The sequence below is a fragment of the Psittacula echo genome (genome assembly GCF_963264785.1).
Source record: "Psittacula echo genome assembly, chromosome: 1".
NCBI classification, from domain to species: Eukaryota; Metazoa; Chordata; class Aves; order Psittaciformes; family Psittacidae; genus Psittacula; species Psittacula echo.
In genome coordinates, this window is record NC_137735.1 from 9,952,368 (window position 1) to 10,095,862 (window position 143,495).

The 143,495-nt window shown below is 38.6% G+C and overlaps 4 protein-coding genes across 8 annotated transcripts in view; 2 read left to right on the forward strand and 2 right to left on the reverse strand.

Annotated features, from left to right (window-relative positions):
• MFSD10 (major facilitator superfamily domain containing 10) overlaps positions 1-17,849 on the reverse strand; it is a gene marked incomplete at its 5' end in the record, with an annotated part of 21,470 nt that extends 3,621 nt beyond the window's left edge. Inside the window, 9 exons of the mRNA XM_080628222.1 lie at positions 451-541; positions 2,517-2,625; positions 3,948-4,059; positions 5,075-5,183; positions 11,128-11,316; positions 13,142-13,300; positions 14,198-14,301; positions 16,313-16,409; positions 17,679-17,849. Of these exons, the coding sequence (XP_080484348.1) occupies positions 451-541; positions 2,517-2,625; positions 3,948-4,059; positions 5,075-5,183; positions 11,128-11,316; positions 13,142-13,300; positions 14,198-14,301; positions 16,313-16,409; positions 17,679-17,849 (1,141 nt within the window). The remainder of the gene's footprint in view (positions 1-450; positions 542-2,516; positions 2,626-3,947; positions 4,060-5,074; positions 5,184-11,127; positions 11,317-13,141; positions 13,301-14,197; positions 14,302-16,312; positions 16,410-17,678) is intronic.
• A 6,182-nt stretch (positions 17,850-24,031) lies between these two features.
• On the reverse strand, positions 24,032-48,145 carry NOP14 (NOP14 nucleolar protein). Of its 2 annotated transcripts, XM_080620869.1 has the most exons (18): positions 47,598-48,145; positions 45,475-45,609; positions 44,619-44,760; positions 43,903-44,048; positions 43,356-43,493; positions 41,703-41,825; positions 40,393-40,524; positions 39,033-39,330; positions 37,664-37,794; positions 37,340-37,425; positions 35,530-35,665; positions 33,093-33,194; positions 32,172-32,325; positions 28,990-29,149; positions 28,008-28,155; positions 26,717-26,835; positions 25,068-25,223; positions 24,032-24,728 (listed from the first exon to the last, which is right to left on the reverse strand). In XM_080620869.1, exons 1-18 carry the CDS (start codon positions 47,793-47,795, stop codon positions 24,629-24,631), a joined length of 2,604 nt encoding a protein of 867 aa, XP_080476995.1. In that variant the 5' UTR covers positions 47,796-48,145; the 3' UTR covers positions 24,032-24,628. The 2 variants fall into 2 exon arrangements, 1 of the variants encoding a protein (XP_080476995.1); XR_013957195.1 differs by lacking the exon at positions 26,717-26,835 and having other exon boundaries at positions 24,595-24,728.
• A 309-nt stretch (positions 48,146-48,454) lies between these two features.
• GRK4 (G protein-coupled receptor kinase 4) lies at positions 48,455-85,005 on the forward strand (the record flags this gene model as incomplete). The annotated part of the gene is made up of 16 exons (XM_080631863.1): positions 48,455-48,637; positions 59,943-60,029; positions 60,683-60,795; positions 63,757-63,834; positions 64,928-65,028; positions 66,393-66,485; positions 67,823-67,886; positions 68,658-68,798; positions 71,194-71,384; positions 76,542-76,579; positions 79,084-79,173; positions 79,726-79,934; positions 80,967-81,104; positions 81,908-82,045; positions 83,297-83,419; positions 84,952-85,005. Exons 1-16 carry the CDS (start codon positions 48,586-48,588, stop codon positions 85,003-85,005), a joined length of 1,710 nt encoding a protein of 569 aa, XP_080487989.1. The 5' UTR covers positions 48,455-48,585.
• Positions 85,006-92,514: 7,509 nt separating this feature from the next.
• The window catches only part of HTT (huntingtin), an 83,720-nt gene continuing 32,739 nt past the window's right edge, over positions 92,515-143,495 (forward strand). For 2 of the 4 annotated variants that reach the window (XR_013956321.1, XM_080611955.1), the window contains exons 1-40: positions 92,515-92,873; positions 99,185-99,268; positions 99,672-99,792; positions 103,454-103,513; positions 105,482-105,561; positions 105,983-106,121; positions 106,359-106,500; positions 107,963-108,141; positions 108,635-108,839; positions 109,721-109,768; positions 112,978-113,058; positions 113,468-113,829; positions 115,829-115,952; positions 116,247-116,365; positions 117,301-117,412; positions 118,782-118,922; positions 119,547-119,705; positions 119,806-119,903; positions 121,456-121,595; positions 122,466-122,529; positions 122,975-123,075; positions 124,499-124,645; positions 125,680-125,800; positions 126,015-126,091; positions 127,994-128,145; positions 128,566-128,768; positions 129,655-129,781; positions 130,471-130,598; positions 131,300-131,410; positions 131,993-132,070; positions 132,734-132,957; positions 133,518-133,596; positions 133,730-133,891; positions 134,509-134,564; positions 135,351-135,499; positions 136,140-136,276; positions 138,231-138,347; positions 139,834-139,956; positions 140,482-140,720; positions 141,019-141,161. Coding sequence is in view for 3 of the 4 variants with exons in the window: in XM_080611955.1 (XP_080468081.1) it covers positions 92,773-92,873; positions 99,185-99,268; positions 99,672-99,792; positions 103,454-103,513; positions 105,482-105,561; positions 105,983-106,121; positions 106,359-106,500; positions 107,963-108,141; positions 108,635-108,839; positions 109,721-109,768; positions 112,978-113,058; positions 113,468-113,829; positions 115,829-115,952; positions 116,247-116,365; positions 117,301-117,412; positions 118,782-118,922; positions 119,547-119,705; positions 119,806-119,903; positions 121,456-121,595; positions 122,466-122,529; positions 122,975-123,075; positions 124,499-124,645; positions 125,680-125,800; positions 126,015-126,091; positions 127,994-128,145; positions 128,566-128,768; positions 129,655-129,781; positions 130,471-130,598; positions 131,300-131,410; positions 131,993-132,070; positions 132,734-132,957; positions 133,518-133,596; positions 133,730-133,891; positions 134,509-134,564; positions 135,351-135,499; positions 136,140-136,276; positions 138,231-138,347; positions 139,834-139,956; positions 140,482-140,720; positions 141,019-141,161 (5,233 nt within the window). In the remaining variant the exon portion in view is untranslated. Of the gene's footprint in view, positions 92,874-99,184; positions 99,269-99,671; positions 99,793-103,453; positions 103,514-105,481; positions 105,562-105,982; positions 106,122-106,358; positions 106,501-107,962; positions 108,142-108,634; positions 108,840-109,720; positions 109,769-112,977; positions 113,059-113,467; positions 113,830-115,828; positions 115,953-116,246; positions 116,366-117,300; positions 117,413-118,781; positions 118,923-119,546; positions 119,706-119,805; positions 119,904-121,455; positions 121,596-122,465; positions 122,530-122,974; positions 123,076-124,498; positions 124,646-125,679; positions 125,801-126,014; positions 126,092-127,993; positions 128,146-128,565; positions 128,769-129,654; positions 129,782-130,470; positions 130,599-131,299; positions 131,411-131,992; positions 132,071-132,733; positions 132,958-133,517; positions 133,597-133,729; positions 133,892-134,508; positions 134,565-135,350; positions 135,500-136,139; positions 136,277-138,230; positions 138,348-139,833; positions 139,957-140,481; positions 140,721-141,018; positions 141,162-143,495 lie in introns of those variants that run through there. The other 2 variants (XM_080611956.1, XM_080611957.1) reach the window with 2 other exon arrangements.

A 143,495-nucleotide genomic window follows, 5' to 3' on the forward strand; every position in this document is an offset into this window, starting at 1 on the left:
AGGGCAGTGCTGATTCACCTTCACCCTCACACTGACTTCCAGCTTCAGAGCACACAGGTCTCCTCCTCAGCCTGTTGCCAACGGAATAACGCAGCCACCACAAACACAAAGACACGCTGTCTCCCTTCTTTTCCTGAGCTGAGTTGTTCACTGATTATTTTGCTTCTAGGTCTGACAAAAGGGGAAGACAACACCCTCAAGAGCTCTCCAGTGAGACAAGAGGACAACAGGAGCACTGGGGATGCGTCCAAATATCACTATGGCAACTTCCTGTGATACAAACAGCATCAGGAAAAAAAAACAGACACTATTTCTCCCCTCTTTTATAGACAGAAACGTCAACTTTCTGTCAGTTCGGATGTGAAATTAGAAATTCATCCTTTTTAATGGGGTGAATAAATAAAGAAAACTTATTTGTGCTTAGCTTTCAGTGTGTTTTGAATAGCTCACCACAAGAGTACAGCAGCAGTCCAGCACCCAGCATGGCCACATTTGCAGCCCATCCAATTAGCAAGAAAGCTGGAATCAGCAATATAATAGCCTGCAAAAAAGAAATGAGTCACACAGTCACGTTTAAGCCCTGCTTGTTGAAGCCTAACTCTAGGGCTCCTGCCAGTTCTCTTCCGCTGATGGGACTACATTGAAGTTAGAAGCAGAAAGCCCTTTCTTCTCAAGCAGACATTTCAAATTCACCTGGATGGCCACACAAGAGGGTAATTTACTGTGCTGTTGTCTGTCACTGTCCCATGCTTGCAGACCACAATGTTGGAGTGAGGCCCCTGTACCACAGGCTGCAGTGATCTCACCACGGACTTCCCGCAACTGAGCGCAAGATGATTTTTGCAGAGTTCCCTCTCTCATGGACAGAAATCTAGTTTTAACTCTTTAGTTCCTGAGTTAGCACAAGCGATCAAAAGGCTTGTGTGCAACAGGACCACAGCTCCTCTGCTTTTCCTCAGCAGAACTGATTTTAGCTTTCAGAGTCCATGCTGCTGCAGGAAGAAGAAAAACTGGGGGCAGGGAATGGCATCTGGAATTCAAACCCTGAAAGAAACATTCTTCATCTCCTCCAAGAGCCTAGACTTTAGCTCCTCTGTGCTGTCTGCCTTACATACAGAGCTTCTGCAGCAAGTTAAGATTTGCTGTGCATTCACTCCCACCAAACGTCTCGGCCTAAGGGAGGCCACGTGATAGAAATTGCCAGAATAACTTCAGCAAAAGGGGGAACTCTCACAAAAGCAACTGAGATCCACAGAAGGAACATTCCAGGGTCAGCGAGCTCCTGCACAGTGCACATGGTGTTTGTAAGAAGTGATTAGCCCAGACCAACTGAACCAAGTATGTGGAGGTGACTACACTTCCCAGTGCAGGCAAAAGGAAGGTGTATAAAAATGAGTGGGGCAACCCACAGTTCGCAGGAGCTGCAGTGCTGTGACAGGCTGGTAGAGCACAGAGAGGAAGCTGATGCAGGGGATGAAGCAGCACTACCAGAGCAGCAGGAGTTTTCACTCCCAGGGAAACACTTCCTATGCGACACAGTGAGTGCCGTGCTGGTCACCTACGTCTGCCAGAGAACAGGGTGGAGATGGTTTCACCAGCAGAAATAATTTAAGAAAGGCTGAGTCAATTCCCTGGAATGCAGTGCAGTTTGGTGACCTGCTTTACCTTGCTGGTGTTAAAATCACACTGGCCTCAAAATACTGTATAATAAATTGATGGGGGCTTTAACAGTTAAAGCAAACCTATTACCAAGCAGTCAGCAAAAGTTCAGAGACCTGCTTTGTTGAGTTCCATGCACAAGTGTAAATGACAAGACATATCTGCTTGTCCCACAGCTGTGTAAGTGCAGGAAACCGCTCCCTGTCATGCCAGTACAGCAGCAGCAGAATCTCTATGAAGAAAGAGGCAAGCAAGCCAAGGAAACGCACACCTCTGTCAGTGAAACTTTGGTGTGAATGTTGGTACGTGCCACTGTAACATGCAATACTGATGATGACAAAGTAAAGATTGGAGGAAGAACCTAATTCCCCCTGCCCACCAGTGAAACATACGCTAGGGAAAAAGCTTGTCAAGCACAGAGATAGCCAGATTGAGGATGTCCCTGAAAATAATTTGCCAGAAATAGAGTCAGAGATCAGCTCTGAAGCAGCTTTAGTAGTTTCAATGTCTGCACTGCGAGAGAAATCACTGAAACAAAGTATAATCTTCACAGCATTTTACCTGCACAGACAGACACTGTTCTCATTCCTTACTGCAATAAGGTATGAAGAACTCAAAAGTTTCAATAGCACAGCAGCTGGTATGGTAAGAAAGGACTGTAATGTTCCAAAGCTTAACTAAACTGAAGTGCCAAATAACCAGGGTCTTGAGAAGTCATTTAGCTGGATTAATGAGACAGAAACTTCTTTTGATTTCAGAAGTACAGTTACATCCTCCAACTACCCTTTAGACTGGAAAACTAACACATCAGATTTGGGGGAGGGGAAAGAAAAATACACATTATTAGGTTTTGTTACCCTTTTTACAGCTCTGATTTCATTTCCTGGCTTGATTCGGCGAGCATAGCCTCCCTGGATCACAGCCATTGTTATTCCAATAAAGAAAAACATCTTGCCCTGCTGCATGCTAGAAGGGAGGCAAAAACACAGAGCATGGAGTCACGCACAGAGCATTCCACCCTGGGATTCACAGGTCCAGTGCAGACCTTTTCCTTAACAAGAGAGAGAAAATGCTTTTTGGTGCTTGCATGAGCAGTGCAAAAGTTAATATGCTGACATTAGTTTTCATGGCAGGCAGACAGCAAGAAGATAAACCTCTGAGGCCATATGTAGGGATGGGACAGTTGCTGGCAAATGCTGCAATCATCTCTAGACTGTTGTGATGCAGTTTAGTTGTTTCTAGGGTGGCCCACGAAGAGTCAGCACATTCATTACCCTGTACCATGTGCCCAGGAGCTGTTTGCTTCCAAAGTATAAGTGTTTTGCTTTCTCAGAACCATCACCACCACTCATGCAGAGTTGGCTTAAGGTCGCCAAGGCACCATATGGGCACTGGCATGGTGGTGATCATGTACTGCACCAGGAAGCTTGCAACATCATTCCTTCTACCCTTAAATATTTCTTCAGATCTCTCTTTCACCTTTCATCTACTAAACTCCAAGTTCTCACCTCTGTAACAAGCTTGTTTGTCTCACAGCCTGCACTGTTAGCATCAAGTTGTGTATCGCACTACATGGCTATCCTGAGAGGACAGTGCAGAAGCTTAACACACTAGAAAACTTTTCCTTGACGCGCACACATTAGTTAAGCCACAAACTAATGAAAAACAGACAGGGAAAAATGAGACAAACCCCTGAGAATTACTCAAATGGAAGGATATACATAAGGAATCAAGCTGCAAGATCATGTTCCTGGCTGGAAATCTTCTGATGAGCTGTCAAGAAAAGTATTTCAAGCTGAGCTGCTGTTAGTGGATTCTGTTCTCTTTCTTCTCTAGTGTTTGACTAAAGGAAACCAAACCCTATGATGTAATGACTGTGCACTGTATACAATGCAGAACTCTGATGAGCAAATATAATTGCACAGCTATCCCTCCCCATCATTTGCCTTTTTTGAGCTTCAAGATTTGTCCTGATACTGAAGATGTCTTCTGGGCACGAAAAGAACAGGTTTAATTATAATCAATGGAACTAACCCAGCTGTACCTATTTCAGAAGCTTTGTGTATTGACTTTCTCTGGTCATTAGAAGTTGTAGGTTATTTCCTTTCATGGTAAACAGTTTGCCTGTATCTTCATAAAGTCTTCCCACAAAGCCCAAGCCATTATTGCTTTCTGAGTGTTTTTACTTACCTCAGAAATCCTTTCTTAAAAATAAGAGACCTTAAATCCAGATTTTGGAAACTATCCTAGACAGAACATACAACATTTATCTTCTAAGTATGCTGTACCTGCTGAACTGGAATCTCTGGTGAGTGAGGAAACTCAGTGTGTACTCCAAGCCGGAAAACAGGAAAAGGTACAGGAAATAAGCCAGGCCCAAGATTTTGAGATTCTGAAGATCTAAACAAAGAAACAAACAAGGAAGGGAAAAACACCGAGGGAAAAAATAAAGAGAGACACACAGTGATGCTTTTTCAAGCATAGCTTGAGAATATAACAACAACAATAGAGCAACGTTTATCAGCTGTACAGGGAGAAGTTCTCACCTCAGATGCTCATTTTAAATATCCAATACAAGACATACCCCAAAATGACTTCTGCCCATTACCTCCCTTCTTCTGAGGGAGCCAAAAAGACTAATCTCTATCTGGTTCACCCTGGTCTCACTCACCCAACCCAGCTCCTCTGCCTCCCACTCCCACTGATACAGGGTATTTATTTGTTCGTTATTTTAATCAATGCCTGTATTGCACCTAATACCTTGACGCTGCTCTCAGGATCATATTGGCTAAACCACAGTAGCCCTTTTTCAAAGCTAGAAATGGGCTGTGCCAGATTACCTTCCCTATCTTTCTGCCAGTGCAGGGTTTAGCAGGTTTTCTCCAAAGCTGCAAATGTCACTCTATTCCTGATGCAGCAGCAAGGAGGACTGAACGATAAGCTGGTGTACCTGGCAAACACTGATTTATTTTCTATGGCTTACAAAATTTCATATAGAGAAATGGCCAACTCAAATCCTACATCTCCAGGTCCTGATCTGAGAATTAAAATTCCAGTCTGAAGTTTCCTGGTTTGCAGCTTGAATAAACAAACTCACATCTCCTTTACTCATGCCCTGATCTATCTTTTTAAATCACTTCACTTACTGTAGCCTATCCCATGCTGCAGCCAGCGCCTGAAGAAAAAGCAAGTTAGAAATCTTCAAAACACTGATCTCTAAAGCCTTCTTTTGGGAATAACAGGACCGGTGTCCAAGGGAACTTGCAATTCCCTGTTCATAAGTTAGGAAGGTGGGTTTTAAATGACTGAACAGAGTGCTGCTGCTGAAACGGTTTGAGTAAAGTTTTCACTTAGAAACCACTGCCACATACAAAAAGACATGCAATAGGAAGAGGCAAAGGCAGACAACACTTACTCTCCTCTGAAGGGGATTCTTTTCCTCGGGTGACTGCGGAGAACCGAAATAAAGCCAAAGGACTGAGCAAGTCAACTGCTGCCTGAAATCCAGATGTCACAGAAGAGACCTGATTGGAGAAAGAAAGAGGTTTGTTTAAAAACCTGATGTAATAACTACTGCAAGGAACTGACAGTAACAGTCGAATGTGCTTCTACACCTACACAAATAATCTGAGATGAAACAGGACAAATGGCATTGGAGTTTGATATAATAACAGCCTAGACTTTCTGAACACAGAACTGGCTTCTGCACTGTAACTAGATGGTAGAAGACTGACAGCACTTTTCATCAAAGACAGAAAAAAGACTCTTCTCTGGGTTCTTAAAAAGCAGAAGCAGCTCATTCTCTACAGCATTGAAAGTGGCTTTATTTGGTTCACCTACTGCCTCATCCCTCATGTCCAATGAGCATTTACTTGGAAAACAGTGGCACATCTGCCTGCAAGCTCATGGGAAGCTGGGGATTTGCTTGTGTGCTTCAAGTCTGAGAACAGTATGTGTAACACATCAAACAACAATCTGTTTTGGTACTGGTTGTTCTTTTAGCCAGCCGGTGACACCTCCTGGGGAAGAAAAGGAAAATGTCATTTTTAAGAGAGAATCTGTAAAGATATTTTAAAGAGATTTCTACAGAGATTCTACCCAGCTGCATTGTGTGGCTTTCTGAAGAGGAAAATGTCTTTTGTAGCACTTCTGGTCCTTGCACTTTGTACATCTCAACCTCATTCTGCACCTAGCGGCACTCTTCCCTGCTCCTTATCAACAGGTGCTCAGGAGATGCTTATTCTTTCATCTATAGAGAATTAAACTTTTATATTTTTTATTCAAAGGTATAGAAAATTAAAGAATATGCTAAAGAAGAAATAATGCCTAAATTCTAAAGGAAGTAAATCCTTTTAATGTAGGAGAATTCAGACTGTCACTTTACCTGACAGCCACAGGAAGAGATAAGACAGCCTCAAGAATACTGAATAATCACACTTAGTATTTCACAGCTTCAAAGCACTGCACAGACTTTATCTGATGAGCTTCTTTCTCTTCCCAGATAAAGAAGGGAATGAGCTACTACTCCTCTGTGGCAGAGATTAAAGGTCAAATTATCAGTGGGACTTAATCTCTGCATGACCTGAGGACTCATACGGACTGGATTTAATTAAGCTGTAAACAAATGAACCTTCCATATATTATTAACATGACCGCTGTCTTGTTTTGATAGTCAGAGCCTCTGAGTATCCGACAGCAAAACTCTGGAGCCTATTAGTCTCACAATAGCAATCAGTTCAATATACTAGACTGGTTTTGTATAAAGCCATAAAGCTGCTGATGAACATAGTACAAACTGGGATATTTATTTCCCTTTCCACTGCATATACTGCAGAGAGTAAACAGACACTCCCAAGAAGAAGTTTCTTCAGGCTTTTAAAAGGTCTGTAAGAGGATTTCCTGAAGCTGGCTTGTAGCAATCCTCAGTTCCTGCATTTGTTGGCATGATGGTGTTTACACTACGGCACAGGGAATCTAGGAGCAAGCAACTCTCTTCAAGCATATCTGCCAGTAACAAGAAACCCTGCAGGTTGTACCTGGTTTAAATTATTACCCATGTCAGACAAGATGCCAAGCTGCTTTGCACTGCAAGGCTTATTTTAGTTTGGCCCAGAGGATATACACTGCATCACAGATAATGTATATGCTTAAAATAATGTTTTATAAAATACATATATGTACATTTATTAGATTCTTTAACATATGTGTGTGCATGTAAATCTTTTAATTTCTCCTCTATTTGCCCCAGAAGCAGCGATCTACAAGTGCCCTCATGCACTGATGGATAATGAAAACATTGTCCTAAACCTGACAAAAGCATTTCCCTACCACCAAATAGTGAAGTATACACTGCCAGTTTCAGTCCATGTCACCAGCTGCACTGCATGGAGTTTAGATTCTTTGCAGGTTCAAAATCTGCAACATCTAATTTGTATTAAATTTCTATGCTTCTGATTTATTACTCAGAAATTGTTCAATTTTACTTCATGATCACTCCAAATGTCACCTTGAAAGCCAGACGTTTCTCACAGTGTCTGTTTACTCTGTTTTCTTCTAATGCAGAGACTAAGTAACATGCCTTGAAGGCTCAGAGTCAGTCCAACTCAGGATGCAGCCTGCACTTTCTAAGCTGCAGCCTTACTCCTCAGACACTGTTTAGTATGCATAGAGCAAAAGCTTGTTTTTCCATAAGTCTGCTAGTGATGCTCCACAGCTCTGCACATAGTCCTTAACATTATCAGTTGTAAGACCCTCCCTTCAGCTAGGCAACCTTGCCCATTACTAGTTTAGCTAAACATCAACTCTAAAGGTCTTAAAGGGGACAGAATTTAATAGAGACCTTTCTATTCCTCCCTTCTCCGAAGCAGGAGCTGTTTTAGCCACCTCACATAAGACCAGTGGTTTTGATAGGTGAAAGGTACATTCTCTGGTTACTCTTGACCTGATAAACTTGTGCATCAGTTCTAAAACCAAGGGGGAGAAGGATAATGAAAACTCTTCTCTTTGTAAGAAAACTCATCCTTTTTCTCCTTGTCCCCCTTTCACCTTCCCCTTTCCACAAGTTCACTCCAACATGAATGAATGTGAAATATTTCTTCTCTCCTGTGAAAAGGGGACTGATGATAGAGAAAAAAAGAGTATCATTAGAACACAGCATATTTCAAGGAAACAGATGTCTGATCCCACTGGCACATCCTCCTACCAGTTATCATTATAATTTCCCCTCTTTTTACAGCTTTGTCCTTCCAACACATCCACTCGTATACCTCCTCCAGCTCAGCCACACCAAGTTCCAGAAAGGCAGCCAACATACCTGCCTTTCCTCTGTCATTCACAGGCCAAGAAAACCGCTCCCCTCCCACTCAGAGTGGGAGAAATTGCCGAAGAAAAGAGCAAAGTAGCCTAATAAGTAAGTGAAATGACAAATGAAATGACAAATGCCCTACAACACATAAATCACATGGGGCCACTGCCCAGATGCAGGCTGAAAGGGGACACATGAAAGCACTAACACCAACAGCAATCACAAGAAGCTCCAATGCCAGAAAACCCATTGTCTCATCAGCAATCAAACACCCTATGTGTATTTTGCATGACTGGGACCTGACTCTGAGAGGCACCTATATGCACTGTGAGAATGAAGACCTTAGGCCAACTGCAGGACAGGATCTGGTAGGATCTGTAGGAGAGGACCTGGTTCGAGACCATCTTAAGAACCTGAACGTGCACAAGTCCATGGGACCTGATGAAATCCATCCGCAGGTCCTGAAGGAGCTGGCGAATGAAGTTGCTAGGCCACTGGCAATCATATTTGAAAAATCATGGCAGTCAGGTGATGTTCCCGACGACTGGAAAAAGGGAAATATAACCCCCATTTTCAAGAAGGAAAATGGATGACTCAGAGAATTACAGACCAGTCAATCTCACCTCTGTGCCTGGCAAACTCTTGGAGCAGATTCTCCTGGAAAGCATGCTAAGGCACATGAAAAACAAGGAGGTGGTTGGTGACAGCCAGCATGGCTTCACTAAGGGGAAATCCTGCCTGACCAATTTAGTGGCCTTCTATGATGGGGCTACGGAACTCACGGACGGGGTAGAGCAGTTGACATCATCTACCTGGACTTGTTCAAAGCGTTCGACACTGTCCCACATGACATCCTTGTCTCTAAATTGGAGAGACATCAATTTGATAGGTGGACCACTTGGTGGATAAAGAACTGGCTGGATGGCCACACACAAAGAGTTGTGTTGAACGGCTCAATGTCCAGCTGAAGACCGGTAACGAGTGGTGTCCCTCAGGGATCGATGTAGCAACCGGTCTTGTTCAACATCTTTGTCGGTGACATGGACAGTGGGATTGAGTGCGCCCTCAGCAAGTTTGCCAATGTGGTTCAGTTGATATGCTGGAGGGAAGGAATGCCATCCAGAGGGACCTCGACACGCTTGTGAGGTGGGCTGATGCCAATCTTGTGAAGTTTAACCATGACAAATACAAGGTCCTACACCTGGGTTGGAGCAATCCCAGGCACAGCTACAGGTTGGGCAAAGAAGAGATTCAGAGCAGCCCTGTGGAGAAGAACTTGGGCGTGTTGGTGAATGAGAAACTTAACATGAGCCGCCTGTAGTGTGCGCTCGCAGCCCAGAAAGCCGACTGTATCCTGGGCTGCATCAAAAGGAGCGTGACCAGCAGGTCGAAGGAGGTGATGCTGCCCCTCTACTCTGCTCTCGTGAGACCTCACTTGGAGTATTGTGTGCAGTTCTGGTGTCCTCAACATAAAAAGGACATGGAACTGTTGGAACAAGTCCAGAGGAGGGCCACGAGGATGATCAGGGGACTGGAGCACCTCCTGTGTGAAGACAGGCAGAGAAAGTTGGGGCTGTTCAGCCTGGAGAAGAGAAAGCTGCATTGAGACCTCATAGCAGCTTCCCAGTATATGACGGGGGCTTATAAGGATGCTGGGGAGGGACTATTCATTAGGGACTGTAGTGACAGGACAAGGGGTAACGGGTTCAAACTGAAACAGGGGAAGTTTAGATTGGATATAAGGAAGAAGTTCTTTACTGTAAGGGTGGTGAAGCACTGGAATGGGTTGCCCAAGGAAGTTGTGTGGCAGTGTTCAAGGCCAGGCTGGAGAGAGCCTTGGGTGACATGGTTTAGCGTGAGGTGTCCCTGCTCATGGCAGGTGGGTTGGAACTAGATGATCTTAAGGTCCTTTCCAACCCTAACTATTCTATGATTCTATGCAATACCCACTGTTGCACAGAAACAGGGCCCAAAAAGCAGGGACAGAGCACTAATTTTCTTATCAAAAATCAGTCCTGTTGGCTAACACAGACTAGCTTAGCAGAAGAACTCTCAAGAGGATAATAAAAAGGGGAGGCAATCATCATACAGTCCTAAAAGGCCATTTATCCTTCTACAAGTGGAACTGTTTATAGAATACAGATTAGCTCTACAGCACTTCCTTACATCAACACGTTGCCGCCACCCCAGTGTGCAGCTCTAGCTAAGAACAGGATTTGATCTCGAGTGTTTAGAAACAGCCAAATAGGAAAAGGGAACAGATGACACACGGAAGAGCTGTTACAAGAAAAAGAATAAAAGAGCTGTAGTGCTTGGAAACATAATATGAGCAACTGATTTCACGGGACACAACCTGTTGGGAAATGCTCAGGGAAGGTCTAATGTTTTGCCCTGGTAGAAGCATTGCAAACAGAAGTTTCCAGAACAAATTGCTGCTTAGAAATGAGGGATGACAGGAAAGCTGCAATCCAGCTGAGAACCTTAAATCAAGTGTTTCACCCAGATACTGAGGGCTGAATTCAGCCTCTCCCACACTACAAAGGGACTGTTCCAAGCAGCTTTCAATCACGTATCTTGTACAGTGTCTGATCACACAATATTAAATTATAAGTTAATAAATATTTGGCCCCACAGATGCAAACTCACTGCATTTTAGCATGTGTAGGTATTTTGTATCTGCAGAAGGCAGCACAGCTCAGAGCTCAGTCATTTGCTACTTCAGTGTTCAAAATACTCAAGCAAAAACAGGAAAATGGTTAAGAGAATTTCTTCCACATAACCAGCTAATGAAAGCAAACCCAGTCTCTGATTCATTTACTCTTATGATAAGCAGAAATTCCTCCCCAGAGAGTCAGTGTGATCACAGTTTAAAACTCCCCTCTCCCTCCCATGTTCACATTAGGTTTTGATAAATTTTAACACACCAAAACTAGCAACTAAGCAGTCACATTAGCTCTAAAGAATTTCTCATGTATTACTAGGAGCTAGGAGATGCGGACCATCATGCAGCAACTGTGACACCATCCAGTATTTAATCCTGCTCCCAGGAATAAGCTAAATTCCTGAGTCACTGGCTAAGCCTCTTCATTGTTTCCAGTATTACAACAGTTCTCAAACGCTATATTTGCCAGAAACACACATCTCCACATTGACAGTCCATTTACCCGGTTTCCTTTGGGAAGTGTCTCTGGAAGTAGGAAGAAGATGAAAATTAAATCAGCCACAGCAAACATGAGTGCTACCAATGCTGAACGGAGATAGAAGACTTCTCCTTTCTCTGTCTCCATGGCCAGGTAAGCTCCGATCATGGGACCCAGGGTAAAACCAAGGGAGAAAGCAACACCAATCATTGCCTGCAGTGACACAATGAACACAGACATGTAGCTTTAGACACCAGTTTGTTCAGGTAGCTCAGTTCTAAAATGGTTTGGATTTCCTGGCATTTGCCTTAAAGAAATGCAACCAGATATAAAACCTCCCTGACGATGTAGGGCATGAACAGCAAAGAGCATGAAGTGTGAAAAACCTGTTATTTCCAAAATAACCAATTCTCTTTGGGAAGAGAATTCCCAATTCTCTTTTGGGAATTCTCAGTTGGGAAAGTGGCAGGAACAAACGCCAAACTGAAAGGAAGTTGGGAAGGGAGATAATGATTCTCAGCTGACGAACTGCTCAGCCATAGGATAAACTTCTGTAGTGTAAAACTGGAGGAGGCAAGACAGTGCTATGGTTGGAAACCATAATGATGTCTATAGTTTCTAAAATGCTTCAGCAATTTCTGTATTTAAGAATTGATGTTTCATAGAGCACACAGGCTGAGAGGGTTCCCAGAACAACTTGATTTTAGTGAAGGTACTAAGGAGGATTTATTAACTCAGTATGAAAACAGCACATAGGAAAAGAGGTAGAATCTGTACATAGTGGATGGGAGTTTAAAAGAGCACTGATTTGAGCCAGCAGGTCAGTGAGATTGCTTAAGAATAAAAGAGTGCAGGATCTGGCTCATTGACTCATTGTCTTTTAAAAGACAATCAAAGATGCATACTTGCATATACAGGACCCAAACATGTGCCATCCCAGGACATAATCCTCCGGCTTTCCCGAGTCTATTTAATTATATCTAGTACTAAACTAAACAAGGCCAGGGCATGCTCCTATGTCACCTTAGTCTCCAGTGTTGTTCCAGCCTACCCAGCTAGCACTCTGTCAGGCAACTGCCCATCGTAGTTTGGGAATAGCATCAATCAGATGCTAGTCTCTTCCCAGAAAGCAGAATGAACGTGCCTACTCTGCTTTGGAAAATAAGAGAGTATAAACCACGGATGTGAGCCATGCTGTAGTAAGTGATTTGCTCTCAGGCCCTAAAACTAGGCTGTGACCCATTTTATTTACTAATGCTCTTTGGCTATCCTTCTACACAAATAAAAGTGTATTTTGGCTCACCAGGACTATAATAAACTGTTTGGAAAATTCATTAGTTATCACTGTGAAACCTAAAGCTTTCCCCTCCTAAGAAGCAGCTATCCCACATTGTGGCTTATAACAAGCTGCTAACAGAAGTTTGGGCCCTCAAGGTTTCTGTAAGATAAAAGGTCTAACTGGTAATTCACAGACTAAGTGCAGCCTGCAGGGTGTTTCCAGCTGGGCCACTGTCTTCTGGAAGAGGCCAAGGCAGCAGTTCATACTGCTTGCTGCTCAGTCAGCCAAATGCCACAGCCTTTACCTGCTGAGCTCAGATCCTGGAGCCAGTGCAGCATCTGGGGAAGTCAGAGACATGCTGTGCAGTGCAGCACTGCTGCACTTCCACAGTTTGGGAAGGTGAGAGGAATGAGTTGTCCTGTAACTGTGTTGCAGCTACCAAAATTGGGCCATAAGATCTTTTAATTTCTAAGCTTTTATAATCAGGATTAAAGTTATCAGCAGGAGTACAGTTATAATAGACAGGTAGTTTCTCCACCTCTAGGGCATCTGTGTTTCACTTGTAGGTACAAGTTACTGACAGGTCAAGTCTGAGAGCTCACCAGCAGAACAATATGGCATCTTTTCAGAAGCAAGGTAGCATCTGAAGTCATGTTTTCATTTGATCAATGCACTCGTATCTGAGGAAGACATTCTGAGCACCTGAACCAATTAAAAGTGTCCTAGTAAACCCAAACACGTACTTCATATGTAACTCACCATGCCCTTGCTCCGTGCTTTTGGACAGTGCAAGTCAGCAACTATAGCTGTGGAGAGGCTGACATTCCCTTTGCTTATACCACCTATGATCCTGGAGAGAAGAAAAACGCCAAAAGTCCTAGAGGCAGCCCATAGTGAGTATGATGTTATCAAACCTATCTGCAGAAGCAAGAAAAGGTTCTTTAAAAAGCAGAGCAAAGTTGTATCATTTCTGCACATTTCCCAAACATTTTGTTTGTTTTCAACAGGTGCTCCAAAACCCACATAACAAAAATGTCTGAATATACTGATACTGCACTATGTCCTGGACAGTGATATACAAGAAGTAGAAACAAATTTTATATAGATGTTTGATTACAGACAAAATTAGAAGAGCTCAGAGAGAGCTAAATCAGTTCCAGGTATAAAACCACTTTTGTACATCCCACTCCATTTGTTTCCAACATCAAGAGAATTCTGAGTTCAAAGTAAGAACACATGCTTATTGAATTCACTCTCCAGGATACACAATAAGGGGAATTGTATATCATTCACTGCCAAATTCCACCATGTATGTATGCACTTGCTCTGCAGTGCTTCTGTAATTAGAAATCCATACTCTGACCAGTAACAGAGAAAATGTTTTGAAGAATGTTCTTAAGAAATAAATCTTATACTGCTATATGGCACTCCCTAACCAATAATCCCTAGGCTCTGTGAAACAGGTCATCAAGTGATCAACCCTCATTACTCACTCAGGGAACTAAACCATACAGGCATTAAGTCTAATATTTATAAACAGAGCATCTGAAATCATACTGCTGTACACAAGTGAAAGGGATTTTGGAAAATCCCAGAAACAGGTATTTTGGTGCCTTCTATGTACAATTCTGGTTCTGGGAAACTCAGCTTAAGCACTTAGATCTGTAAATGTGGCCAAGTGAGTTGGCAAAAAGCAGTCAACAACCAAGAGATCTGGAACATTCAGTTTCCCAATCCTTTGTGCTAACCCCAAGATCCTAGTGCTTTCAATTGTGTATTGAGATGGCATGACTAAAATCAGCAAGTGACACATACCACCGTCATCAAGATGACAGGTCTTCTGCCCAAGCAGTCCGACATAGCACCAGTGAGGGGAGAGGAGAAAAACTGTAGGATGGAAAAGATGGAGCCGATCAGACCTAAATCAAATAGAAATACATACATTAGATTTGCTGCCTTCATCTTGAATACAAACACAGCCAACCTGTTCTAGACCTATCACACCACTTTAACATCACATTGTTAAATGTAAAACAACAGCTACAAAGAAGCTTTGTCTCTGAAACTAAGCTACCTTTAAAACACAGATCTGGCATTGTTATTAACTGAGGTGGCACATACAGAGCAGATACATAGTCAGAGCAGAGAAACAGGTATGAACTGGATGATCCACTGGTCACTCATTGGTGAGAAGGGGTTTGAAACTCACTGGTTATAATGGAATGCTGATTCTCCAATGCTTTCCTGGCTGACTATGTACGTTTTCTGTTCTTAGAGCAGAAATAACACAGTTTTTAATAGCCACAGTGCTTTTAAGATTTTCTTTTTTGATTGTTTAAACTTGATTCTGTCACATTTAATCAGTTTTTCTTTCCTTCTTATCATGGAAAGGGCATAAGCACTGCTCTTAGTGAGGCACCCTAAGAAGTAGGAGTGATTCCAGACTCCAAGAGTCTTTTGAAATCTGCCTCCAGCTTCTGTGATCTTTATTTCCTCTTTTCTCTTGCCATTTCTAGGTTCATACACTTATTAATCTGCACTACACTCTCAACAAGCAGGCATAATAAAAAGCCTTGCTATCACTGTCTAAAGGAAAATCTGGGTTATCTGTCTCAGCTCATTCAGCTATCAAAGCTTTAAAAGGCAGAGAAGAGAGAGACCAGAAGTTCAGCTCACATCAGTTTTGAGGGAGGCAGAATACTGATACTGAACACCTTGTGGAAAACAGCCTATGATAGCTCAAAAAGCTGCAGAAAAAAGTCTTACAGACTGGTACATTGGCAGTTTATTTTAATGAGAGACAAGTTTTTTTCTTTATATTCCTGGCACTGTCAAAACACCCAGACGTGCCCCTCCTTTTAGTGAGCTGAGGCCTCCCCCAAGATAAGCAAAAGTCTTTTAAACTAAAAAATAAAACCCAACCACAAAGCTTTACTAGAATATAAATGTGAATGTGTTGTTACTGCTCAGTAGTCTATTTGGGTATAATAGAAAATTTATAAACAATTAAAATTAACCCAGACATACTCTGAAATCCTAGTTTCCTCACAACTGTCTACATAGCAAGGAGCCAGAGCCTCTGATGTGTAACACAATGTACACGTTGCTGGATTTCCTGCACTAGTCATGCTGGAGCTCACTCACACCAGCGTCCTAGTGACTTCAAATGCATCTGGACCCTGCAAGTCAGCAGCTCTGCTGCTTTTAATAAGACTAATGAGATTTAGAAGCAGTGCTGCACTACAGCTGCCCAAGGGGAAGGTGAGACTTGAACTCACAAGCTTCTATTTCCAGTGTTTCCCACTGACTGATCTCCAATCATGCGTAGATCAATTGTGAAGACAATAATTTCTGTGCCTGTGCAGGGACTAGCACAGCAGGCTCCTGATCCTCAGCTGCAGGCCTGTATTTCTGTAGCAGCTGTAGAACAAATTGGCAAGATCATAGGATAATTCAGGTTAAAAGGGACTCCTGGAAGTCACCTATTCCAACTGCCTGCTTGTAGGGTCAGCTGTGAGATCAGATCAGATTGTTCAGGGTTTCATCCAGTCAGAGTTTAACAACTTCTGAGGATGGAGACTTCAAAACCTTTCTGCCCAGTCTGTATCATTTCAAGGGACTACTCTTTCCCACAGGCAGGACTTCACATGTGTCCTCACCGAATTTCATAACATTCCTGTTGTCCCATTCCTCCTGCCTTTAAGTGTCTCCAAATGACAGAGATGGGGCTGTTCAACTTTTTGTTGCTATCAGTATGATGAAAACAGAAATCATTTATAGCCTACTGTAAGAGACATTTTCTGTGTTATTTAAATCTAAATCTAATAACAGGCAAGTAGGTTTTTTGTATTCCTTGGCATTTTCCTCATAACAGTTTATCTTTTCCTTTGTTTTTTATTTTTGGTCTGTTAGTTTGTTTAATCTCCATACCTCCAAATAAGACACTGTTGTATTTCCGCTCTGGAGGTATCCCAGCCATCACTGCAAACCAGTCCACACCACGTTGCAATGACAAGTAGAATCCATCCTGCAAAACAGGTAACTGGGAAATAGAAGCAAGAAAACGGCTTCTGTGTTTCATTTTCAAAGAAAGAATCAGAGCTTAGTGAACTAAAGGCAGTGTTAGATGATTCCTTCCCTCTTCCTCCTCCCAGGGAAAATTTCCTCACTGATCAGTTGTCATATGCTAAAAATAGCTTAAATTGTGAATGCTAAGAGGCAGCAGTTAATTTGGGTGGGGGAATGTCTGAATTTGAACTTTTTTAAAGCATACTTGCTAAATCCTGAACTAAATAAAGTGGCACGTCCTGAATCTTTCAATCAAAAAGGCAACATGAGACATACTGTATCTCTCTGTACATGGACTGTTTAGCCTGGGAGAACCAAGGGCATGTAGGTCCAGAAAGGTGTGAAAAAGAATGGTTCCTGAAAAGGAGGACTTGAAAACAAGGGGATCCTGAGAAGGTCTTTGCTATAGGAAATACACTGGAAGTGGAAGAAAATCCTGAAGATCAGAGCCCATGGTTAGGATTAGAGATAGGGTTGTAAGAAAGACAAAGCCTACAGCTGCATTTGGAGTGGGGTTAGAAAGGGGCTACAAGATTGGAGGTGTGGGCTGCAAAAATAATTCTCCCATGACAACATTTTGTCCAATAACACCTGAGAATGGTAACTGAAAGCATCTGCACAGCCAGTAACCAACACTACTTTCTGCCCTGTGTTCCCAGAGCAGCAGCCAGCTCCCTGCTAGGAATGGAAGTTGAGACATAGTGAACATGGTCCTGAGATGGAAGCAAGTGAGTGTGTGAAATACTCAAGTAGGGTTAAAACTCTCATCTCTTTGGTTCTTAGATAAACCCTGGTATGAATCATAGAATCATAGAATAGTTAGGGTTGGAAAGGATCATCTAGTTCCAATCCCCCTGCCATGGGCAGGGACACCTCACACTCAACCATCCATTACAGATTGTCATTTACTCTGTCTCAGCAGTAACATTAGCGGAAGTCACAAATGCACTAGTAATTACAAGGACTAGCTCCTAAGAAGTACCTGAATATTCTCCCAAACAGCTCCCTCATTTTAATGAAAAAGAAAGATTCTCATTCAGGGTCACAAATGCAGTCATGAAACCATTTAAAAGTACTGGATATTATTATTCTGCCTACAGCTAAGGCAGAAAGCTAACGCCTAAAGCTAATCACTTTGCTCCAAGGCAAGTGATTCTTCTCCCATCCTTCCCTAAATATCTCATAGCTAACATTTTCAGCAGGCTGACTTTCTTTCTCTGTTGCTTACCTCAGTCTGGCTGTAATAATCAAGGATGGAAGGAAACAGTGGCAAGATGAGAGCAAATCCCAACAAGTCGATGAAGAGTGCCAGGAAAACAATTGTAATAACACGACTAGAGTTATGTTCTTGCTTGTCACTGACGGAGCTGTTGCTGGTTCCTGTCTCTCGTGGGGCCATGTTCCCAGGTGCTCTGCTTCTAAAAAATTCCATTTACACCCAGTCAGTAGGAAGCTTTTTGCAGGTCTTTCATAAGAGTATCTTGCTAATTCATTCTCACTTTCTACAGACTTCACAAAAATAAATATAAGCTATGGCTGTATTAAGCTACCTGGTCTTCAAGGGAACAGGAACCTCACCTCTCTAGTCTTGGTTATTAGCTCAGCACCAAATTTGCTCGCCTCAAAAACAGACTATGAAGGCAATAAGATAAACTCTATTATAGGAGCATCCCAAGTGAAACACAGAATTAAGGAGCATTTAGAGGTGGTTAACACATGAGCAATGCTAGTACAACTTTCCTAAATGTTTTCAACTCAGCATTACAGTAAAATAAATAAGAAAGGGCACTCTTGCTTTCAATATCTGCATTCAAGTGACTAATGGGGGGGGTTATGCCTTCAGTGTATACTAGAAATGACTAAAGCAATAGCAATTAAAAAAATTGGGGCATCAAATGATTAGGGCAGCATTTTTAATTTGTCAGAAATATCAGAACCCCCAGCTTTTTTTTGATAATACTCCAAAACTGTCTTAAAAGTCTTAAACAAGGATTTAGGCCATATCGCGTTCAGTACTTATCAAAGAAACCACCCCATATCCTGAAAAAAAATCTCAACAAAATTTCAACAAATATAAAAATCAAGGAGCAATACACAAACTATGAAACTACAAAGGTCAGAACTGCAAAACATTATAGAATCTCAGTCATAAACCAATCAAATTTGCAGTCCTTTTTACTGCAAAAATAAAACTCCTGAACATCAGTTGCACTACCAGGGTAAAAAATGAGACAGAATTTCCTCTAACAAAGTCAGTGAATGACAAAATATCCATTGACTTTGACGACTCAGGACTGAAACCACTGAGCAATTCTTGATGTAAATTATTACCTACGCAGGGCACTTGTGCATTTAACATCTTATTACACTAATTGAAGGTCATAATACTTTATTATGCTCAGCAATAAATATTATTGTGACATTTCTCTACTGTCAATTCTGTTTACTAGCACTGAATCCTTATTGAAGTTCAAACACCATGAGGTAAACATGGAAGGGGACACACCTGCAATCCATTTATTAAACTCCTGCCATAATGTTTTTAAAATCTGCTAGTGAACAGAGCAGCTTGGTTATGTGCAGGATTCTTTTATATGAAATGGCAAGTCATCACCGCTATAAATATTTAGCATTATTTGTTTACGCAACTGATATAAGAGCATCTGGAGCCAAAACCAACCATTCTTTTTGTCAAATCCTCCTTCGGTCTAAGGGTTGAGGGATGGGTTCATTGTTGCAGATTGTATCTCACTTTTCCTCACAATCTGTTTATTCATCCACTGAATTGTATGACCAGGCTGAACTTTATTCCAGGGCTATTTACACAGGGTAACATCCTTTACACCTTACCCTCATGGTCATTTCAGCTAGTGTGTGGCTTGAACCTACTGATGCTAGCACTGACCTTTCATTTAGCTCCACTTTTGGCTATGTGGTTGCAATTTCCCTTACGCAATATCCCAAGGTACTACACGTTTCTGCCTTTGTGCTCCATCAGTTTTGTTGTTCAAACCTCTCCATCTTTTATGCTAGGCAGGAAACCACCAAACATTTTATAGGCCCTGGCACCCCGTCAGCAAAAACAAAACACTTCACCTCTACCATGACATTTGATTTCTATGAGACATGTTTGAAGAGGGGGGAGGATTTTCAGTTTAGGGAAGCTGTTTGTCTGGACACTTGTGTCCCTGATTCTCACTTGGCTCTACCCTGGTTCTTCCCAGCCATCCCCTTCAGGATGTGTCTTATCGCTTCTGCCTTTGACCAGCTGGGGTTTGACGCTGGGTTTTGATGCTGGGTCTCTCGGGAAGGGCTCAGCAGCAAAGCTGGCCCTGCCCTAATGCACAGATATTTGTCATCTCCCAGCAAAAAGAGTTCCATTCTTCTGGTGCTTTCCTACCACCCTGTCCCCCACTCTGGAGTTTCCTAGGCCTGGCTTTATCTGCTAAACCTTGAGAATGCTCCGCCGGCTCCTTACCAAAGTCCTGATTCGGGTCAAGAGCACGAGCTTCAATTGGGAAGAAAAAAGCATAAAAGAAAGCATAAAAGAAAGGCGATAAAATAAAAGGCAATTTTCCAGAGCAGCCAAAGCAGAGGGGCCGTCGAGCGGGAAAGAGTCGGCCCTGGAGAGCAGCGGAGTCCGCGACGAGGACCCCCTGTGACCCACACAAGGCACCCTCCGCCGCTGCCCCGCAGAGCCCCGGGCTCCCCGTAGCCCTGCCGAGAAGAGCGGTGCCCGGCCCAGCCCCGGGTCCCGGCCCGCCCGCTCCCCTCTCCCCACCTCAGGCCACCTACCGCTCCTCAGGGGGCCGGGCCCGCAACAGTGAGCGGGCGGGTCCCGCCGCTTGCCAAGAAGCTGTCCCTTGGGGATGCTGCCGGCGGGCGGTGGCGGCTCCTCCCCAGCGCACCGGCGGCCTTCCTCTTCCGGCCGGGACGGTGCTGCTGTCGCCGCTCCGCGCCGCCGAGGAGGGAGCCGCTGGGGCAGCCGCCGTCCCCTCATACGGCGGACTCCCCTTAGCAGGGAGGGGAGCTGCCGCTGCTCGGGGCTGAGGGGACATAAAACCCAGTCTGAGGGACGTGCCTCGTCATCAGAGCCTCGCTCCTCATAGATTAGTAGTTTAACTGGGTATCTTGTACCTCAGACCAGCGTTCCTTTTAGCGCTAAAGACCTTCTTTAGTGAAAAATCCGTTCCCAGAAGAGAGGTATCTTCTTTTGTTAGTTGCTACATAGCCACGTTCCAGCAGCAGTTAGGTGTACGTGTGATAAATTGGTATTTCCTGGAATCTGACAGAGAAAGGTAGTTGCAAAAAAATGCAATAAAACTGCTCCCTCAAAACAGTAATTATTTTAGCATAGAGCACGTGGAAAGATTTGATATTGATAGCACTGTCCAGCATGGTTCATTTGTTTAGCCATGTCTTGTGTCCAAGCTGCCTCATTAAAACATGGTATATACAGTTACAAGTGGGCTAAGCACATGTATCTTCATAGTCTTAAATACACAAGGATCTGCCAACAAGTGTTCAAAACAAAGGAATACGGGTGTTGAAAGGTCTTCTGGTTCCCTTCAAAGTAATGCCATGCCATCGGTGGTGTGGATTTATAGTTATTAGCTCTCAGATGAGTAACTGTCACTCACCAGTGCCATCTCTGTCTGGGATTCCCAAGGAGGTTATGTAATGTAACATTAGGATTAACATGCCAGTTATATCGAATAGTGAGCTGCTACTCTCACATTTAGCCGAGCATTTTATGTCCTCAGTTTGGTCTGGGAAAAGGAATTTGGAAGGTATGGCACATACTGTGAAAACCAAACCATTACGCAAGGATCGCTGCTGACTCAGAAGCAAGCTTCTGCTTTGAGGTGCTCCATTTAATGTCTGGAAAATATATGCAGGTATATTCTTGTGGCTCTGAATTACTGTGTGTAACTGACCAGGCACCATCTGAATTCAGATGCATTTACAAAATAATAATAATAATAAAAAAAAAATATCAAAAAATCCAGCTCTTCCTGTTGTTAAATCCACCACCCTAAAGCTTTTGCAGATCACTGAGCTGTTACTGCAGTCAAACATGTCATAACAGTCCTGCATGTAAACACACTGCACTGCTTCTAAAACTAGATAGATAGGTCACTGCCTACCCCATCCCTGTGGAAGACCAGTCCAAAACCTTGCAGGTTTTATAAACAGTATAGTAACTTAAACGTTTGGTTTAGAATACATTTATTAATACTGATTTTTTTATGTCAGTCTTGGGTTTTTATTCAAGTAACCCATTACAAATAACCAGTCATTTTAACTATGCAAGATGACATAGCCAATACATGTAGGACTGAGAATGTACCCATTTAGCTTAGGTGACAAACTCAGAGACCAAAAGCAGGCCATTTCTGGGAAGGTTTTGGCCCCTTCAATATATAACAGCTCACAGTCCCAAAGTTATGATAAAGTTGCCAAATGTTCTAGGTCTCAGCTTCTGTTTCTCTTTTCCAAATGCCCAGAAGGCATGTTAGGAGGAAAGCAGCCCTGCCAGGTCCCATGGCTGAACAAGCTGCATATCAGAAACACCAGCCTCTGCCCAGCAGAGCTCAGTTTCTGTTTCACACCAAACCCCACTTGTGCTCAGGAGCAGCCTCAGGACCTCTGTGTAGCAAGAAGCTGATGGCAAAAAGAGATGGCTTACACAGAATATGGTAACACCATGGTAGGTGATTAACTTCTGCAAGGCATGACTGAGAATATCACACTTCACACCAGCTTTCAGCTGACAACCAGAAAACCAAACAAACAAGGAAGCTTTTCATGCTGTCATAAATAATTTATGCTATTTCTAGGTGAACAGTTTTATTGTTACCCTATTCTTTACAGTATTTACATTCAGGATAGCTATTCTCTGGGACAGCTGAAGTTGACAGGTAATTACCTGAACTAAATGCAAAACAGTAACTTCCCTTTTCTTGTGTCTGATGGCTTGATTTAATTACAGAATAGTTTCTTTTTCACTAAGTAACAACAGATTTATAATTGCTAACAGCTGTGTCAAAAGGCCTATTACAACAATTTCTGGTTTAAGAGCAATAGAGACAAGAGAATAATAATGAATATGATTGTGTTTAAGAAACTCTATGAGAAAGGGTTTGCTGACTCTAAGCTTGTCAAAACCCTTTGTAGTCCAAATGTTCAGACCTTCCTACCATAACATGAGAGCACTACCACTGCCTAGCTACTATGGTAGCTAGGCAATAGCAAAACTACTGGACCACAGTGATTATTAAGCTGAGGCAAAACTAGGTAGTCCTCCTTTCCCAGTCATGTTAAATACTCTATGTTATGCACCGCCATTAGTACCAGGCTTATAATATTAGGTCTGATTTTAAGTATTGACAATACAATTTATACAAGTGTATGCAGCAAATTTCATTCTACATGATCTGAAATATGATTTTCAGTCTGGCATTCCTAAACAGGTATGTTAAGTTTCCCCGTCCTTTTTCTTTGTTCATCAGCATTGCAAAATATTCCTGTTCATCCTCTTGTCCCTCAAACACTATCATCCCATTTTACTTGCGTCTCTCCCTTATATTTTTCTTACCTCTCCTTTACTGAGGAATAACAAGCAGCTGCAAGTGGTATCAAAAATCACTGCCCCAGGATCAAAGTGTAGCTGTCAGCCTCTCTGTGATTTTAACGCCCTGCTGGGTAAATCCTCTGAAGCTACTTGCTATTGGAAAAATAAAGTCAGATAAATAAACAATACTATTTTTTTTGACAGTTTATTTGTGCAAAGGAGAAATAATACTGGGGCTAAAACCCTGAACTGAAAGTGCTGATTTATAGCATGAAATAGGAAGTTGCTCCTTCCTCATTATTACAGTCTTAAGTTCTTGACTTGAATGTATAAAAAGTTTTGTTTGGTTTTGGGTTTGTTGGGGTTTTTTATATTTTTTTTTTAAGTAAAAAGTTCATATTGTGTCAAATGGAAATAAACCAGAAGGTATAACTAACCTTCTGAGATACCTTTCAAGTTTCAGATTTTGGAATTCCAGTTACTGATTGTGCAAATGTTAACTTAAAATAGATTTCTTTTCAGAAGTGTGTATGGTTTTACTTCAATCTTACTAACTTTTATGTGACATGAGTATCTCCCCCATGTGCATTTAGTATCCAGCCTATTTTAACACTCAATACAACTGGTTTTGCAAGCAAAAAATAATGACGATAATCATACGTTACTTTCACAGCTACTAGCACACTAAGGTTCAATAAAACCCCTTCAAATAAAGTGTGTTTCTCTTAAGAACATACATAGACAAACCTTTAACAAGACCTAACTTTCAAAGACAGTTTTGTCATTAGTTTCAATGTAAAGCCTTAAATGTTTCAACTCATCCCCTCCTAGTTTTAGTCCTGCTTCCATTCCATTCAAGTCTCGTTTGAAAACAAACAGAACAAAGACAACATTTTAAGCCAGTCTGAAACAACAGGCCTAACTGTTAAATTAGATTTACTGACAAGATTTCACTGTCCACTTCAGACAGCTATGAATACACTGAGGAATCCTAGTTAATCACCCTATTATTAATAATAATAGATTATAATAATAGATTATTAATTCTTAATTATATATTAAGAATTCCAGAGCTGTGCTCAATTCAAAACTTACTGAAGAGATGAATGGACCTACAGCTTTAACAAAGGACTTCTACTTGAAAGCCAGTTCCATGACTCCACTGAATACATGAATTAGAATGTCCTAATGCCACAGACTAATTAAAACGTAACTGCTTAAATTGCAAATATACCACTGTGAGAGCTGCCTGCAGTTGTTCAGTATTAAAAAAAGATAACAAAACGTTTCTGCTGTACAACTTTGTGTGTGTAATTCAAGTTAGACTAAAACCTGGTCCCACACACCTCAGTTTTGATTATTCATCAAAATATTCTCTATTACTAAAATAAACAGAAGTATACCACATACAAAAGTGACATTTTATTTTCCTTATGAAAACCTGTAGGTTTTTCCAACACGCAGGTTCACTTTTTCAAACAGACCTGATGATGTTGTCTCCTTAAAAGGAATGCATCCAAAGAATGCAATTAAAATATGTTCAAAAGCCACAGGACTGGGCTATTTTATATGGCAGTAAAACCAGTTTCCTGCTGTAGTCCCAATTAATTCTTCCCTTTTTTCCTTTTTAATGCTTTCCATTCACCTTCCTGTGTAGAAAGGCTACCAAGAAGTTCTTTCACTTTTCTTTTTCTGGCTGCATCTCTGCAAAACAAAAAAATCAACATATAAATATGTCAGAAACATTGTATTAGGGAAAACAAGTGTAATTATAAAAAGCCCCCCAACTTGTAAATTTCACTCCCACACACTTTTCAATAAAAACATTAAAAAAAAAAAATCTGTATATTCTTAAACTAGAGAAATGAAACTGCGAAGTCGAAAACTCTTTAAACCATAACTATTGAAAATGTCTGTTTTTCCCAAATTGTCAGATTATATTTATTTCAGTATAGTTGATCATTATTGTCTTGGCACACAGCAAAGAAATGAACACAGAGCAGAAGAACCTCCAAACCGGCACTGGAACAAAGCCTTCATTACCTCTCCATGATTTCTGAGAGCTGCATTCTAGCCAGAAACTGGTTATCTTTCCTAATCTCACGAATGGCTCCTTTCAGTTCACGTTTATGCTTGTGAATCAACTGCTTTCTTTCTTGCTCCTGCTTGCTGCCTCCCTGCTTTCTTCCAAACTCCAAACTGAAAAGAAAACATATGTGTGAGCACAAAACACCTTAACAAGCCCAACTTTCTCGTGTTTTAAAGGAGTTTCTCTATGAATACTAGCTCAGCATTTTAATTCCTGCATATGATTTTGCATATGCAAGAATAAGGAGCTGCCCAACGGCCATATTGGAAAACACTCACCGGACCTTCTAACTGCACATCACCATCATGCAAAGGTCAAGCACACAACATTTACACTTCAATCACCCTATGGACCTGGTATTTTGAAGAGACTAAAAAAGCTACAGTAGAAAAATGAAAGATGACTGGAGAAAATTGGAATCTCCCAATATATTTTAAGTTTTTTTCAGACCTCTGCAGATGAATTCCACAGAAAGAGTCTGATCAGTTACTTGGGGACAAATGTGTACTTCCTTCTTCTTTCCCTCCCTATCACCCAAACAGCTGTTCCCTTGAGATCTGTGCACAAAAATTTAGTGTAAAAAAACCCAAACAGTTATCTGTTTCATGTCCTCTTTTCCAAATCATAGAATCACAGAATAGTTAGGGTTGGAAAGGACCTTAAGATCATCCAGTTCCAACCCCCCTGCCATGGGCAGGGACACCTCACGCTAAACCATGTCACCCAAGGCCTCATCCAACCTGGCCTTGAACACCGCCAAGGATGGAGCTTTCACAACCTCCCTGGGCAACCCATTCCAGTGCCTCACCACCCTAACAGTAAAGAATTTCTTCCTTAGATCCAATCTGAACTTCTCCTGTTTAAGTTTGAACCCGTTACCCCTTGTCCTGTCACTACAGTCCCTAATGAATAGTCTCTCCCCAGCATCCTTGTAGGTCCCCTTCAGATACTGGAAGGCTGCTCTGAGGTCTCCATGCAGCCTTCTCTTCTCCAGGCTGAACAGCCCCAACTTTCTCTGCCTGTCTCCATACGGGAGGTGCTCCAGTCCCCTGATCATCCTCATGGCCCTCCTCTGGACTTGTTCCAACAGTTCCATGTCCTTTTTATGTTGAGGACACCAGAACTGCACACAATACTGCAAGTGAGGTCTCCCGAGAGCAGAGTAGAGGGGCAGGATCATCTCCTTCAACCTGCTGGTCACGCTCCTTTTGATGCAGTCCAGGATACAGTTGGCTTTCTGGGCTGCGAGCGCACACTGAAGCCGGCTCATGTTCATTTTTTCATCGACCAACACCCCCAAGTCCTTCTCTGCAGGGCTGCTCTGAATCTCTTCTCTGCCCAACCTGTAGCTGTGCCTGGGATTGCTCCAACCCAGGTGTAGGACGTTGCACTTGGCATGGTTAAACTTCATAAGGTTGGCATCAGCCCACCTCACAAGTGTGTCGAGGTCCCTCTGGATGGCATCCCTTCCCTCCAGCGTATCAACCGAACCACACAGCTTGGTGTCATCGGCAAACTTGCTGAGGGCACAATCCTTTGAGCTTGCCGAAAGCCTCAACATTTAAACACACTTTCCCTTTTCACCAAGTGTTGCTTTACTTACACTTTCATAATTTTAGGCGTATACTGTTTCAATGGCACTGGCTTCCTTTTCTCACATATCAGTGGGGTGTAGTGTTTTACTTTGCTCTCCAGCTCTTTCAGAGCACTCTGGTACCATTCCTGAAAATGCACATCAAATTCCAATTTTAAAAGCATATCAAAGACACAAACTACTGTAAATTGAATCAACAGCAATGTTCTCCCCATATGTTCTTTTTTAGGGTAAAGCCACTGCTATTCATTAGGACATTGCTAACACTAAAATGCTGTAAGCTTCCCAGGCTGGATAATTGTTAAACATTTTGGAAGTCTATTAAGATGGTATCACAGACAGTAAGAAAGATTTGTACTTTTACTTACCAGAAAAGGAAGCAAGACTAAAGCCAGTCTAACTCCAATAACTCAGGGTTATTTTAAGAGTTATTGTTAATTTTATTTATTTTGATAGAAAAAATATATGCCATTTTGCATCCTTTGCATTACATGTTCTCTAAGGATAACCCATGATGCCTCTTTGAGGAGGACAATTCTGTCTCTTCTGAATGTATCAGATTAAAAACTGGAACCTCATTGCTAGAAGATACACAATTGTCCCGTTTCAAGGTAGCTGACTAGACATCATTATCTTAGGTTTTCTGATTACCTCATCAATTTAATGCACCTATTTGGCTGTACCAAGATCTTACAGATTCATTACAAAAGTACAAGAACAACTGCATGACCAGACTACTTATAAATTAAGTCACTCATGGAATGTTACTTTTATTACAAGCCAAGTGCTGTTCTCTTCAATTAGAGGAGCAAGACAAGATACACAATGAAAAAATACCTTGACTGTAGCAATAGGACAAGGGATAATGGGTTAAAACTTAAACAGGGGAAGTTCAAGTTAGCTATAAAGAATTTCTTTACTGTGAAGGTGGTGAGGCACTGGAACAGGTTGCCCAAAGAATGAATGCTTCATCCCTGGCAGTGTTCAAGGCCAGGTTGGACACAGCCTTGGGTGACATGGTCTAGTGTGAGGTGTCCCTGCCCATGGCAGGGGGGTTGGAACTGGATGATCTTAAGGTCCTTTTCAACCCAAACCATTCTCTGATGCTATGATTCTCTCTACTCTTCTGTTTTTTCACAGAAACATCACTATGATTTTTGTAAAGCACAAAAGGCAGATGCCTGACCCTTGAAATAAAAAAATCTCACTGCTTATACTTGGTTTTTATTTCTTCAAGCACAGATGAAAATCACGAAATTTATCAAACATATCAATTATTTAATTCTTGAGGAACACATACCTGCAATTTTTCAGGATATTCATTCACTGGCACATGCTGTGTAAGAAGAATTCTCACAGGATGCATAATTTCATGGAATGACGGTAAAGGCTCATACAGAGCTGTGCATTTTTTAATAAGGTCAAAACACAGGGCTAGACATGACAACCTGTTAATGCGCAGAAGAATTAACAACTTCACTTCCAAAAACTAGTGGATTTTCAAATAAAATTAGTAAGTTAACTGAATTTGGGAATGTTAGCAGCATCCATTATTAAGACTGGCTGACAGAACCAGTTACAAGGCTGTTCCTAGCAGTTAATTCAGACTCAAAATTTCACTCTCCTAAGCAAATACCAAAGAAATCCATCAGCAACAAAGCTTTATGCCAGTGCACAGAGTACAAGCTACTATTGTGTCTTTGCAACTGATGTGGAGTAACAAGTTTCTGTACCAGTTCTAGAAGAGTTCTGGTACTGGTTCTGAAGTTCTAAAACATAATGGAAACAGAATTAGTCATTCTGGGTGTGGAGTTTCTTTCTGAACTTCATAACAAAATGCTTACTCATCTCTGAAGTAAGTTACACTATAACACATGTGCAAGGTGGAAAATGAGGCTGAATACAGCCTTAATGAACATGTTTAATTATGGTCTTTCCTAACTTCAGTGCTTTGTTACTTAACTGACACTTTCTAACAGTGTCTGTATATAAATACAGTCATTTCCTGCTGAAGAGCTTGACAGCTCAAAGTGCTGAGCACCTCTTCTAACTCTGTATCACCAGTTCACAGCTACAGAAGAGGAATGGAAGGTCTATGCACTCCAACAAGTGCTCTGCAAAACATTCTGGCAAATGATTAGCAATTTCATATGATACAGAATAGTACCTTAAAAATAAAGCAGAACAACTCACTACTTCTGTTTTTACTCCTAAGGAGCACTGTCACTAAGATTACCCAAAAGATGATCTGATTATTTCTTCTGTTCATATTTCCTACATACCTGATATGATTAATTTCTGTTCTGCTGGTTTCCTTTAATTTATTTACAATACTCAGTGGCAGCTTTTGCTTCTGCCAGCTTTCCAGATCCTTCTTATCACATACCAAAAGCAGCTCTGAATTTTTCCCCACTGGTGTAAACGGATGCACGACAGTATAGCCTAAAAAACAAGAACAATAATCATTAAAGAAGATGAATTCTAACCATTCTTTCTGAAGGAAGAAAATCAACAACTGTTTCTACGTTTCTAATCATACTGCTTTAAAGAATACTTTATCAGTATTATGTTACTCTAATAATGGAAAACACTAGAGCATGGGTATAATCATAGAAGATGATCAGGTGGCCAGAGCGCCTCCCATACAAGGACATGCTGAGACCTGGAGTTGTTCAGCCTGGAGAAGACAAAGCTCCAGGGAGACCTTAGAGCAGCTTCCAGTTTCTAAAGGGGGCCTTCAAGAAAGCTGGAGAGGGACTTCTGACAAGGGCATGTAGTGACAGGACACGGGGAAATGGCTGAAGCTGAAAGAGGGGAGGTTTACATTAGACATTAGGAAAAAATTCTTCCCTGTGAGGGTGGTGAGACTTTGGAACTGGTTGCCCAGTTGAGGATCCAGTGAACACCTGGAAGTGTTCACTGCCAGGTTGAATGCAGCTTTCAGGAACCTGGTCTAGCAGGGGGCCTCAGATACATGCTCCTCTCCCACTCCAGCTAAGTAGTTTTAAAACAAGAAGAGCAGGAAACACAGAATATATACTGGGGCAGAGCATACAGAAAATGCTAAAGAATCACAGTGCTTCTGATCATAAACTGCTCTGTGAAACACTACTTATAGAGTAACATGATAGAAGCATCTGAGGAATTTCATGGCTAAGGGAGAAAACCATTTGCAGTCTTTGCTGGACTTTTGTTTTAAATAACTTCTTTGTTTTCCTTATGTCCTGAAAGCTTGCAATGGAACCTACCTCAAATTCAAACTGAAAATTAAGACATTTACATGCTCCAGAACCTGTACGCAGCTCTTTACACACAGGCCAGAAGTCAGTAGGTCTGAATTCATAAGATTCATAAGGTTTGAGAACAAAAGTTGTGAGATTATGACACACACATACATATGCAAGATAAGGAACCAAGATATGCAAGTTTTATTATCTGTGAGTATAGCAAATCTCATTAACAATTCCATTAGCTGAGGCTATCAACAATGACAATTCCTTCTCACTCCTTCCACCTCCAGCTTTTCTTCTTTTTTAAGGTAATAATTGGGTTTTTTTAGTCCAAAGCAGACTGTATTGCAGCCTTTAATAAAGTTGTGCTCCACATAATTTTTCATGTGAGAAATTAATGGATCAAGCTCAAAATTAAAACAATAAGAGCTCTATTTTCTGATTCTACTTAACTGTCAAAATTGAACCCCAAGAAATTTGTTGATGTGACAGTATATTAACTTTCCATAGAACTGAATGTATGCTCATCTTGAAATATTCTGTGTTGACAGCCTAATCACTTTATCAACAATACTTCCACCACGGATACTTAAAACCATGACTGGATACTTTGCTAAATTCCAAACATCAATACTGACTGAAAAGAGAACAGTGTGCCTTTGACATATCCTTTATTGAGCTTTCCCTCACTACCAGAAACCAACATCGTGCACATTTAACTAGTGCAAAATCATTAACAGAATTTCTAAGGAAATTAAAAAATAAAGTGAACACTTCATCATCAATTGCCACTCTATATTTTAAAATAGTTTCTTATCTGATTTTGCAGAACCCTATATTTTGACTGTATCAAAACACTTTTGCAGATCAAACATTCCTAAGAAAGTACACTGAGGAAAAAATACTTTAAGTACTGTGTAACCCACCCACTCCATAACCTCTTCCCACCTCCTTCTAAGAGTTCAGATGTTGGTGTTCTGAGAATCCAGGGCTCAGCTCTGATACAGCCCAGCTGTGTAACCTTGGCTCACACTTCAGAGGAAACTGCTAAGCTGTAAGAAGCAGCTGGGAGAAAGTCTGTAGGGTACAGCCCATACAAGCTAATAAAGGTGAAACCACAGTGCCAGGCTTGTTGAGAAAAGGGACTGTTAATAACTCAAGAATTCAAAAGGAGAAACACTCTAGCATGGAAATGCATAAAAATCTTAAAGTGGTGAGGAAAGCGGACCTGCAAGACAACCACTCAGTAGTACTGAAGATGTACTGGAACACTGCAGCAACAGAAGTTGAACATTCCTCATCAGACTGATGACCGCCTAGAGAACAGAGACTCTTCAGGTGTCTTATCAAGAGTGACAAGCATATCCATATAGAGCCTGTAGTTCATTACATCCCAGATGTCTTGAGAGTTTGCCAACAAATCGCTGAATTTTTCATTTGAGAATATCCTGTTGGCAGAGTCTCTTCCTGCATGCTAAGTGACTCAGAGAGACCCAGACAGAGATACTAACACATGAATTAGTTACTGTGCTCTGCCAAAGCTTCTATTAAGTGAATTATTTTAACTCTACTTGTCAACAAAAAAAGCCCCAGATCTAGAATAACTTTAAAGCTAGAAACAAATCCAAAAGAAAAGGTTGAAGAAAGAGGAAGACTCACAAATAAAAATCATTTGCTAGCATATGGATCGGATGAAAAGATAAGTTTTATTCTTCCCATTGTCTATGCAAGTTACTAGGTTTACAGTTATAGCACAGACTAATCCTGTTTGTGGGGACAGCTGCCCATTACAACAAATCCATGTCAAATAAAGAAAAAAAATCAAAAAACCCCAACTTTGTGATATATTCTCTCTTATTTATCTAAGACACAGCTATTGGCTGAAGAGGGAGGGTACCTGCAGTATTAGCTGCTGCCTCACTGTGAAGAGCCAGGGTACTCACTGGGAATCTATTAGAAACTGAATTTCAGAGCATAGCCCAATTACACAGTCTATTCAGAACAACAATATTATAAAAATACTGCACTGTGGCCAACATGACTTCATTTCCTTTACTAATTCCAGTTGTTTCCTTCCTGCCAACACCAGAGGATCTAGTTCGTAATAAGATGCCCAAGGTTGTGTATGGCTAACATAGCATATTATTTTGGTCTTTTTGTTCAAAACAATAAATTCTGTATGAAATACTTTTATTGACTTAAGTTTATTACTCATTTACTCTAAACAAACTCACCCTGGGCCTGTTTTTTGGGTAGAGATATGTGAAGTACTCCAAGAAGAAAATTGATGAGTTCTGGTACAAATCTTCTGGAGAGAGATACATATTCCAGGAACAAACAGCATATGAACAGCCCTTTAATAACATCTTGCAATGTTGTGATGCGACACTAAAAGAGAAATAAAAAAAGGCACAAAATATTAGTCATTAGAAGTCTTTCCATCACCAAGACAGAATCTCTCAAAAAGTAGAAATATTAAATAAGCTGTACACGTTTGAAATATGTAAAATTACACCCTTTGGACTTAAATGAAAAGCATAATGGCTTTCCCTTGCCCTCACTAAACAGTATACGCAAAACTGAGTAAGAAGTCTGTTAGAACTGGTTTAGCCACTAGAAGGTGCTAAACAACAAACAATAAGTTCTTCAGAAATGAACCAAGAAAATGTAAGGCTCAGAGCAACTTGGATTTCTGACAGCAACAGATATAAACAGGGTATTTGGACAGAAAAATAAGGACATATTTTAACTGCACTGCAAGGCACTTAAGTAAATTTTCAAAGAAAACAAACTGCCTATTTTTAAGTAAATATCTTTCTGAAGTAGGAACGCAATATATGGAAGAAAAACCAGTAATGAATGATTTCAGACTGTATTCAGTCTATTCTATTAGTCCTGTATAATTTGCCATATAAGGGATTCTGTTTGACAGGTTGAAAAAATGATTATATATGGTTTTGTGAGTTGGACTTTACTCTGCAAGGGGTTTTCCCTCTTTCCTTTTTCTTCCAATTACTATTTGTGACTACACCAAAAACAAAGCTGCCTTTTCAGTACATATCCAACACATACATTAATGCTAACATTATAGCTGGAGTTCTAGGAAGAAACAAGGAAACTAAGTTATATACTAAGATGCAACATCACAGACATACCTTAGTAAGCAGCTGACTCATGTACGTAAAAGCAGGTGTTACAATTGGATGCCAGAAGTCAGAAGTTGGAAACAGCAGAGATGTAATTTTCAAATAAATAAGCTGAAAACACACGAAGCAGGAAAAATACAGTTAAGACATTATTCCCAGGATCTTGAATTTCCACATATGTAACTGATGAATGAGTAACTGCTTCATAATAGTCTAAAAATACTACAATATATATAATTTTGAGAAATCTGATAACAATACGTGACTTATTGAGACGACTGTTTAAGTTACATGAGAAAACTGAATACTCAGTATGGATCTAACATCGCATTAATCTAACAGGGCAGCTGAAAGAACTGCAGAGAGGGAACTATGCCTCCTAACCCCATTCACTTCCTGAGAAACTCTAACTCCCTTCAACCCACCACCACCACACACTCACACAGCAAACACAAGAGCAAGTGGCCACACGGGACATGTGACACCTTTCAATGGCTCCTCAAAACATACCATTAAGTGACCAGGATCCTTATATACCAGCACACATCAAACAAAAGCAGTTGTAGCCAGAAGAACTAAACAGTGATTAGATACTAATTCTGAAAATTATTTAAGTGGATATTTACATAGTAAGCTAAATGCAAGAAAAGTTTTATTGTTTCAGCTCTGTTTCTCTCCACAAAGTTTCCGTCATAAGCACTTTCCTGAACTATTCTGGTTACTAAATACCACAGTGCGAATTTCAGGTTAGATTAACGGCAGGTTGTCCTGGGTTCAGCAGTAGCAGTCATTTTTCTCCTTCTTAGTAGCTGGTGCAACGCTGTGTTTTTGACTTTCAGCCTGGGAACAGCACTGATAACACCGTTGTTTTAGTTGCTGCTTAGTAATGTTTAGTCTGACCAATGACTTTCTGAGTCTCATGCTCTGCCAGGGAAGAGGCGAAGCCAGGATGAAGCAGAGACAGGACACCTGACCCAAACTAGTCAAAGAGGTATTCCTTACCACAGCACATCATGCCCAGGGTGTAAAGCTGGGGGCAGTTACCCAGAAGTGCTAGATCACTGGCGGGGTCAGGCTGGGTATGGGTTGGAGGGTGGTGAGTGGTTGTATTCTCTTCCCTTGTTATTTTCCTTATCATTATTATTATTGGTGGTAGCAGTAGTGGTTTTGTGTTATACCTTAGTTACTGGACTGTTCTTATCTCAACCCGTGGTAGTTACATTCTTTCGATTCTCCTCCCAATCCCTCCGGGAGCATGGTGGGGAGGAAGGGGGGAAGTGAGCAAGCAGGCTGCATGGCAGCACACACACCTACTAACATAGCTAGTCTAAGAAGCATTCATTCAAACAAGTTCACTGAGAATAGGAGAGTGATATAATTCTACCCTAAAAGATAATGATGGCTTGAAACCTGGGAAAGTCCACTGAAGGGAATGAAAGTTAGAAGCGTGATTGGTGGCATAAGGGTGACAGTGGCAAAATAAAAATAGAAGTTAAAAGCTCACTACAACACATTTCCTGCAAAATCCAAAAACATCCTGAATAAAGACTCTTCAAAAGAACTCAATATAAACATTTTCCAAGCTGCAAGAACCAAGTCTTCTAAGTAAATCCTTCAGTCTTATTTTCCCCTTCATTAGTCTAATTCTACTATTAGGCAGCACTGCTTCATCAAGCTGGGACACAGAACACAAGTAGCTCCCTTTGGATTACCGACTTACAGTTTGTCTTCAAAACTTTTTAGAACAATAAACAAACACTCAATTTCCATATGCACCATTCTGTGATTCCCTAACAGCCATATACCCAGATACTAAAAAAGGAGTCTCTCCACATTTAGCATGGCCACTGAATTTTGGAATGTTACTAATATAAAAAAGAATGGTCAAATCTCTCCGAGTTACTGATTTAGTAATTATCATATAAAAAGTAGCAAGAAATGTTATTTTTATACTCATAACATACCTTGTTATTTTTATACTCATAACATACCTGGTTCTTTTTATTAACCTAGGAGATGAAGCACTTATCTACAGCACTTATTTGCACTTAACACAATTAAAGAAAACAGGACGTAACTGACAACATCACTTTTTCCTATAACTACCCATTTGAGTTTCAACAGGAAAACAAAGAATGCTCTGCTACAAATACTGGAGTGGCAATTTTAAGTTATTTTCCCCTTATTAATATTGGAGCCACACTTCTACTCTGAAGAACGTGTGTGTGGTGGGTTGTTTCTTAGGGTTTTTTTTGTTGTTGTTGTGGGGGTTTTTGTTACAACTTATCTCCAGCAAGGCCATTAAAAATACTGAGAAACCTAAAACGTCATAGATGCTAATAATTCATTATATACTTTGATATATAAACCTCAATTTTATGTCTTCTCACATTTACTGTACTAATGGAACGAACAAGAGCTTTTTCTAGCGGTATGCATTTGTTACCGTGTCCAAGCCTGGAAATGTTGCACGGCCTTTGACTTCAATTACTTCTTCCATATCATGTGCAGCATCTCGAAGGATAAACTTAATACTGTCACTGGCTGCCTCAGGAAACATCTGGCAAAGACTGTACAATGGCCTAGTAACAAAAAATGTAAGTCATAATCAAGTTACACCACAGATGTTAATTAAAACCTCATTTTTAGGCACCTGCAGGAAGATTTCTTGTGTTCCATCTACATTACAAAAACAACAAATTCCCTGAAATTATTCTTTTTTAGAAAGGTCCCTTCCAACACAAACCATTTTATGATTCTATGATTCTTATTGTAATGCTTCGAGTTTACAGAGATATGTATCTTTCATTGGGCTTTGTGAGATGATCTTTATTTTGTTGTTTTCTAAATCTTAAATAAAAAAAAAATAAATATTAAGAACATTAAAATACAGTCCCAAATCGTCTGCTATGGTTAAAACATATCCTCCTGCATCTCCTAACTCTACGTTTTGCTGCAGTTATGCACGCTGGTACATATTAGGCAGCCCATTACTCTAAATACTCTTAGACAATGTCAAACAACATGTGAAGCAGCAATGTGGTTAGCAAAACTGTTACTTAAAACAAGCAAAAAATCCCCACAAAGTTAGGTCAGCTCCTGGCCTATGGTTAGTGCCTACAGGGAGATGCAGTCAGGAGGCTGCATCTGTTTGTTAGTTTTCCCAGTATTTTCAGTTAAAAACGTCTGTAGTGATATTAATAAATCCCAGTTCTAGAAAATAATCAAATTTGTTTACAGTTTTTCGTAAGGCAGCAGCATGTGTGACAGTATCAACGGGTCAGTGCTCCTGCTGACGAACGCAACACAGCAACGAATGTGGAAGCTACGCACAACACGTTTTTAAGAACTTGTTTACTTCAGCATAAAATAAAAAACATATGCTGAAAACTACATACAAATAACTCACTGAAAGAAAGCTGATTAGCCTGCAAAGGCAAGATAGCAATCACAGACTAATTTTGGTTGGAAGGGATCTCTGGAGATCATTCTACGCAACTCTCTGCTCAAACCATGGCTAACGTCAAAGCTGGATCAGGTTGCTCATGGCTTTGTTGAGTTTTGTGTATCTTCAAGGGTGGAGATTTCACAGCCTCTCTGGGAAACTTGTTTTAATATTTAGCACCTTCGCTATGGAGGTTTTTTTTCCTTATATCTAAAACTGGGATCTCCCTTGTTGCAGCCTGTGTTCACTGACTCTTGTCCTTTGTTACAATCAAGACAAATTTGGCTCTCTTGTCACTGTAACTGCCTGGAAGGTACTTGAAGACAACAATGCCAAATTGAAAACCGCTTGCAAAGTGTTTATTTGGAATTTTTATATTAGCTTACTCTAATACTCTTTAATTCCACTTTAATCTAGTTCCCCAAATGAATTCACAGAACGGAAACCAATGGAAAAACCAAAGATTGCAAAGGGAAGTGCACATTACCACTGCAAAGCCCAAAACTCTTATTCAGCAGTCCAGACTTCATGCACAGAAGCTTGCATGCATACATGGTATTACTTATCCACTACCCATGAAAAGCATTTTGCAGATCAAAAATTACACTGAGGTTTTGAAAATGTCTTGGTACAATTAATAGCTCAAGCAATATGTGAAACAAAGTTAAAATACTACAGAACTGGAAAGTTACCAGTTGCCTGCAATCCCTACAGGACAACTCAGAGCAAACAACATGCTAAATGCTTTGCCCTGCGTAGCTTTTCTGTTTAAATCATAAAGGAGCAAAAGTCCAAAGGATTTATTACTTACAGGACCAGTTTGTCAATGGTTCTGAGCTCTGGTAAATCCAGAGTTGCTAACTCCCCAATATACTCCAAAAGGAAGCCAAACAATTTCTGCAAGAAGCATAATATGTTAAATTAGGGTTTTTTTTCTTCACTGTACATATTGTTAAAGAGCACAAAAGAATAGTGAGAAAGAAGTTAAAACATGAATAGTAGTATGCTGATTCTACTGCTATTCACAACACAGAAGCATGCATGTTTTATTCCATTCCCTGAATATTTACTAAACTTACTCTGGAATTCAAAGTTAATTTTTATATTTAAAACAAAACATAACAAACCCCCATACTTCCAACTTTGCTTTGTTTCCCACTGCAAGGCTTGGATGATTGCATTTCTGAATTCTCTCCACTATTATAAGCTGTTGTTCTATTGTTCTTCCAGCCAATAAAGACTTAAATGTCTCATAGGACTCAGGAACTAGAAAGTAAAAACAAAAATTGAGCAGGGAAAAATATCAAACTTAACATATTGAATTCAACAACTAACAAATTTCCAATTCTAAAATGTCATTATTCAGAAAAGATACCATGCAGATTTTAAATAATTACCTTTTAAACACTAATAAGCTATCAGCATATATGTAACATTACATATATAAACAGAAGTCAATAAACAATGCAAATGTTTTTCAACAAATAACATTGCATTCATCCTTGAAATTTAAAGGAAAATTTACCACAATACATAAAATCTATGTTTTAATCCATACCTAACTAGCTTTTGTAGGCAGGATGTTAAAAGAAACTTGCCATTATTTAAGCAAACAGCCCCTCCCCTCCAAAAAAAAACCCCAACCAAACCAACCAACCAACTAAAAACCAAATCAACCCTGGCATATATTTAGTCTTTTGCCGAAGTCCACACACTACAAAACATCCTAACTGAGTTAATGTGACATTTTGAGTTAATGTGACTGCTCTCTGGTTAAAGCCAAATCTGAATGCAATTTAATAGGCTTTGTGTAATAAGTTATCTCTTCCTGATGGAAAAATGCAATTAAGGAAGTTGTTTGGAAGGTTGTTTAATCTTGCAACAGATACTTTTGTTAGAGAAATCTACACTAGGACAATAGTTACATGCATTATGTACTTAATATTAATAGATGTTTTGTGTACTACTTACTACGTGCCTTCTCCTTCCTCCTAGGCACAGACCCAAAAGGAGGCAGACTTTGAGTGTCTCTAACACCACCATTGTTACATTACAGAGATTAAACCTCAAAACCCTGCTTCTCCCAAGCATCTTCTCTGACAAAAATATCAAACAGCAGAGAAAGTGACCTTTTCTCATTTAAGTATAGATAGTAGAATACTATTCTGGCTTCCCTTATACAAAACACTTGCAACTTTGGTTTGGATGTATTCAGAAAGCAGTATAGGTCTTTCAATTTTTATCCCCAATATTTATTTTTTATAAGGCTGCCTGGAGGTGCAGGAACACCACTGGATGAATGAGATCTGGTTCCCACTGCTCAAAGCATAACCAGGGTTGATTACTAAGAATAACAGCTTCTGGCTACACTTAGAATTAATAGAAGACAACTGGTAAGCAAAACTTCATGGATGAACATGAATATGTTAAGATCCTACATGGCAGAGACTGGTTATAACCCCTCCTAAAGACAACAGGGATCTCTGGACCAGTCCTTTGCTTACCAGCAAATATATAGGGAAGCTCTGATTTGGCAGCTTTCATTTTTGGATCTAGTTCCTCCACATTCTGTGATGCATTTTCATTTGTTTCGTGTTTCTTCTGTTCTGTATTCCCTGCAGCTTCTTCACTCTCAAGGTCAGATTCAAGATCAGAGTGGCTATCTGCGGCAACATCCTCTTCATCTTCGTTAGATTCTTCCTCACTTTCTTCTTCATTCTCATTGTCTTCCTTCCCATCTTCCTCTTCTTCCTCCTCTTGTTTTTCCTCTTCCTCCTCATTTTCAATATTAATTTTTCCATCCTATAAGCAGAGAAAGTAAGCCAATTAGAACACTGATAAAGTGACAGCACCTCACCAGAATCACCATTCAAAGCTATCATTACATACACACGAACGGAACTTGAGCCTTGCTACCCCTGACCAAGCAGTGCCAGTCAAGATGGATTTTAAGGAGAGAACATACATAAAGGTATAATAATAGTAGGGTATTTCCAAGGGGCTGTAAGAAACTAGAAGAACAGGAGGTAGTGTATGAGGACCAGAACAATCATGAAAGTAAAAACTACCGACACATGATATGAAAAACAAAAATCAACATCACTTACAGAAGCATTCTTGGTTCAAAAAGCATATTAAATTCTATGTGTTACAATAACTTATCAGATAAATATTTGTTTCCATCCTTACTTTATTAATCATCAGTTTCAAATCACACTCACAAATTTATTCTCCCCTTTGAGAGCAGCAGCAGTTCCCTTGCTACTTACAAGTGAGAGGGATCAGAGGATAAGTATATGCACACATGTGCATTAGAGTCAGGGTGACTCACTACATCATCTTTAAGATCATATTGTTCTACCACCTTAATCAAAGCTACTTCACAGGGCAAGGGTTTTTTCAGAAACCCACTTATCCTTAGGCTGAAATTTGGTGGAAGCTGTATAAAATACAGCAGTAATTAAACTTTTGGCCAGCAAATACTATAAAGACATCTATAAAGTGCAGCAAGTTCAGCAGAAAGCAACCAAGACTGTTGGGGGGCTGGGGCACTGCCTATGAGAGGCAGACCTGGGCTTAGTCTGCCTGGACCAAATAACCACCTTTCAGTGCTCACAGGGGAGACCATTGGGAAGGTAGAGCAACACTCTTCATCACAGTCCACAGCAGAACAAGAAGCAACAGGCCTAAGTTGAAGCAAGAGATTTTCCAAGAACGTACTGGATAAAGCCCTGAACAAACCGGTGATTTCACAGTTAACCCTGCTTTGAGCAGGAGGCTGGACTAAAGGTCTCCAAAGAGGTCACTTCCAAACTGATTTTCCTATCTTCTTTTCACAACTCTGAATGAAATTTTAAACCTTACCTTGTAAGACAATAGATGTCTGTCATCTTTATCCAGAATAAAGCCATCAGCTAGATCATCAGCTGACATGTGGCTTGGTTTCTTTTTATTCTCTTGTTCGTCTATTCCATGCATACGACGTAGTCGATCTGCCTATGTTTTAGAAGAAATACCACAGACAGATGTGAGCCATCAATCAGGTAACTACATCAGAATGGAAGATCCCACAAATACTACAGCTAGGAAAATCAAAGGAAAAATGTTAACTGGAATTACCCAACAAGTGGATGAACAGAAAAACCAGCAACTTGAGAACTTATGGGCAAAAGCTGATGATTCCTTATTTTTTTGTGGGGAGTGCAATCTGATAACAGCAGAGAGTTAACTGTATTATCGTATGTGGAAGGCTTTAAAACTGGGTTTACCAGAAGCATTATGTTCTCTCGGTTTACAATTTATCTGTTTTGCTTATGAGATAATGCATCAATACTAGAAAATGTAAGCTTCTAAAGTGTTTTATGATTCTTCAGTGTTTATCTGTGTTTCCCATATGTGTAACAAATACGTAGTAAACACAACCACATCCTAAGATTTTTAAGATATGATAAATTTTTAAATAGACTTACTGAGCAGTATCTGAAGCAGTAATTTACAAAAGGATTTCCACCTGGGCAACCAGATAGACTGTGTATCATGCAAGATGACAAGAACAGAAAAGGAAATAAATCCTGCTTTCTGTTCTGCTACTATGTACTGAGCTATTCTGAGGTAACCTGAAGGTACTGGATCCCTGCAGTCCTCAATGTGTCCCAATAAAAAGTAAAAAAAGAAGAGCAACATTTACCAAATTATTCAACCTTTTCATAAGACCTGGACCTCCATGTAATAGAAGGAGCATGCAACATTTCCCAGGAGAGGCCTATTCCTCTGCAAAGCAAAGCTATATACATGCTACTGCTGGAAAGCTCTCGCAATACCAGAAGAAAACAATAAATGACTTGTCAGTGCAGTAATTCAACTGCTGTGCAACATGATACTCCCTTTACTGACTTAGAAGCACCTCTCAACTCTGAATAATTTAAAACATTTAAAGACAAACTGAAGAAAGATCAACTCATGCCATAAACCTCAACAGTCACGTACCGAGTCTATGGTTTTTTGTTGTAGTATCAGATTGCAACCAAAACACAAACAGAAGATTTCCTGAATTCACCCCCTTTGACAAACTGCACTTTCGTAGAGCCACTTTCAATCTAAGGTCATGCAATGAATATAAGTGGTCACTCCCAAAAGACAGGCCACAAAACAATCTAAAACCATAACTGGTGTACCTCCAGCTTCTGGAGTCGCGCCTGCTCTTCTTTTGCCAATTCTTCTTCTGTCTTCATCCTTTCTGAAGGCTTTGCTTTCATCTCGAATCCAAGTTCTCGAACAATCATATCGTATTCATCAGGCTAAAGAAATATTTATATAATTGTTTATTATCTTAAGTTTTATTATTCTACTTTGCAGCCACCTCTCTGCCATACTAACAGTTAAGAAATGACTGTTAAGATATAAGAAAAAGACCATTTCCAAAGAAAGCTGCAAGAATATTCAACTCTGTAGTAGACAAGGAATTAATGAACACTTGAATGGAAATTCTCTGGAATTTCCCCATCCCTATTTAAGTTACTCACAACAGAAAAACTTACGAATAGTATCCTTAAAAAAAAATGGTTTAGTTATTAATTGAAAAACTTTAAAATATTGTTTATTAATAAAATACTATTTCTCAAAAGGCAGCTAGAATTAATAAATTTGTAGCTTACATTTCACTTTATACTGTCAGACACGAGCTATGCCTTTACTATTTTAGTTACACAGATGTCTACCTTAAAGAAAACACAAAGAGATGCTGATATTCAGGTTTTTTTCCGAATTGGGAAAACAGTCGCTAGCAGAGATTACCCTGGACCTGTGAACAGAGAATTCTTAATAGCAGCTTAAGTCACTAATCCATGCAGCTTCTCTGAAATTCAGTTCTAGGAATTGTTCTTACACACAACTAAGTAATTTTCTCCAATTCAACATTAATGTTATAAAGCACTATTAATCCACACTTTGCACCCTTGATAATTCCTAAACTGGATCCACACACATGAAGTAAAGGAATCTTATCTTCCTTTTCAGCAAATTATGATGACAAAGTTTTTGTCCAGATAGGACATTACCAACATATTAAGAGTATTCAGCATGTTATGAAACATTTTAATATCAAAAATCAATATATCAAAATATCAGCTTTTGATCCAGTATCTTCTAGGCATTATCTGAGATCAGCTTTAACATAGGATCAGTTCATTAGTTTAATCTTTCAAAACCTGAATTCTGTTGTCAAGGACTAAACGGAAATTCACAAATGTTCTGCAATATAATTCAAAATTTCAACAAGAAAAGAATAAATTGTGCATGACAACACCTATTCTTAGATTTAAAAGTTCATTTCCCTTAGTATAAAATACCATTGATAGAAAAAGCTTTGAGACCATAAGGTATGTATTTAAAAGGGAAATTTTTTTGTTCTCTTCTTGTAGATACAGTACCCAATTTACAACACAGAAATGTTTGTTACCAAAACAAAGATGTTTTATCCAAGGAACACTGCAAAGGCATTCAAACTAAGTCAACATTCTCAACAAGTTTTGCTCTTCAAGAAAATGTTTTGCTGTACAAATAAGCTGTAGCCAACACTGTTGTTCAACCTGCAACCTCTCTCTTCACTAATAAAAGCAACAGGTAGTTAAAATCAGATGAAACAGACCAACCAACCCCCTACATTTCTCCAACTAACCAAACTGTCCTAAACTGTAGCATTCCTTCAACGTGAATAGCAAGCAACATTTTACTTTACAAAGTGATGAACTCAGCCTTATACTTCAGCCACTGTGAGGCAAAACCACAAGTTATTAGAGAAAGAAAAAACAACCAAACCAAAACCTTACCTTGGGTTTTTCTACTTCTTTGTCCTTTCTCTCTGACTTTGGAGTTTTGTGGGCAATAAGGGTTTGTATTTCCTTCCAGTCTTTGTCAAGCTTTTCTGTGAGTTCTAATGCACTTTCTCTCCGAGTTTGCCTCTCTTGCTAGGAAAAATAAAAAAAAGCCAGACCAAATGCACCAGTTCTGTTCAGATGGACATGACATGGTATCTGCAGTGTAAAGCCAAAATGCTGTCTTTAGCAAATGAAGAATTTTAAATATTTAACATTTATTTTAAAGGTGTGCATATTCATTGCAAAAGATGCAGCACAGAGTTACAGAGTGGCACAATGGTTGCCTACATCAAAGAAGGGGAGATTTGGGGATACAAAAGAATGACAGATATTCAGTGTATTTCTTAAAACACCTATAAAGTCAGAATGACTTATTCAAGGAGCTTGGACTCTTCTTCTAGACATCTATCTCCCTTGTTTTCTTTGCCACTACTACGCAAAACCAAATTGTGACAGTTTCTTAATCATGCTCATTTACACTTCAGGGCTAAAAACTCACCTTTTCTTGTTTAGACTTGGCTATCATCTCTTCAATGAGTTCCTTCCTAGATTTAGGTTTCTCCTCCTCTTCATCTTGTTGCCCACTTGGTGCTTTTTTACGAAGGAGGCCTCCACCCCCTCCAAAGTGAGCAGCAGTTAATTCAGCTACGAAAAGAAAAACAACAGAGGAGATTGTGAATCCTTTCCAAATCCATACATGAGTGCTGGAGTGCTGCTGAGACAGTATCTCCCTATTCCTTGAGAATGAGAGCAATTAAAACTATTGCATCAATGATGTACTACTTCCATCCCTATGGGAATGGCCATACCAAAAGGGTTTGATGGTAGACACATAATTTACAGTGACAAACATTTTGCATGAGACAGGCATACGGGGGGTTTTCTCAACATTTTTACTAGCATTTAGGTAAAGAGGAGCAAGAGAGCAATCAAAGAACTTGGACGTCAGATTTTGGCCAAAGGGCTTGAAACACAAGTACTTACATATGCTGAAAAGCCCATAGATGAAAGAACCTTGCCAGGTAGGGAGTTACAAGTTACAATCTGCTAAAATCCAGAGAGCTGTTCTGTGTGTGATTAAGAAGAAATCAAATCTGTCTTATACATCCCAACCAATTGTGTAATATTCTTTCTCACTGAAAGATAGTGCTGAACAAATGATGTACAGGTACCAACAATAAAACCAGCAGTTGGATATTAGCTGACATATCTTACCTGACAGTGTTCCTCTTTCTTCTGTGTCGCTGTCACTATCAACAATATCATTTAGCTTTTCAATTTCTGCCAAAGACTGGCCATAATGAGTCAGTTCCTCATCTTCATTAAGATTATAGATACTCTTCTTTCCGTAATTTTGCTAAGAATAGTAAAACAAATCAATTAAATAACAAAAGATTTTTAGTTCCCAGGCAACAAAACAAGAAAGCCTGTATTTTTAATGCTAGTTGAAGAGATTTTTATTCCCGTATTCTGCTGGAACACTACCAGACCAATACTTTCATTTTAAATACAGAAAGAAAAGGAGTACGATGTCTCACTCTACTTGTACATCAGTATAAGAAACTTTAGCCTATATAAATTATCAGTAGAACAAGATATTTCACTGCTCAGTTCAACAGACTAAGTATGATAAGGCAGAAAGAACACTACTGCACATAAAATTCACATTACAGAATTATACCAAGAGCCCTAGTCAGCAAAGGAAATGGCTGCTGTTCCAACAGCTGTACTAGAATCCCAATGTGTACTTGACGGTGGTTGTTTCCCCCTAATTCAATTCCCAAATCATCGTAATCAAAGCAGGCAATCAATGAGTTTGTTTAAAACTGGCTTTCTTGCCTATCAATGCTCAGAAGTTTCTGCTTCAAGAAGCTGTTTTGTAAAACCAAAAAAGTTTTCATGAAAAATTCGATTCCCACAAAAACCCGCTTTTCATAAAAGTTTCAGACATAAAATAATGAGAAAGAATCACCCCACAGCCCACCTTGTTAAGGGGGAATGCACCCAACCTAAGAAGTCAAGTGTTTATTGCAGCTTTGGTTTGTTATTCCTTTTAATTCCTATACTTTACCTGTCTTTCCAAAGTGAACCGTCTGATCATCTTTTCCTCTGGACTTATTTTGGTGTTATATTCACCAAAACGTTTATCTTTAAACACATTTGTCTTTTCCCTTTCTTTATATTCTTTCAGTAATGTTTGGGTACGCTAGGAGGAAAAAAAATTAGAAAAGGAATATCAAAAAAAAGGAGATCAAGTTAAAAGCCAGAAAGAATAACTACTTTTAAAGCCAAGGCAAAAAAGGCTCCATGTTACCCTGGCAACAATCTAATTTATCAGAATGCAATGAAAGAGAAGAAAAAAAATAATGAGAAAAGAGATAGGAAGCTCATACAATATATTCAGTCATTAAGTTGTCTTCTAAACTGCTCATATGAAGATAAAATATCTCACTATCTCACCTTTATTTTGTCACATATAAAACCTCTGCATTGCCACTGAAGAATTCTAATTTGTCTGAAGCTTAGTGTGCAAGAATAACATAGTAAAGAAAGCAAAGAAGACCCAGTGTCAGCTGAATCTCCTTCAGTCTTGTCAGCTAACATGTATGAAACCCCAAGTAGGTACAAGGAGGTAAAGCTGTTGCTTTAGTGTTGAGCACAGGGAGGTTTTGCATCAAAGCGGTAAAAGGAAGTTTAGCAGACCTATATGAGGTATTATGTGCTGTACTTATGGTGCAGGTAAGGAAACAGGTTTACTTTGCAATGCCAGTGATCTAACTCATGGCAAGCATCTGATTTATTTCTATTAAAGCCCCAAGACCTTAAAACATGATATTAAACATTCATGAAATTTTCTAAAATCTGAACAAACAGTAATGAAGACTGAAAGCTAATTTAGAACTTCATGCTGAAGATATTACATAGTTTCTAAAGGAATAAAATGCTGGCTGTGTTCAGCCTGAGAAAAAAACAACCCTCCATGTTTATTTAAAACACATTAACTGAACTTTACAGAAAGGTACTGTTGCTATTCATATTACCACAAACTCATAAACTGCTGCACTAAAGAAAAAGGCTGAGTTTCCTACAACAGGTCTCTGCAGCCTCACTGAGCATGCACAACCTTCAGATGCTGCTGTGACACCAGGACTCAGGTTTCAGCTACCACTGTTTCAGTTCTACCTGGCATTTACTTCTTGCACAGAACATATCAATTATCACGCAGCTTAAACACTGTGCCTGAGCTTTAATACCTCTTAATACCTGGGATACAGAAAAGCATTTTTGTTTATCACTGATAAAATATTTAATGCATGCTTTTAGTAAGTGCTTTAAATTCTGTTCAACAACAGCTTCTATGTAACATGTCAGAGAGAATCTCAGGGGCATACTTTCAAATCATGCTTTTTTCAGCCTTAACAGAGGTTTTAACTTCTCTGGTTTGTCTCAAGAGACAGATCATAAAAAATTCCAGTGCTTCACTCAAGGACAGGGTAGGCTGCTGGAATCCCACATGTGTAGTATGACACAATGTTCTTCCTTATGCATTACAGATTTGATCAGGTAGCTAGTGATGTCAAGCAGATAAAGAGGCAACTGTAAAACGGTATAGATGGAAGACAGATTGACTCTCTTAAGTTGTACAATCGTTCTAATGACAGCAACAAGGACAGATCATTATTTTGCATCGCAACATAGTTCTACAACATTATTTAACCAGTGCACAAAAAGTCATCTGCATGCTTTCCAAATCAATGGTAGTTTCTCTGTATCTACACATCTCTCACTGCATTCAGACCTTAGTGCCTTTTCAAACTTTCACTACTACAGCAACACTGCACCACTATAAGAATTTTAACATCCTGAAGTGACCAAAACTGACTAACATTATGAACACTGACGACACCTGCACTCTGGTCCAGTATCTTCCTGCATACATGTGCCATTGTGCTCCGGGTAATTTGAAAAGAGAAACATTCCCACACGTGCCATAAGGGAGACTTCCACTACTTAAATTTGTGAATTGCACTGGAGAGAGACATTTACAACTGGCTCTCTCCATCACCATCTGCTCAATGTGCAAAACAGAGGCAGCCTCTCATATGACCTAAGATGGCTCCAGGCTTGCCACCTCTCCAGCACAGCTATATCCACAGATGCCACCCCTTTTTCCAACTTCTGATGCCCTCTTACCTTCTTGATGGCCTTGGACCGTGAGACACCAGGCAGCCCCACATCATTCTTGGTCTTCCTCCCCAAGATGTTAAACTTCTGCCTATTGACTTTCACCTCAAAGGGGTTACTCTTGACCATGGCCATAGCTGACTTCACAGGGCCCTTGGCTGTGGAAGGCGCTGAGACCTTACGCTTCCGCTTAGATGCCTTCCCCATTTTTGGCCTGGTTGCCTGCGGATGCGTGTGGGGAAGGAGACACTCGGTACTCACTCAGCAGGGACAGGCCCGGAGGTGCAAACAGGGACAACAAAATGGCGCCGGGGGGACCAAAATCCCCCCAAATACCCCTCGGGACAGACTATTTCCCTTCGACACGGCGCTGAATCGTACAAGAGCTCCCCTAAAGCCCCGTGAGAGCCAGCGGAGACGAGGGAGCGGATGACGGACAGCGCTCTCCTCTCGCCTGCGTGCCCCTGCAGCACCACACGCGTACCAGCAGCCTCACACCTCTCGCGAGATTGATTCACCCAACCATCGCGCAATTTGGCGCTCTTTTCCCCTCCCGCTTTGGGACGTGCCGGGGGGGAAAGCTGGGAAGGGTTTCGTGAACTACATATCCCAGCAAGCAGAGCGCGGCGTGGGCCGGGGACACCGTAGTGCTGCTGCGCAAGGTCTGCTGGGAGTTGTAGTTCTACGGGCCTGGGCCGGGGAGGCGGCCCCGCAGCGCAGAGGCGGAGCTGGCTGGGGCGGGCGGAGGAGGGCGGTAGAGCCATGGTCGGGGCGGGCGGTTGCTGCCTGCTCCTTGCCTCCGCCCTCGGGGAGGGGGAGGCCGGTGCCGGGGCGAGCAGCGGGTGATGGGGAAGAGGCGAGCGCAGCGCTGAGGTCCTGCGGGGCCGGATGAGCGGAGGCTTGGCGTCGCGGCGGTGGCGGGGCTGGAGGAGGGGGCGAAGGAGGCAGTAGGGGCGGCCTCCACTCCGGCTGCCCTGAGGAGAAGGAGCCCCCGACCATGGAAATTGAGAACATCGTGGCCAACACGGTGCTGCTGAAAGCCCGGGAGGGTGAGAGTCGAGGGGGGGCGAGCGGCGAGGGGGGAGGAGAAGCGAGAGGTCGAGGTGGGGCGGGCTGGGGACGTACCAAGGGGGAGGAAAAGGGTCTGAGGTGAGGGGGAAAGGGACCGACGAGGAAAGAGGGAGAGGAAGTGATGGAGGAAGAGAGGGTGGGGAGGGAGGAGAGCCTACCGGGCAAGGGGCGTCCGGGCGGGGCGCGAAGCCCCTCTGGGGCGGTGGCAGGGTCCCTCCCCGTGGTGCCGGGGCGGGCAGCGAGTCTCGGGCAGTGCCCTGAGGCACCTGCCCCGCTCCTCCCGCGGGGTGGATTTGGAGTTACAGCATTGTTTCTTGTGGAGGAAAAAAAACCCAACAAAACCTTTCCTCCTTCCCCCGTCGGGCTCCTGATTCACATGGTGTTTTTACCGGATGTTTTAAGAAGATCGTTAATCTGGAGTTCTTAGTTTATTTACAAATATATATGCGTACGGTTATAAAGGATGAAGTGACATAAATCTTCTCTGGAAGAATCTTGCACTCCATCTTGCTGAAGTTCCTGTTTGTGAAAAACATAGCTACCTGTGTTTTGTAATTGAGTGTTTTATATTAACCTGATATTAAACTGTGCTATATTCCATGAGGTTAATACTTCCAGTTTGATTCCCCAGAACATCTTGACTTGAAGTTTCTCCCCCAACTAACAAACATTTTGCATAGATAATGAAATTCAGAAAATCACTGTTTAAAAGCAATGCTGAAATAAGATTGTCCTGCTTTTTCATGTATATAACTGTCCATTAAATGGCCACTTGAAAGCCTCCCCACATTACCACTGTACTCCTTGCAGAGTTGTTTTTCAACTATGAAATGTGCATATTCTTTTTGGATTGGATCTTACTTTTCTTAATTGTGTTGAGAAGTCCCATTAGTTTAGCTGGAGCTGTTTAAAGTGAGTAAGAACAACAGAATCTGCCCCTGTATGTTTTGCAAGTTCCTCCAACTCTAAATGGGTTTGGCACTTACGCCATATGTGTATCCAGTTAAATTTGCCTTAAGCAGCGAGAGAGGAAAATCAGCTTTTTTACTTTGAAGTGGGGTTTAAAAACCAGAACAGTGATCACAATTTTGGGCCATTTCCCAACCTTAGCTGAAAAGACCACCTCAAACTAGAGGACATGTTTTGGCTGGTTTCGCTGCCGGTAACATGTCTGTGGTGGTGTTGCCTGTATTTGGAGTTTGCATTAAAGTGATCTGAGAAATGAAGGGAAAGTGGAATCTGGCTCAGAACTTTACTGTGCCCAAACCCTCACCACAAAGAGTGGAGTGGTAATCTGGAAAGGCTTTTAAGTGGCTGCTTAATGCCAGGTTGCCTCTTTAGTTAAGGTTTCACTATGTTTAAAATAAATTATAGTGGTAGAACTGACCAAACAAGATATTTTAATGAACTAAATGAAAGTCTGACAGCAGCTGCTGTGAAGATCAGTTGTACCTGATGTGAAACTTGTAAAAGTAATGGTAATAAGCTGTTACTCTTTTGTTCCTGCAATTGGCTCAGGCTCTTTTTTGTAAATGTGCACAAAGATTTGATTTATGGCTTTGAAACTCTAAAACTCCATTGATAACTGGTAGAAAGTCTTTTACCTTTTCATGTCTGAGTTTCTGTACATGGGGCACTTTTTACATGGCATTTCTCAAAACTCTCCTTGAAAGTGTTTTCTGTATGTTGCATGCTCTGGCTGGTCTGGGAATGTCTGGTTTATTCCATCTGTCAGGACTATTCCATAAAATCCCTTTCCCAGCTCTATTCTTATGTTCCCAGTAGACTCCAAGGGAATGGAATTTAGAAAGTTAGTATGTGAGGTAGATACTTCACTGAAATATATTCTTTGCTAAAAGGGCCTCACCACTGGGACAGAAGAGCTGACTTTCAATTGACCTTTTCATTCCCACATTCCTGTTATCGCACTATGTAGTGTATGGAGAGGTGGGATAGCATGGAAAAGTTCGTGATTACTGTTTCTCATGGAAGATGGCAAAATCTTAAGGCACTATAAAATAGCAGCTTCACTTATTTTCAAGTATAGGCTGACTAGCGTCAGTAATCCTTTTTCCACTTCCTCAGTGTATTAAAGATTGGGTATGAGAAGGTGTTGATCTGAAAAATACTTCAGTTGTGAAAGCAAAATAATGTACTCTTATTTTATAGTTTTCAGTGGCATGTTGAAAGAAATCGATATAGGCTTAATAATGGCTTGCATGGATCAGTATCAGTGTAACTTGAGAGTCCTTCATGATGAAGGTGAGAGTAGAAAAAGTCTGTACTCTTGAAAGCATTTTACAGTGTCTTTTAATCCTAGAGAGATGACATCTTCATTTTGCAAATGTAGAAACTGAACTGAAGGTATTGTGTACTGGTCCTCATATGCCATACCTTGCCTCTGGTATGGCAGAGGCTTAATGAGAACACAGAAATGCCTGGTAAATAACACCAAATTTAAAAAATCATACCTGAGCACATAAACTAGAATTAACAGTCAAAATTCTGATCCCAGATTTGTTCTCATAATTTGCCTCTCATTTATGTACTCGTACTTCTAGATGTAAATATTGTTGGGGTGTGAACATCATTTGGGTTTTACATTTGTAGGTGTGCAGAGTTAGCACACCTTGTTTCATGTCTACTATTGAAATCTGATTTGATACTTAGAAACTGAATTTGAAGTATACAGTTAGAAAACCAGGAATTAACTAGCGTGCAAAATGCATCTTTTGTTGCTACTTTCTTCTCCTACAGCATAAAAACAAAGTGGTAGTGCTATTTCTAACTACCTTCTTGCTTAATAGCCTTACTGTTAATTTGTTTCATTAGAGGTGTGAATCTTCTAATGAAATTTGCATGATGATAACACCAGCTTGTAAGAGTTCACTAGTCTGGTCTTCAGGCCAGATCAAACCCCAGGTTCATCTCAGCCTCAAAACTTTAAGTTTAGTCTTATGCTATTCTCTAAGAGGATTTTCCAAACCTTTTCATAAAATGGATTAGCTTAATAGAAGTCTGTCTCTTTCCAATGAAAGCTTGTAATATCTCTGTGAAGAAGGAAAGCTGTGAGGATTCCTTATTTTCTTTTAATGCAACTTCATCAATAAGCAAATGCCAGTTCTCCGTGCATGTAGGTGTTCACGATCAATCGTAATATGACTCTTGTAGGTATCCACTACTAGAAGATACTGTGATGACACAAAGTACCCCATGGTACTTTATGAATGAAAGATTAAGGAGTCAGGAACTATATTAGGAGTTTTTTCTTTCCTTGTCCACTTTTCCAGCTGACCTCCTCATGCTGTACTAACCAGTCCATGGAGGGATTTGCCTCTGGGTGAAAACTGTAGTGCAAAGTGTTCTGGGATTCCTCATCCCAGTTTCCTTGAATAAGTGGCCTTCTGTGCTAATCCAGCTCTTTCCTCCTGTGCGTATAGTACTTTTTGAGGGAAACCAGTATGTGAGAAAGAAAACTTCCTCTTAAGGTGAACTCAATGGAACAAGCGCAAGTGACTCAGTAGAAAAACAAGACATTATAAAGCAAACTCAAAGTTGATCTTTTGAGCACTGAAGTGCAGCAATTGAGATGGAAAAACAGGTAAGTGCTAATTGATAGTGTTGAGATAGATGGTGTGAAAACTTGTGATTTCATGATCTCTTTACTCAGATTTTTACTTACAGGCATTTTTATGTGTAAAAGAACAGTGTACAGCAATGTGTCTCTAGTTTTGTATGAGAGCAGAGGAATTAATGCATTTTCTCCTAGCAGAAATATCTTTGAAATGAGTATGTCTTGAAAGACATTGAAGAATTTATCATGTAAGTGGTGACAAATAATAAATGCAAACTTGATTATTTTGCAAAAAAATCAAAGTTCACAACAATCTATTGTTATATTCGCTTTTCTCTTTATTTATATTTGTATCTTCTGTTTTTCATAGTTATTTTAATGATTCTCAAGAAATCCTTTAAGTATATGTAAGCCCCAAAGTAATTTCAGCATCCCACACATAGTCTGTGATGTTTTGAAGGAAAGGAATTAATCACTGTATGTTTTAAACTGTTTAGGAGCCTTTCTTTTTTTTTCATTGCCTAAAGTAAGAGTCTCCAAATATTATGTCCACAGGGTAGATCTAGTTCCTTTGAAGTCAATGGCAGTTTACTCCAATTGAGGATCCATGCCAAGAGTATGTTTTAAACATACCTGGTCTATTTGCATCCACTTTGAAGTTCATTTGTACTGCCCTGGCAGGAGCATTTTGAATGAGAATTGGGTCTGCTGTTAGGCTTAGAATATCCTCTATGTCATGATTGATTTAGGCTAAATTAAGATCATGCCTCAAGCAATCTTTCCCCCAAGCTCTTGATTGTATTGGTTCTAGCTTGTGGTTGTAGACAGTTTCTAGCTGAATCCGTGAACCAATCTAGGGGTTGTGGGTTGTTGTGGTAGGTTTTTTTCATATGTCATTGGTTGCTTTGGGGTTGGGGTTTTCTTCCCAAAATTGGTTTTCAGATGGATCAGCAAGCTCCTGCAGATTTGATAATTGTTAGGTGCAGCCCAAGGATGGAGTTAGCAGAAACCTTTCAGTAACAGAAAATGATGACAGTTTGGCTTAAGCAAATCCTGGAAGATACTTGTTTCAGAACTGAAGCTATGTGAGTGTGGCATTCTTCACAAAAAAATAAGCAGTCCACCCAAATTGTGTGTTTTATCTTTCTGGTTTAAAACCAACTGGCATAATTCTTCAAGCAAAATACATCCTACTTTTGCTTGCAGTGTAAGGTAATAATTCAGTATGGTATTGGTGACCATACATAAGCAGTTATCCTGTAATGTATTTGTAATTAGGAAGAAAATTCGAAGAAAATTGCACAGCTCACTGCAGTTTTGCTATCAAACGGAACTGAAATCTTGAATTATTTAAAGAGTGTGGACAAGTGGGAAACCAGGATGCACACATAACCCAGAAAGTCCATTCACCAGTAGCAAATAGGGATTTTAGCATAAGTGTGCTGTGAATTTTCACAGTTGCTGTTATTTTTGTCTGTTCTTCCCTTATTTCTGTTGCGCTCCCTTATTGCATTGTGCTTTAAATTACTGTAAACTCATTGTGGCAGGAAACATGTCTTCCTGTGTTTGTACAGAATTATGCACAATGTCTGCCTTTTTGTCCTTTATTTAATGAACTGTAAGAAGAATGCATGTGGGCATGTTGGAATCTAAATAATTACATTTACTAAATAAACACAACACGAGAGGTCTACTTATTGATACACGCTGGTGCTTTGGTTATTTCAAACGTGGCAATTGAAAGTAGAGGTTTCACAATCTGCTCCAAGGAATTTTACTTTTCTCTCTGTTGCAGTCTTGATGTACCATCATGATAAAAAAATCCTTGTTAAGGAGTTGTCTGTAAATTGGAGTTTTCTTTCTGTTGAGTTTTTGATTTTTTTTTCTCTAGTAAGCCCTGTTCATAAAGTTGTTACAGACATAGCAAAAGGAATGTATACGCAGATGCAACATTGTTTGACTTCAAGATTAGCTTAACAAATTGTGGCTCAGATCAGTTACATTTACTTGAGTTGATACAGGGCCTTCAGACCTAATTTCTGAAGAAGTGCATAAGCTGTTCAGCATGTATGCACTAGCATTCCGAAATGTGCACATGATTACTGGAAATGTATATAGAACTGATGGGAAGAACCAGTTGTTCAAGTGGTTATAGCTGTGGGAACAATAAAGGATTGTGCATATAAACAAGCTGCGCAAATGTTCACAAATACCTGAGGTTTTAACGCTTACAGGGTTACTATTCTGACAGTGAGCAAGAGGACTCAAGTGTTACCTTGCTTAAGGCCAACTCTAGGCACCTGAATCCAGGAATGTGAGGAATATTATCTTAAAAATGCCATAACAATTTGTAAACTATAGTTATCTCTTATGTATTTATTTATTGAGCCACTTGGTTTTTTGCATCTGTTTGTGTTCAGAAGTGCCTTGGCTTTTATAATGCTAAAGAGTTTGATGCCTACCTTGTGCTGAAACCTGAATTTTCAACTTTCTGACAAACTTGCTGAGAGCCAGGCAGATTATTTGTGTCCTAGTTGTGGGGGAAAAAAATCTTTCTCCATATAAAGTAGATGCCACTCTTTTAAATTTAGTTATTAAGCTGTGATCTGGCTTGTTTTTCAAAGAACTGAGATGTCAAAAAATCCATCTGACCTGCACAATGGAAAACATTACAGAGACCCCTCAAAGAAGTACAGTAAGGGGGAAACCAGCAAAATCTGTTACTTAGTGGGCAGTGTTTACAAATGTCTTTGTAGCATAAGGCCATAGTTAAACAGGAATGTGTTGATTTTTCAGTGAAAGGTTTTAATCCTTGTTGTGTGTGGTTTGAAAAAAATGTCTCTAATTAGGAGAACATAGGAATTCAAGTAAATTTAAAGTCTGTTAGGAAACTTGCCTGCAACTTTTTCTGCTGTGGGAAAGATGTATGTACCCAGATTATTCTCATGCATCTCAGTGTGTAGATGATGTGGAGCTTCTGTATCAATTTTGCATTTTTCACTGAATCAATTGGTTGATTTATACAGTTACAGGCACATTGCAGGCCGTTGTCTTGTTGCAGTTTTATGCTTTCAGAGTTTATCTGGGTGTGGTCTGGTGTGACTTTCTCAGTTGGTATCTGACAATCTGGTTTGTGGAATCAGTTTTGCAAGAATGATATTGTAGCAATCATGCAGCCCTAGTGCTTCATAGCTGCATGCTTCTCAAGTACAGAGGTGTGTTCCTTGCCCTTTACAGGCAAGAAAGCTGGAGTGTGGAAGTCCCTGAACAACTCAATGGCATGATTTCAATGTCAGTGTAGTAGCCACTGAATCTCACCACATACAGACCGTGTACATTTCTTAGCCAGATAGTACAATGTTTCTTACTATTGTCATTCTGTAGGACTGTCCAAGTTTTCTATCTCAAGGAAGACTGACTGCTAATGCTCAGCAAACACTGTGCTCAGTGAAATGAGAGTCATGCTACAAATCCTGCCTGTAAAGAAGATCACTGTGGCTGTGGAAGTCCATCTGATGACTTTGAAAATATTTGTCTAAATCTGTTTCTACACTGGATTGCTTTGTTTTGACACAGCAGTTTCTTTTTGTGCAACTAGTTGTGTTTTTACTCATGAATAAACCAGTCACTTTACCTTATGTAAGTTTTTCAAATGCTTCTCAGGAGTTTAAAAAGAAAAAAAAGTTGAAAAATTAAAACATCTAAACATCTTGTCCATACCGTATTCTAATGCATAAAGAATTGGCTGGATGGCCGCACGCAAAGAGTTGTGGTCAGTGGCTCGATGTCTGGCTGGAGACCGGTAACGAGTGGTGTCCCTCAGGGATCGGTGTTGGGACCGGTCTTGTTCAACATCTTTGTCGGTGACATGGACAGTGGGATTGAGTGTGCCCTCAGCAAGTTTGCCAATGACACCAAGCCTGTGTGGTTCGGTTGATACGCCGGAGGGAAGGGATGCCATCCAGAGGGACCTCGACACGCTTGTGAGGTGGGCTGATGCCAACCTGATGGAGTTTAACCATGGCAAGTGCAAGGTCCTACACCTGGGTCGGAGCAATCCCAGGCACAGCTACAGGTTGGGCAGAGAAGAGATTCAGAGCAGCCCTGCAGAGAAGGACTTGGGGGTGTTGGTCGATGAAAAAATGAACATGAGCCGCCTGCAGTGTGTGCTCGCAGCCCAGAAAGCCAACTGTATCCTGGGCTGCATCAAGAGGAGCGTGACCAGCAGGTCGAAGGAGGTGATCCTGCCCCTCTACTCTGCTGTCGTGAGACCTCACTTGGAGTATTGTGTGCAGTTCTGGTGTCCTCAACATCAAAAGGACATGGAACTGTTGGAACAAGTCCAGAGGAGGGCCACAAGGATGATCAGGGGACTGGAGCACCTCCTGTGTGAAGACAGGCAGAGAAAGTTGGGGCTGTTCAGCCTGGAGAAGAGAAAGCTGCATGGAGACCTCATAGCAGCCTTCCAGTATCTGAAGGGGGCCTACAAGGATGCTGGGGATGGACTCTTCATCAGGGACTGTAGTGACAGGACAAGGGGTAACGGGTTCAAACTGAAACAGGGGAAGTTCAGATTGGATCTAAGGAAGAAATTCTTTACTGAGAGGGTGGTGAGGCACTGGAATGGGTTGCCCAGGGAGGTTGTGAAAGCTCCATCCTTGGCGGTGTTCAAGGCCAGGTTGGATGAGGCCTTGGGTGACATGGTTTAGAGTGGGATGTCCCTGCCCGTGGCAGAGGGGTTGGAACTGGATGATCTTAAGGTCCTTTCCAGCCCTGACTATTCTATGATTCTATGACTAACTCAAATGAGTATGTATCTTTTTAAGAAGCAAAAACATGTAAAGAGGTAAATGCTGAAATTCTAACTCTGAGAAGTAATTTGGAGAGGAGAAAAAGGTAAGGTTCTCATGTACCTGAAAATGTAATTGCAGTGTTTCCTCACTGTAATGGTGTATTGCTGCATCCACCCTTCCCTTTGTAAAAAGATGAGTTGCTTCAAGTTGGACATTGTTCTAGCCAGCAATTACATCTGAAAGAGGCAAAAGTGGTAATTCATCTGAACCACATAGGTGAACCATAAAGCAGATTAATCTAATGGCTTTGTTGCTGCTCTGTTGCAAAATAAGCTGTTGGTCTTTCTGGAAGAATTTTATCTGAAGTATTTTAGAATGGAATCCAGAATAGAAGCTCTGAAATCAATATTAAGACACTTATAAACCACAACTATTATAATTCGATCTGATACTTCTTTTAAACTGCCTTAGAAATGGAAAGGGATTTTGCAGTTAAGGAATAATATGACAAGCAAATTGGTCTCCTCCCACAACTTTTACCAGAAATGGATGATTTATCTGTAAATGATGTAGGTTGTGCATTCTCTTTATGTTACTAGGACATGCAGACTTAGTCTGCATTTGCTGTAAATACAAGAACAGTCAGTTCAGAGAAAAGAGAAAGCATGTTGATTTATTTAATACTCCTAAGCACTTGATTCTTATGTATATTAATAAATTATGTGTAGTCTTGATTGACTTCTATAGGATGGTGAATTTAATTGCATTCTAGCATATGGTCTCTTTGTGATGATCACATCCTAAATAACTGGCCAAATATATGGGGCAAACTACAGCAGACTTTCTTGTATTGGACTTGGTGTATAATGCACCAGTGAGCCTCTTTTTGGATTGTATTTTTTGTTAGGTTTGTTTACTGTTTAGTTTTGTTTTTTTCCCTTTGTGCTTCAGAAGTTGATATACTTGCTGTATTTCACAGTGTAGTTTTGCTTTTGCTGAACAGCATTGTGGTGTGAGTTTTGGTCAGTTTATCATTCTTTGTCAGTACTGATTGTACCGTGTCATGCACAAATGAGTCTTTCTGAGCAGTTTCTAACAGGAAAAAAACCAAAAAGATTTCTGTGGACCTTCCAGCTTAGTTGTCTTTCAATTGTATGGTTAAAAATTATGGTGATGCTTCTGTCCATGGTTTTACATGGTCCCGTAACCTATATCCACTCCTTTTCTATTCCATGAATATGTACAGGCTTGCTGCGTTAGTATTCCTTGATTTTTATTTCTGTCCAGTTCTCCTAGAAGCGCTCTTTGCTGTGTGTGGTTTGGTTTTCTGCAAGCATACATTCAACTTCTTTGTAACATAAAAATATTTTGTTGCAATAGTTAGAGTTTATTTTAATGACACTGGGTAGTTCTAGCTTCATGATTAGTGCTGGCACTGCGTGAAGAGTGTGTGTGGGAAGTAGATTTCAAATACTTGCATTCTAAACCATTTTGGTAGGTGAATGACTTAGGCTTCATTAGGAAATACAGTGCAGAAGAGGGGTTTTTTAGAAAGTAGGCATCAGTTCAAAAAAATCTCTGCAAGCCAACTTTTTAAGGGTTTATATTCCTTATTTGTTTACTTTTCTAGTGATATTAGAGTTGAGAATGTTTTGTTGCAGCACTACAGTGAGACCTCAATGGTCCTGTAATGGTGATCATGTAAATTTGGTCTGAGCTAGGGTACACTAAGCTGGAACTGCTCTGGCTGCAGTGGTGGAACTTTTCAAAAACCTGTATGTTTGAGGGAAGAGGGTTTTGTAAAGCATATTTTATTATTATGAAGGTGTTTAGTTACTTTTTCCCCTAATGATTTAATACTGAAAGACTTGAGTACTGTTTGCTGCTTAGTTTCTATTTGGGTTACATGGGGTAACTCCCTTCCTTTCTCTCCCATTGTGGTTAACGGTACATACTGCTTTGGTGCTCTTAGAAAGTTTCTGTGAAGTTTTGCTACTGTTCTTTCATGTGGAAAACGCATCTGGGTGTATCATTTAGTAAGTCTTCTACAGTATTTTGCAGCACAGAAATTACTGTTCTGCTGAAATGTTTTGCAATTGCACATATTCATATACTATTGTATCTATCACTCTGCCTTTTTGGTAAGTACTCCTACCTTCTGTAAATGGAATTGACTGCTTCTGATCAAAGTAATGTGCTAAAATTCCAATTGAATAGAAAATGGAGCACACATACAGTTTTTGAGAAACAATGGGGGAAATACTGTAGTAGCTTTTTAAAAATCAGTTTAATACTAGTGCTGTGAAACCTGAAGCATTGAAAATATTGGAGTTCTACAACAGCTCAGTTATCCCTGATGTCCTGTGTCCACCTATGGTCTGCAATAGATGTTGTCTATTTGAACAGTGCCCACTCATTTATTAGTGGGGTCTACTCTTATTACTACTACTGGCCTTAAGAAAAAAGAAAGAGAATATTTATGTACCACTTGATTATCTAAAAATGTGTTTGTTCTATGTATTTTGTTTCTCAACTTTAATCTCTTCTGTTCTTCACCATGGTTGAGAGAGAATTCTCAATTTTTTTTTGTTTCTATCTTTGATGTTTGTTTGTTTGTAATTTGCAGAACACCTCCATATTTGCCTTGTCTCAGAACACAGAAAAGGTGTTCTATATGCTTAGGCAAAATGTGAAACATTTGTCTTGCAAAAGACTTTCTCACTTTTTTAGTGTTTCATATATATACTGTCTCAAGTTTGTTACTGGTGTGGGTATCCTTGTAGCTGGATTTCTTTCTAGGCATGAAAAGCAGATCTGTGCAGAAGTGACCTGATTTTATGCTGTTAATTAATGTTATATTTAATTTTATTCTGACATAGCACTGTGTTTTACATTACTTTGTGTATTTTTTCCTAGGCAAACGGAGTGGGCGCAGTAAAAAATGGAAAGAGATGCTGAAGTTGCCACCTGTTAGTCACTGTGAAGGTATTAGATGCTCAATCGGTAGGTGTCCTGCAGAATGATCTGTCTCATTTCCTTGAGAAGGAAGGATAAGAGTTGAGTGATGTTAACTGGAAGGATTCTGTCTTGCTTCTGAATGCTCATTAACATTTACCACTTTTAATGTGATGGAGAATTTATGAGGAGATAAAAGCTGTTTCACAGCTCCTTGTTTGTTAAAGGAAACTGCTCCTAAAGGATAAATTTAAAAAGCTATGAATTACAAAAAGGAATCGTGTTGTAATTTGAATGACATGGTCACATATTTCCCTTTTCTTCTTAGTGTCTTGTAATAATTATTTAACATTTTATATTACTATCTTGTATTCCTTCTTTCCAAACAATCTTGTTTGCTTTGGAATTGCTATTTCACAATATTGTTGTTTTCCACCCCCAAGCCTGGACTGAATTAAACTTAACCATGTCATTCAATGTGTTTTTAATAAATGTGATAGTCTGTAATACACAAATATGGCTGAAAGTGTTTCACTATTCTTTGGGGTCATTGCATGTTTTAGATACCTTTGCTAAATATGTTAATGTAAACTTCAGGTTTTAATGATGTTTTTCTGACCTAGTCTCAAAGGGAAGTAAAGGACCATGCTATGACAAAGATAAAAAGAAATAAAGGTATTTACTTATTATTTCTTCCTCAGAAAGAGACTATAACCAGCTTTGTGACAAACAGCCAATAGGAAGACTTCTCTTCAGACAGTTCTGTGATTCCAGACCAGATCTGAAAAGATGCATTGAATTTCTGGATGCAGTGGTAAGCAGTGAGCAATTGGAGGTGGATATCAGCAGGCAATAGCTTATACATTTTCTTTTTGTAGAAAAAGTTTGGGTTTTATGCTGGTTTTGGCTGGATAGAGTTAATTTTTCTACACTGAAGGTCATGTTGTGCTGTCTTGGGTTTTTGACCAAAATGACGTTGATAACAAGGATGGTTTAGTTACTGCTGAACAGTCATTACACAGCATCAAGGCCTTTTGAACTCATTACACCACCCCACCAGCAAGTAGACTGGGGGTGCACAGAGAGTTGGGAGGGCACACAGCCAGAACAGCTGACCCCAGTGACCCAAGGGGTATCTCATACCGTATGGTGTCATGCTCAGCATATAAAGCTGGGGGAAGGAGAGAGAAAAGGAGGAGATTAAACTGTTTTCTTGCCAAGCAGCCATGATGCATGATGATGAAGTGCTGCTCCCCTGGAAATGGCTGAACATCTTCCAGCTGATGGGAAGAAGTTGCTTGGTATTATCAGAGGTACAAAATTGGCTATGGTGGAAATGAGAGAGAATTTGAGAGACATGCTGCTTGACTTCTTGAGCCTGAAAGGATGTGCATACAAGGAATATTACATGATACTCAGGCTTGAAAATGCTGTAAACATAGACTTGAAAATGTTGCTACTTGCATGGAAGCCCTAGGCTAGACAGAATGTGCTAATTAAAAAAAATACAATGGGAGATGGAAATTTAGAGAACCATCTATGGAAGGAGAGAAACCAGATTTTAGAGACCAAGGGGAAAGGAAGTGTTTTGTCTTGATACATTTGCATCTTGACATCTAGTGCTAAAAAATGAGGGGAGGAAGGAAATGTGCCCACAGCCATGTTTTGTAAAAAATCCTCAGACAAAACCCTCATGGGTTTTCCCCCCTCCCTAATGGGGAGGGGGAGAGTAATGAGAAAGAAAGGCAAGCACACGGCAGTCCTTAAGAGGAGAGGTTAAGTCAGAGCTTTTTATTCTTTGTCCTTCATAGTTAATCCAAGCACAGTAAAATATAGTCTTAAACTGAGTTTGCTGCCAAAAGAATAGTTTTTCGCATCCCCCCATTTTTGTTCTTGTATTCGGGGAGCAAATGACCAAGGAAGGTAGAAGTAGGGTAGTGCTGCTGTTTACATGTGTCCCAAAATACAGTAGCAGAATGCAAAATGGCTCTGAAAAGTGCAGGGTGTAAAGAAGTACATGGAATTCTTGCTGTGCCCCCCACTTCATACCTTCCTTCCCCTTACGGGACTATAAACTGAGGCACTTGATCAGTTAAAAGGAACTTTCATGTCAGATAAGTAGAACTGCCTTATAATTGTCAATGTACTATTAGGACTCTTAGGAGCTGTTCTAGCACCAAATTCCAGAGGCTGATTTGATAATTGCAGACATAGAATAGATTGAATGGAAATACAGAACAGTGGAGCTAAATATCCTGAAGTGAATGTAAACCAGAGCCTTTAATGAGCATTGCACAATGGAGAGACCACTGACAACTGTGGATGTACCTTTAATGGATACAACTTCTGTACACATTTCTAATCCTTAGAAACTTAGACAGGGAGTAGCAGAATCTTTGGCAGCATGAAGGAGAAAAGAATCTTAGGCATGACTGTAAGGCAGGTATGTCTTTGCTTTACAGATGTCATTTTTTCAGATGAAATTCTCTTTAAGACCTAACTGTTAGACACTAACTGAAGATTTTGAATTGTTTTGAAATATGCCACCTATGATGTTATGTGGATTGCAACGCGTCTGTGAATTAGAGACTGGCAGAGTTCAGCTAATCTGATGCAAGAGATGATTTCACAATTTACTACTTTCTTTTCTTTTTTTTTTCTTCTTTAACTTCCATTTGAAAAGTCATGGTGAAGAAGTATGCTTGGGAATCAAGTCTCTTGAAGAAGAGCAAGAGCTTTTAAGAACTAAAATAATTTCTAATCTGTGACTGTCATGATTGGAAAGGTAGCAGGCTGTCTTGATCAAGGAAGTGAGATAAAATACCTACTATCTCTTACAAATGGTTCCTGATTCCTTTTTCTGGACTGGACTTCAGCAATCTTGTTCAAGCTCTTTTTTGTTTGTGAGGCAGTGATGTCAAGGAAAAGGCGAAGTTTGTTGTGTTAGCCCAGCTAGTAAAGCTAATACTGGTCGCTGTTTGATAGTGCTCTTTTCTAATGTTTCCCCAGATTCTGTTACCTATGAATGCTGTAACTACTGATGTTTGTTTCTTTATTATTTCATGGAATTACTATTAGTAAGTAGTCCTTGGAGTTTTTTGATATTAGTAAATGTTTGATGGTTTGTTGCTTTGGGGTCTTCTTCCATAAATAGTTCTGGAGCTCTATTAAGCTCTGCAAAACACATGGTATTCCACAAGGTGCTTTTTTTCTACATCACAGTACCATATATTACTAAGTCAAAAAGTTCACAAGTTTTGTATCTCCTAAGTCTTCTCAAAGAATGAAGTAGGGTTTGCTTTAGATCTCTCTCATTTGCAGCTAACATGACTTTCTAGGAAGGTAGTAGTTTTATCCTAGTTTTACGCAGGACTGTAGGGAAAAAAAAAATGCAGTGAAGAAAAAGCTGATTATTGTACTTTAATTATTTCCCATCTGAATCATTCTGCCCTACAATACTACATAAATACAACTTCCTTGTAATTTATCTAATTTAACCTCTAGGATGCAGTTTCTGTAACTGCATTTACACTATTGTTAGTTTCTGTATGTTTTCCAAAAGGTAAATTCCATGTGCTTTTTTTCTTGACTGTTCTTCACACATATTTCACTATGTAGCCTAAAAATCTTTAAATAGATTTTGAATATTTTGAACAATGACAGCCTCCAGTTTTTTTTATATTAGGAGCATTGTGTTATGGTAAATTTTATCTACCAAAGGCACTAGTGTGAAATAGCTCTAAACAGAACTTGATTTTCTGTTCCATTCCCCTAGGCAGAATATGAGGTATCTTCAGATGAAAAACGTATAGACTGTGGCCTGAAAGTTTTAGAGACGTACTTCACTAATGGGGTAAATATGTCTTAAGTGTTTTGTAAATGTCAGATAAATAAAGATCTAAGTGGTTGCATTGTAGTAAATTAACTTCATTAGTTCCATTTTTGCCTTTCTGAAAGGTATACTGCCTTCTGATGTTGTGAAACTTAGCAACTTGAGCAGAAGCCTTGACTCATATCTGCTTGTAAGACTACTACCATGACAATTTATTCTCCTATTAAACTGCTGGTCTCAAAGATCTATTTTGAACAAACTCATTTAGCATCTAAAGAAGACTTATTAACAAATTAATTCAGAGTTTTGTAGTTTGAAGACACTGAAATTCTCAGGCTTCTTTCAGACTCCTGTGTGGCCTTGCTTTGTTTGCTGTAAATGGTCAGAATTGCTGCAGGTTTTCACGAAGTGAAATGCTGTTTTGTTTTGTTTTGTTCTGGAGCATTCTGCATCTCTGTATTTTGCATGGAGATCATTAATAGCTGATCTTTTGCATTTATTAGAGTCTCTTTTTTGATATCCAATAGAAGCTGTAAATACATAATTAGACATTTGCCTTCTATAAATAGATGCTCTTTCTGCTTCTCTTTGGACATCCTGAGAAGATTTTATTCCAAATGAAGGTCTTGTAGATGCTTTAAAAGCAGATAGACTTCAAGTTTGCCACACCTCTTCTAATAATTCCTGTGGCACTGCCATAAGTCATATGCATTTCTTGCAAAAAAGAAAACCAAACCCCAAAAGATTTCTTGGGCTGGTTTGAAATATTTTCCCAAGTTGTGTGTGTATTTCTTTCCCTTTCCTTCCATCCTGCCAAGCTGAATAGATAACTTGCTTTTATTGTGGTAGATTTATGGAAAGGAGAAGAAATTTAACTTATTACCAAGTTTGTTTCCCCAGATACTGAGCTAGTAAATAATTATAATAGCTTTCAATTAATTTTTCTATAACAGGGAACAAACACAAATTTTGCTTGAATATGGCTTGGTTTTCTTTTTAGCCAAACCATTCCTTTCCTTTTCCTGTGTTAGAAGATTTCATTTCAATTTGAATACAGAACTTTGACTCGTTCTATTGATTGCTTTCATTGTTACCTGTTTTTAATTACTTTAAGTCTGCAGCACACTTGCCAGAAATACCTCAGGAAACAGTAAATGAATGTAAAGCAAGACTGGAAAAGAACCCTTCTAAGGACCTTTTTATGGACTGCACTAGGTAAGTTAAAAATGCACAGTGCTAAGTTTAAGTACCAAAAGAGAAATTTGTGTGTTTGAGAGAAATGAAAGGTGAAATTATTACATCCAGGAGTATTTCATGTCTGAAATGAGTATAAATAAGGAATTTGAAACAGACTTATTATAGGACTAGGTTTCCTTCTGATGTGATTCAGATGTTTGACTTTTGCAGAGCTTTTTCTTTAATGCTCTTTTTTGCATAAAATCACACTATAATCTGCTAACAAGTATTCTGTAAATTAGAATAATATTTCTCTTTATTATAGTCTTACTTTTTGAGTGACTTCTCTTCCATGATGAAGATACTCAGAAAAATCTGAAGTTATAAACTGGAGCTTGAAAGGTTTCTGAACAATGTTATGCAATTTATGGTTCTTGAAAACGGGCTGAGCTGAGGCCAGCAGTTGTATTCCATTAAAATGGCTGATAAGAGGATTGATTGTGAGGGTTAACACAAACAAATCCAACTTGCTTTTGTTCTGAAGTCATGAAGTGATATTTCACACAGCAGCAACAGGGAAGGCTTTTCTTGGAGGGACGGTACATGTTTACCGGTGTTGCAGGTCTTTCTAAATCCATTCTGTTTCTAATATTACTGGTTCTTCAAGGCATGCTTGATCATGTCTGAAGCATTACAATATGTTTTGTCATTGCTTAGGTCATCTCCCTGGCAACAAAAAATAAGCATACTTTGTAACAACCTGAGATTATAAATTTGAAAGGGATGTGTGAGAACACCTAGTAAAACATGTCTCAAATGGAAGATGTGTCATGTAGGTCATCCCCTTTCCTCTGCCCAATAAACATTCAAATACAGTTTGAATGACTTGTTCCCCAACCCCTTTGGTGTGTTTAGTTTAAGGGGAATAAGGCACCTGGTGTTCGGGTTTGGATATAGCATAAACAGAATAAAATTTTACTTACCAGACTCCAAACAATGTATGAAAACTTGTAGATCCTTTCCTGTATGTATCTTTCAGAGACCATACTTATGGAGTCATACATGTATTGCATAGCTGCTGGGAAGGCTGATGTTTACATGGGCTTGAAGACAATGAGAAAGCAGAGGTTAAACTTTCTAGTTACTATAAGTAACAGTAGTTGGGCATTCACTAGTGTTTTGACAGGAACAGTTTTCTGTGACAGGCACTCACTCTGTGAGATATCTAGGCTAAAACCATTGTAGAGCACAGTGACAATGTTTTTCTGCCTACAGCTTTGCTGATATGTTTAATAGATATTCATTTAATAGATATTAAGAGATGTTAATGTTTTAATAGATTGATAGCATCTCCTGCTTATTAGTTTTTTTCAGTATGATTGATTTTATTTTCCTGTTGCTAGAATTGTCCATGAATACCTAAGCAAAAGACCTTTTGAAGCTTACCAAGAAAGTGTGTATTTTTCCCGTTTTTTACAGTGGAAATGGCTGGAAAAGTAAGTTTATTTATAATGTTTATGTTATCACGCTTCTCTGCTCTGTGGCCAGTTCTGCTTGTTATGCTAGAAATGCTGCAGAGCCCTAATGTATGACAGTGCCTGTCTAAGAATTATGATCTGAAAGATGTAAAGGATGATTGTTGATGGCACAGTCAGAGTGCCACTACTCCAATGGCACTGTCCAGTAGTTTTCAAGTGGTAAATCTGTATTGGGTGAATGCAAATTTATTATCATGGATATATGTTTGGCTGTCAAGTGTGCAGTGGGATACTTGGGAATGGTATCATCCTTTAGTTTCAAACTTGGTGTAATTAGTGGCTAAGAAGCAGATTAATCTAGTTTTATGACCCAGTGTTTTAAAACTGTAACTAATCAGTTTTTCAGGGTGGTACAGGCATACATCTAGTAATTACAAGACAGCAGGATATATATGTATGAAAATTTAGCTTGGGCTTTTAAATCAATAGTAAAGGAGTTTCTAAACTTTTTCAGAAGTCTGAAATTGGTACAAATCCTTTCTAATTCAGCACTGCTGTGTATTGTGATCACATATTGAGTATTAACTTTATGGTAAATTCCAGTTATCCAATGTCTTTATTTGACTGAGTTCATAGTAAAAACCAGGAAGAGAACTTGAGGCTCAACCCAAATTCTCTACCAAGTGAACCTCCATTTGTTGTCCTGAGAACAAAGGTTCATTAACAATGAATGCTCTATTAAAAACAACAGCAAAACCCACCACCATGAAATAGCGCTGGCCTGATACTTGCTTAGGAGTGGTTTAGCATAGAATAGCAGACTCCTTTACTGCCTCCAGTTATCTTTTCCTCTTCCACTACATCAGTGGCTCTTGAACTGCAGTTGCATACCACAAGTCTTTCTGTTTTGAAGAAGTGAAACAGCTAAGTAAAATTGGAAGTGGTTTACCCTTTAAATGCTGCATTGTAAGTATCATCTCACTGAAATGCAGCCTGTGTGTCAACATACTGCAACTAAGAGAGACAACTGGAGGTGAAAAATTGACTGCTGAGGACAGCAGATAAGGCTCTAACCTAAACAACAGGGGGCCTAATTGATCAGTTTTTCTTCCTGCTATTGTGAATGGTGATGACCACATGAGGGAGCCAATGTTTCTCATCAGAACACCCCTTTAATTTGAAATTCAGCTTATTATAATACTTGTTATAATACTGTCTTCATGAGGTTAAGGCAACTGTTGTTCAGTAAGATGTCACAGAACAAGAAAGGGAAAATGAAGACAGGCCTGGGGATAGGGAAAAGATCATTAACTCTTGTAGTTCCTTTGCAGTAATTGTTTCTTTCTGTTAATCAGGCAACCAGTAACCAAACACACGTTCAGGCATTACCGAGTATTAGGCAAAGGTGGATTTGGAGAGGTGAGTACAGAAATATCTTTCTGCAAGGCAATCCTTAAGGAAAAAAAAAAGAAGTTTAATACAGGAGAGAAGCAGTTTTTTAATTCTTGATTCTAACAATCTACATTTGACATATCATGGGGCAAACTGTCATCAACCCAAATTGTTTTCCTTTAATGTGTTAGTATTTTATGTCATGCACAAAGTTGGAGAAAACTTCCATTGACTGACAACAGTTGCTCTGTTCAGGAATTTCATTTGGCAATGAGAATGTAGTTTCTGCTTAATAGGAAAATCTATAGGTTTTATTAATGCTGTTTATAATTCATTGGGCTTTTTTTTCCCTCCATATGTTTTAACTGAAGGGGATATTGAAGGGGAAGGAGGGCTACTAAATTAACAATATCTTTCTCCCTCTTAATTATGGAGTGGATATTTGTCCTCTGTTCTGTTAGCCCAGACACATACTGTTACCACAGTCAGGTGTTTCACCAATACAAGATCCACAGTTTTACTGAACTATTCAACCCCAACAAAAATGGGTTTGCTGCTGTATAATCACTTTTTCTACTCCTGTTACAGCTTTTGTGATCCTTCAAAGTTGTTTCCTGGGTGAAAGTCCTGTAATGACACTTGCAGACCTTCATTTCTCAGAGCATTCAAGAGTTTGCAAACAGGAAATAAAATTTTATCTTCTTTAAAAAAAAACCAAAAAACCCACAACAAATCTAAACACACATCCCCCCAAACCCCACCCTACAGCATCTCTGACACATCTTCCTTCTTTTTCAGGTGTGTGCCTGTCAAGTACGGGCAACAGGAAAAATGTATGCTTGTAAAAAGCTAGAAAAAAAGAGAATAAAGAAGAGGAAAGGAGAATCAATGGCTCTAAATGAAAAAAGAATTCTAGAAAAAGTGAACAGTAGGTTTGTAGTAAGTATCTGCTTCTGATCTTATTCTCAGAAGTTTGTCTTGCTTTGTTTGCTTCATTTTGGTCTCTTCCAGGAGCTTGTGGCCACAGGACATTTTCTGATTGATTTAGAGAGTGCATACTGCTGAGAGAAATGATTGATATAATGAGAAGTACATTTTTTGTAAGATGGAATAGTTCTGTGCAGAGGACTTTATCCAATACTGAATTGGTTTTAGTCTGCCTCCTTTAGTTCTCACAACCAAAACATCAGGTTTTGGTGTTTCAGCATGCTGATGACACTGAATCTTTGTCATCTGTTTAAAGGTGAATAAATTATTCTGTAGTACTCATATTTGAATAACTGCTTAAATTCCTTCTGCTGCAGCCTATGACTTAGTATTTTTATCTTTAGTAAAGAAGATATTCTATATACTTTATCCCATCCTATTTTTTAATTCTGTTACTCTTCTCTGTCTCTTCCAATTCATTGCTCTCTGTTTTGTTCTTTTACTCCTTTCTTCCCTCACATACGCCTATTTTCTTATAATTAATGCTAATTTCATTTTTGGAGGTCATTTCTAGATGCACTTACAAAGGGGTGACTTCATGAGAGTCTACTATTTAATTGCCATTAGAAGTTGCATATTCTTCATGTCTATGACTTCAAATATTAGAGTTTTTATATCCTTAAGTATTTTCATAGCTTTTGTCACTCTACTGCTTAGTCATTTCAAGGTAAACATGAAATTTGACTGCTATATCAATTCAGGTTAGTTATGTTGCTTTGCTGCATACTAAGGCTTAAAGAGAAATCTTGGGTGTGAAACAATTAACATAACTTTTTAATAGAAATTCCAGAGAATAAAAGTCTTAGTCTTAATACTTTAACCTGATGCTATCACATAAATTATGATCTGTTAGGAGCTCTAATTACTAAGCAGTGAAATAACTTGGAATGATCAAAGATATACCAAGTAAACTTTTCCCTCAGGTAATTCTTATCTTTTCATCGAATTTATGTTCTCTAATATATTAATTTTAAATGAATGTTGCTTTAGTTTTAAATCCATTTACTGATAAATTTTGCATTGCTGTTCAGAGAGGAGTTTAAAATACCTGTGTTAGAGGACAGTGGAAGTTATTTATATAAATATGTATCTGTATGTATAAAATATGTACGTATGTATTTTCTACTGTGCTTTATGTATTACAATAACCCCTGTAGAATACAGCCAGCTAAAAGAAAAACTAGAATTTGCTGGCCAGGTACATTAATGTTTTAAATTATTATAAATGTTGGTTTTATATATATATGCTAATGTTGTTTTCACACAAGGCTCATGGGCTTGACTTCGTTGAAATTGAATCCAGAAATTACTAGTTGTAGAGAGATGTGAGATAAGAGTGAAACTTCTATTTATGAGTCATATTTTTCAACATATATAAATGAATAATTGATCCAAGTTGAATTTGAAATCACTTTATAGGATTGAGCAGAAGTTATTTTCCTCTTGCTAGCCAATGTTTTTCTTTAATGCAACAGAATAAGTCTAGATGTAGGATCTGCAGTAATACTGGATTGGAATTGGGTAAATAATTTGTCATTAATAGCTGGAGACGTCATTTTAAAACCTCTAAATAGGTACCTCTGCCATAAGAAGCTGATTTGTATAATAATTTCAGTTTATTATTTAGTATTTCATTTATGCTTCTGAAGTAAGAGTGCGGTTTAGTTCATCTTTAAGGGTGAAGATGTATTTTGAAGATTCTGCTAGATGATCATCAGTAGCGTAGCTTTTTCTATTGAAACTGAGTTTTTAACTTAACATCTGTTCAATTTTGCAGTATATTACATTGTTTTAAATTTATTTAGACTATAAAGAGCTTTATAGATGTCTCAACAGTTGGCAAGTTCTGAGCCAGGGAAATATGCAGTTATTTGCGGAGAGAAATAGAAACTATACATTTGATCTTAAGTAACATTTTTTGGTTCCCTAGTGTGGGGCAACTTTGAATCTTGCAGAAGTTTAGGAAAATGGTTTGATAATGCTGAATTCCTGAAGTATTAATAAAATAAGGTCTATGTGCACGTTATCTTCACAAAGAAGTAATATAGATAATGTGCAGCTGAGGGGCATCCTCAATAAAATGTACTGTCTGGATGGAGCTCTGTGGTATCTAGACAGGTCACTGAATTCTTGTATGGTGATGTAGAGTTTGTATATGCATGCACATTAGTCTGAATTCCTTTGTGTCTTCAAGTATGTGCAGGAATGATTATGTACTTGGCTGTTTTGTCCTTTTTTGTTTTTAAAAAAGGATTCATATGTTGCTTGTATTGGAAAAAAAGAGCTGTGAATTGTATTGGGGTTTATGAATGAATAATGGTCATCTTCTCCCCCTGCCACATTTTAGGTTAGTTTATCCTATACATATGAGACGAAAGATGCCCTGTGTTTAGTATTAACCATAATGAATGGAGGGGATTTGAAGTTTCACATATATAACATGGGAAATCCTGGCTTTGATGAAGAAAGGGCTATTTTCTATGCTGCAGAATTGTGCTGTGGTCTGGAGGATTTACAGAAGGAGAGAATTGTTTACAGGTCAGTGTCATCTATAGTCACTTGTACCTTGAATTTTCCATGTCTGTTCTGCATTGAATGTATTAATTGTTTTCTACTGAAACAAGCTTATGCTTTATAATAAAAGAAGCAAAAAAATTAGTTGTCTTTTTCACAGCATGTCTTTCAGAATTACTGATCTTATTTGTCTTCTTACTGTTAATTTAGGTCTAGATAGTTGCTATATTCTAAAGCATTATGAAGTTGATTCAAGGTGGGTTTATAAAATGGAAGTAAGTTATGATTTATAGAGCAAATTCATTAGTAACTCTTAAGTTTTAGGAACATGAGATTGCATTCCTGCCCACTCTAAAACTAGAAGTTCATAGAAGGCTATAGAAGTCCCTTGCTGCATTGCTTATTGTGCCCAGGAGGTTAAACAGTCAATTATAATCTGTATTGCCCTCTTTCTTCTGTATTTATTTTAGATTCCTCCAATAAACACTTTACTCCTTTTTAATTAATGAAACTATCAGAAGCCTTATTAATTGTAATTGAGATTTGATGGTCTTACTGCTCTCTTTTGTCTCTCTACATACCTCATTTAACCCCTGGCATTAATATTACAGAAACAAAACTTAGTGGTGGACCAAGAATGCTTTCTTTATGTTTCTGGCATCAACACCAAGTGCCACTTGTTTTCAAAGAAGATTTAAAGTATAATCCTGCATTACTTTAATATATGTGAGCCTGAGTGTTTTCCCTCCCCAGTATAGAAGGCTAACATACACACAGCACAAGGTGGCAGAACCACAGAGTAGATCAGGCTTATGCTGGATATTGCATGTGGTTCCCTAAAGAATTTGGCCCATCTTGCAGTGTTATGCAGTGTGTTTTGGCATGCATGGTAGAAGAGAAGCAGAGATCAGTGGTTTAATCTCCATGATGAGCTTGAAATGAACAAGTAGTTCATTTCACATTGCTCAAGAGAAAACAAAACTGTTTAAAACACAATAAAACAAAAACAACAAACCCAAACAAAACAAAAACACAACCGCACCACCCCCAGCCCTTGTGTTTAAGCCCAACTTGTTAGCAATTCGCCTAGAAGAAGGCCTTCAAACACATATGTCAAATCCTAGCGTTCTCTATCTGATTCCAGATCTTGGAGTGGTTGTGGGTTCTTCTGGAGTGGTCTAAAACAGGTGGTCATGGAAGTCTTCAGTATGTCACCAATTACAATGATATGTTACCTGATCAAAATTCTGTATCAGGCATCTTCATGGAAATGCATTTAAGCAGCAGTTCAGTGATTATATGTGATCAGTGAAACAAAGCTTGGGAAAATTTGCCATAATTATTTTATTCTTATCAACAAAGTTATGCTGGCAACCTCCAGTCTTACTGTTGTTGGAGGAGAGAACATCATGAAGCACATTTTCATGAGTCAGTGATTTATTTATTCCAAATTATGGTAACTAGTATTTCTTGTTTGCCATGGCAAGAAAACACAGAAGGAGTGTTTTTATTTTGCTGTCATTTTGAAGGCATTTAATATTGGTATTTCTGAAATTGGAGCTAGTTCTTTCTCTTGTCGCCATCTCTCAAGATTTATTACTGCATTTGTTCTCCAGCTTTAAAGGAGGAGTTTTAAAGGCTTTTTAGACCAATAGTGTAAACTGTTAAAAGCAGACTGTAGTTTTGTTCCATAGTGTTATATTTTCTTGAGAACATGTTTTTGTAGCTATCCATCTGTATATTCACAGTGAAGTGTACTGTAGAGGCAGTGGAAGAAGGGAAATTCAGGACTTCTGAAAATAGAAATCCTTGGTGCAGATGGGTGTCAGCAGATAGCAGTAAAATCAGTTCGTCTTGTCAATTTTGTTCAGTTCTGGAATGGCAGTTTTAATGGAGGCCAGTCACATTAAAATGTATTCTAAGCTTACTGTGTTTGGGATGTGTCACCATCAGTAGCAAAATGTCTCATAAGCGGAAAAACTAGGCCTGACTTTCCATTAACATCAGATTTTTATTGTGTGTTTCATCTCTCTTTATTCCAGTCACTACTGACTGTCAAGCAGTGGTGTTAGTGCTGTCAGTAGGACCCTGGAGTCAGTTGTGCCGTTTTGTTAGTGGGGTTCCCACTGGGTTAAAAGAGCAGGTGCAGAGCTGGAAGGAGGGCCCCATGCTGCCCTATGACAGCAATTGAGCCAGTTTGCTTCTTCAGTGGGAGCTTATGAAACTCTCTACTTTGCCATATGTTGCTGACATCAGAAAAATAAGCAAACAGACAGGAACAGTCAGTAGTGGAGCTATTCATCCATTGGCTGGATAAAATGTCTCATCATACGGAGAGCAAAGTCAGGGTTTGCATAAGACAGAGTGGGGAACCAGTGCCTGCTTTCCAAAAGGGACTTGATTGCTGGAGTTCTCCTGCAGGAGTTAACCTGACCCCTCAAGGAGTAGTGTTTTTTACCAAATACCTAGGTTTTCCTTACAAACTCATGTAGGTGCTCGTAATCCACTGAATGTGCCTGGAAAGTCAAAGATCAGGCTCAAAGACCTGTTGAAGCTGTAGTTGATAAACCCAAGTAGCTCCTTGCCTCCCTTGTGTGTATGGTTAGTTGACATCTTGGCAATAAAATCCCCTGAAGGATTTTTGTCCAGGAATTTTATTGGTAGGAAGGCTGGTGTAAGCTGTAGCACAAATGCACTAGTCATTGTTTAGTCCAGTTTAAATATATGTATTTTTATCCAACTGTTTATAATATACTTTTTCGTTTTGTGAGTTTTGCAGTCCTCCCTGCTTCATAAGGGAAAACCTTCACAAAAGGTGTGACTTTGACATCTGTCATGGTGGAGGAAGGAAAGAGGGAGAAGGCTAATACCCAAAAGCAAGCATCCTGGAGCTAGAATTTATAGCTGAATGCTTCCAGAAGCTGACTTCTTTGAGAACTGCTAGGCTTAGAAACAAATAGCATTAAAGAGATGGAATTTTGGCTGGAAACAAGTTTGACTATTGACCAACCGAAATCATGTCAGAACAGAATTAGCTTCTATTAAGCAGCAGATGTTGCTAGTTAAGCCTTGGGGTTTAGGTTAGGTTTTAATCCACCACCTTGGAGATGTGTCGTGGTTTAAGCCCAGGCTGTAAATTAGAACCAAGCAGTCTACTTCCCCCCCACCCTTTCTTCCCCCCGCTCCTGGAGGGATGGGGAGGAGAATCAAAAGAATGCAACTCCCACAGGTTGAGATAAGAACAGTTTAATAACTAAGGTATAATACAAATCACTACTGCTACCAACAATAATAATGATAAAGGAAATAACAAGGGAAGAGAGTACAACCGCTCACCGACCGGTACCTTGCCCCCACCCCGCAGAGTTCCAGCCCTTCCGGGTACTTTCAGTTACATCCTAGGCATGACGTGCTATGGTATGGAATACCTCTTTGGCTAGTTTGGATCAGGTGTCCTGTCTCTGCTTTCTACCGGCTTCTCCTCCTCCCTGGCAGAGCATGAGACTCACAAAGTCCTTGGTCAGGGTAAACATTCTGACCAGCAACTGAAAACATCGTTTTTTATCAGTACTGTCCCCAGGCCAAAAGTGAAAAACACAGCACTGCACCAGCTACTAAGAAGGAGAAAAAGTGACTGCTACTGCTAAACCAGGACAAGATGGAACTCTTAAACTTGTTTACTTGAGTTAACTTGAGCATATATTATATGCCTTGAAGTAGTTTCTGTGTAAAGTTTGAGCTGAATTTATTGTCTTAATTTTTGGGGGGGTTATTTTTTTTATTTACTCTTATCTCTCCTGGTCTCTCTGGCGTTGTAATCTCATATTTAACATCAACTGATTAACATTATGGAGACTGTCCAGACTTCATAGTATTAGAAGGAAAGCATCTTGCTGACTTTGTGCAGTTAATGTTATGAAATAATGAAACTTTAAATGAATACACATACTACAGAGCATGAAGTTATGAATGTTTGGGGAAAAAGCATATATATTTCTTGGTTAACAAATGTGGGTGTGTATATTTATCTCTAATTTTGAATATGAATTCTAGAGTTGGTCTTCCTAAAATTGTTTCTTTTATGTTATTCTGCTTGTATATGAGTAACTTTTTTTCACAACTGTACATATACCTATATACATACATATGGTTTTTAGCAATCTATTCCAATAACAACTGAATCTTTAGCTAAGTACTGATTTTTTCCTTGTCTATTTCTGGCTTCATGATATTTGGTGGCGGAATAAATCTAAAAGACTGTATTACAGTCTGCATACTTTCTGATGCAAATCATGATTTTATATGTATCTCAATATAAATTTATACACGTATTTCATGCATATGTGTATTTTATGTGTACAAAACCATGTATGTTCTCAGTAGAATCTGCTAGACTATAGATCCTGAAGTAATCTCTGAACAGCTTCTGAATCAGCTTCAGTGACTCCCCAGATTTTCCTTGGGTAGGGAGAAAATCCAAATATCCTATTGAGTTTCTTTTGTTCTTAAAGTAAAAATGTACAGGTTTCCTCACTGAATTGATTTCCATTTTAGTATTTCCTGATTCTTGCAAGCATTTAATAGCTAAAAAATATTTCATGTGAAACTTTGATGTTAAGAGTAGTACAGACTCTTAGAGTTGAAATTGCAAAGAATCCTAACTAAATGAAGTGTCTAGTAAGCTTTAGAAGCTGCATGTCCAAAATAAACGAATGGAATTTGAATGGATGATACCAAGCTGATACTTAGTCTTGGGAATATTACTCTCTGTTGATATTCTGGCATCCTGGGGTGGAACATAGCAAGGAACGAGCATCAAACTACAGCAAGCCCTGCAAGCAAGTTTTACCACTGTGGAGTTGTATGGCTGATACTCTTAGGAAAATACTTCTCACTCATGAGCACAAATTTCTGTGCAAGATAGTGGTTCTTTATATCAGGATTTTAGTGTTACATAAAGTTTTTCACCTGTGAAATATGAATTGCAGTTGTTAATATAAATGGAGTAGAGAGTTGGAAAAAAATGGATTTTGAGTTCTGTGGTTCTATTTGTATTATAGGTCCTCAACTTCCCAACTTTCTTTGTACATAGATGGAACCAAGAAGTCTGATGTTGCACTTGATGATGACTAATGATTTTGCCTTTGTGTAATTCACATTTCTATTCTTTTTACTTTGTAGAGACTTGAAGCCTGAAAATATACTCCTGGATGACTGTGGTAAGTAAAAATTAAAATTAATTTTTAAATTGGGAATTGCAAATCTAATTAAAAGTATGCCAGAAATCAAAGGGTTTCTTCATGATAAATGGGATCTGATTGACACATGTTAATTATAATTAGTAAAGAAAAAACTGCCCTTCTGTTTTAGAAAGTAGAGGAAAATACTGGGTCTGTGGGGGACATCAGTGATGATGTTTGAGTCAATTTCCCACCTTAAAATGGCTACTTTTCCCATTCTGTTCCTCTTCTCCCCTGCCCTTGATTTAAGATGGTTAAAACTTTTATATAGATTTGTTCTCTGTTTGTCTTTTCTTCACCTATGGAAATGTGATTGTTAGATGCAGTGCTGGAATATTACTTAGTAAACAATAATGTTTAAGAAATAAAGAAATTTGAAATGTCATCTTCATCTTGAAATGATTTAACATTTCAACTAAAACAGGTCTGATGGTCACTGATGCATTTGTGGCTGGAAGGAATCACGGAAGTGCAAACAGTATGGAGAAGTGTTTGTAGTTTTTGTTTGTCAAAAGCCAAATTAATTTTCTCTAATGACTTTATATGAAATTTATCAGAATCTTTTGAATTCATTATAGAATATGTGCAGCAATTACCTTCTTCTAAGATGGGAATTAATATTACCAGCTTATTTTTGCAATTGCTGAATATTTTAGTTAAAGAAAAACCATTTTTGAGATCATTAGCACAATATTTTTTTAAAAGTCAGCATGTTCTGACTGATAAAATTTCTAAAGAGGTGATGCTTGGGAGAAGTCACTTTCCAAGACCTAAAGCTCTGCTTAGACATCAAATGCATTCTTTAATTTTCCTCTCCAGCAACGTCTTGCAAAAGCTGAACGCTTCTTTGAGGAAAAAATGTAGCCTTGCAGGACTGCACTAGAATGCTTTCTCTCTGCCAGGGATATTCTGATCTTGTTCCAGAGAGCAGAGGGGACTAATTAGAAAATCACTTCAGGAGCTCAGATCCTGCACTTGAAAAAGGGCTCATCAGATGTCGGGGAATGGAAGAGCATCTGAATGTATTTAAAATAGCATTTGCCGCTGAAGAGCATTTAGTTATTTCCAACCAGTATACAGAGTGGCACTTGATTTTCTCCATTCTCCCTCCCCCTTGATTATATGTTACATGTAAAGAAGAAATTAATATGCTGTTAACTAACACTGATCCCGCAGAGCTTTTGAATGACAGAGAATATATGCACAAAGGACACTCGGGCAGGTGAATAGGCTACCCAGAGAGGTGATGCAGTGTCCACTCTTGGAGGTTTTCTAGACAAGAATTTAAAAATCCTTGACCACTTGCTTGCTCAGGAGTTTGTACATGAAACCTTCTGAAGTCCCTTCCAGCCTGGGTTATTCTGTGAATCTGTGCCGGTTTTGTAAAGGATACTGTCCCTGCCCTTATATCCAGTATTAGAAATAAATGTCTTTTGTTCTGTTTTTTCTCTCCCTGAACCTTTCTACTAGAGATGATTGCGGCAATTTTCTGTTTTAAAATTGAGTGGCAGCTGTAATTGCCCTTCCTTCTGTCTAGTCTTTTATATTTTAAAGAAAATACCTTATGTATTTTTAAGTTAGAATCATGTCAGTACAACTCTTTTCTCGAACTATCTTGAATCATTTGCTCTTGAGTCTGTCCAGCAAAGAACTGTATCTGTCCATGGGAATCTAAGAGAGGGTGGATAAACTTACTCCCATTGCCCTTCTTGCACTGTTTCCCCATCATAACAAATCATAGTCTCATACCAGGCTACTAGATTAGAGGTAGTAGTGTAAACGTGTAACAGGAAAGGCAGTCAACTTGGGAAGTTTGGCTAATAAAGTGAAATAGAAGCTGTTATCTACATTGGACTGATTCTTGAGAAGGAGAAACCCTAATATTGAATGGACATGTTAGAATACAAATAGTTCTAAGTAGGTTATGGCTAAGCTACTTTTCTTTTGGGGTGGGAATGTGGATAGCAATTCCAATTTCTTGTGCTTAGCATTATTATTGCTTTGTTAGAGGAAAATCTAACAAAGTTTAGTTGGTTGTCTCAGTACAGGATACAGTTTTCTCATATTTGGAATAAATGGAGTAAATTCTGATGTGATGGGCAGGCATATAGAATGGAAAAATACAAGCGTCTGATGTATAGATATAGAATTTGAAATGAGCAGTCATCATTTCTAGTCGTCCTAGAGTAGCAGCCTCTACCAAAGCTAGGAATTAGGGTACTTAACAGCAACTTTTTTTGTATGACCTTCAGGAAATCAATTAGATCTGTGCCTCTCTTCGTTTATGTATTTAAGGAAGAGTTGAATAATGATAAATCACTCCTTTCTAGTTAAGTTGAATAAACTTAAGTTTGTGAGTATGTGAATGTTTTGATGTTTTGGGGTGGAGTTTTTTTGATGTATACTACAAAGATTTTTTTTTATTAAAAGTGATAACACTGTATTATTTGCTGACTACGTATACTTTATTTTAATGTAAATAGGACATATCAGAATTTCAGATCTTGGATTAGCTGTGCAGATTCCAGAAGGAGAAACGGTCCGAGGACGAGTTGGGACTGTTGGTTACATGGGTATGTACAGTGTCCTTTGCTAGTTATATTTTAGCAGAAAATTTGCTTCTGTGGATATATGAATGACCTGTCCAATGAACTCTTCTGGGCCTGGATTAGTTACTAGACATGGGAAGAAATGTTACAATATGCTGTGGTAGGTCTTAGTAGTCAATTACTGATAGCTAGTGATAAACTTGAAAACTTAACTCCGAAAATTCTAGTTTTAGGTAGAGCTTTACGAAAGCATCTCATTTGTTTCTGAGGGTCTAAGAGATTTAGAGTCACAGGTAAGCAGATGAATTACTGTGACAACAGGGTTTATTTTCATGCTTTGAAAAAACTTCATTCTCATTTTGTAAATAATACTGGTCTTAAGTGTTAAAGAACTCAAGTGTTTCTCTTGGATATAAACAGAGTCCTGACTGTAGAAATGAACGTTTCTTCAAAGTACAAAGGAGTGGTGCAGGGGTCTCTGCACAGAGCCAAAGGAGTACCTGAGAGTTTTTCCAATATTCAATTAGTCAATTTAAAGGGAATTGTCATTGGGGTTTCTTTCTTTGTGTCTTGTAGCTCCAGAAGTGCTGAAAAACGAGAAGTACACGTTCAGCCCTGATTGGTGGGGTCTTGGGTGCTTGATTTATGAAATGATTGAAGGCCAGTCTCCATTCAGGAAACATAAGGAAAGGGTCAAACGGGATGAAATTGACCGGAGAGTAAAGGAAGACCAGGAAACATATTCTGACAAGTTCTCAGAGGAGGCAAAATCAATCTGCAGGATGGTGGGTGAAGAGACATAGAGGTTTGAAAATTAAATTTCTAATCCTTTTTAAGAGATGAACTACTTTAATGTTTTCCATTGAGAATTTTTCAAAGCTGGAGTTCTAAAATCTTCCTCTCGTTCAGATAGAAGTTTGTGACTGGCCATGAGCTGTTCAGTTATCAAACTCTGAGGATTCAGAATTGTTTTCAAAAGGAAGACAGGCTGCATAAAGTGGTTTTTCATCATGTGAATGAAAAATTCCAGTACTCCTTGGACCACATGTAATTATAAAAGGAGTACACTAGCATACTCATCTTTGATACTGCATGGGCAGAAATGGCATAGTACACTAGTTCCCTTGCCTAAAAGAGTCTGTATGAGACGAGCTGTTTTGGTCTTGCGTGTTCTTAAATTTAATAAGAGGCATGGCTATACAGAAAGCTTCTAAGTTTTCTTGAGTATTTATGCAAAATATGTGCATTACCTAAGCCCATTGGGAAAAAAAAAAAAAAGTAAATCTATTTCCTGAAAGTAAAGTCTACAGCTAAGTCTGTACTGTAAATATCTATTCAGTATGGCATCAAATAAAATATATTTTATATAAGTTTGGGTATAATCTTCAATGGGGCTGCTTTCAAGGATTCTTTTGCCTACTAAAAGTCTTTCTGCTTCCAGAATGTTGTAGTTTGGATTTCCAGTTCATTTTTATACCATGATAAATTTTACCTAATAAAAAGCCAGGTAAAAATATAAATATTTTTAAAGACATTGTATATCTTTTCCTTCTTTCCTTCTTTCCTTCTTCTTTCCTTCTTTCCTTCTTCTTTCCTTCTTTCCTTCTTTCCTTCTTTCCTTCTTTCCTTCTTTCCTTCTTTCCTTCTTTCCTTCTTTCCTTCTTTCCTTCTTTCCTTCTTTCCTTCTTTCCTTCTTTCCTTCTTTCCTTCTTTCCTTCTTTCCTTCTTTCCTTCCTTTTTATTTATTTATTTTTTATTATGGGATTGTATCACTGGATCAGTCTTTTTTTTTTTTTTTTTTCCCCATATCTTTGCAGTTACTTGCTAAAAATCCAGGGGAACGACTGGGTTGCACGGAAGACGGAGCTACTATTGTAAAGCAACATCCTATTTTCAAGAATATTAACTTCAAGAGGCTGGAAGCTAACATGTTAGAACCTCCATTCTTGCCAGATGTAAGTAGGTGAGACAGTTTTGATTAGTATCTAAAAAGGCAAGAACTGCCGTAATTCCATGTCAGCAATCATGTGGCTCAAGAGAAACCCTTGAAGTTAGTTAAATTGGCAGGAAAATGCCACTGTTTTCATTGTAGAATAGTTAGAGTTGGAAAGGACCTTAAGATCATCCAGTTCCAACGCCCTGGCATGGGCAGAGATGCCTCGCTCTAGACTGTGTCGCCCAAGGCTCTATCCAACCTGGCCTTGAACATTGCCAGGGATGGAGCATTTACCACTTCCTTGGGCAACCTGTTCCAATGCCTCACCACCCTCACAGTAAAGAGCTTCTTCCTTATATCCAAATTTCATCTGAGATCACAAAATGATTTACAATAAATCAGTAAATAACTGATTTCTTAGTCCTTAAAAGTCTACTTCTGTAGCTCGGATGCTGAACAAATGAAGACTAGCTTTGAACAAATTACTCTGGAGTTAAAAGGAGGGTGACAGATGATAAGTGAATTATGGCAACCATTAAGAAACCCAGGAAGTTGTCATGCTGTTTCCGGTTTAGATATTTCTTTTCTGTTACTTGCAGGATGGATGGAATTGGTCAGGTGCCTTATGAAGGGCATCTTTTTTTTCTGTAGTATTTCTTGTCATTTTGTAGTATAGTGTCATTTGGTGATCAGCAACATGAAATATGTATATATATGCAGGCATTTTGCTCCCTTTTTGCTCATCTAGGGAAACAAACAAACCAACCCACAACCCCCCACAACCCCAAAACCTTAATGAAGCAATCTTGTCTTGTACTGCAGCCACGTGCCGTATATTGTAAAGATGTCCTGGACATAGAGCAGTTCTCAACAGTAAAAGGGGTGAACCTGGATACTACAGATGATGACTTCTATTCCAAATTTGTTACGGGTTGTGTCTCAATCCCTTGGCAAAATGAGGTATTGTATATTTCATTTAAAAACTATTTCCTTTAGCACAGCAATATAGAAGATTTATAAGGGATATAATTATAGGATTAACTTTCTCTGTAAGATGTAAATTGGTGTCTGCTTTAGACTTCTTTGCTGAGTGACTTCCAAGACGTGTTTTTCCCAAAATATGAACAACTTGCTACAAATTCAGATCTATGGTAAATCTGCACAAACAGAATGTCATTTGTCATCATAGCTGCAACATACGGAACGGTATTTAGTAACAGTATGACCACATTTTCCTTGTTCTATCACATGTTATTCAATGCTGCTGTTTATAGGAGGGAATGAATGCTATTCAAAACACTCAAAAGCAAATACGTTATCCTGCCTGTGTGTCAATAGAGTATCTGAGTGAATGGTAATACAGAACTGCAGATTCACCTTTTCTAAGGTTTCAAAACAAACAGTTCAATACAGCTTGAGGCAGACTTTCTCTTAGAGCTTTTTCATCTACCTAGTGAGTCAGTATTCTAGTTTTCTGCATAGCATACTAGAATTTTGCTACCTCTGTGTGCAGTTCAGTCTGCATTTAGGAAATTCAAATCTTGTGTTATTTCACAAAGAATACTCAGTAACAATTATTTAAAATTGTAGGTTTTGCTATGAGTGTCTTCCCCATATTATAAAATATTTATAACTTTCTGAAATCAGTATTGTCTTGAATTCTATCCAGAAAACCAGAATGATCTTTAAATTACTGTGGTCAGGCATCAGCTACTTTTTCCCCCAAAAGTGCAATTCAACCCCTTGGTAAAAAGTATCCCCTCAGTACTATGCAGGTAGTAGTATTCTGCACAGAATCATCATTTTTCCTCATCAATGTCATGTTTATTAATTAAGTTCAGTCCAGGGTATAGGGATCCTATATTTGTTAGGCTGACTGCTCTGATATTAGTAGAATAGATGAAAGGAAAATCAATTTCTTGTTCTAAAAACTTCTCATTACTGCTTCATAGGCAGAAGAAATGCCTTACCAGAGCAAGGGGCATCAGAGCACTTACCTGCATGGCAGTGCCTTTATTGCTGTTCTTTATTTTGCTGGATGCACAAGGAGGGTTAATGCAGACTTTGTGTCTTCCTTCACAGAGCTCTGCAAGTGGTGTAGTTTGGCTGATGAATTTGTAAATTGTTAGGAGCCAGGCTGAACAGATAATGCATGAAATTTGTCTGAGAGGCTTGTGTGGATATTTCATTTGTATTTCATGTGTTTCAAAGATGATTGAAACGGGATGCTTTGAAGATATCAATGCATATGAAACTGATGGTACCGTGTCACCAGACAGAGAGAGGTCTCCTAAACCAAAGAGAGGCTTTTTTCACAGACTTTTTAGTGGAGAGGTAAGGGTATTTCTTTTCTTTTGTAAGAAAATTGGCAGTAAGACCTTAAAATCCATTCAGTCTTTTATATTATTTTGTGATAGGCAAAATTAGTTTTTTGCTGAATACTGAAACTAATGAATTCTGGTTTATTACGGCTTTGCCTCTGCACTGCATTTCAGAAACAGTAGAAATCCATAGAACTCCAGGAGTTTTTCCTCCCTCAGCATTCTGTCTTCCTCTAGTGTCTGCTAGTTGTTACCTGGGGAGAAGGTAGTGTCTGCTGTTAACAGCTGTGGTATAGATTGTTCTTTCTTAAATATATTAATTTGGGTTTTGCTTCTTATGTATTTTGCCAATTTCCTATAAAAAGTTCTGGGGAGATGACTTCAGAGATAACTCAGTCCATCTCTGCAAGAACTTAAATAATATTGACTAATGAACTCAGGAGTATGGTGGAGCAATGCAACTCCTGGGACTTACTCCTTCAGAAAGCTGGGCTCCCAATGAAGCATTTTAGTGTATTTAATAAGTAAAAATATCCCCTAAATGAATGAGTGTGATGAAGTGTCATGAAACAAACACTAAAACATCTTAGGTAGTTTAATGCCTTTACCAAAACAACATAATATATGTTTACACAACTGATAATGCACAGCCTTCTCTTACACACATAACTTCTACTCTTTATTAAACATTTAGAGGTGTATGACTTGAGTATTTACCACCTAAAAGACACATGGCATATTGTGCTTGTTTTTAGGTCAGGAGAAATAGGCTATTTGTTCAGGTTTTCAGTTGAAGATGTTGAACACAATTCTGCTTGCTCAGTATGCCTGCACTTAGAGTGGAATTATCTTGAGAAGCATGAGTGTATTCTAGTAGAGAGCACTTCTGGATAAATGACTCTTGCTTTCAAGCAGAAATGGAATTTTAAAATTGCTAGGAGCATACAACAGGGTTGTGTATTAAAATTGCATGATGATATTTTTTGTCATCAGCTGGTAATTCACCTCTCTAAAATGGTACAGTGCTAATGGAATGTATAATAGTACTCTAATTTTTAGTCCACCTTTTCAAATTCACTTTTCCCCCACTTACAGTAATGGAATAGAAGGAATGGTTAAGTGTACTGATAATGTCACATAGCTGAAGTTAAAGCTTGTGTCTTACTGTAGTCTTTTTCCAACTGAATCAGCAGGTTTCAGACTGTCCTAAGATATAGTTCTATGTATTGAGAAAGAGTCCTAAAAAAAATAATGCGGCTTGAGGGCCCTTAGTTGGTTTTGAAGTTGTAAGACTGCAGTTAATTGTCTTGTGAAGTTAAAAGAAGGAAGGAACTTAAGGGTAAATGAAACTTTAATGACTTGAGATTTGGGGTTGGGTTGTGGTTTCCTTTGATATTCCCAAAGTATTTAGTTAGTATGGAATAAAATGTGCTGGAAAAAGCCATCCGCTGCCGCACCCCCAGCCTTTATGTGGCCCATAAAACACACAAACCAATGATAGTGTCAGTTCTGCAGCCAAATTCTCTCTTTCGTCTTCTCTTGCAGGTCTGCTTTAAATCTGATTGCAGTGACGATGAGCAGGAGTCCTCCCGACTTTAAATCATTTTACTCTCATCAGAAAGGATGAGCAAACTTTAAATGTTTTATATCTCTGTAGCAAAGTGTATTATATATATTTTTTATCTGAGTTCAAGGATTTTTGTACATTTGTACTTCATTTGTTTTAAGATGTATATTTTCACTAAAGCTTAATTGTACAAAAAGCAATGAGTGCCATTTGAGTGAGTGTGTTTCTGTATGTATTTGATTTACCTTGATTTATTTTTTTTTTCCCAGTGGAATGAATCTAGAAATACTAAAAGGATTTTAAAGCACAGAGATATCTATGGCATCAATGTAACTTGACTTTGTATGCTATTGGTAAAACTCTTCTGTTCAGGGTCTTTATTAGCAGTTTTTCTTAACAGTAAAATTGCTGTACTGATAAATTCCAGACTTCCGGTATTATCCAGCAGCATAGCAGTGCTATTACCTAATGTATCTTTCAAGCAACTGCTAAGGAAAAAGTAGAATTCGGTGCACTATGGCCATCTATTATGGAACTGCTCTTTACTCTCTCACTCTGTAGAATGTCTTTCTGTATTTCTCTATATATGGAGAATTCTGAACATTTAGCTTAATTCTGTAACAAACTGTATTTACCCCATTCTTCTTTTCTACCTGTCTTACATATCCTTTCTGTGCAGTTTCTTGGCATGGACTTTGCGAGTAGACCCATGCCAAAATTCCGGAGCTATATTTTGAGTACTTTGTTGTCTTTCCTAAAAGGGTTTATTTTTACTTGTGGGGGCACCTTTTTAGTTTTTCCTGTAAATTAAATTGTTTACAACTCCCTGTAGGATGTTACAGTTTTATAATGGGTTACAAAACAAAGCATGGGCTCTTGTTACTAACTTCATCTCTGCTTATTATGTTGGAATGCGCAATATGATGAGGTTGACAGCGATCACTGCCACTGAGGGAAGAACAAGGTAGTATTAAGTGTCAAATTTAATTATGTAAATAATCTTTCCTAAGAACCTTTAAAAACTTAAACATTAAAACCTGCCTTTAATAATTGCTTGACGCAGATGTGGAGCTGGTATTGAAGTTTTAGTTATGATTACCTGATGTTCATAAGCAAAACTGTTTCCAGCTGCTTGAAAGCTTGTCAAACTTCCCTTCTTCTGGACTCAAAGTATGCCAGGCTTTAGTTTCATTTTGTAAAGTTTCTGGTAAAACTGTTAATGTGTGTATGAGAATGAATTTAGGGAACACATTAAGAGCCTCTTCTGGTTTCAAAGTTGGAGTTAGGGATTTCAAATATAATGAAGCACTCTTGGAGCTGGAGACAAGACTTTTGTTACATAGTTTGTTCTGTGCTCTGAAGATTTGTCTTCACTGAGTGCGAATGTTTTTTTTTCCTCTCAAATCTTTAGGGCACCAACTAGACCACACATGTATTATACGTGCGGAGCTCCTGATTGTCCCTCTACCTCAAATAGGTTTGTGCTTGTGATCCGCAGACCCACTGCAAAAAACTTAAGCTGCTTCTGAGAAACTTGCAAGATACGTTTGATGCTCAAGCCTATCGTCAGATTTTAATTCACAGTGTTTTGTCTCTAGTGACAAATACATTAATGGGTTGGACTTTGAATGAAGTTAGAAAACCAGCGTGTTACAGAACCCTACTGGGGATGAGGTGGTGTCTATCTGAAATTGTTCCTCTTGGATACTGTGCCACCAAAATAAGGAATGAGTCTCTCTTTTCCTGTGTTTTCAGTGCATTTTTCTTGATGTCTAAAACAGCAGAGGACAGCAAAACGACTGCTGTAAAAAGTGCAAAGGGAGAAATTGGCAGAGGGAGAAAGAGTTTGAATGAATTACTGGAAGATAGTCTGATGCAATAGTGGGAGGCTTGACAAAAAGAGAAATATCTGAAATAAGGGTGTTGGCTGGAGCCATTATGTGTGAGACAATGAGCTGGCAGAGTCTGACCTGACCCTCTTTATTATGTACCACAGTAACAGAGCAACTCTAAAGATGGGAGTGGAGAATTGGAGAAATCATCATGTTTCTGTGATTAAGGGGTTTATTTTTTTAAGGTCTTGGGTTTGATGTTCTGAGGCAAAGGTGACTCTATTTAAGCAGAGGGCATATGGGGTTACAGCATGGAGTTTAATATCTGCTTAGAGCAATAATATCTGCTTGAAATTTGGGCAAGAATACCATGGACACAAGCTGAGTAATTTTTATGGAGAAATTACAGGAATTGGCTTTAACAAATAAAGAAAACCTGAAAGTGTCTTTACCATGTATTGCAAATTTGCTTTCCATATTGGAGGGGGAAGGATCAAAACTTAAAAAAATCAAATAAAATCAGCTCCTCTATTCTGGAGTGCAGAGGCTTAACACACATTATTCCCCAGGGATCTGTGAAGAAAAAAGGCCAGATAAAAGGAAAGTTGTTCCTAAGAAATGGTTACCTACACATCTGCTCTTTTGGACAAGGAACTCCAGCCATCCAAAAAAGTAGAGGACTTGTTCATTTTTATAAAGCTTTATTTAGTTTAATTTCATATATTTTTTTTCTGATAGTCTGAATAATACTATTGTTTTTGAGTAACTACATGTTCGCAAGACTAGAACATATATTCTATTGCTTGGGGGTGTTTGTGGGGTGTTGGTTGGCTGGTTTTTACCGCAGTAGCCTCAAGATGGCATTTTTCTACAATACATTCGTCCCCTTTGGCTAGAAATAAAACCACGTAATACTGACTAAATGTCATCTAATGTGAATCCCCTAATGAATTGGAAAGGACAAGAAACTGGAAAGATCAGCAAAACTCTCCTTATATGGTACATGGAGATTAAGATACTATGGTGTTTAAGGTGACTAACATTGCTTAAATCTCTTTACCGGAGTATCAGTAGCTTGGAGATGTATTCTGAAAGCAGGTAAAGAGTAAGGAGAGGGAAGAACACCTGGAAGTAAAATATTGTGGTGTGATAAATTTAATACACATTTTGCTCTTGGTTTCTGCAGGACAGCTGAGACAACGAAGGGAAAAGGCAGCAGGTTGTGTCTGCTGATTTAAGTAGCCTTTTATTTCCACAAAGTCATTCAGTGTGACTTCCTTATAACTCTGTGAATTCAAATTCTAGATCCATGCGTTAAGGGCTTGTAATAGCAGTGAGACAATCCAAAAGCCCAGTTGCTTTGTTCTACTGGTGCAAGATTTGGAAAGACCTATGGAATTCCGCAGTTATTTGCATGAGATGAACCCTCCTTTCCTGTGGCTTCTGTTTCCAAACATTTCTGTATGTAAGTCTTAATGTCTGCTTGTGCATACCTCATGAATCTGTAATTCAGAAACTGTGAAACATGTACCTGTACCTTACTGGCTTACTTAATGCTTTTGAATGTTGTGACCAACAGAATAGAATCTTCATGCCTCAGGGTTGTTCTCTTCCTATATTAAAAAAGTCAGTTTTTGTTTTCTTCCCAGAGGTGTAGTGTTCATAATAGGGATGGTTTTATGTGTCTGGATTGTAACAACAACAAAACAAAGTCTCAGTTGAAAAAATGGGCACTTAAAACTAATTACTGTAAAATAATAAATAGGAAAAAACCTGTGGTATTCCCGTAACAGAGAGTGCTATTGACAGATCTGAGCCTTTAATAGAACACATTGTATGGGTTTTCTTTTCCAAATAATTTTTAAAACAATAGATCCCAAGGTTTTTGTTTATGAAAGAGAATTATCTCCATCTCAAGATAAAATTGCCTAATTTGAGAAATCAGGGATTGATCTATTAAAAACAACTGAAAATCCATTTTTAGAATGCACTTAAATTATTCTTCAAACAGTACTGGTGTAAGAAACTTCTCATTGCTAGTTGTCCAAATGGAAAATACTTGTCTGCAAGTTACTGAAGGCAATAGAAGTAATATGATTTTGCTTTGGTTCACAATTTAATATTACACTAGTTTAACACTGGAATTATCCTTTCACATTAGTGTAGATTTTTCAGAAAATACTTCTTTTTAGGAAGTAATAAAAAAATATTGAATTAAAATTTAAGAATTAATGGGAAGCATCTTAAAGCTAAATTTTATGTTTTCTTTGATTTTAATTACCTGCCTGGCTCATTTTGGTGATGCTGATGTCTCTTCTGCTGAATGTACAATCCTCTTTTAGTTCAGATTTGTTCTTATGGTGTCATTTAAGTTTTGCACATGAGATGCAGGTAACTTTTCTCATGTTCCACATGTGTCCAGAACACCAGAATGCTGTTCAAGTATAGTGAGGCTGATTTTTCAACGTGACATGTTAGTGTTGGTATCTCCAAACCATTGAACTGTTTGTGTATGAGCTGTTTTCCTGGATGTTCTAGTATTGTTATTCCTGAAATAAAAGCAAAACACTGCTGCCTATCTCAACCACATGTACTACTGTCTAATGTGATTTCTTTACCATGTCTACCATGGTAGCCAGGATAAATAAAAGAAAAATTGTAATTTGAAACAAAAAACCCTGCAATTTGTTGAAGGAGAAAAATATGTATTACATGCTGTAAGATCTTTACCAGTGCCAGATAGTCAGATCCAGGAAAAAGTGCCCTTGCTCTGTTGTATTTGCTCAGTTGATACCTTATCTCATGGTCTGATTTCTACATACGTTTCTGTTTCCGTGTGAAAAGGCAGTTGTCAGGATGGGCTGGTTTTCGTCAACACATTTACTGTGGTAACGCCATGAATGTGAATGAAAAGAAGTCAATAGGAGCTGCAGCTTGTCATCAGCATCCTTATCATGCATATTCAGGTTTATACTGTCGCCAAAGGTAATTAGCCAGATTTCCCTCTCCTTGAGAGAATCTATACCTTGGCATTAGTTGGATTTGTGGGTTTTGGAGGTTTTTAATATCAAATACTTTTCAACAGTGAGCTGTTTATATTTCCAATGTTTTGTCCTCTTTATGCAAAGGCTGTCACTGTCGTTTGATGACATGCGATGAAGGGCTAAGCACCCAGTGACTATACAAACCAGCTTCAAATTATAAGGGACTTTAACAATGGTATAACCATGCTGTGACATATTGCAGATTGTGACATTATTGCAGGTCAAACTACATGGGCCAGTAGTCTCATAAAGTCTCTTGGATTACTGAATAGTACCAATTATCCGCTGAATTGTTTGTGGACATGCGGAAATGCTGCTTAAGTGTGAGTGCAGGATGGGGCAAAAAATGATCTCAGTGTCTTTGGCCAACCTGTTATTAAAAATATTAGTGCAGGAGATAACCTATGCCTAGGTAGTCTGTGGTCACATTCATGACGTTCAAGTTTGTCTTGCAGACAAGGTAAAAGCCTGTTCCTTCTTTCTTTCTCCTGGAGGTTGAGATGAATTAATTGTCATCCATTAAATTCTATGTAACCTTTTAGGTATTCAGTGTTATTCCACTGAGGTTGTGATTTTATTTTTCTTTGTGGTAATAACAGCTTTACAAAAACACCAGTTCTGTAACCCTGCCTGCTTTTTCTTGCTCCTTGCCAGTTTTACATCACTTTATTTTTGCCAGTTCAGCTGTTTGTGGGACTGCTGTTTGAACAGGATCAGTGACACGATACTTGCAGAACCACGGATCAGTAAATCTGAACTGGGAGAATATGCCGATAAGGTACTTGCCGAAGAAAAACCTGATACCCCTGAGTTCTCTTCCAGGCACCCCAACTCATAGTTAATGCTGCCAGTACGATTCTGAAAGAGGAGGAGAAGGAAGAGGATTGTGCCCTGGCATTTCTGTGGTGAGTCAGCAGCCCCTGGGGGACCGGTACCCGTTTTGATCTAAAGCTCCAAGATAGGTTTGCAAAGACTGATTTGGTTGGTGGCTTGTTTAATCTTTGATAAGAGCTTATGCTCTTTTTCATGTGCTTATATTTATTTCCAACTGTGGAGTGGCACAGACAGTTGTCATACAGTGTATGCAGCATTCCAGCTATGCTGTCATCTTTCTTCATGTATCATTTGCTAAATAAAAAATTCATGATGGCCCATATGTTCCAGAGAAAACTCTCTGCAAGCTTTAGCATAAAATAATTCGGGAAAATACTTTCTTTACCTTAAAAGCTCACATTTTGTTACACATTTAAAATTAAATAGAGGATTTGCTCAAAGTTGAATTGCTTTCAGTACTGTAGATAGGTTTACTTTCGGAGGAATGTCTCAAATGGTTCATCTTTTATTAATGTGCTAATAAAGTTAACTGGCAAGAGCACTGTTACTAATGCTGACTATTTGCCAAGAACATGAGCAGTATGGTGGTTCTTTCATGACTTATGTTGGCCTGAATACCCAGAGACCATGACCTTCCCTCCTTTTGTCCATCCTGAAAGCAATAACCAAATTCATATTAAGTCATTACTGTGCATTTGTTTTCTTACAAGTCACAGACTCATGAGGAAGGGACCTCTGGAGATCATCCAGTCCAAGCCCCCTGGCAGCGCAGGGCCGACCTAGAGCAGGTTACAGAGGTGGCCCAGAGGCATTCAGAAGGGTTTTGAATGTCTCTGGACCAGGAGCCTCCACAGCCTTTCTGGGCAGCCTGTTCCAGTGCTCTGCCACTCTCAAAGTAAAGAAGTTCTTCCTCATGTTGAGACAAAATTTCTTGTGTTTTAGTTTATGGCCAGTGCTCCTCATCCTGTCGCTGGGTACCACGGAAAAGAATCTGGCACCTCCCCATTTCCATTACTGGAACCAATTTCGTATGTTCTCGATACAAGTTGAAGTGCCCGTTCCCACCAGCTATCATTTAAGACGTGTACTGGCAACTACGCATAATAAAATTGGTGGCTGTAGTTGGAAAGTTCACAATACTATTGGTTTTGGTTTTAGTTAAGTCTTTTGTAATGGGACCAAGGGTGTAAATACTGTACACTGTATCCGGTGAGTACTGTGTTCAGTACTTGCTGTACGACTGCACAACGTATCTGCCCGGGATCGCAATGCGAGCGGCGGTCCCACCGCCAAGGTGTCCGGCTCCCGCTGCTCCACATGCCAGCCCCAGCAACGCCTCTGCCGGGACCGCGGGCAAGCGCGGGGCGGCAGATCCTCTACTCCCGCCTCCCGCTGACACCCGCTCCCCCGGGTAGTAACTCAAGGGGCGGAGCGCGGCTGCCCGGGGCTCTTTCCCGGCCGACACCGCGCTCCGGGGAGGGGCGGGGCAGTGGTCTCCTCCCTTGCTGCCGGCCGGCGGGCTCTAGGACCAAACGCCTTTCATCCTCATGCGCTAGCTCCTCCCTGATGCACGGCGCTGTAGCGGTCGGGAAGGGGCGTATCCTTCTTTCTGATTGGTCAGCAGCCCTGTCACTCTGTCGGATGCCCCGCCCCTTACCGTGCTCGCGTGCCCCTGTGTGTTCGTACGTCAGCGTGCGCGTGACGTGCAGCCAGGGGTGCGGTGCGCGCATGCGCGCATCCAGTCCAGGGAGGGGACCACTCCCCGGGGTGGGCGGGGCATCTCTGGAAGGGGCGGGGGCGGGACGGCGTCGTGGGGGCTGATGGGACGGACTAAAGATGGCGGGGGTGCTGCTGAGGAGTACTTGTGGGCCCTTACGGTGTCTCCCTCATTCATTGCGGCAGTGACCGGCGGCGCGGCCTGAGCCGGTTCCGGCGCCTCGGCTGGCTCCGGCGGGATAGGGCGAGGCCGGGACGAGCAGGAGAGGAGGAAGAGCCGGGCCCTGCGAGGAGGAAGGAGGGCGCCGCCGGGCGACTGTGAGAGGGCGGGGAGGAGCGGCGGGTCGGTGCTGCCGGCGCGGGCGGAGCGGACATGGCCACCATGGAGAAGCTGATGAAGGCCTTCGAGTCGTTGCGCTCCTTCCAGCAGCAGCAGGGTCCGGCTGCCATCCCTGAGGAGCAGCTCCAGAGACCGTGAGTGACCCTCTCCTGGGAACTGGGAGGGCTCCTGAAACCCTGCGGCGGTGTCCTGTCCTGCTCTGCTCTGCCCTGCCCTGCCCCGCCCCGGCGAGGCAGCCCCGCCAGGCCGCTGGAGCCCTGACAGCCGGAGCGGCGGCCGGCCGGGCCTGGGGTTCGCCCGGGAGTGCTTCCCTGTCCTTGACAGGAGGCTGTTCCTGTGGACGAGTCTGGGAGAGCTGCCTGCTCTCTACTTAAGTTTGGTCTAAGAGTAACTTTGTGGGCAAGTGCATACAGAAACGCAGCAGTATGGGTAGTAAACAGGAGGTACAGTAATGCTGGATGGGTTCTACAGGCTAGTTCTGGGAAGGAAAGCTTTCATTCCAGCTAATACTTTGCTTAAAAAAAGGCACCTCCACTTCCCTCTTCCAAGCCTAACTTAAAGCATTAAGCCTTATAAAGGTAAAGTCTGAGCTCTGATGCATCTGGGGGGATTGACATGGATGTCTGTTTATGACAAACTTCATCATAAAGTCTAATAAGTTGTTGTGTAGAGATTTAAAGAGGAATTAGTTTGTTGGTTTCTTAAGCAGTAGGAACAAAGAGATCACATTCATGAGGGATTCAGGTTTCCCCTCGGTAGGAATTGCTGGAGGACAAGGAGCTGTTCAGGACCACAGTGCTGCCTTGGCATTTAGATCTCCTAAAAATAACTTCTGTTGAGCAGGTGAACAGATACTAAGATTTTTACAGGATAAATACATGAGTCATACTGTTGCTTTTCCTCTGGCTATTGGGGAGACAGAAGAAGCAGAAGGGTTGAGGACCAGGTAACTTCTAAATTGGCAGTTTCTTAGTGTTTTGGCAGAGGATGCTGAGCAGTGGAGCTGGGCTCATGGCCACCTGCTCCCACAGTAAATTCTGATACAGATGCCAACTAAATTATCATGATTGATACTGTTTGGAGAGTGTTGTCTCAAACTATCTCAGTACATGTTTTTGGGGCATAATAGATGGGGAAAAAAAAATCATCTTTATGAGCTAATTGTTTTTAGATGCTTTATTGGTCTGCAGGGACTAAGTGCTCTGTTACATGCAGTTTTTTTACGCTAGTGCTTTGTGTGATATGACAGGGCTTTGAGCCATCTGGCCTAGTGTGAGGTGTCCTTGCCTGTGGCAGGAGGTTGGAACTAGATGATCTTAAAGTCCTTTCCAATCAAACCATTCTATGATTCTGTCTATTTCCAATATTTCCTATATGTAGTTGAAAAGAAAACCTGTCTAAAAAGTTGCTGCTAAGATACATCATGGTCTTTCAAAAGAAAGTCCTGACAATTACTTGTCATGCTTGCTGAGGGATGTCAGGCTTGGTTTGGGGGTCTGAATTTAGGCCTGCTCTACTGAAAACATTAAAAATTTAGGGTTGTAGTTGTCCTTGTTGACTTTGCTTCATGTTTAAAAATAGGCTGTGTATTTTCAGAAAGCTGATGGTGCATGCCCCCAGGAGTTGTACAAGCCTCATAAAAGCCTATGAGAGGATATTGTGGCAGTCTTTGCTGAACTTTCCCCAACTTTTTAGTGAAATATCAGGTGGCATCTTGAGTATAATTCACAATACTGTCTGCTTCTGATTGAAATGGACTGGAAAGGAAAATTGTCTCTGTGTTTTCCTTGTGTTTGGAAGAGGTGTTCATCTTTATGGTTCTGTACAAATAGCACTTAAATATCTTGTAGTTCTGAGTAGTCACTTCCTGTCATTCTGCTTACTGTTATAAGCTTGTCTGTCCGCAATGAAAGAATAAAATAGTTGGCGAATAATGTAAAGTGCTACTGGTTTGATCATGGTTTATTGCATAGCAGTTTGACATTGTCCACTGGATCCAAGTAGTCCTTAATAGTCTAAGTAGTCCTAAGTAGTCACCTAAATTAGACAAGTAAGAAGCTGTTGTTCCTCAAATTCTAGAGTGATCTCATCCTTACAGGTTGTGGTTGACGTTTTTGTTAGACTTTTTTTCTACTATAAAAGTTAAACTAGCTTTAGCTACCCACCGCTACTTCTTTTCCTCCCAAAATGAGCTACCTTAATTTACAACAAAATAATTGATGATAATGATTAAAAGTAATAATAATAATAAAAATTACCTGTTGGATTAGGCAAAAATGGCCTTTTAGTATTTTTGGTAGAAGGTGAGTGTTCTATATCTGGTTAGTGAATAAGTCCTACCAAGGAAGATTGGGGTAGAAAAAACACTTCATTGTAACACAACGTCTGATCTCCTGCTAAAGCTGATATCCTGTCTTTACTCTTTTAAAGTAAAATATTAATTGAATTCAAGCTTTTACCAGGAAGGTAAGAGCTTTTTCTGTTCTGAGAGAATTTAATCACCAATTATCAGAGTCAGACCTTAGTTTCTGGCCCTCTTATCTCTTGCTGGTTTTTTTTCTTCGATGAAAACTTAGGTTGAGCTCCCTGTCGTCATATTGCTTTTATACCCTTCTACAGAGGCACCTTATTTTCTTCTGTCTCTATTTTTAGTCTTTTCAGGCTCTTAAGATTTGGTTGGAGTTGGGCATTTTGGATTACAAAGCTCCCACTATCTTAAAATTGGATTAGTATGATGTAAAAATTCAGAGTTTACTCAGTGAAACTAAAAAGCAGATGGACCATCACACATCATCCTATATGTTATGTTTTATTCATTTTGCCTCTTAGCAGTGGGCTGAGAGAATGACTTGCTGAAGTTTCTTCTGGATAAATTATTTAGCTTTGACTGGATTAATCCAAAGGTGGATTTGTCACCTTTTCTCATGTCAACTTGTTCTAATAGTCTGTTACTGTAATAATTTTTAATTGGGCCCTATTTTGACTTCTTGCATTTGATTCTAACTATTACATTTACAGCAAAAGGTGCTGCAAGAGCCAAAGTGCTCTCCAGCAAGATGCATTTTTCTATACTAATCGGTTTTTCTGATTTTTTTTTTTTTTTTTTTTTTTTTGTGTTGTCCTGAAGCTGTGGTTGTAGATTGGTTTCGTCAGTGCTATATGTAGAGGTATGATGAATTTTTTGCTTAACTGAGGACCACATGATCTGCATGGATATTACATATTGTCCTGCCTGTCAGTGGTGGTCCATAGGTGGTTTTGGAGTTCATTTCTAGGGTGTGTGGTATACCTGTTAACTTGACTGTCCAGCACTGTCTGTGTCACTACACATTGCCTGAAGTTATTGTCATCTTTGGACTGAGTTTATTTGTTGATCTGCTCATGTTTCTTTTTGTTGTTACTATTATAATATTAATATATATATTATATAATAGTAATTATAATATTACTAATATTTTCAGTTTTCCATTACTTCTCTCTAGGTTAATGTCAAGCCATTTGGCTTGTCCCTTTTCCTTTCCTTTTTTGCTTTTTGGCTTTGGAGCTTCTGTATTCTTTTTGCATATGCTTAATTCCAAGGCCTAATAAAAATTAGCATCAGTGGGTTGCATCACTTTGTAACCACCTCATCAGGACTTAGGAGTGTGAAACTATCTGTTCTTGCTGGTTTTCTTGTTTATTAATATTCTTGGCTAGAGATTGTAGAAGTATGCAGAAGATTAAACTCCTCTGTGTGTGAGATGAAGCTTTCCTGTAGCTAACTGCTGCTTCCAGTATCTCCTGCCTTCTGTTATTCATCAAACTGAAATGACCTTACACTTGGGGCTTGCTACTTCAGCTCTCTTCTAAGAAATGTGTGATGCTGTTGTTGTCCCATGGGTATGCTCATCAGCAGTTTGCCCGAAGGCTTCATAACACTTCTGAGTAGAGCTTTTCTTTTTTAAATAAAAAATCATGTGTTCTATCTCTAGATACTGTTCTGTGATCCTTCTGCCTCTGCAGGCACAGAAAATGTGCACACAATGTACGTTAACTGTTTGTCTTCCACATTTTCTTTCATTTCTTCAAAGGCTGTTCTTTTTGGAAGTTGAATAACAAAATGGCAGATGAAGGATTGGTTTCATGTTTGTTGTTCTTTCCCTTTGGATATTAACTCATAGTCCTCACTTCTGGTTTCTGTTATTTCAGTTTGAATGGTAGCTTGTTACCTATATGCAATCCTTACAATTTTTCACATTAAGTTTTCTCTACTCAGGCCTTTTTGTTTTCAGTGAGGTGGTAGATTCAGCATTAGATGAGCTCTCTGTTTACAGAAATCTGCCAGAGAGATTGATCTGTACTAGTCTGAGTGCTATTGAGCACTGCTGCAGTCTTGCTCAGGGCTATGCTGTGGGTAGATAATAAAGAATGTTAGGTTGAAAGCAGCTACATTCAGCAGTATTTTTAATGTGTTCTATATCTGAAGTCGTGAGCTTATGGGCAAGTTCCGATGTGTGTCTTCTGTTACTGGAGTGAATGTGTACTGAAAATTATGCTCAAAAGAAATGTGGGCAATGCTAAATAAAATTATCATATAAGTTAAAATTACTCAGTTTTTCAGGTGCCTTTTCACATCAGCAGTGCTCAAGTTGCACTTAGGAAGTTGGACATTTTAGGAAATATTTGCTGTTTTGTTAGAGGTGATCTGAAAGTGCTGTTAACGACTCTCTGGTGTTTCTTTCAGGATAGGGAGAAGGACATTTGTATTTGATCCAGTTCAGATTGGCTACCTGTATTCTGTCAGTTGCTTATGAACACAAGGCAAAGAAGAGGTCCTCTTTGGGGAGCACTGATGCTTACTTAAACACAATACTGCCAGATTATGATGGAAAAAATACTTTTGTTCAGAACTGTTCCTTAAGCTTCTAAAAAGAGAAGGAATTTTTGGAGTGAGATGAGAGGATCCTTGGGAGAAAAAGTGAAGTTTAGGAGGAAATACTTTTCAGCCCCGCACTTCCAACTTGATGGAAGAAAAGGGGCAGGGGTACTTGCAGAGAATAACTTTTTTCAAAGAAGATACTACTATTTGAGCTAAAGCTCTTAAATATTCAAATATTAAAGCTTAAGTCTTCAAGACACTTGCCTAGTAACATACTTTGAGTAGCTTTATTTAATGTGCTTATTGGCTACTTGCTTTTGGTCCTTAATGTTGTTAATGTAACTCAAGGCTGTTCACATAATTTTTCCAACTTCTAGTTCAGAAATACTGGTTTTCCCTTTGAAGGTTTTACCATTTTTTGCTAAGGTAGAAAATTAAATGCTAAAAATACAGATGATCAGTTTTCATTTGGAAAACAAAAGGGAAGATTGTCAGTGAATGTGAGTGAAAGAGCAGGTACCTCCTTGTTGTGAAACAGACCCAGGAGAGGTGCCTTTGGGTGTGCAGTGTGGGACCTGTATTACTACTGGTTAATTATTTAAAGGCAACATCTGCTTTCCTAGAAGTGGTTCAGTATCAGTAAAGTTGAGAGTAGGAGACACTGCATACAATGAAATATAATTACAATGTCATACTTGTGAATCTCTCTTTTTTCAGTTCCTTTGTTGGGGTTGAAGCAGAAAAGAAGCTTCTGTTCTAGACATGGCTGTAAAGGGTTGTAGGAGCTTATATTATATTGAAGTGAATGGTAAATTTTGCTAAGTAGGAGCTTTTCATATTGTGCTCTGCATTGCTTGTAGATACATACATTCTTCTGTGAATTTTATTCTCTTCATTTTATGCTCATTTGCTACGAGTTGTCTGAGCTTGACCTTTGCTGGACTATGCCAAGTGTTACTATAGGAATATTATTCTTGATGGACATACACTGTGCCAAGAGCTTTGCTACTTTTATAATTACAAAACCACTTGGAGGAATGTGGCATATGATAGAATTGCAGTTCAGATACAAAATGGTTGATTTAGTAGAACTCTTTAAGTTTGAAGAACTCGCCAGACAAAAAAAAAAAGTCTGAGGTGTTATGTGTGAGGAAGGCCGTCTTAAAATTGGTATTTTTAACTTCAAGACTTGTTCTCATGGCATATTTTCCCCAACCTTTTTCTTTCTGTTTGTTTATTTTAGCTTTGTTCTAAGTGCTCCACTTTTTCCTTCCTTTTCCGTTACTTCATTCTTCAGTTTTGTTTCCCAAATATTTTTTCACTTAAATTTATGGAATTGATACAATATTCCCTGTTCATTCTTTTCCCAAATTGTATCCTTCCCTTTGTTTGTGTGCCTGCATGCTCTCAGCAGCAGTTAGTATATGAAGTGCTGGGACTAGCTTAGTTGACATAGGGCTGTTTATATAATGACCAGAAGAGTGCATGTAATTCTTGTATAACCATTAGACACTACTCTAGCAAGAATGTTTAACTGGTCTCTGCTCACTGCTCAACTCTGATCTCAGGCTTATTGTGTTGTTTTAGAAAGAAAGAACTTTCAACTACCAAGAAAGATCGAGTAAATCATTGCCTAACAATATGTGAAAACATAGTTGCTCAGTCTTTAAGGTAAGGCAATGTCTTAATTGCATCAATACAAATAGCTGCTTTGGAGTGTTAGTTATTTGGGGGCTTCCTGGTAATTGCTGATTTAAATGTTTAACTTCTATTTAAAACTGGAATAGCACAATTTCTTTTTACCAACCCAAAGTAATTTTGTTTAAGCATTGGTATTCTTCTACCTCAGCCAAACTGAGGCATAGAGGTCAGATACCATGCCAGATTATGTACGAAAGAGCAGGTAAATGGTCTCCCAATTCCTGATGAAGTGCTTCAATCCAATGAAAGTTTTCTCTTGTGTAATTACATATCATGTATGTATAGTTGGATTATGATCCCCCCTCAAAACTAGCATTGGTATTCTCTTTTTCATAAGGCACACTGTAATTTTTCTGATGTTTTGTTTATTTAGAAATTCTCCAGAATTTCAGAAGCTGCTGGGGATTGCTATGGAACTCTTTCTGCTCTGCAGTGAGGATGCGGAATCTGATGTCCGGATGGTTGCTGATGAATGCCTTAATAAAGTTATTAAAGTAAGAACTTATATATACTGTACTGCCAGGTTTTACCTCTTCTTGATGCAGTGTCCTGTATGAATTCAGCCTGATGTTCTTATAGTTGCTGCTGTGACTGTTAACAATATCTCGTAATGTAAGAGGTTAAGTAAGCGCTCTTAGGAGAGCTTTTTGTATCCAGATTAAGCTATTTTAACTTGTCTCCTGCCATTCATCACTCTTTGCTTCAGTTGTTCATTAACTTTATTCTCTTCTAGTTAACCAAAACAAGAGCATGGGCTTGTCTAAAATCATTATTGGTTTATGGGAGGAATACTCTAGTAATGTTCTGTAAACATAAAGATACTTAACAGGAAAGGTACAAGTATTATTAAAAAACTAGCTAAAGGATGTAGTGGCTTTTCATTCCAAACTAGTATGCTGTAATGCAGGTAGCGTGATTTGCTTAGCCTTGGAGAGAGAGAAGCTTTTAGGCAACAATTAGGATAAATACAGTGTTCTGGAGATTGTTCATTACCCTACTGTGATCCAGAATGAAGGGCTTGTTGGAGAACAGTAGGTGGGCATTCATATGAGGTCAGGCAAGGTCTAAATCGTGATTCAGAGTCTCTTAAAATGAACCTTCTGAGTCACTGTTGTGAGCTGCTACTTCCAGGACGGGTTTACCTTCACCTACCTTTTTTTTTTTTTTTTTCCCCTTCTTTTCCTGTTTTCTGCAATACTTGACCTGCAGGATGAATCTAGTTGATGCAAAGTTCAGGTGCTTTAGAAAAATGCAAATAATATTCCTTAGCGTGAAGGGGTGTGCAGAAGCAAGCAAACAAAATGTCGGGGTTTGTTTTTTTTTTTTCCTGTAGGGATTTTTCAGTTAAGTTCTATTTGTAGCTTTCTGAATGAATTAAGTCTGGGGAGTTGAGCTTGTAGCTGAAAGTTGTATGGAGAAAGCTTACTGGTAATGAAGTATATTCCACAAAGATGGGGAATAAGGAAGTGCAAGTGTTTCTTGCGGGTTTTCTTGTTTTGCCATGTAGCACTTTGATTTATTCATTCTGATTTAAATGTTTTCCCATTTTCTCATTAGAAGTTCAGCACTCTATGAATTGCATACACCATTATGTAACTTAATTTACTTTAACAGGTGCTCTGAAACTGTTCTAAAGAATGTAGGCTTCTTTCTTTCTTTTCACCAAACTCTTCTGTAGGCCTGATATAAAACTGACCTCTTTAACTCGCTGATCTATTTCATATTGTTTTCTGGCATGTTTAAAGATCACTTGAACAACCTTAATTTTTTTTTTTTTTTTCAAATCTTTGAGTGGTACTCTGCTTTGTTTTTAAGATTAAAGTGATTTTTAAATGATGGAATCTTCCATAAGTTGTTAAGGTTGCCAGTTGGTCCCAGCTGTGAAGTTTGTAGTAGTTACAATATTCCAACCACAGACATGTATCTGACTGTTACCAAAGCTGGTCATAGTTTGTATTCTGTTTCTATGTTTTATGCTCTGTGGAAGCAACCTCATCTTTAGGCAGATGTTCTCTCGTGTATAAATGCAGAGACAAAAAGACACACAGTTTTATTTTTGGTTGTGCAAGTACCAGCAGTGCTGCTTATGACGAGTGGAACAGAGGCGTCAGGCTCCTAAACTTGCATGTTAGTCAACGTTCAGCTTTTTTAGTACCTCAGGCATTTTAGAGACTAATTCTGTTGCCAAAAAGTTGCTTGATGTTTTCTCTTTAAATATAAGAATATACATGTAAGCATTACTTGTATGACTGTGTGTCTGTCTGGAGTTTATGCTCATTAAGATAATAAAAATGCAAACACTTGTATAGGCAAGGCTGTAAACTGAAATAGAAAGTTTAGATAAACACTCTGTAGTTTTAAGTATCATCTTTAAGTATCATTTACCCATCAGAACCTGACAGGCAGCATAAATGGCTCAAAGTTTAAATAGTTTTGGTGATACCTTTATTCAAAAGAAAAAATGCCAAGTTGGGAATTAACCAGGTTTCTGCAGTTAAGGTGTTACCCAAACTGTCTTGTTTCAGAAGCTAAGGTATTGTGTTGTAGTATTCTATGAGATAATGATATTTGTGGGACTGGTCACACAGATTGAAGTACAGTTGATCTCAGTAATTGGGTTTTATTATTTGTAGTAATTTAGAGTTGTCATTCCAGTTGGAAAACATTACAAGCATAGTGTTTTTAGATTCTAGCCTGCTAAAAATATAAGTATACACTAGTAAAAAAGAGTTGCTCCAGTTGGGTGTGTTATAAGGACAACTTACCCTTGAAGTCAAATAATAGCTCGAGCCTTTTTTGTGTTGCTCGGTATACTTGCGTACAAGTGCAGTGAAGTAATAAAGTCACTAAGTTTTGTGAAGTGAGATTTACCTACTGTCATCTCAGCACTTGCACTTAATAGTAGGGGTGCTTGTGACAACATAAAACTATAAAACAGGTAAGATTTTTCTGGGGATGGTAATACCATTTTATTATAATGACTGGTATAACTGAGGGGAATACAGTTTTAGGCTAGGAGAACTATGGTCTGGAGGAGCCACAGGCGCTTTACTGACCATGCTGAAACAGTTGTGGCCTCTACATCAGTATGTGCCATGCAAGATTCTGTAGTAAGCCTGTGTAGATGTGATCTTAATGGTTGGTGCTTAAGAAGGCAGATGGAAAAATTAAAAAAATATTGGGCAAGGAATAAAGAATGAAATACTGAACACTCTAGGACTGTATTAATCCCCAGTGTAGGTACTTGCATGTTGTATGAAGCTCTCATTTTTTCTTAAGAAGGGTCGATGGAGATGTTCATAAATAGTAGTATGTGTTAGGAAGAATATAGAAGATAAAGAGTAATCATAACATTCAAAATACTCCATAGGAAGGGATTACATGTAGCAGAACTATTTTCATATTTTTTTTCTTCTCTGCTGCTTTAAAGATGGAGAATTATTGAGTTGAAGTGAACAGAAAATTACTGCTTCTCAGCACTTACTTTCATTTCACAAACGCTACGTCTTCGCCAGACTGCAGGTTCAAGCTACAGTGTATGCTCTCTCGCAGTATGCTTGATAAAATCCTGGGATGCAATACTTCTGGTGTCCAGAACACCCTGTGGTAATACATGAAGGCAGAAAATAGGCTGATTCAAGAAAGAAGGGGTTTTCAAGGGCTGTTAAAGGTAACAGTACAAATACAGCCTCGGTTTGAGAAGTAGTAGGAGGCTACTTGATGGTAGGGATGTACAGCAGGGAATACCTCTTGCTGTTTGTGAATACTATTTTTGTGTTTTAATATTCTATTCATGAGTATCTATTCCTGGAGACTGCCAGAAAGTGCATTAGGTTGGCTCTGCTTGTAGTCTGATCCCATATGGCCTTTTTTAGGTAGAATGGGTAAAGCAGTTAACATTAACTGCAAATAACTGTTGGAGTTTGTGGAATTTGTCTGTGTTTCTGTTTCATGTTTGTGTGAAAGTTAAAGATGTCTCTCTTAAATATTTAGCACTTTTCTGCTTATACATCCAATAAATATAGGGACAGTTAAGATGGTTCTGTGCTTTTTTGTTTTTTTTTTCCTGGAAGTTATTTTATTGCAAGTGTAACATTGTTCCTGTAAAGTGCCTTCCCTCTGATAACAGTATGTTCTCAATGCATTTTATTGCAGGCTTTGATGGATTCCAATCTTCCTAGGTTACAATTAGAACTATATAAAGAGATTAAAAAGGTGAGTTTCTTTCCTGTCCTTCTGAAGTACAATATTTAATAGGTGGTTTAGTATATTGGAATGTGTGAATAAATCATGTATGTCTTTTAAGATCAAGGTCAGAGCTTCACTTTGGAAGGATTTGTGACTGTTGAAAGTATTAATTTACCCAGTTCCTCGCTATTGGCCCCATTGTTTAGATTTAACCACTCCTGAAAGCTTATCTGGCAGAAAATGTGTGAGCATTTGGTGTGAGCAGCAGTCTGAGTTAACCTTCATGATTCTGCACTCAAAAGAATAAGGCATATTCATGATGTTTGCTCCACTGACTGAGCTGGAAAGAATAACTTCAAGCTAAAAGGTGGCGAAAAGTAGGTAGAGGACAGTGACATTCTTAATTTGACATACCTTCTTGGAGGAGTCATTTGATCAAGGCCTGAAGTGACCTGATACAAGTTTAAACTACTTTGTGAATGTGTGATGTGTCCTTACAGCTCTTGTAAGAAGCATAGGTAAAAACACTGGAGCATAGCTTTTTGCATCAGAAGTCACAATTTAGTTTTGTCCATGGGAAGAATTTTAGTAACAGCCTTTTTGATATATATGACTAGAAAAGAAAAGTGCTGTGTTCAGGACAGGATCACTGAAATCATGTCTCTTGCATCCTTAAATGTATAGCAAGGTTTGTACAAAGAGAAAATATGTGTGTTGTCAGACAGTAATGCTGTTGCTTTTTGTATGTATTTCTTTGGGAATGAGAGAACTCTAGAAAATCAAATAAATAACAAAATCAATGGGATAGCTTTTCTTCTGTCAGATGTGGACTACTTGTAGGCCCTGTATGATTATCTTTATTGTTTTACCTCAGTGTTATGCAAGATTTCTGAGGTTATAGGAACAGACATCTAGCTAATTAAAAAACAACCAAGGTACACAGAACTTGCTCTAAAGTTTCTGCATGCCATTACCAGGTGCAGGAGAAAATATTTGGTTGTTCAGGTGGCATGTGCTTCATCTGTTGCTCTCAGGTTCATGGCAGAGGCAAGAGAAATAGCAGGCATAACAGAAGCAGCCAGCAGACTGAATCTTGTTTGTGCATCACTTGGATCACTTTAGGAGCCTTGCCAGAATCTGTTGTTTGACTGTTAACCTGAAAAATGCACATTTTGTAATTCAGATGCAAGATTTTGCTTGTCATGCTAAGAAAACTGTGATCGTTTGATATACCAGCTAAAGGAAATAAGAAGGAAATGATAGTTTCTAACCTTCTCAGCTCTTCAGAGGAACTTGATTTGAGAGGCATTTTGGTTAGGTTCCAACTCCATTAGGTGTGCAATTTCTTGTAGACATCTCTTGACTTCCATAGTTTTTCCTGTACTTCCAGCAATACAAAAGAACTGTGCTATATCCTTAGGCATCAGGTCTGGAGGCATTGGGTTTAAGTCAGGTACTCAGCTGAAGGTGTCGGTACAGACAAGCACATATTAAACTTGAGGATACAAGCCATTACAGAAAGATACAGGTCAATATGTGGGATTCTTTTCTTTGGTGTGCTCAGGAACTGAGCGTTGTTTATTTGCATATCTCCACTGCTGTCAATTTGGTGCTGTATTTAGATCTCTGCAAGTGTTCAAGTGATTTTTAGACTCTGATATCATCAGTTTTTCTTTGTTGGTTGATGTTTTTCTCTGTGATATTTTAAGCTGATTTCAGCAGAGTGGAGATTTCAGACATTTCCTTTTCTTTTTTCATGTCCCTATTACTCATTTTGGGTCACTTGGAAAATTCCTAATACCAGCTAGAAAAAAAGAAGCTGGTCATAGAGCTGACTTGCCTTCCTTTAGGGTAATGGAAAAGTATGGCTTCCAGACACCTTACATTTTTATCTGTTTAAGTAAATTGTATAAAACTGTTTACTATTGTATATTATAGGTATTCTTTAGGAAATGGTTTGTTTGATGAAATGTAACAATTACATACTCTGTCTAGAATGGTGCTTCCAGAAGTCTACGTGCTGCACTGTGGAGATTTGCTGATCTTGCCCATTTAGTTCGGCCTCAAAAGTGCAGGTAAACACAGTAACAAGGTGTTACTGTTCTCAAGTTTTACATGTATAATTGGGAGGTTAGAAGAATTCCTATTGTATTGTTCTCTCTGATTTTACTGTATTTCATTAGCTGATTTTCTTTTAGCAGAGTTTTAGTTGTGTTGTACATGCTTCTGGGGAAAGAGAGGGAAAAACTTGTGAATACAATGACGTGTATTTTTTCCAGTGTATTCTTTAGTTCTGCCTTAATGCCTGCAGATTGTATTCAGAAGACTATTGTGGGCTTTTTTTTTTCTTTCCCCTACATTCTTTGCAGCTAACAGGTACATTTTCTACCATTTAGTAATACCACAGAATTTGAGTATGAGTTAAAAATGTTAAAATGTTTAAATGGGTACAGTGGTTCTGATCTGAAACTAGTTTTTCTTCTTTGCCTTGCTTAGGCCATACCTAGTAAACCTTTTGCCCTGTCTAACACGAATAAGTAAGAGACCCGAGGAGTCGGTACAAGAGACACTGGCTGCAGCAATACCAAAAATCATGGCAGCATTTGGCAACTTTGCAAATGACAATGAGATTAAGGTATCTTTCTTTAACCTATTAGTGCTTCCTGTTTTTTCTTAAAGCACAGTAAGCTATCAGCATTATCAGTCAGATGTTACAGAAAGCAGTGTTACTGCTGCATGTCTGAATTGAGGCCAAAGTTGCCCTTACTTCATGTACATTAAGTAATGCTTTGAGCGAATGAAAAATACATTTGCCGACTTCTTAATTCACTTCTGTCTTTCTCATGAAAACTCAATGTATCTTTGTTTTTAGGTCTTATTGAAGGCTTTCATAGCTAATCTTAAATCCAGTTCCCCTACTATCCGTCGAACAGCGGCAGGATCAGCAGTGAGCATCTGTCAGCATTCACGAAGAACACAGTATTTTTATGCCTGGTTATTGAATGTACTTCTAGGTAAGATTCAGGAAAAAAGATACTGCTTTAGTTGTAAGTAATATGATTTTTTTTTTATGGAAGGTACTTTTCGTATGTGAGAGGTTTTCAGGCGAAGCGAGGATACCAGTTACACTGCCAGTGCTTTCTCTATTTTGTGTTAAGTTAGATGAAGATATGACTAAAGCTATTTATATCCATGTGCTGCAATGCTAATTCAGTAGTGTTGAGAAGAAGCAGACAAAGCTAGGGAAGGAAGTGGCCTGCTGGAAAATGAGGAGGTTGAGGGATGCTGGAAGGGCTTGCTCAGGAAGCTGTGAAGACTAGCGTTGTTCAGCAGCTTGGTTGTTAGGGTAGCAAGTCTTGAGGTGGACAGTGTGACTGCGATTCTCTGGGCAATGAACAGATACCCTGTAGCGTTTTTTAGAAGTACCACCACTATGTAGATTCTTTGTTGAAAACCTAACTTAAACCAGAAATTGATTTTTATTACTTTTTTTTAATTTTTCTTTTGTTTTAAATTTGAACTTTTTTAATTTAAAAGCATACAACTTTGTGTCAGTTATTGCTTCTATATTTCTTTGGCTGGGAAGCTTGCATTGTCTTTGGGGTGTTTTGCAGCTCATGCCAGGGTTGGAGTGGAAGCTTTTTTTCCTGTTTTGTTGAGGGGTTCTTTACTATGTAGACTATATTGCAAAAGGAGAGGTAAGGAAGGGCAACAGATGCATTAAGTATTATTGTGTTAGCCTTGCTTTTTCTAAGAATGTGAAAAATTCAGGTGCTTCATAGTGACTTTCCTCTGTGTGACTTGAAAATGGTAGAATTTTGTGCACACATTGTTCTTAGCTACCTCCAAGGTGATGTTTTATAATGTCCTGGCAATAGTACTGAATTCAGATAGGAGCACTAATAGGAACTCCATTAATGGATTCTGGGGTTTTGGTTTTTAATAGAAGATTGTGGGATTTTACATAACATATTTGTTCTTAATATATTTAGGGTTTGACTCTGATTAGCAGGTAGGTATATGGAACAAGGTTTCCAGTATTTGAGGGAGAAGGCAAAAGTGTGAGTGTCATTGATTAGGATAGTAGTGTGTATATGAGGGCCTTAATTAAACTGCTAAGTGAAGAGAGGAAGCAGGTGAGGAGGGTTGCAAAACAGCCTTGATCATTTGGAGGCAGCATCAGGTACTATGAATAAGAATTCTTTTGTGTGTTTTTGTTGAGTGAAAGAAGTAGCTAACAAAGAAGGTGAGACAGGGTCCTCTGACCATTCTCCCACATTGCCTAAGTGATTGTCAGGAATATTAGATAATGCATATTTTCGAATGTTTCTGAATTTAGGAAGCATTCTTAAGTTGCTTCTAGGTGTTTGGATGTTTTTTGTTTGTTTTTAAAAAGCTATTATGGACTACATGAAATAACATTTGTATTAAAACTAACCACTGCCAATAAGTCATTCATCTGCTTTCTGCCCCCAGGCTTGTTGGTTCCTGTAGAAGACGATCATCCTACTCTTTTAATCCTGGGTGTTCTACTTACCCTAAGGTATCTCATACCTTTATTGCAACAACAAGTAAAGGATACCAGCCTGAAAGGCAGTTTTGGCGTAACAAGGAAAGAAACAGAGATTTCGCCTTCACCAGAACAACTCATCCAGGTAAAATATTAATAATAATCCTAATCTGAAGGCTGCTAATTAGAAGGAAAAGAAATAGATCTTTCATGTGTGATACAGCACTAGTTTGATGAATTCTGAATTACTTTCTCAAATTCCTGTTCATCTTGGTAAGTGATAGTTGGTCTAGAGACTGGAATTACTGATGAGTAAAGACCAGAAATCCCAGAGAAAATGCAGCAGTGCTTGTTAGGTGCTCCCAAAGTGTCTAAAGAACTTCATAATCATTATGATGTTCTTTGATATAATTCCTCTTTCTATAAAAATAAACAGAAACAATAGGCTTCTACCAAAAAGGCAGTTAAATGGCTACAATTAATTTACATTTTCTGCTTGGAAGGGTATGGTCAAGATTAGGTATAGGAAACATCAGTCATTTTTAATGCACCACTAAAATTTAATGTGGTATGTGAGAAGAAACGTAATATGTTGTGTCTTCATAGAGACTTAACTCCAATACTTCATTGGCTTTTAGGTTTATGAACTGACTCTGCATTACACCCAGCATCAGGACCATAATGTTGTGACTGGAGCTTTAGAATTGTTACAACAGCTCTTTAGAACACCACCACCTGAACTTCTTCATGCCCTGACTGCTTCAGGGGGCATTGCACAGGTCAGTGTATCCAAAGATGAATGTGCCAGCAGGAGCCGCAGTGGGAGCATAGTGGAACTTATAGGTAAGCTCTATTTTCTGGTAATTCAAGTAAAAGGAGATAAACATACACCACCAGCTCTGTTTCTCAGTGTTAGCCAAAAGTATGAAGGATAAAATGAAATGTGTAAAGTTCTGCATGACTGTCCCCCCACCCTTCGCCCCACAGGTACAGTTAGTTTCTTTCCATCCTTCCTCTAAGTGGGTATACATCCATTGAGTTAAGACAAACTCCAAAGTATTTTGTACAGTTCATGTTGATGGGGTTTTTTGGTTAAACAGAACAAGTTAACTGTGGTGACAGATTTAATTTTTTTCCTCACAAAATTACTGTTGTTCTCACCAAGCAGCTGACAACTGTGATTCATAAAAAGCTGATCTAATCAGAATTTATATTAACTGAGAGCTTCTTGCTGAATACCAAAACCAGCATGAAATTAAAGCATGACTTAAGTTTACCTGTAACTGCTAAAATCAGCTGTCAGCTTTCTTGTCTGTGAAATGCATGTTATTAAAATTCTCTCTAAACTGGTACTGACCTGTTTCAAAAGACTCAATCTCTGTTTGGATTTCTGTAAGGACTCCTGTATTGACTTAACAGATCATTCTAATATTGCTGCTATTAGAAGGTAATTCATTAGCCAGAAGCAATCGTAGGAGTGGAATTTAAAGCATATTTTTTAAAAAGCAAACTTTACACAAGTGGCATAGAAAAATAAGAAGTCATTTTGATGGTGAATGATCTCAAAAACTTGGACTTCAAAAGCAGCAAGTTTGCTGTTTCTTCCTGGCTTTGGGGTTTGGTTTCGTTTTTGTTTTTTCCTTCCCATTTGTGGCTATTAGAATTCCTTCATGATTTCAGCAGCTCTGTCTTTGCCCTGATGTGTTACTTTCTGTGATTTGCAGCTGGAGGGGGGTCTTCATGCAGCCCTGTTCTTGCAAGAAAGCCTAAAGGTGATTATTTTCAAAACCAAATCTTTAATTGCATTCCTTTCTGATTTTTTTGGGGGGGTTTGTTTTCTTCCCTCCTCCCCACTTCATTGTCTTGCTTTGGTCGTCATTCACAATTGCCTTTGTGTTATCAACGGAGCCTAAATCAGTGTAAATTTTCCTCATGCGATTTCTGATATTGCAGTCAAAATGTTATACAATTATTCAAAGCTGTATGATTATTTTTTTGTTGCTGTAGTTCACTGGCAAAATTATGGTGATGAATATTGATGCAATTTTCACTTTTAAAGAGCACATCTAAAAATAACCTCTGAACAGGGCATTCTTCCTTTTGATGATAATACATAACATTTAACGTAACTCACAAAATAGTTAACCTTTCTGGTTTGGTTAGGCCTGTTTGTTTTTTTTTTTTTTACTTCTTTAATGCATGTGTATGTTTGCATGTGTTGATATGATGCTTTCTTTTCTTCTGCTGTTCTCTCTAATTCTATACTCTGTGTCTTACTGTGGATATTTTCATTTCTTACAATAGGTCATTAATTTTGCAGGATTTGAAGTAATTGTTCTGAAGGATTCTTTTCCTGTTTCATGTATGAAAGTATTGAATATCTAGGTATACATTTACACTCTGCTTAAAACCAGTCATATCAGTGCTAGAATCACTCTAGATACAGCTGTATAACAGTTTCATTGCCTGTTTTAGGTGAGCAAAATTTTGCTACTGCGGTGGCACTATGTATGAGTATAGTGCAGTTACTGCAAGCATAGTAAGGAGACGTGCAACACTGAAAAGAAAAACTTGGAGGAAAAATAAAAGGCTAAAAAAGAATACACAAACTTTGAGGTACATCACAGCAGCTAGCTTACACTTTTTCCAAAAGCCTCCTGCCGTCTTTGTAAAGAATCTCCTAATGCTTAAAGAATATACCAAAATGTGAAATAGTGATCAGAGGTCAATGAAATAGTGCTTATGAATGCAGTGATAATTTCTAGGTTAGAAACAGTAGTGTGAAGGAAAGGGTGTTTTGAAAGTAGATAGTGCTGCAGCATCCAAAGGTGAGACAGAATGCAACAGATCACAATAATGACACATAAAGCTTTGAAATGAAAAATTGTAAATCATCATTTTGGTGTTCTGAATCAGTAGTAGTCTTCAGTGTAACTTTGAAGTGCTAATAATAATGCAAATTTTATTAAAGTACGTGTTGAAGCATTAACGTTTTCTTCATTCAGTGGGAAAATGTATGAGTTATCAGCTTCTTTCCTCCCTCAAGATCGTTGCATGAAGATTTTGTGGTCTAAAATAATGGCATAAACGAGTTTGAAAAAATGTGTTCATGATCTTATGCTTTGTACAGGTTGAATTTCAAGTTACGAATTATTCATTTCCTGCTGCTCTGGGCTGTAGAAAGGAGGGGAAAATCGAGCTTATTCCCAGTTCCTGTTTTGATGCTGTGTTGCAGACTACTACCTATAGGGTAGCAGGCTTCTACTGTTGACTGTGGGTGAACCTTCTCTAGCTGTAATACACCTTTGTGTGTACAGGTGTAAAGTGAGGCTTATCTACAGAAATTTGTGACCTTAACATAAGAACTTGGATATTCCATGTCTTTTCAGACTTACTGCTTCAGACCAACTTTAGTTTTGAGCAACTGACCTATGCTGGTTTATGTTTCAGCTGCAGAAAATCACTTGCAAAAAAGGCTGAAAAGTCATTTTGAAATGAAAACCTGTGTTCTGCATCTTAACTGTTGGGTTTTGTTGGGGTTTTTTTCCAAACAGTGGGGAATATCATGCAGCTTGCTTATATACTCATGAACATGCAAAGCCTAATGTGCCTAACAAGTGTTTTTTAGAGTCTCCTCTTCCACTTTTAAAGGTGATCAGCTGTGGAAAGCAGAAGAATATCCTGGTTTGTTTCAGTGAGATGGATGTAAATATGAGAGAATAGTGAAAAATGCTTTTAGTTGGGAACTCTAAGCAGTATTTTACTCATTCTTTTGTAGGAGTTTGTAGCTCTCAATTGCTGTTATTTTATGTAGAGCATACATGGTAATGTCGAGGTTACTTTTATGCCTTACAGGTTTGAATAGTGTAAAAGATACTTTTTGGAGCAAGACAATTCTACAGTGTTACTGCTATGTATGAAAGCAGTTGTGATAGAGAAATTAATAGAAAAATATGTTAATGATTTTTATCCCCTGGTAGCTTAAATTAGATGCAAAAGAATTCACCTAGAGTTATCAAAACATTAGCATTTCACATGGTGAATCTTAGAATGAGCTTCACTGGTAGTCTAAACAGCAAAACAGGCATAACTCAAAGTGGTTGTTATGAATCCTAATGTCTCAGCAAGTGACATGTCAGAGCCAGAAGGACGGGCTCAGTAGCTCTCTCTGCACTCTGTATCCTGCCCCATTTACAGACCTTTCAATGCAGTTGTGTCCTTGGTTGCTCCCAGGCAGTGTGTATCTGCAGGTATCTTTCTTTCCACTGCCTCTATTTAAAATATGGGTACTATTCTGTAAGAGAATTCTGTGATGATTGTGTTAGGTTATAAGTGGTTCTCATTTTTCCTGCGGCAAAATACTTTCTGAAGATTTTTGCCTTATTTGTCCCTGGCTGTTGTCCATGGTTCATCGCCCTGTCCCAGTTATGCTGTCCTGTGCTTCTGGTCTGTGCTGCTCTTCCCCCTAGGCATTTTCCATTCTGTTATCATTGGAGCTCCAAGCCCCAGACTGCAAGTAGCCTTTGATAATTTTCATAGCCTGAAGGAGGAAGAGGTTATATATTCTATTGCTTGTAGTGCTTTAATGCCCTTTTGAGTTGAGGGCAGACATCCAGTTGCCAGGTATCCAGCCTGTAGTAATGGGACATACTTGATGAAGTTAATAGGATCTTAAACATAGTCAACAAAAATAAACTAAAATGAGTAAGGTCATAGGTCCTGAATGGTTACACTGTTAAATAAAATTATTTAACTGTATTTCCTTGTCACTGCTGTCTGTTTTTCTCCTAATCAGATGGTGAGGGACTGGGTATTCACTTTTTTCATTCCTTTCTCTTTTCCATCAGTTGCCTGTCATAGATTTTAAAAATTATTTGAATAATTTTAGATAATAATCACATCTAACTGACTTCAACTGTTCAGCATTTCAAGGTGACTATGTTTTTGGAATACTTAAGGTTTTTCTTGCATTATTTCTCAGGTAAAATACTTCTTGGTGAAGAAGAAGGTTTGGAGGATGATCCTGAAACCCGGTCAGATGTCAGCGCTGCATCGTTTGCAGGTAGCTGGCTTTCCAGCAGTGCAGTCAGCCCGTGTTATATTACAAATCCATTATTTTATTGCTCTGTCTAAAATATGAGAGTGATATGTTAACGGTCACTGGGAAGTGGACAGACACTCAAAAGAGAGGCTAGCAAAACTGAAACCATAAATACTCCTGGGTTTAAAACATATACTTACCTAATGAAGTTGACTGCCTGGGGTTTTTTTAATTGATAGGTTGTCCTATTGAGCTACTGGTATAGCTGGAATGGCATTTTACAGATGTTTATTTCCCTGCCTGTAGTTTAACTGTTTAGTTATACGCTTTCCTTAGCCTAGTTTAATGTATGGCTTAGTATGCGGTGTCCATATCAACTGAAACACAAGTTTAAACACTTTATTGACTCATAAATGTCTGTGTTTTGCAGCTTCTATGAAGGGTGAGATAACCAGTGAGCTAGCTTCTTCATCAGGTGTATCAACAGCTGGGTCAGTAGGGAGTTCAGCTGATCCTACTGGACATGATATCATTACTGAGCAGCCGCGTTCCCAACATACATTGCAGTCAGACTCTGTAGACCTCTCGAGCTGTGATTTGACAAGTACAGCTACTGAAGGAGAAGAAGATGATGTTCTTAGTCGAAGCTCCAGCCAGATCAGTGCTGTCCCGTCAGATCCCACTATGGACCTGAATGATGGTACACAAGCTTCCTCACCGGTTAGTGATAGCTCTCAGACTACTACGGAAGGTCCAGACTCTGCTGTAACCCCTTCGGACAGTTCTGAAATTGTAAGTGTGCAACGGGCAGTGGGGGGATCCCCTTCTACTGAGGGGCTCGACATGTCTCAGAGCTCTTCCATGGAGGGCCCAGACGTGGATTCATCTACTTACTCGTCTTCTACTTTTCCATCCTCAGCTAGTAACAATGGACAGGTCAGCAGCTCACACCTCTATTGGAGAGCTTGACCTCCTTTTAACACTTTCACGTAAAAACTACAAAGCTGTAATCAGTGTGTTCACTGGGTAGGTCATATGAAGGCGTTAAAGGATGATCACTCACTGGACTGGAATGTCAATATCAAAGGCTTGGAGTAAATATATCCTCTTAGTAGCCTATCCTTCATTTTGTATAGGTATATTAATAATTATTTTGGTGCAGGAGGACTAATGGAAGTGTTAAAGGGTGAACAGTGTATTTGGAATGATAGAGGAATATTTTTGGAACCTAATGCTTCACGTTGTCTCCTGCCTATGCTTTCTCATTTGGCAACACAACTCTTTTTTTTTCTTTTTTCTTTTTATTCCATCGTAATCATTTCTCCTATACTGAGCATTACTTCATGATTTACTCATGTAGCAGTTACACATCTAATAAACACCTGAAATGGGCATACAGTACAGGTATTTTAATAAATTTCCCTCAAGCAAGTGTGAGGTTGTAATAAAACCAGCAAAACTGAAATTCCTGGGAGCAAGAGCAGAAAATGTAAAAAAGGGGAATGCTTAAAATTTCTTAAGGTCTGTTTTTCAGAGATTATAAAAATTTTGACTGAAGTTTGCTGATAGTAGCTTTGGAAGAGTAATAATCTCTTACCACTACAAAAAATGGTAAATTTACAATTATGATAGGCACATGGAATCATAGAATAGTTAGGGTTGGAAAGAACCTTAAGATCATCTAGTTCCAACCCCCCTGCCATGGGGACACCTCACGCTAGACCATGTCACCTGAGACTGTGTCCAGTCTGGTCTTGAACGCTGCCAGGGATGGAGTGTTTGCTGCTTCTTTGGGCAACCTGTTCTAATACCTCATCATCCTCACAGTAGAGAACTTCTTCCTTAATACTCCTGCAACTGCGAGGATTTAGGAACAAAAGGAGTGATGAAGACTGCTCAGTCTCTGAATTAAACATAGGCAGTGCAGAGGCTAAAATGAGAAGGCATTTATTGACAGGTTGTGTTTATTGACACAAATTCTTGTCAGATTGTTGCAGATGTCAGTTTACATACTTTTTTGCAAGCAGTAATTACAAGTAACATTATTTTTTTGTAATTGACAGGCTAAGTGGTTGTCCCAGTTACACACACACAGCTTTTTAACGAACAATTTCCAGGTGCTTATAAAGGCAAGGAGTAAATGAAAAAGTATCTTGTCTTCCAGTAAATTGAAAATTAAAAGTTTTTTACTTGGTCTCTTATTATTGAATTGCCTTTTATGCTTATTTTTCCATCTACATACTGCCTATATATTGCATTGGTACCAAGGGTCAAACTGCTGGAAGTGTCCATTTTAGTAGTCTGGTTCAAAGTGAAGGGTTTAAAATGCATTTGAATTTACTAGTCCTTTTTTGTCCTACACAGTGTGTTCTCAGTTTGACTTTACATATCCAGGACAGGTGAGGTTATGGGAGAATTTGACAGCAAGGGACAAATTCAGTTCGTGACAGTAAAGGTGTTGGTTGTGATTTGTAACTGCTGAGATAGAGGGAGAGTTGTGTTTGGAATAAGGGAGCAAGGAGAGCTGCAGGGGAAGCAAGTGGTGTGACTTTCTTCCTGTTAATATCCAAGCTTATGGTGCAAGTGGGAGGCTCTCAGATGTAACTATGGCCTCAAATAGCCCCAGTGCCGGAGGAGGACGGGAACTGCTTTATAGCCTGCATGCAGCTGTACACTAATATTTATCAGGCTCGTATTTGCTTTCAAATTATTTCTAGATGACTAACACTGCATGTTTGAGATTTGGTGTTGTGTGTTAAGCTATTTTAAGTCTTGTCCTCATATTGTGTAGGTTTTGGAGGGTGCTGAAGGACAGTATTCTGGAATGCAAATTGGGCAGCTGCAGGATGAGGAAGATGAAGCTGCAAATATTCTCCAAGATGATTCAGCAGAGTCTTTCAGAAATTCTTCTATTGGTATGTAGGTAAATTGGGGTTGGGGTCAGGCAGACACAGAACTGGTGACATGTTTAAGGCAGGTGTTACAGGTGCATCTGCTGTCTGATTTCCAGGGGAATGAAGACTCATGTAATGGATGTGAAAAACATAACTAGATTGAAATGTGAAACAAGGAATATATTTCAGCACTTCTAAGGAATCACTTGTTTTGATCACTGCTAATTTATTTTTCATGTTTGTGTAATTAGGTTAAATTACAGTGCTTTTAATATGCATCTGAAATGGTATTTCATGGATTACCTTTTTCTAAAGCTCTTCAACAGCCTCACCTGTTGAAAACCACAAGCCATAGTAGGCAGCCTTCTGATAGCAGTGTAGATAGATTTCCATCAAAAGAAGATGCAGCAGATCCTGCTGATCATGAAAATAAGGTAAGAAATAGTCACAGTGGTCTGCTTTAAAGTCTAAAACAACTAAGTTGAGAAAAAAGATACGACAGTTATGCTTATGTAAATTAGTGGTAAATGTGGGTAGCCTGTGTGCCTGGGGCACTTTGTTATAGGTCAAAATAAGGTTGAATAGTAAATCTGGGTTACAACCTGAATTTCATGTGACATAGGGTTGAATACACAAGTGATATCTTGAATGCAATCACAAAGCCAAAGCAGAACACAAACTGCCGAGAACACAAACCCCTTTTGTGTGTGCATTAGTAGGGTACACTGATACTTTATCATCTGAAATATCTTTGTGCTGGTTGGTAGGTGTGCAGGGAACTTCATGGTCTTGTCAGAAGTTATGAAGTCTTGTTCTCTGAGCCTCTCTTTCTGTGGAGAGGCTCATACCATTCCAACCACAGGTTACTGATTTCCTCTTACGGTTTTCTGACTTGAGCTTTGGACCTTGTTGTGAGCTGGGGCACAAGGAGTTTTGTTTGTGGCAGGCAGTAGCACCGGCTACTGGAGAAATCTAACTGTGAAACCACAGAAGGTTGTCAAGCCAACCAACTTGGTTGAAACCAACTTGGGTATTAATTGCTTCTCATACAAAGCTTCCAAAGATCATTTTTTGTCACCAGAAAGTGGTTTATGAGACTTCAGATGCAAGCAGCACATCTGGGTAATTCAGCAGATTAATAGAATTATTGTTGTTCCTGTGATTAAGTTAAACCAATTCTGATACTGGATCCAAACTTCCCAAAAAGATTATGTTTTAAGGCCTTTTTTACATTTGTATTAAACACATTTTGCATTACTGCACATCCCCAAATGTATAAAGGTTGTATTTCTAAATCTTATGCTTAATATTTTATTTAAATTGAAGATTAATTTTTTATCTTATAAATATTGTGATTTGCCTTTGCTAGCCCTCCAGGGTAAAGGGAGACATAGGCCACTATACGGATGGGGATTCTGCTCCTTTAGTGCACTGTGTTAGACTTCTTTCGGCCTCTTTTCTACTTACTGGGGAGAAAGGAGGTAAGTTTTCTGTTCCACTCATTGGTTCCTTGTGCTTCTTAATGTGCAAAGTCAGAAATGGGGTCAGTTTACTCTGGTTTTTAATCTCACTTTATTAGAGATTTCAGGGGTAGGGTTTTCTGTGGCAGTCCTGATTTAAATGATTGCGCCAGAGTACAGGAAAACCTAAAACCACTTAAATTATGCCATTTAACAAGGAATCTTGAGTGATTTGGCATCTAAAAAAGTATTATGGTAACTTAACCTGCAAGTCAAATATTTAATTACATTTACAATTTGTAAAATCTAATGAGACTTAACCTGGGGGACCATGATGGGTTGTAGATTGTATGAGGCTGTGAAGACAATCTAATACCAGTATTTCTTTTTAGCAGCATTGACTGCCCGGTTTGTCCACTATGAAAATATCAATACTTGAGCAAGGAAACTATTTTGAGTTGCAGTTCATTTTGTAGAAACTTCAAAAACAAGTTCAGAAAAATATAGTTCTTTCAAGTACTTGTCTTAATATTTTTACAATTGATTTTGTTTACAATGTCTAATGTGTTTTAATGAAAACAAGACTAAATGTATTTTATTTTAGCTTTATCACTCTGTTGTGTTTGAATTCTGTGTTGATTTTTCTGAATTCAGAGGAAATGCTGTTGTACCAGTTTGTGTTTTGAAAAGGTAACTTTATTTTAAATGATTCAGCTGGAGTAAAGCAGAGAATTGATTTAAGGTTTTCAAAGACCTATGTGAAATCTCAAGTTGAACTTTTTTTCTCCACTTTTTACATCTTGCAGCATTTGAACAAGTTAGTGAGGCTGTTTTTCATGTGAGATGGTCTAAGAGGCTTTTTGAGAGTACGTGATGGTTGGAGGAGGCGACTGGGGCTCAAAAGAAGAAATATTTGCCTTTCTAGCATAGTAATGAAATGTCAGTGGGGATTTTCCAGGAAGCCTTTATGGCATACACTGCTGCTTCAGTTTTTTTTCACTGGAAAGTCCATGTCACAGGCATGTGTATATGTGTCATTAGATATGACTGAAGTGAGCATTTAAGGGGAAAAGAAACATCTTTTCTAAATTATTACTTGTTCATGTACTCTGCTAATGTAGTGTTCTTGGAAAGAGAGTGTAATAGCTGTATTCTTAGAGATGAAGGAAGCGAGGTGGTAGTGTGTGTATTAGTTTGGTGTGTTGTCTTTTTAAAACAAACAAAAAGACCATATATAACTGCTGCCTCTGATCAACTGGAACTACTTGCTCTGCCTTCATTTTTTTTTTTATCTAGGCTAAGCTATTTATATCATACAGAGTTATTAATTAACCTAAAAACAATTCATGAAGCTTTTAAATACCCCCTGGGTTTGTTTTCTTCTCCCCAGCTTTAGTTCCTGATAGAGATGTGAGAGTCAGTGTAAAAGCCCTGGCAGTAAGTTGTGTTGGAGCAGCTGTTGCACTTCACCCTGAGTCTTTCTTCAGCAAACTGTATAAAACACCTCTTGAAGCAATGGGAGAAGAGTATGGTATGTTGCAGTTCACCTATTCCATTTTAATAGTGTTTGAGTTTTTAAATACATGAGGCAGCACTAAATATTGTGCCAGTATTGGTATGAACATGCTGTCTGAACACTATTTTTGCTTTTAATAAAAATGAAGTCTCATTGAATGAGCTTATATAGCTTCTGACAAGATGAAGCTATTTTAGTACAACCGCTATACAGAAGCAGTTTGCTTTTCTTATAAATGGTTTCTTCTAGTTTATTTCAGGCCAACTTATAAATGGTTTCTAAGCCACTAGGTTAATTTTTATAAATACTGCAATATGATCATCAGGGACCTGGAGTGTTCAACTGGTTTGATACCGATAGTGGCAAAGGTGCAGCGTTAACCAAAACTCTTCTTAGATTTCCCCAGAGCAGTTTGTGTACAATTGAAATAAATGGCTGATGTTTTTATATGTAATCACTGGAGTGGATGGTGTGAATGATCTGTAGGTTACATCCAAGGGTAGAACCAACGCAGGCATGTTGTGAATATGCTGATCCTGATTGTACAGGAAACGGTGCCTCCACTGAAACATTTTTAGTGATCAGTTAAGTCTAAGACTAGTATTTTTAAAATAAAGTAGTTGTAACTTATTTTCTTAGAGGAGCAGTATGTATCAGATATTCTGAACTACATTGACCACGGAGATCCCCAGATCAGAGGAGCCACTGCCATTCTGTGTGGAACAATTGTCAACTCTATTCTAATTAAATCCCGCTTTGATGTGGAAAAATGGCTAATAAATGTCAGAAGCTCAACAGGTAACAATTTGTTTTAAGGGTGGGTTTTGTTTTGGTTTGGATTTTTTTATGTAACCAAAATTTTCTTTTGTTTCATTGCTCTAAATTCTCTCTTTGTTAGGAAATCTCTTTTCCTTGGTAGACTGCATACCTCTGTTACAGAAAACACTGAAAGACGAGTCCTCTGTTACATGCAAACTGGCTTGTACAGCTGTGAGGGTAAGCAGAACTAGCAATTTATTTGCACCACCACAGATCACAGGGGTGTTATTTGTTGACTGGGATCCTGCTATGCTCAGGTGTATGAACATGGAGCAAAAAATTACTTCTTCCCCCAAGAGCTTCATTGTAGAAAACATGAATTCAGGCACAGAAGTGGAGGAACAAACAGCTGGAAAATTATGTTGGTTAGATCATGTAGCAGTATAATAATGACATTTCTAGTCATAAATGTACTGGTTTGAGCTGTACTGTTACATTAACCAACAATAGGATAAGTTCATTGGATAGGATATCTAGGCTGAAGAAGGAAGTGTGAACATGTAACACCTGGTTATAGCCTGTATTTGGAGAGCAAAAATTTGGTGTGAGAAATGGCAATAAAATAGTGATTATTTCCTGAAATAATAATTTTTAAAAGTGAGGAAAGTCTCAGGAAAGCAAGTTTTTCAAACTGGGTGAAAAAAGTCCATTGGACCGTTGTTAAAATCAGTATGAGAGCTGAGTTGGTGAGTGGAGCTTAGAGTGTGTGAATTTTATTTTTGTAACAAAATCTGTGCAAGGTGTTGTGTGAAAAAGCAGAGGGATGGAGGAGTGAGATTTTCCCTGAGGAATTTTCCAAAGAAGTAGAGCAAGAAGGATGAATTGCAGGCCAAGGGAAACTAGTTCACTGAGAGGCACAGGGTGGCTGACTGTGTTGTAGCTTATAGGTCAGTGAGGCAAAGCATAGCTTTTAGTAAAATACATATACTGTATGGAAAGTATGATTTCATGTGCTAACAGGAGGGATCTGTAATGCCACGGAGGGAAGGAAATCCAGTTAGTTAAATTATGCTATCTTTTTTAACATTCTGTTCAGTGATCTTACTGCTTAAATATAGTGGGTTTATTTATGGTTACACTTGTGATTATGGCTTTTTGGAAGACTTAGAATTGTTCAGTTATGGCAACTTATATTAGTCAATTTTGACTTGTTCTTTCCCTCAGCATACAGTGTAGCCTGACTTCATACCTTTTGGAAGAAATATTCTAAAGCATTTTGGGTTTTTAATCCCTGAAAAAGAAAGTACTTTTTTATGTAGGTAAAGATGACATACTATAGAGTTCTGCAGCTTTTTCCAAGTATCACACATATAGTTGAACAGCCATTAAAATGTGGGGGTCTGACTGTTTCAAGAACTTTGGAAATCAGAACTAAAAATGTCTAAAAATACTCTATGGAAATTTGGAGAGAGTGTTTTTGAACAGATAAGAATTAATGGTGCTTGTGATGGTTAAGCCCTATGTTAGACCTTACTCTTTGAAGGATTTTCCTCTGATCTCCAAGGCTTGTGTTCCTCTCTGGAGTTTAAATTCAGCATTGGGTTTGAGCAGTTCACATGGAGCTACTGTCCTAGCCTTACAAAGTACTTGGCTCTGGAACTCTCTCCTAGCAATTAAGCAATAGTTTTTTCTAGTATTCTAAATAAAACAGACTTTTCTGACTCACTCACATACTTTGATTCAGAGAACCTCTCCTGTAATGTAATTGAAAGTTGTTTTTTCTTTTCAGCATTGCATCATGAGCCTATGCAGTAGCAGTTACAGTGAACTAGGTTTACAGTTGATTGTTGACCTTCTTACACTGAAGAATAGCTCCTACTGGCTAGTAAGGACAGAACTTCTGGAAACACTTGCAGAGGTAGATTTTCGGTAAGTGTTTGTAGTTTTCTATGGGTGTTTTAGCTTCAGTGCAAAGATGCTGTGTATAGGAAACTGGAAGCATAATGGAGCAGTTTCTTCTGAAACATCAACAAGTTTCACAAAAGTAAGTGAGACCGATCATTTGCCTCACGGATATATGAATTCCTTTGTCAATTTACTATTGACTTCACTACCAAGCCCAATCCTTGTAACACTGTATTGGAGTTTCTAACTCATTGGTCTCTTTATCAAGTTTTCTAAAAATTGTGATTGAAGAGACGCCATATAATCTTGAAACTCATTTGGATTTCATGTTTAGTTGTGCACATTTTTCATAGGAAAAAATCCATGAGTTATTCTCCACTGATGTCAGTTCTCTTCTGTTGCTTGGTTTCTGTTACACTGAAAGGAATACAACTTTACTTACTTTTCTTGCATTCCCTCATTGTCTACAGGTTCTTCCAAGCTGAAAGACAAAATATGTTTATGTGAAAATCCTTCAAGTTATCCTTAGTCATACAAAATTGAACTCTTTTCTGAATAGTGATGTTAGGAATGTGTTACTGTCTTTTCAAAACCATCTGATTTTTCCTTGTGGGGATGGGGAAGAGAAGGGAGGAAAAGCCCAGACCAATTACAATCACAATGTGTAAATTACTTTTCTTAACTAAAGAAAAGTAATTCTTCTGTTTCACTAGCCAGATAATAGTTTAGCAAATAGCTTGCCTTTTCGAAAGGTAGCAAAAAGTTTGTTTACTTCTTACAGTTTCCCTGCAGTGGTGTATTTAAGAAAAATAAACAAGAAAGCTCTTCAGAGCACTAAAGGGAGAAATACCATTTAATGTTTACTAATGTACCTTAAATTCTGGTTTACTGTAGGTTAGTCAGCTTCTTGGAAGGAAAAACTGAGAGCTTGCACAGAGGTGTTCATCATTATACTGGTGTAAGTAAATTATTCAGTAAGTGTATTGTGTTTCTGGATGAAAGTACCAGTGCAATTTCAGCTCTTCATGTTTTAAATTCTAAACATCAGTTTCTAAACACTGATAGTTGTTGCAAGTATGTTTTGTTTGCAAGTTATGTTTGCAAGTATGAGTCTCAAAGCTCATGCTCTGAGACTTGTTACGATTGGAAAGATACTTTACTACTGAGATTCAAATATCTTGGTGTTCTCTGGTGTGTGTGTGTGGTTTTGCTGTGTTGTTTTTCTAGACTTCAAAAGGGTTTTGGCATTTATATATTTAAATGGTGTGTTTGGCACTGTTAAGGTAAAGATGATCTTACTGACTCGGATGACAGATGAAATCTCACTAGTTAACTATCTTTTAACGATCTGGCCAATTGATGAAAATGTTCAAGGAATTTTACTGTGCTAACTTACTTTCTAGCTACTAAAACTTCAGGAGAGAGTGCTTAACGATGTTGTGATATGTCTGCTTGGAGATGAAGATCCAAGAGTGAGACATGTAGCTGCAGCCTCATTAGTGAGGTATATATGGCTTTTTAATTCTTTCATTTAAAAAAAGAAGTTTAGAAAGGTACTTCTGTGTTACTGTGTACCTGTAACTAAAATAATTCCTTGGTGGTTTTATATTTTTGCTTAAATGAAAGATGGGAGACAAATGCAGCTTTGGGGTACTTAGAATATGTATCATTCTAAATCATCAGGCAATTGTACTTGGCTCTTTATTAGCGTTGCAATTATATTTAACTGTATTACATTCTGAGGGTCACTTTCAACTTCAAGTTTGTTTTCTGCTGAAGTGATTCGAGCAGTATCCTGACAGTAGTTGGGCTTAAACTGTTGCAGTTCTACCAAGTTGTCTCAACTCGCATTGTACTTCCCACATGGTTATAAGTGGTGTAGCTTCAAACTTTCATGCTAACTGATGATAGTAAAGCAGCTAATTTTGTTTAACAAGCTGCTGTTTGCTGTACCGTACTAAAGTTTACAATTGCTGCACCAAAAAGTAAGTATTAGTTGGTAGTTTATTGATGTGAATTCGGGGGCTTAATTTTTACGTTTAAAGAAGTTGGGAGTATGTAATACTGGATTTCTGCAATATTTTAGTGTCAGAGGAGTCTCTTCCCTATTTTTTCAGATTATTGATTGTTGTGTAATTCCTTATAACAAATAAAGGACAATGAAGCCTAAAAATTCTGCCACTTAAAAGCCTTGATATTGCAGAAACAGCTTAGTAGAGAAGTAATTCAGTGTTGCATGTTAGTTAGCATTTGTGCTTTTATTCATGGACTTGATTTTTGAAATGGAGTTAAGTTATCTGACTGGTAACAAGTTGGAGTTTTTTCATATCTTCAGGCTGACTTAGTGACAGCACATGTATTAAGGTTGGAGAAGACTTAACTGCCTAAGAACGTTCCTCCAAGCTTGCAGAAGCCCCTTGAAACATCCCATGTGGGCATTCAGTTGAAATGTCTACAGAAAATGTCTAATGTACTTTTTTTGTCGTTGTCTAAGTTGAAATGTTTTTCAAGAAGACTGGGTCTTGTATGTTTTAAGGTTCACTGCATAGATGGTGAAGAACTGGCCTTTTCGGGTAGAAATTAGTTTTTAGTTGACACAGATATCTATGGGGAAAACATCTGGGGAGACAGGGAAACACAGAGAGAAATACTCAAGTGAAGTGGTCATTGCAGTGTGTATGGGTAGGTGTGTCTAGAAATGCTTGGTTTTTTTTAACTACCATATGTCAGATTTTGCCCTGATTTGTGCTCCTTGGTTAAAATGAAGACCCGTTTTTAAGCTACATTATACAGTATCGGTTTTAGTAACAGCATTTACAATTTAATGCCTAATTAGTGTGTGCACCCTTCTGAACTGTATATTAAATGCATTTTAAATTGTATATTAAATAACTTCTGATTAGTACTTTTTGATAATTATCTTTAAGGCTTGTTCCAAAGCTGTTTTATAACTGCGATCAGGGGCAGGCTGATCCAGTTGTGGCAGTAGCCAGAGATCAGAGCAGTGTCTACCTGAAGCTACTAATGCATGAAACACAGCCTCCATCTCACTTTGCAGTGAGCACCATCACCAGGTACGTTACATGTCTTGTCTTGCCCTAAAGGGAACATGGACCCAAATTTCAATTTGTAATGCCTAGAAGCATAGTTAAATCCTGCAAATCGATGTGCTTATAAATTCTTTTTCCAGTCTGTAGGAGCATCTGTGGTAGGTTTAGGCTCCACAGAAACAGATTCGTATTTAAAGAATAAACTGGTGTGTGAGTTACTAATGATGTGCTCACGTATTGATCATAAGGAGTCGTTCTGTGGAAAACTTTTATCTTCATCCTGAAGTCATCCTTCTTTGTCCATTAAATTGCACAAGTGCAGCATTGCAAGCTAATTCTATGTGAACATTGTTATCCTTTAGGTATGTTGGTTGATCCAGATTTCTAACTCTTCAAATCCTGTTCAATGATTGTGGTTGCAGAAGTCTATACTGCCTGTATAACTTAAAAATAAATCCTGATAGTGTGATCTTGTTGCTGCATTTTTGCTGCCAACTACACTTCCCTAAGCTCTTCTGTTTAGATGCCTTGTCTTATAGACAGTATGAGTTGTATGTATTTATGGGGGCTCTTTGCCTCTTATCAGCTTGTAGGACAAGATTTTAAGTATGTACCTTTTCCATACATGGTTTTGGTTGTGTTACTTCAGATTTATCTACTGTAGTATGGAAACAATAGAACTTTATGGACAGTGTTATTTTAGATGCAAAATAGTGGGGGGTTTTCTACAGCAATAATCAAAAGGTTGTGAACATGCAAAAAATGTTATATGGATTTGAACAAGAGCAGACTGATGTTGAATTGATGGTGATCTCTAGAGCACCTACTTAAATATTGAGAGTCTGATCTGCTGTTTCTGTTTCCTAATAAAAAGATCTGATTTATAAATTAAATTGCTTTTGCTAGTAGAGAAGCAAAAATATGAAAATAAGGTGGTATTTGGAGTGTTCTCAGATTTTGTATTTTATAAGCAGTCTATAAAATAATAGCAATTTAAGCCATAATTTTTGAGCTGTTTTTAAGTACATGTTTTAATGGTGTAGATGTTTTTATTTCAGAACATATAGAGGTTACAACATGCTGCAAAGTCCAACTGATGTCACTATGGAAAACAATCTCTCAAGGGTTATTGCAGCAATTTCCCATGCATTGACAGTATCCACTACAAGAGCACTTACAGTGAGTTTTATTAGTTGTTGTAGCAGCTGACTTTTTCTTGTCTTTCTCACTTGCTTTATTTTTTATTATTTCCTGGCTATATTTGTACCTGCATCTTTGGTACTGTGGCAGGAGCAATACTAATATATTTAATTCTCACTCTTCAGATACTTTGTTGTTGTTGCAAACTCTTCCAGTGATGAAACTGATTCAGTTCTTGGTGTTAACTTTTCAGTTTGGCTGCTGTGAAGCTTTGTGTCTTCTCTCCACAACATTTCCAGTCTGCACCTGGACTATGGGATGGCACTGTGGGTATGTTAGCAGACAAGAACTTTATAAAGTATGGCATCAGGTTGCTTTTAAAAATACTAAGTGTCAGCATTTATTCATCTCTGGAATCACAGCACATATCACAGGGATTGGCTGCAGCCACTGTAACAGATAGATACATATGGTCAGTATCTATCAAAATAAATAACAGGAAAAAATTCCATGCTTTTGAAAAATGTATATCTTCAGGATATTGTCTTGTAGTATCTCTCTAAAATCAGAACATGATCATTTTCACCTTGATCTCATGTTTATGTTGAAGAACAGTTGTAACGGAAGTTACTTCATAGTTGCTTTCATAACTGTAAAAGTATCAGATGCTTTCTCTATTCAGCACACTGAATGGGAACAGCAAATGAGATAGCCAATACTTAAGTGCTGTGTATTTAATACATGATAGCCCCAAAATACTTTGATTCTGAAGGGTTTCTTCAGAATGTAACTGTACAGTTGGCAGCTCTAAAACTTTGATTTTGCTTCTGATTATCAATGTGCTGAGCTGTATGAGCTGTGAAGCTAGCTACTGAAGGTGTACATGTGCAGAGCTGTTTGGTTTTTTAAATAGATTTAACATAATTTGTGTCAATTTTTTTCAGTGTTGTCATGTCTCTATTATTTTATTTTTCTGGTATCCTGAAACTCTATTGCAAACTATGATCTTGTTTTAAAATAAAACAAAACCCCAAAACCCCACAGCTGTCCCTCAGATGCTGTTCTTGTTGGGATGCCCTTTTTTCCTTTGCTGGCCATAAGTGTAGCATACTCTCTGTATGCATTCTAGAAGATGTCTTGTGAGCTATAGGTCCAGTTTTAACAACTGAAGTAGGTTAGGATGTGAGCAGTGCTTAGCTGGAAAACAAAATCAATGCAGAATTGCAACAATGCGTCTTCTGCACTATCCAGCCTAAAAAAATATTGGTTTTAAGATGCATCAGTGATGCAGTGACAGCCTTTGCTCTTTCTTCTAATTCCTTCTTTACAGATTTTTGGCCCATATTTGTACTAATTTAGATTGTAACTTTATTTTTGTGGAACGAGACACATTATATAATTCCGTGTAATAAGAATATAATAACATGGGTAATAACTAACATGGGTAATAACTAACATGGGTAATAACTAACATGGGTAATAACATGAGAATTTTGTCAGAATCCTTTTTTGTCTTAAGAATTCACAATATTTGAACTGTTGCATTCCAACTGTGTGCACTCAACATGGATTAATTCATGGGTTTTTAACTTTATAGCAAACAACACTTACATGTGAAAATATATATTAAAAAAGGAAGTCACTGTAATTACCTGTGTAGCTTTGTCAAAATAATAGCTCTACTTAGTGTAAATTCATTTTCTGAGATTGCTCTAAGTGTGTTAGACCAGAGTGACCACATTGGTTAAAAAAATAATCTCCAAAAAATAAAGAAATCCCTTTATTTAGAGGTTGCATCAGATCCTTTCCTGAAAGAAAGTTAGTAATATCGAGCAAGCCTTACAGCCTTGAAATGATGCGTGTAATTTGTATAGTATTCTGACAAACATCTTATTACACTGCAATACTATAGCTTGTGTCTTCCATCCCTAACTTGCCTATGTGGAAGACTTGACTTGGAGGTAGTTCAGGACTGTACTGGTTAGCAATGAAATACAGAATTCTTTCGTTCATCAGTAGATGTCACTAGCAGCTTTGGTATTTGCTATTTAAAAAAATAGTAGTGGCTCTTTAAGAAGACAAAGTATTGTTGGGTCTCTGCTGTAAATTAGTTTTCTTAAGTCCTAGTTGGGTGTGTTTCTGTAGTTTCCTTGACTGTTAGTTTTCATAAGACTTTAAACTTACCAAAAGGAAGGAGAAAAAGGTCATGACATTCCAATATTAAACTTCCAGTGATTCCCAGCCAAGTCCTTCAGATGAAACTCAAAAGGGCTGTACCATTGGAATGGCTGGCATGGTCCTGTCTCTCCTGTCATCAGCATGGTTCCCACTGGACCTCTCTGCACATCAGGATGCTTTGATTTTGACTGGAAACTTGCTTGCAGGTAAGGCAGAACTAGGAAAGTAGGATTGTCCTGATATTTTTATTGTTAGCATTAGAAGGCCTGTATCTTACCATGTTTTGATCTCACACAACAAAATACTTGCAAGATAGAACAGAAGAAATAAAGAAGAAACTTCTTGCGCCCAGGATGTTTGAAAAGATGCTGACCCTAAGTTGCAAATTTCTTCTTAGTTGCCAAAGGGAACATGCAGGATGCTTAGTACATGCTGGGTACGAAAGGTTAACTTTCTTTGCTGTTTAGAACTATGCACCTACTGCTGGTTTTGAAAATGCAGGCTCTCTCTATTCGAATTTCTGTTCATATAGAGAGGACAACCATACATGTCTCTAAAATTTTCTGATACTTAATTCCGAGGTTTTTATCTTATTTTTGTGTAAATAATGTGAATTAATATTGCAGCAAGTGCTCCCAAGTGCTTAAAGAATCCCTGGAGTGCTGAAGAAGATTCAAGCCAAGGTGCTGCAAAGCAGGAGGAACCCTGGCCGGCTCTAGCAGATCGAACTCTTGTTACTTTAGTAGAACAGCTTTTTTCTCACCTACTGAAAGTCATTAATATCTGTGCACATGTAATGGATGATGTTGCTCCTGGCCCAGCAGTAAAGGTATGTATTAAAAATAAATTGTGTGATGTAAATACTGCTGTGATAAAGACCTCTTAATTTTAGAGTTAATATGGGTAACTATCTCATCTCATACCTTGATAACATAACTCCATTATGGGTAGGAAAGCAAATAACATGAAAAGAGCATGCATATCATTCTTCTCTGTAACATGATTTTCCTTAGTTCTGCAGTGTTTGTAATATGACCTCAATTTTTGAACCTTTTATTCCTGCTGAATTCACCTGAAACATTAATTTAGTGAGGAGTGTATATAGTAAATGGAGTCAACATCTGTTGACTTTTGGCTTTGTTGGCTGATTGTAATGCATTGAGCTCCTTTGGGGCTAAAAGTAACTCTTCTGTCTTTTGAATATCCTGCAAAGTATCTTGACTTCTAAAACAGCTCCTGTGAGGTACTTTTGGCATTGGGTTTTCGTTTTGGCTTGGGTTCTTTTGAGGCATCTACATTTTGAGACTTGCCTGGTGCCTGTAAAACAGTGTTATTAGGATTAGTAATTTCTTCATATTTTGAAACTGTGAGATTATTTTTTTATGCTTGTCATGGTTTAAAACCCAGGCGATAAAAATAACTGTTACAGCTGAAACCAAGACAGTGCTTTTTGTCTGGAATCAAAATAAACTTTAGTCATTGAGTTGTGATTCCATCTCATTGACCTACACTGAAGTTCAGAGGTAAAGTAGAGAATACAGTAAACTTCTTCCTTTTCACCCAGGAAATTCGTGTCCTGAACCTGAGAGTTGAGACAATTTAACTGTCAGTCAAATAATGGGAAGTTTAAACAAAAGATGAATACACTTATATTTGTGTAGAAAATGAAAAGCTAGTTGTGCATGCAAAATTAATCAAGCTTCCTTTAATTGTAGGCAGCATTACCTTCTCTCACGAACCCACCTTCTCTTAGTCCAATTCGGAGGAAGGGGAAAGAGAGGGAGGCCGTTGAACAGGTCCCTGTGCCAATGAGCCCTAAAAAGGGTGGTGAAGCAAGTCCGGGTAAGCACACTTACTCCGATTAACCCTCCCACCTATCATCCTCACCTGAGTATGGTTACAGCATAGAGAGAAGAAATAAAACTGAGTAACTGGTTTTCTGAAGTTTTGGTTCAAAAGGCTGGCAGGCGCACTGTCAGAAGTTCTTTTTGAGTACTGCTTTGCAGGAAAGGCAGGTGGGGGCTTCCTTACTGGTTTGGTTTTAATTAAAATTAACTGTGCTTTTCAGAAGCAAGGTACTGCTGAATCCTTTTACTTACCGCTTTTCTCAATCTACTCATCTATTGACTAAAATTACGAAGTAATTTTTGCAAGTATTTTACTAAGGAATATGAAATTTGCTCTTCACCCTTTGACAGGAGTAGCTTCTGTTGCTCCTGGAAACAAGATTCTGAATCTTGAAATTTGTTTTTCCTTAGTAATGAATGAAAGCAATGGGTGTTAATTCTGTTTCATAAATTGTACTTGGGCTCAGTAGTAAGCCGCCTTGGTTAATTTGTGTTATCTCAGAGGGCTAGTTTCTTGGAATGCTAGTTCGCATTGTAGTTGTACAGCAGTTTAAAAGTGTGTTTGTGGTTAAAGTGTGTTTGCAGTTTAAAATCTGCATGCAGACTGAAAAATTCATACTGTTCAGTAATGTCTTGAGGGTCCTAGAGAAAGTATGTTGTGCTAATCTATTATATACTTTTAAGCTCCTAGGCAAACTGATGCTGCTGGGCCTGTTCCAACAAGTAAATCATCTTCAGTAGGAAGCTTTTATCATCTTCCATCATATCTGAAGTTATACGATGTCTTGAAAGCAACCCATGCTAATTATAAGGTACTGCATGATCTCAGATGATTGAATTAAAATGTGGTTGGGCAATCACTTTGTTTCTTTTAAACATGGCTCTGCTTGTATTGAGACTCACTTGTTTGCCTGTGTAAACAGTTTATATACACGCACGCGCACACACACACACGCACAAATAATCACAACCACCAGGAATAAAAACAAACAGAAACCCCAAACAAATCCCTCTGATAGGCATTGTCCCCCTATTCTTGTTTCTCTGCTGGCTGATGCTGGTACCAAATGACCCTTCGGTGGCTTGGCAGTGCCAAATAGATCCGAGTGTCTCTTTCTCTCTGCAGTTTATTCCAGGATTGGTAAGCTTTTTCCTTATTAGTTCAGGTCACAGAAGATGCATTCCCTAGGGGCTTGGTGATCTGATTTGTACGCTTCAGGGAGTGTATTCATATTACACCTACTGTGTTTAAGAAATACATTATTCCTTCACTGCTGCTTGTCAGCATCCTAGGCCTTTCCAGATGTTGTCACTTCCTCAAACTAGATCTTTAGTCAAAATGAAGTCCTGTTTTGTAACCATTCATAAGGGGAGCCTAAGCTGTCAGTGGCGTTAATCTAACCATGCTGAATTTTTAGACAACAAATCTTTTTGTGACAGTGCCTGCTTTTGTAATTTTTATCTCCTGAAGTAATGGTTAATAGAAAGTGTGATTTTTACTTTTTGGGACCAGGTTACTTTGGATCTCCAAAACAGTAATGAAAAGTTTGGATGTTTCTTACGGTCTGCCTTGGATGTTCTGTCTCAAATCTTGGAACTTGCTACTCTTCAAGACATTGGAAAGGTATGAGATCTGTGTGTTCTTTCTTTTGTAGTTAAGTTTTCCAGTATCTCTGTCCTTGTTGGGGAAAAACCACATATTGATTTTAAAATTGGTGCTGTTGTGAGAGACAGTAGTCCTAGAAGCGCTGCGCTACCACGGTGTTGAGTAGAGTGCTAAAGCAGATTTTCCAGGTTAAATTAATGTAGTTGAGAAGTGGAGTAATCTTTTACTCTTTAAATTTCATGTGGAGGTTTTTCTTACCAGGAAAATGGCTTGCCTTCAGTCATCCTTACTCTATTAATATGTTTAAATATACTCTTGTTAAATATACAAAATTTCAGGAAGCATACTGCTCCCGTTCCTCTCCTGTGTCTTGATATGTTTTTGTGCCTTAACTGTGGTGTTATGCATTGTGGTGCTTTCAGATTAGGAGGCAGATCTTGCATATTTTTTTTATTTCTTTACACACACCCATGATTTCTCTTAAATTACTGTAGTTTTAGTTAGTAAAGCAACCTGTGCTGTTGTCCAGTTTTCATAGTAATGCTGCATGTGATAAAGTAAAAAAAAGCAACTAGGTTCACTTATCTTCTGCTTTTCTAGTGTGTCGAAGAAATCTTGGGATACCTAAAATCGTGTTTCAACAGAGAGCCAACAATGGCAACAGTTTGTGTGCAGCAGGTAAGGAGGTAACTTTTTTGTGTGTTACTGAGAGGTTAATCCTGATGTCCTGAGGTTATCAATCGGACACTTGAGATTTTGCAGATTCTTTTAAGGGAAGTAATGTGAAGAAACTGTAGCCAAGGTGGAGCAAACAGAGCATGTTTTCTTTGATTTTTTTCATTACTTGTTCTGAAACTTGATACTGTCTGAATAACGTAATTTCGTCTTGAACTGCTTCCAATTCAGAGAACTGTTTTAGCTAATGCTCAGAAAACCACGTTGTTTCCTACCTTCCCAAATATGTTCTGTAGGCAGTTAACTACATCAGAACCAAGGCAAATAAGGCAAAGAACTGCCTTACTGATGGCTTCCAGTTAAACATTTGGGTTCAAGTCATCAAAGCTTAATTTTGGTGGGAGGTGAGCATTAGTAGACTATTGAGATGTCACATGGAAACAGCTTAAGTTATGAAAACAATCATATCTTTTTGGGTGAGATGTGGATTGTTTTTTTTCCAGCTTTTCTGTCTTCTTTTATATAACTGTATGATTCACAGTTTGCAACTTTAACCTCTCCTCTTAAGTCCTTTGAGAAGATGAGGAGTCAACTTGGTTTGTTTGTCCCTCCTTTTCCTGAAATGTTAACTTTTTTTTTTTTTTCCCTCCCAATTTTCTCCTCTAGTTATTGAAAACATTGTTTGGGACAAATCTGGCTTCTCAGTATGATGGCTTGTCTTCAAACCCCAACAAAGCTCAAGGCAAAGCTCAGCGCTTAGGTTCTTCTAATTTGAGACCTGGTCTCTATCATTATTGCTTCATGGCACCGTACACACATTTTACACAGGCCCTTGCTGATGCTAGTCTAAGGAACATGGTTCAGGCTGAGCAGGAACACGATACTTCAGGGTAACTTTCTTCCCTTATGATATAATGTTAGCTTGAACTAGAATCTCTTTTTATTGTTTTTCATAAATGCAAGTATCATAGGGGAGCTAAGTAACTTGAAATTACAGTATTGTGTATTATTTCTCCTGTAGACTTCAGCAGAGTAATTTGTTTTGGTAGTGGCATCCTGAATGCAACGCTGTATTGATGATCTCTAATGAGTTTTACGAATCAAAGCTAAATTCTTAAAATGGATATCACTTAAGGTTTTTAAAAATCATAATAGTTTTAAATGCTTGTATTCAAAACTATTTAATTTGGTCATTATAGCAAATAGCCTTAAAAGAAAGGCAAGGGATGGCTAAGCAAAGACCAGAAACTTTCTCTGCTACGTTTGTCCACAAATCTATGTGATCTGATAAAAGTGTACTGTAGGTTGTCTCTGTTCTTTCATTTTACTAAGAATCTTGAAACAGTCAAGTAGATAAAAGTTGGCATTGGTAAAACAATATGCATCTAAGGAGAGTGTTTGTCCCCCCATTTTTTAACGCTAATGGGTTTTTGTTTGTTTCTTATGACAGATGGTTTGATGTGCTGCAAAAAGTTTCTACACAACTGAAAACTAGCATTACCAGTGCAGCAAAACATCGTGCTGATAAGGTACTTGTATCTGTGTACTCCTGAAAGTGCTGTACCTTAGATTTAAAACGTTTTGCCTCCTTTAAAACATAATTTGGTTTTGAACCAGAGACATGTTCAGATGTTAGATTACTTTAAAATCTCTCTATTACAGAATGCTATTCACAATCACATTCGTTTATTTGAACCCCTTGTCATAAAAGCATTGAAACAATATACCACAACAACATCGGTACAGCTGCAGAGACAAGTTCTAGACTTGCTTGCTCAACTGGTTCAGCTACGAGTTAACTACTGTCTTCTGGATTCAGATCAGGTTGGTACCTCACCACTTGGGGAAACTTGTGGTACTGGTATCTCACCCATAGGCTTCATATTTATAACAAAGATACTTGCAGCAATCCAGTCATTGTACTATAGGTGAAAACAAATACTTACAGGAGGGCGAGATTCAAGTTATGCCTTCTTCCCATCCAGAGAGCTTCACATTTCTGATTTCTCTATTGCATGTAAATTACTTTCTAAGCTTTCCAACAACTATTTAAGAGCTGTTCAACAGATTGAATTATTAAGAATAAGATGATGTGGACAATACAATTTGTTGTCAAAACTTAATTTACAAATAGAAATACCATCTTTCTGTATTGAGAATATGTGTGTTACATCACTGAGAAGGTTATACTTAACAATATACAGACTATAGTAAAATGTGGCATAGGTTCATGCAAATTATAATAAGCTGCAACTTCAAGAAGATTCTCAGTATCTTCTGTAACTGTAGAGGGAACACTTCATAAGTGTTAGAATAAACTATATGTGATGTTCGGTACCTGTCTTTTGCTCCTTCCAAAATACACACTTTTGTAATTGTCAAAATTATTTCAATGGAAATTAATGTCTCTGTATCTTTTGTACACTTTATTCTCTCTTTAGGTGTTTATTGGATTTGTCCTAAAGCAGTTTGAATACATTGAAGTAGGACAGTTCAGGTATGAAATTAGCAAAGATCTTTGAACAGTATGTGTTTAAACTGTCTGAAGCATGTAGTGATTAGTCTTGCTGGTTGTTTCTGCCTAATGAGAAAGGGAGAGTTGCCATCTGGGCAATGCGCTTGTTTATTCCCTGGCTCCAGTGGCAGGCCTTTGAGATGATTGGGGGCTGAAGAAGTCAGGAAGTGTGTGTGTGGTGGGGGGTAGAAATCTTAAGCTATGTCATTCTGTTTCTCCATTTAACATTGTAAAACCATTCTTTTGGAATCCTCAACAAGCTGTGCTTTCTGGAATCAGCACTTCATCGCTAGGTTTCAGTTACTGAAGGGAAAGCTACTTCTTCCTATTGTGGAGTCAGTGTGAATCACTATGCATTCTGATCACCTCGTACATTTTGTATAGTACCTAATAGATCGTAAGCAATGCAATAGAGTTTTTACTGTCAGCTCTTTGGGTTTTTTTCTCACACTTGAGTTGTTATGAACAGATGAGGTTTTTTTTTTGGTCTGTGGATCTCCTACAGTAATAATCCAATGTGTGTCATATGCATTAGGTAGTGTGTTATAAAACTAGTAACTGTGTACCAGCACACTGTAATGGTCACAGCTTGAAAGAAATCCCTTGGGGGATAAAAAACCCCAACATAGTAAAGAGCAAGGCACAAAAATTATAGAAATACTGTATGAAAATAGAACAATGCATTCTTAAAAATAATGGAAAAAGATTCATTTTTACTGAATGGAGTTGTGCAATTCAAACTTGACACTTCTCATTTTTTGTTTTCAGGGAGTCTGAGGCAATTATTCCTAATATCTTTTTTTTCCTGGTGTTGCTGTCTTATGAGCGGTATCATTCCAAACAGATAATCGGAATTCCTAAGATCATTCAGCTGTGTGATGGTATTATGGCCAGTGGGAGGAAAGCTGTTACGCATGGTAATGAAAAGAAAAAAGCACCAACACTTGTTAGTAATAGTTCAGCAATAAAACCAGTATTGAATAGTAAGCTATAGAAAACTGTAATCACATTGATTATTCCAGAATACACTAGAATTTGAATTCTTTAATACATAAATCTCCTTCAGGAATTTTATTGTGCCTTACTAATGCTGCTACCCCATATTTTGCATAGCACATAATAGCAACAAAGTTTTTATTTGAAACTTTATTAGGTAATAAGTTTATAACACAGCACCATGCTAAAGGTTTTGATTTTAGTTTTTAGTCGCTTTCACTTTCCTTCCACTTTTGGTCTTTAACTAGAAGCATCTTTCTCATAGTTTACAGTGATTCTGCTAAGAAATACTTAATAAAAATATCTATAGTCTAGCTCTATGAGAATGGGCAAATATGTCCATAATATAAATTTTCTACTAGAAATCATAAGATAGACATCATTATGCATAATAAGTTTGGTGGTGTTTTATTGCTTTGGTTTTTGTTTTGTTTTGGGGTTTTTTGGGGGTTGTGGGCAAAACCTTTAATGAACTAAAGCACAGTTTAGTAGCTGAACTGTACAACAAAACACTGTTCAAGAGTGACTTGTCTCATGTTGGAAAACCAAATCTCATTTCAGCAATTCCAGCTCTGCAGCCCATTGTTCATGATCTCTTTGTGTTAAGAGGAACAAATAAAGCTGATGCTGGAAAAGAGCTGGAAACACAAAAAGAGGTGGTCGTGTCAATGCTGCTGAGACTTATACAGTACCATCAGGTAAGAGAGGAAAATGGCCCTGTTTATGGCCTGTAAAAGGGTAACCTTGCTGTGCTAAAAATGCTTCAGGCAATTTTGATGACTTTGTATACAAAACTTGAATAGCTGGATTCTGTATGTGATGTTTCCTTATAGAGAGTATGCAAACATTTTTGGGGGTAAGGGAAGGGTTCTGCTCTACAAATCAGTATTTCAAGTTAACATGTCTGTGGGATTTTATCATCAAGTCATGGTAACAAAGCACTGAAAAGCTCCAGTTAGGATCTTGGTCTTGGTTATGTTACAGATTGAATAAACAGAAGATTAGCAGGAAAGTTGAAATAAATTAGGATTCAATAAACTTGAAAGAATGGGGGTAAAATTAGAAGAGAGGACAGGATTAAAAGTATGAAACATTCTGCATAGAGATGATTTAGGTATTGCTGTACAATACTAGTATCTTCAATAACACTGTAAAATATGAATTATTTGAATAAGGTAGTGAAACTGGTAGCTAGACAATTATTGACATTTACCATTTTGCCCCAGACCTCATGGGTCTGGAAAACATGTTTCTGCCTTGTAGGAGTATAAGAATTACTTTCTCAATACGCTTTGTTTAGAAGAAAAACATAAAAGTAATTTTAAGAAAAGTGACATGATTAACATGGGATCTTATTGCTTATTCGTGTGCTTAACACTTTTCCTTTCATCATGTGAAAAAGCATATGCTAATGTAAGCAGTGTATTTTCTGAGAACACTTGGAAAAAAGTCAGTACATCTTGTCAAAATAATTTGTTAGGAACTGCATGTTCAGATTGGGGTAATTTTGTGTATCCACATTTTCTTTTGAATGTGTAGTTTTATAATCATAAAATGACTAATATAACTATATGATGACACCCTGTAGACACATGATATGAAATAGTGATTAACTTTGTGTTACATAAGGTACTGCGGTTGCAAGCAGGTTCTCTTCTGACACACTTAATCTATTAAAGACCACCCATGCACTGCTCTTCCCACACCATCCCATTTGTAGTTCTTGTTCTGTCCCATTCTACTGGTGCAGTATGTATAAACCAACCCCTGGGCAGTTCTGTTCTTCCCTGGCTGTGGCTGGGGTGTTCTGCAGTCGTGTCTCTGTAACTTGTGAGGCTCCAAGAGCTGCAACCTTTAACTTGTTTCTGTTATGACTGTAGCTACCATCCATGGAGCTCCAAAGTTAAGTTATTCAGCCCAGAATCACTTTTATGTCCTCTCTTATGAGAAAGCTTTCAGGGAAGCAGATCATCTGGTGATCTCTTTTTAATTGTCTGTGTTTCTGAATCTGAACTACCTGAATTCCTTTACAAGTGCTCCATCTAACTGGTTTTCTGAACCAATTTCCTTTGGCCTGTGTATCCTTGAAAGTGTGGTCTCTCTAACCCTCAATACATTCAGTTACTAGAAGTGGTCTTTGCTGTTGGTGTCCTCCATTATATTCTCTCCTAAAAAATTTTATATGAAAGTGACATATCCCAGGTGAATGAGCTCCATAAAAATGTCTGTTCTGTTTCCTTGACCAAATTTAAACTTTTTTGAGCTAGAGTGAAGAAGAAGTATACATCTAGGAAATGTTCTTTTTCCCATCTTTGTTGAATCTGCAATATGGCACTTAGAATGTAGTATCCTATTTGCAGTTGTTTGAGTAGTCTTTTGACAAATCCTTTTTAAAAGGATCAAGAAAGCTTTTTTATTTTTATTTTTATTTACAAAAGTAATTAGAGAATTCTTAAACAAAAAGACATAACTAAGAAGAAGCTTTTAACCTGAAAATGGGGTTTTAAGAATGTTGTGTGATTTCTCATGTGGGTTTTCTTTTCTTTTTTTGGCAAATGGATGAAGCAGTAAATATTTTTCCCATGACAGTATTACTCAAATGTTTCCTGTTAGTGTGGGTGTTTACTTGCATTCTTTTGGACTTTTCCTCAGGTGCTAGAAATGTTCATCTTGGTATTGCAACAGTGTCATAAAGAAAATGAAGACAAATGGAAAAGACTGTCCCGGCAAATAGCTGACATTATTCTCCCAATGCTTGCAAAACAACAGGTTATTTTATGCGTTTTTAAAATCTATAAACATATAAACCAGTTGTTGTAATGTGTGTATGCATCAATAATGGCTTTTATGTATGAAAAAACAATTACTGCAAGGTAAACTAAGTCTTTGAAGTGATGGTCATATTTAAATCATAGAATCATAGAATAGTTAGGGTTGGAAAGGATCTTAGGATCATCTAGTTCCAGCCGCCCTTCCAAGGGCAGAGACACCTCACACTAAATCATATCACCCAAGGCTCTGTCTAACCCAGCCATGAACACTGCCAGGGATGGAGCATTCACAACTTCCCTGGGCAACCCATTCCAGTGCCTCACCACCCTTACAGTAAGGAACTTCCTCCTTATATCCAATCTAAACTTCCCTTTTTAAAGTTTGAACCCGTTATCCCTTGTTCTGCCGCTACAATCCCTAATGAAGAGTCCCTCCCCCGCATCCTTATGGCCCCCCTTCAGATACTGGAAGGCTGTTACGAGCATGAAGTATGTGCAATATCTTCAAGGCTGTTTCCATAGGAAATTCATTCTACTTCTCTTACATATATGATGATATCAAAGCACTTATTAAATGGTGTGAAGATTCTGCCATGTTTCTAGAATGTCAAAATTATTTTTTTGTAATGGCAGTTGGATCTAATTACTTTTTTTTCTTGATGAAGAGGGTGGAAAGATGTAGTCTGAAACTGCTTAAATAAACCATAGAATCATGGAATAGTTAAGGTTGAAACAGACCTCTAGATACTGTCTTCACCTCAAACCTGGATCTACTAAAGCAGGTTGCTAAGGACCATGTGTAGTCAAGTTGTGGTAGGCTCTAAGGATGAAGCCTCCTCTCTGGGCAGCATTTTCCAGTGTCTGAGCATCCTTACAGGCAGAAAACAAACAAATAAATAACTCCCTGTATTTAAATGGAATTTCCTGTATTTCACCTTGTGTCTATTGATTTTCATCCTTATACTGGATACCACTGATAAGATTTTGACTCTTTCTTCTGTACTTGGGTTGTCTCCTCCTCCCACTTCACCTGGTCAGATAATTGTACATGTTGAGAAAGATCATGCTGAGCCTTCTCCAGGTTGGACAATGGCAGGTGCACCTTGTATGACAGATGCTCCAAGCCAATGTAAGCATCCATGTGGCTTTCTGCTGGGCTCCCTCCAGTGTGTGCATGTGTCTCTTGCTGTCTTTGATACTCCTTTCCTGGAATTAAAACCACTTACTTCAAGGATAAAAAGTAAAATTAGTGAAATTGTGCCTTTAATGCTCTTTACTACATGATGGCAGATGCCCATTCCCATGAGGACATCTCATGGTTGGGGAGAGTAGGCTTTCATAGCTTTACCTTTCATAGCTTTTGGTTGCTCTGAATTTTGTACTTTAAAGGACAGCTTCCTTACGCACAGGATGTCATAGAAATGTTGTGTTGCACTTACCTTAAGTGGATAGTTACAAATTAGTTTTGTGTTTTTCTTTAACAGATGCATATAGACTCTCATGATGCTCTGGGAGTATTGAACACTTTGTTTGAAATTTTGGCTCCTTCATCCCTTCGCCCTGTGGACATGCTTTTAAGGAGTATGTTCATTACTCCTAAAACAATGGTAAGCAGTTCATTCCAGAGAAGATAGAATCTAATGTCTTCCATACAAAACCATAAAGCATGTGTTTCCTAATTTGCAACATGGTGTTAAAGTACTAGCAGCAGATTTTAGGAAATAATTGGTTAGAACTAATACAGTTTACCAGCTGGGAATACTTCATACAGGAATGTTCTGCTTATGGATTATTTTGCTTCATTTTCTATTTTGATTGTTAGGAATGTAGAGAAACATACTGTTGCAGAAAAATCTAGAATACAGTTCCACAGTTAAGTCTCATTTTTTCTCATTCAAGTATTAGTACTGTTTCTGTAGTTGAGAGATTGTTTAACAGAGTGAGTGTGAGCTTGACAGTTATCACAAGAATAGCATTTTGGAAGACCTGAACATAAAGGTGCTTGCTCCATTCTCGAAAGTATCTGATTTTATACAACAGTTGATGAAATTGAATACTTTTGAAGTTAAACAACACCACACAGAATGTATTTAAAAAATTAACTGTCTTCTGCATTTTTGTGTTTGTGTTAGGCATCAGTGAGCACTGTCCAGCTATGGATTTCTGGAATTTTGGCCATTCTTAGAGTTCTGATTTCACAGTCAACAGAAGACATTGTTCTCTCCCGTATACAAGAGCTTTCCTTCTCACCATATTTGATTTCATGTCAAACAATCAACAGACTGAGACATGGAGAAAATAACATATCCGCACCAGAGGATCGCACTGAGGTTAAACAGGCTAAATATCTGCCTGAAGAGACATTTTCTAGGTATGTTGTCTTTTGACTAACTAAGTGAAAGATTAAGGTTTCTGAGAAATCGCAGTATTAATTGTGATTGTTTATATCACAATAATAACCCAGATCAAATATGTAATTATTGAAATGCTTGTGATCATCTCTTCATACTTAGAGCATCATATTTGGTTGAGGTCAGCCTGTTCTGTAGCGTTTAATTTAGCATCCTATTTAGGATGAGTAGACAAAGACTGAGTTTCATGGACAAACCTCATTCTGAAGGATGTTGCATTGATAGTTTTTCTGTTGATTGTACACATGCTTTTTCAAGGTTTTTATTACAACTGGTTGGCATTCTACTGGAAGATATTGTTACTAAACAATTGAAAGTGGACATGAATGAGCAGCAACATACTTTCTACTGCCAGGAGCTGGGCACACTGCTTATGTGCTTAATACATATCTTCAAATCAGGTAACACTTTAAGCATTTCCTTTTGTTGTAACGTGCAGTGGCAGAGTGGGTTTTCAGTTCTGAGACAATTGTTGAATGTGAGGAGGTGTATGTGGTGCTGAAGACACTCTACCCTACTCAGTATAGAGAACCTCGCAAACTTTGTGCTTGTGTGTGTGGGGCACATTTTTCACATCTTATATACGGACCAAATGTAACTAGTGACTTTCATCTCTCCTTTTAACCTACTTTCCTAATTTTGTAATTCTTTCTTTTCTGTGACTTGTCCTTTTTGCCTTCTGATTTTCAGCCTGCAGCTGAAATCCAACAGTATTGGATTACAGTAGTTGGCTGCAATTTAAAAGGTCTTGGCACAAGTCCCTGGTTCTTCACAGACTTCCTTGCAGATATGGGACAAGGGACTCTGCATTCCATAGTCTGTAAAATGGGAGTTACAGTACCTCACTACATAGCAGATGGAAATAATTAAAAGGTGCATACAGAATACTGTTGTTGGACATTTAAACATGATTCTGTGTTCTATTGTATCCCAAAAACTTCTGATTTCTTTTAAGATCTTCCTATAGAGTTCAGTTATAAAGCCCTTTCTTGAGGGGAGGAAAAACCCCTTAGCTCTGTTCCTGTCATTGCTACCAGCTGCTTTTTGCAAACATAAGTATCATAGGTGTAAACTTAAAAGAAGGTTCTGTTAGAAATGTCTTGGGTTCTCTATAAAAGCTCAAAGCTTCTGCATTGCCTTGATCTAACTTCCAGTAGCTTTACTCCTTGTAGTCTTCAGTAATGGTAGCAGGTAGAAAAGTGAACAGGAAACCAGTTGAATTGTGTTGTGGCAGCTGTGGTGGATGAGGTTTTCTTTAGACCAGTGAAATCAGAGAATGAAGCTGGTGATTGAAAGTGGGGAAGTGGGTTCTTCCACAGTGGGAGCTGGGATAATGGAAAAGAAAGACTCAGCTAATTCTGCTCTAGCAACTGGCTTCCAAGCTGTACAGTGAGTCTTCCCAGGAGCTATGTGTAAATTTTCATGCAAAATTAAAATGAAATATGCAAATACTCATGCAGAGCACTGGCATACGTGTCTTGCATGATCTCTAGAAATGAATTTCATGTAAGATCCAAATCAACTCCAAGTACTACTAATGATGTAGTAGTGTGACAGAGTAGAAGGAAAGTTGTTCAGACACCTGGGCAGCATTTTTTTTTTTTTTTTTTTTAAGGTTTAGGCTTATGGTTAACTAAGTGCTTGGCTTTTTAGTACTTGTTTTCAGTTAAAACCTCTAATTTGTTTCTTTTTAAGTTGTAATCTCCTAACTACAAGTGCAGTTTATAGCAACTTGTGTCTGGGAACACTGATTAAGCTCTGCTTATAAATAGTGTCATAAACCCTATTCTACTTGGATGTTTTGTCTTCTTGCCCATTATAGTTTTCTCAAAATGTGAACATTGCTGATTCCTATGTATTCAACTACAGAAGCTACCAGACTAGAAATTAAGATTTTCAATGTGCTGCTTTGAAGTTAGTAGAAATAAAAGGCTTAGAAAGAAAAGATGAGCCTACAGCGGCTTTCATGACTGTAGACAGTCAGTAGATGATGCTATTACTGCAGTTGCAGGAAACTGGTGATAGCACTGGTAAGCTAGTAAGTGGAACCCGAGTTTTGAGACTTAGTTATTTTTCCCATTCTTTGCTATTTACATAGCATATTTACCAGTCCTGGGGGCAGCTTAAACTGGTCCACATGGCCGTGGAATTTACAGCTTCATTCTTCTGTATATCTGGCAAGGCAAGCAAACAACACTGCAGTTCTTCATTATTCTGATTAGTTCTTGCTTTCTAGCTGGTTCTGAATAAACCTTTTTTCCCTCTGATCTCATCTTTTCATAGAAACTCAAAGGTTCTGTGTCTTTAGACAGCTTTAAGTTTGTCCATTTTCCTTTTTCCCACCCTTACTTTTGGCAAATGAATACAAAATCAGCAAGTCAGAAAGCAAAATTCAGCTTTTGTGCTGAATATTCAGTGTGCAGGGCAGTGACTTTCCCCACTTGAAAGCATTTACTGTTTTCACTTTAGAAATTGGATAGAAAGGGTATCAGTTTAGTTTCAGTTAAATGTATTTGGGAAGCCGTCAGCTGAAGTTGGATACGTGTAAGTGATCTTCCTCAGCATATAGCATAGGAGTTACAGGATGGTTCTTAATTAGAACTTCTATGTTTTACTTTATAAACAAAACAAAAAAAACCAACCCAGAAGCCCTGGTCTATGACCAGTAATTTAAAATTTGGTAAATGCTTTCATGTACCAAGAAACTTTTTGGTATATGACAGAAGAAAAGATGA

Coding starts and splice junctions, on each gene's coding strand:
- NOP14 (XM_080620869.1), bottom strand. CDS start 47,795: ATGGGGAAGGCATCTAAGCGGAAGCGTAAGGTCTCAGCGCCTTCCACA. Junction 26,836..28,007: donor AATATCCTGAAAAATTGCAG/GTATGTGTTCCT, acceptor GTGCATTTTCAG/GAATGGTACCAGAGTGCTCT. Junction 24,729..25,067: donor CTCTCAGAAATCATGGAGAG/GTAATGAAGGCT, acceptor TTTGTTTTGCAG/AGATGCAGCCAGAAAAAGAA.